The sequence below is a fragment of the Coturnix japonica genome, chromosome 4, assembly GCF_001577835.2.
Source record: "Coturnix japonica isolate 7356 chromosome 4, Coturnix japonica 2.1, whole genome shotgun sequence".
NCBI classification, from domain to species: domain Eukaryota; kingdom Metazoa; phylum Chordata; class Aves; order Galliformes; family Phasianidae; genus Coturnix; species Coturnix japonica.
The window spans coordinates 40,761,957-40,869,523 of record NC_029519.1 but is presented as its reverse complement, the minus strand read 5'-3'; the positions used below and the strand labels follow the sequence as shown (position 1 = coordinate 40,869,523).

The window sequence follows — 107,567 nt, the reverse complement described above, 5'->3', positions numbered from 1 at the left end:
CTCATAACTTACATTTCATTCGTATATATATTTAGGCTGTGAAGATGCCTATTTTGTTATCCACAGTGTGTTCCTTTTTCCCCTTCTGATGTCTTCTGAGTGCTGTTATCTACAGAGGTTACTGCTGTTCTTTTCCTATCTGTAAAGCCCTGCGATTCCCCACTCGTTCTGCAGCACAGCCAAGACAACACCAAAAAGATCGGTTGAGTTTTGGATTTGTTTTCCTGAGCATTTAAGTCACTTGACTTAAATCGTCTGTGGAACACAGTAGTTTCACAGAAAAATGTGCACCTGGGATACAGAAGATTATTGAGAGTGTTCAGTCAGTTCTAAGTGAGCAAGACACTGAGATAGCTGCTGTGGGATTGCTGCTGTAATAGAAAACACTCCAGCAGAGCAGTAAAAAGTGTCCTCAGGACCCCCTCTTGGGTAATAATTACACAACCAATGGTCAAAAGGACTTTGCTTTGAGCTCCAGCAGGCACAATTAATCTGTGCAGCTCCATTGACTTCAGTATGTGTATGGCAGTATCAGTAACTGATCTCACTTGCAACATCTCTCCCTTCACTGCACTCAGTTTTCTAAAGTAAAATGATTCTTGCTGCATTCATTATGTTTCGTACCATATATGATGAACACTGGAATATTGTTTAGGCACATGGAATAATGACACTTGCTGAGGCATCAACTAATACACTTACTAAAAACTGTTTTAGAATTAGATTTTCTAGGTAAAAAATAACATGGCTGCGGCATCATTGGTTTGCTGTACTGTGTTGACCAGAACTAGGTTGCAGCAGATCATGAAGAAGTATATGCACATAACCTCGGTGCTGCTGATTTGTTGATGGCTCACACATATGTTCTGTTTTCAAATGATAAAGAGCTCCTTACAGGTGGTTGTTTCTGTACTATTTCTGCCTATTAATTTGTTTGTCATTTCCAAACAATATAACAAGAGGGTTTTGGCCCTCCCTTGTTTACTCTGCATCAGTATTTATCTTCTGAGTACTGTTCTATGCACAGCGATTCCCATGGAACTCAGATTTAGGGCCCATCAAGCAAGAGTATCTTGTTTTTAATCAGCTGCAAGGTACACTGGGTTTTAGCCTCCAGATTTGGGTTGTCTGCCTATGGAGAAGCATTTGACTTGGGTGTGAGGTCACTTGAATAACTCCAAAGAGTGAATAAACAAACTGTACTTGTTTTGAACAAATGTAACCCATCCTCAGGTTCATGTTTGTTTACACACATGATGGATCAGACAACTTAAAAAATAACTTAACAACCAAGAGGGCAGGTTGCTCCAGCAACACTTTGGCAACTTTTGAGCTTACGTAGCTTTACTTCTCAGTGAATCTTCATCCAGATAAATTTTCTGCTGGCATAAAGTAGCCCACCCTCCAAAAAGGGACACTCTATTCACACTGAAATCAAGTAATGTCATGGAAGTGTGAACAGATAAATTCTTCTCATTTCCAATTACCTCAAAATAATGTAGTTTTCTGTAGTTAATGTTTTTACTCCCATTCTTACGCAGTCTATAAAAAGTGATTCTTTTTCTCTGGTCCTTTCGTAGCTAATGTGAATTCCTACTGCTGTTTAGCAAATATAAGTTCATTCAGATGAAAATAAAAAGTAGAAATTGTCATCTTACATGTTCTGTAACCTGCATGTGCATAATTGGTTCAGTCTGCTTGTTTAAGTCTCTCCCTGATAAGCCTCAGAGACAGTGCCTCTGTTTGAAAGTTGTAAAGGAAATAATTGACACCAAATAGTTTCCTGTCATAGAAAAGATACATCTACCCAGCCACAGCCAGCTAATGGCTGAGGCCAGAGTTGGAGCCAGTGATGTATGCCAGACACCTTATCTGAAGCTTCATTTTAAACTGTCGTATTAACTAGATAAGTTAACAGCAGACTTTGTCACAGTGCTTTTAGGTGCTTGCCCTTTAATTTATTTTTTTAAGAGAGGAAATTAATAGAGGATGCTGGACAATTTCTTTCATGTTGTTTTCTTCTACTCTTATGATGTTCCTACTTTTTTGATTCCGATGGTTGGATGAAAGCTGTCCAGCTTCTGCCTCCCTTCTATGAGAATTCCAAGTCAAGAATCTCCATGGGTCTTTCCATTGCAACACCTCCCTCAGACTCTCTACATACTTGCATTTTCCAGAACCCTGGGCAAATGCTGTCTCATGGAGAAGCCTCACAGAGTTAAAGGTACATATAAATATATGGAGGATGTCCATTTAAATGCAAAGCTCAGAGTTGGATTGAGATGAAGGAATAAGGATTGCATGTTCTGGCAGAAAATGAAAAGACGCAGTCAGGAAAACGGGGGTCACTACAGAAATGGACTTTCTGTGCAAGGCTAAAGGTTGAGAATGGTCAGCCTTCCCTTAACAGGGCACAAAAATGCAACAATTTGAGAATGTACTACTGCTCTGTTTCTAAGCTTGAGAACAGTCCAGGGTTCTTGAAGTTGTCTGGGTATTTCTCAGCAGAGAAGCTCTGGTATATGAGGATCAGAAAATATGTGTGGGAAAATATTTGCCAGTATTTTTCTCCATGAGGAATGGCAGTTTCCCTCAAGTAGATCCACTGAGATATGTATCACAGGATACTAAGTGTTATTTGTAATCCTGCAATAGCTTGGTCGATGTAATGAGAACGCTCCATTAATGACAAACTCTGTACATCCTTCCTCCAGCTTGGACTAGTAATGTGGTTCAGTGACTTACTGTCATGGCATGCCATGATTTGAATATACTCCTTTGACACACTTTGCATTCATGGTAAATATGTATTCCCTGAGGCACAATTATTTGATGTCTCCCTGCGCTGTGATAAATTCCTCAGAGATGTAGACAGCACCATCAAATCCTAGCACAGGAAACAGAAGAAAATAACGTGTCCTGCTTAAACTGGTATTAAACACTTTAAAAAGCTTCTTTGAGAACTATCATTTTAGAATGAGATTATTCTAAGTAGAATGAGTGGTAACAAAAGACAGATAATGTCTCACTGGTGTCTCTGTTTTTTCATTCCTCAGCTTCCATGGCACACAAGATGCTGTCCAAGCTCGCAGAGGACACCTAGATTAGAAGACCCATTCTACAGCTGCCATGTAGAGCTGGGAATGCCTGCCTCTGGAACTCAACAAGTGTAGCAGACCAGCATTGTGCCTGGAGCCTTGTTACAAAAGGAGGACACCTGGCAGTGTGTTGGCACACTCCTCAGATTGTCACACCAACACTTCAGTCATTATGTGGGAGAAAAGCAGGCAGAAGGAACTGCTAGGGCTTCAATCTGACCTCATTGGGTTCTATATTGTGTCCCAGGCAGTGCACAGCTTGTCTCTGTTCACTGTCAATGCTGTGCTGTAGATTGCTCTTGTTGTCTGAAAAAAAAAGAATGCATAAGGGGCTTGGGAACTGATAATGCTGTGAAAAGGATGGCAGCTCCATATGTTACCTAAATGCACTGTGTATTGCTATTTTTTGTATTAATGGATTCAGCCGTCACTGCGCAGTTAATAACAAAGGCTGATTGTAATTGACATAACATGATGTATTCTATGAATGCAAAGTAGTTGGATTGCAATTAGTCGTGTGATAAGTATACATGGGATGTTTTATGTCCGGATTTGTTTGCATACATGCTGACAAAGAGATTGAGATACAGTTTCTGTGACTTTTAAGTGTCCGTAGTAAATTAGTGACTGTGGCATCAAGCCAAAGAGTTTCAGAGTCAGAACAAAAGGAGTTGCTCAAACAATCAGCACATTTTTCATTCTAATAGTTGGATGAAAGCCGGCCGACTTCTGCCTGCCATCTCTGAGACTTCCAAGTCAAGGTTCTCCATGGGTCTCTATGTTACAACAACTCCTTACTCCATGCTTTTCATGTACTTGCATTCTCCAGAACATCGAGCAAATGGTGTTTCATGGGGAAGCCTTGCAGAGTTCAAGGTATGTATAAATGTGTATATGTCCATTTAAATGCAAATTTTAGAGCAGGGGTGAGATGAAGGAATAAAGACTGCATGTATTGGCAGAAAATGAAAATATGTGTAGTTGCTCAAACAGTCAGAAGGTTCTGGCGTACTGACTCCACCTGTATGCACTAAATTCTATTGCAAATGTAGCCTGAAATGCTCCTTGCATGCAATGCCCTGTAATTTTTAATGTGCTTAGTAAAGATTTCATTTAAAAGCATAAACTCGTGGTTCCACCATAAGGAAGTAGTTTACAAAGAAGCCCTTTGAAATTTAAATCAGATAGTCTTCTGCCTAATGATCTCCACAGTTGCAGGTAGAAAAGGGTATGTTTAATATTCAAAATAGTATGGGATGTATTATGAAAGGTAGGGAAGTGAAAACAGATGAATAACTCTTGCTATGCGTAGCCAGAAGAAAACATACAGAGATTAAGCAAGAGAGAGATTCCTTCTGGACTACTTGCAGCTCTTCAGGAGAAGGAACATGGGAGTGGAAGTCAAAAATTACCATCTTTAGTGCCAGTGCTTTGCACTGAGTTTTCCCTGTGTAACCCTGAATATGTTGGGTCATGACTCAGTTTTTTCTCCTTTTCAAAACATGAATAATATTCTCTTAACATGTACATTGTGAGATGTAGCTTATTAGTACAGTAACTGCTTTGCAAGTTGCAGGAGGCAGAAGCTAGAGTTGGCAGAGTAATGGCATACAGTGACAGACGAAATTACATAATTGGAACTGTAAAGTCAGAATTGAAAATGAAGTACTGCATTAAAACTTGACCCACATTGTCAAGTGTTCCCTTTATAGAGTACAAACAATAACCTGGCTTCTAAAAGCAAGGAACTCTTCCAAGGCTGTTGTTCTATTGCATACTGTTTTCTGACTCCACTTGTTCTAGAGGTCATTTACGACCATCTACAATACTGAAGAAATTTCTCAGTAGGGACAATGACTACACATTCTGTTAAGGTTTCCAGTTTTAGAAACTGGATTTCCAGTTGTAGAAACACAGTATGACAGCAGCATAAAAAGCACAAACTGTCTTACATACTGCTTCATACAACAAAAATAATTCCCACTTAATGACGCAGCAAAACATTATGAGGAGAAGCAATGTGACAAAGATGAATAAAATTAGGAAAGAAGTTTCCAAAAATGATCCAGAATTAGGAAGGAAGATTCCAAAAATTAGTTGAATCACTTCTACAGATACTCGTGCGCAGCTCATACCAAAGTCAGCTAGAGTGGTTGGCATGTGTATAACCAAAGAGAACATTAACAAGATGAGAGGGGTGCCTCTTACTCAGTGTGCAGAGCTCACTTCTTTAAAAGGATCCTTGATTTAAAAATCGTGAGACCAAAACTAAGTGATGATGATCTGCAAGAAAAGTAATACTGCCAGGAAAGCTTGGTGATAGTAAACAATGAAGTAATAAATGTGAAGTCCTGAAAAAATGCCTGCATCAATGCACAGGCATGTACAATTGTTGCAGCAAAATTAATGCAACCCAATTCAGTGGGCATAACTGTGGGAAAGCTGCTGTCCCTGGGGTTGAACTCGGTCCTTTTAATTTAACAACATGAGTTTTGCTTGATTAGGTTAAAAAAAAAAACAACAACATAATCAGATATCCTGTTGCAAAGGGGACTTTTTAAAAGCTCGTGTTTGTATTACAAGTGAGAAAAAATAAAAAGCACATTAAAATGGCCTTATCGCTTCACAGGAGCATAGAGGCATTTCTTGGGATCAGAGCTTTTTAGTGGAACTAACTCCCAGCTGGTAATGGCAAATGGGAGTAGAAATGCAAATGCCAGTAGTTTGTAGCCTGAGTAGAATTAAGGAGAACTATCCCCTCTAGAGTCAGGCTATGGTCACTGTAACACCAATGTAAATCTGGAGTAATCCCTCTGATTTCTATGTAAATACTCTGGTGGAACTGTGAATAGCGCCATTTGTGATGAGAATTTTACCCTTTGGATTTTTACAGGTCAACAGAAGAGATTTTTGTTAAGTATGGAAATGCATTCTGGCACCATTAAGGATAGTGCAGTATCAGATATATTTTCCTATTTTTTTACCTTTTGACTTTCCAGTAGCTCTTTCAGCAGTTTTTAGAGGTAGCACTTCTTTCACTCTCTGATTCTCTCACCGTGTTTCCTTGCAATCAATATTCAGCCTTTTGTTGCTGGTTGTCTTTATATATATAAAAACTTTGAGTTGTATTTACTTCATTTGTTGGTTTTTGGGTTTTGTTGTTGTTGTTGTTGTTGTTTTTTACTGTTTTTGCCAACTTTCTGTGAAAGTATATTCAATTCCCACCTCTGGCAATTAAGATGTAAGATCAGACATATGACCTGCACATGTAAAAATAGCAAAAGCTGGTGATCCCAAAGGGGTAGTGTAAGAAATTTGGTTTCCAATCACTTTTTTATGAGCTTAGAGAAGCAAGATTGCAGACTGGATTCAGCAGCATCAGTTTGTTTGCGTGCAGACAGCCACTTACTGAAGCTATCATCGTGCAACTTTTATTGCATGACTTCAAAAACAGAAGTAAGTATGGTCACCAAGTTCTAGGAATTGCCAACAGGTAAATGGCTTTCTTGATGGGAGTGCTGCAAACATTTAGCTGCCACTGGCACAAGTCAAGTCATTCTCTGTTTAAGATAGAAAACTCTTAACATATTCCACAAGAGTCACACAATCCGTCCCTTGTACATAGGATGATGCTAAGCTGAGATGCAGGAGCAGAGCAATGAACTCATTGAAGATAAATGCAATACTTTCAGATTTCAGCCAGCTGCAGCAAAAGAATATTCAACTTCCAAATTGTCTGTCTGGCCTTTAAAACTTGGCCAGCTGAAAGACATTAATTATGGAATTACAGAAATGTGGACATTTTGGAAAAAAAGGTCTCTTTTCTCCCCACACCCCTCACTTGTCTAGACTTTGCTCTGTCCTTCCACACAATCTATCTACTGTTGGTGCGAGAGCCCTTCTTTTCAGAAGAGGCTGGATCCTGGAACAGCCTTTGTGTATTTCCCAGCCTCGGTGACCCTTCATCTAATTTCGAATCTGAAATAAAAACAACCCCTTTTCTCTGACTCTCCCTATACATTTTAATGTCTCACTTCCGCTGCTCTGATTTAACTCTTGACTGTAATAGTACCAAACAAAACCTTCATTAAGATCGACTCCAAAGCTGAATACAGAAAAGACCTGTTGGAACAAGCAGTTTCTGTCTGGGCAGGATTATTCTCTGCTGTCTATTTACTACTGCTTCAACCAGTCTGGTTTTAAGTATCTAAAGCTAATTAGCTTCTGTAAATTAGATTTTCTTGCAGATTACCCTTGAGAGCCAGAAGTCTTACTGTAGGAGGGATCTTTCTAGTGAAATCTCATTATTATTTTGCCTGGTGCATACATAACTACAACCCCAAATATGTATTGGGTCTTTTTTCTGTGGTTGTACTGATACAGAGCCTGTAAGCACACCTGAAATCTCACAGTCGCTTTCCTACCAGAAGGGTTTTCTTATAGGTTGGGGCTTTCCTTGTCTCACTGGCATTCAGCTTCGTCATGTGTTTGTAGCAGTGTCGCTTCATTGTCACTTAGCCGTGGAATACAAAAATGGGTTACATTTGGAAAAGGATTTGTGCATCAGGCTGCCAAACTTCAGGCAGCATTCTCATTTGCTTTTGGAAAATACATCCCACTGACAGCAGTAGGTGCCCAGAATAAATTGTCACTTTTGAAAACCCCAGACAGTCACTGCAGTTGAGTCTTCATCTTTCTGGTATGTATTACACTTGGCTTCTTCTTTCAGTGTCACAGATTTCAGCTCTTTAGGATCTTTCAGATGATACAAAGACAAAACCTAGAGAATCTAAATCAAAAGGAAGGTGCTTTGTGCCTCATGTGTCACTTGCCCTAAGTGCAGCTGAGTTGAGTTCCCTTTTTTATTTAAAACGCTTTTCCTTCATCATGAAGTGTGAAGGGTTAGACCAAGTGTTCCTCCAATCTATCTCCAGAAGAGGACGGAGTGTGCCATGCCATTTTTGACTTCCCAGTTACCCACAAGCACAAGATTAAGGGAGTGTGCTGGTTTATGTGCAGATTTTCTCCTCATATACAGCCAAGGTGTGGCCAGGCATGCATCCCAAGCCAGGAACACAGTGGTGCTCCTGAATCCCCCATCTAGACACACATGAAGGCACATCTGTGAATTAAAGAGCTTTCAACAATAAGAGCAAATAACATGATTTCTTTCTTTTATTTTTTCTAAGCAAAAGTGTTGAGTAAATGATGCAATAGTTTGAGGTGGCATAACTGGAGTATATTTATTTGCCAGACACTCTATGCAAAAGAAAAGTTAAAGTTCTGTAGGTGTGGCTAACAAGGAAACTTACTGTGAGCAGCAGAAGAAAATGTCGCACTGACAAAGATGTGAAGTTAAGTGCTGGTGTGTCAACAAACATACACAGCACTCACAGAAAGTGGTGGAATTATCATACTGACAAAAGCCATTCCATTTTTCAGCAGTGGAGACAGTCCGAGGCGTCAGTCTTTATGCACAGCGTATGATGTCTTTATTTTAGTGATGCAAGGAATCTCCAAAGCGATGGCAATGCTTTTCATGTATTTGCATTCCTGTAAAATGCACGGTAGGTGAGGATGGAAATTATGCTTTTCATTGATCCTAATCTCCAAGTTTCCTTGTTGAAGATATTTAATTAAAAAAATAAAATAAAATTAAGTAGTCTAATGAGATCATTGTGAAGGTATACACATAGATTTACATGGCTGAGGAAAACAGAGTCCCAAGCAGATGCCCATTAGCAGGATGAAGAACAAGGAACTAAATCTTGTTTAGAGGAAACTAAATTGCCATTAAATTTGCAGTCTTTTAAGAAAGGTGACATTTTGGGGAGGAGACTGCTTTATCCAGAGACACCCAGCTCAAGAAGGTAATGCTGCCTTGCTACACAGGCTGAACTTTAACACATCTGTAAAAAATAAGTCCTGTTTTACTCACTGTTTTTACCTGAATTAATAATGTATCTTTGAAACAAACAAGTGATCCTATATCCCTATAGAGTCCTTTCTATGTCCCATTTTCAAATACAGCAAAAGAGACAGATGACACAGTACCCAAGGAATTATTTCCACAAAGAAAGCTTCAGAAATAAACCAGAAATGGTTCTTCCACTCTCGTTCTAGACAAGTTCATTTTCAAGAAAGGAAGTCTGCAATTCACTGCAGCTGGAGGATTTTTCATACGTCCCACCCCAGTCCATCCCCCGAGGATATAGAAACCCCCCCATGCGGCCACTGGGTCATGCAGACAAGGGGTGGGCAGAGGGATCCTCAGTCTGGGGTGGAAACAGAACCAACTCAGCAGGCCTTCTCCTCACCAAAGCCTAAATAAGATCTGCCTTGTGTGCGAGCTGCTCCACGGGCTGGGTTTGTTATGGGGCTTTTTTATTTGGAACAATTTCACTGTGGCGTGGCTGCTGACTAGATGCGTGGTGATGGAGGGGTTCCTTCTGGGTTCGCCCTCCCCCTCAGCGCCGCCTTCTGTCGGACCAAAGTTAGGGAACAGCCAGCATTAACATCATTCCTGGAGAAAGAAAGAAAGCAAGAATGGGAAAAAGGAGTTTCTAGCCGCCCGCTGAGGGGGAGGGAAGGGCCGGGCTTGTGCCGGCAGCGTCCCGCCGCAGCGGGGGCGATACGGAGGGAGGGAGGGAGCGGGCGGAGGGCGGCTGCGCGGCCGCCTACCCCGCGTACAGACGGCGGCGGAGCTGAGCGGAGCGGGAAGGCCACGGTGGGTGCCCGGGGCGGTGGTGGCGGGCTCAGGGGGAGGGAAGGAGGGAGCGGCGGGGCGGGGAGAGGAGAGGAGAGGAGGCGGCTGCGGCCGCGCCCGCCCATCAGCGCCGTGCGGGAGTGGAGAGCGCTGGGGAGGGCGGCGATGGTGCTGCGTGCTGACGGCCGCCCCGCGCTCCTCCATAGGCGGCGGCCACGGAGGTCCTGAGGCGGCGGTGAGCGGGCACGGGGGGCGGCGGGGCAGGGCACGGCGCTGCGGTGTGCGGAGAGGGGGAGAGGCGGGGCAGAGGGTGCGGAGGACGGAGGGGGCCTCCGGATCTCCCCCGGGCCGGTAGGGAGCGGGCGGAGCTGGGGGCCTGGGGCCGCCCGAGAGAAGGGATCGCAGCGTGGACTCTTTCACGCTTTCTGAACTCTTTCTGGTCGCTCATGGGAACCAGCGTGGGTTTCGCCGGGTTTTTATCTCCAGCAATCGACACCTCCGCAAAGTGCGGGATGGTTTCTCTCCTGTTGGAGATTGTGTCATCCTCTCGAAACTGCGAGTTGAGAGCAACAAAGGCGGCGACTTCTTAGGAGCCTCCGGGAGCTGCTCGGTTCCCCTCCTGGGTAGTGGGGAAACGACGGGAACCGGTTTGATTCCGTGGGTGCGATACGAAGTGGATGTAAGACGTGAAACTGCGGGGTTGGGTGTGGGGATCTGCGTGGGAGGAGGGAGCCGGGAGCCTGAGCGTGGGGCTGGGAAGGAGCGTGATGGGGTGATGGGGGTCCTGCCGCCTCTCCGAAGGAATGGAAAGTGTTCGATGAGATGAGGTCCAAAGATCGGGCTGTTCTTCGGGCCTGAGCGTGTCGTGCTCAGGTTGTGCCATCCTGCCTGCGCTTGGCTCCCATAATGTGACCCCAGTTACAGAATCACAGAGTTGTAGGGTTTGAGGGGGATCTCCAGAGATCATGGAGGCCAGCCCTGCTGCCAAAACAGGCTCCCTAACGCAGATAGGCATCCAGACTGGTCTTGAATGTCTCCAGAGAAGTTACGCTGTCAAGAGTTGGAATCAGCTGGGAGAACAACAGCAGAGGGTTGGTTCTTGTGCAAGAAATATGGATGAGGAAAGAGTCAATCTGCTCTTAGATCTTTTGTTGCAGTACGTTACAGCAGATTCTGCCACCACTCCTCATGCTATCAGACACACCTGTCTGTGCAGCTTGTACGCTGGGTGTTTGTGCTTCATCAGAAGAGCCTCTCCTCCCATCAACAAGCTTGTCCATCCATAGCAGCCCTTAGATGTGAGCTGTATAATCACAGAGTCATTGAGATTGGAAACGGCTGCTAAGACCATGAAGTCCAACCATCCCTACTGTGCCCGGTAACCATATCCCTCAGTGTCTCATCCACACAGTTCTTGAACCCTTCCAGGGATGGTGGTTCTACCACCTCCCTGGTTAGCCCATTCCAATACTTCCTTACTGCTCTTTCTGAGAAGAAATTCTTCCTAATATCCAACCTGAACCTCCCCTGGCACAACGCAAGGCCATTCCCACTTATCCTATTGCTGTTACCTGGGAGAAAAGTCTGACTCCCACCTCTCCACAGCCTCCTTTCAGGGAGTTGTAGAGAGCAATAATGTCTCCCCTGAGCTCTGGGGACTGATTCTTGCAATGTGCCTTTGCAAGACTTTTCAGACCAACACTAATCCAAGGTACTGGAGAGTTTGCATTCGTGTTTCAGATTCTCTGGGATGAGCTGCAGTTTTTCTAGGAAAAGGTATTGCATCTGCCAGTTCAGTGGAAGGGAAGGTGTTGTGTTTGACCACGTTGCTTTGCTGTTTTTACTTTAAAGTGGGATTTGTCAGCCATGCGGCTCCTGTAAATATGGGTTAAATACAACATTGAAGAGCTGCAAATTGAAATGCACAGCCTTTATCTGTTTGCTTCCTAAGGAGTTCAGCAAAGCAAGAATGTTGACGTTCACACATGGAACAAGGGACAGTTCTAACTTAAATTGGCACACAGCTGTTTTCCTCTCAAATGAATGTGGGCCTGAGCAATAATAATTAGCAGTTGAGTAGCACAGTAAATCTTCCAAGTGCCATCAAATCATAATCAGCCAGCTCTAATAGCATGCTGCTCCTGCAAGAGAGGTGAGTAATTAGACAGATAAAATGAGACTATGCAGCCACTGAAATGGAGCTTATTGTTGAAGTGGCGGTCACTGGAACAAAGCTCTGCTTTATCACTGAACCTCTGAGAACTGCTGTACATTAAACACTGCCTCAAATATTTGTATGTTGAAATAGTAACCAATAAGGCCCGGAGGGCCTGGCTGCTTCAGGCACCCTTGTTGGAATTCTCTATCATCAGGAGACCTTGGTTTGGAGAGTCTTTGGTGGTTGTTCCACAGCACCTATCAGAACTTGGGCAGGTGTTGCATCAGCTCCTTGGGAAAAATGGTTTTCTCTGGAAGAGCCTTCCAGTTTACTCATGTAACAAGCCTAGAAGTTTATGATGTTGATGATACTCCAAAACTGAAAGTGATTTCACCAGTGCACTGTTAAGCTTGGGAACTTGTAAGCATTGGTCTGCCTGCCACATTTTATACACTGGAGAGAAAATGTTGGTTAACAGCTTTGTGGTTTTAAAATGAACCATTCAGTGAACCAGAGTTCTGGGATAGTGTGTCGTGGTGCAGGAAATATCTATAAGCAGCTACCCTGAGCTGTCACTTTCTGTGGGACAAGCGTGGATGGAAAGCCATGAATACCAGAATAAGTTAATGCTGTGTGTTGCCGGTTAGCTGTTAATGAAATCTGTACATCTGTAAAGTAGGGTGGAACTCCTGAAAGAAGTGGTTCCCAGCCCCACCTCCTCCTCAGGTGCTGAGGAGGAAGCTGATGCTTATGGATGGGAAGGGCAGGAGAAGACTCTTTGGTGCTGTTTTTGTTTTGTCCGGGCTTCTCTTTCTCCTATGTCACTTAAATACTTGGTGAGCAGCTAGGCATATTCCTTGTGCATCATAATCTATTAAAATGCCTTCATTAAAGGCAGTTGAGTGCCTGCCTTGGGACAACGATATGTCCTGTGAATATGAAATCCAATTGCCAGGATAGGGATCTGCTATGCTTAGCTTATGAAACTTCTTAGGAAGAATAACAAGTGAGAAAACTTTGTTCTCAGGGTTTCATCTGTTCTTCATCTTTTATGTGTAAATTTACAATGTCGTGCCAGCACGCCACAGAAATTCAGTAAGATATAATTGGAGAACTACAGGAGATGTAGTGTTAAAGCTGCTGACGTTTGGTTGCTGATATTTGAAGGCTGTACTTTTTCAGGTCATTCAGTGTCATTATGGGTTTGTAGATGATACTGTAATGTCAGATTTAATACTGGATGTCGTGTCAGCACATTGTTCCTGTTGGAACCAGTTTATAGTCAGATGAGTGAAAAAGGAGGTAAAGCTGCCCTCCCCTTTCCAAGTTCCCCATTTCCAAGCTGAAAGTGAAACAGAGAGGGAGAAATGTGGAAACAATAAAAAAGTAAGTGCTGAAACTTGAATACCAGCTTCTTGTCAAGTGCTCCAGCCAGTCTGTCTGAAAACATCACTTCTGCAGACTTTCAGGTGGAAGACTTTCAACCTCTTCGTGCCTGTGCTTTGTCAGAGGAAGGGTATATTTGGGGTCGGGGTATTCTACCAGATGGTTTGTTTCTTGTACATTTGTCTTAGGAACATTTGTCTGTGTTTGGGGGAGAAGAAATGGAGGGAAATTCCTGTAGAGTTTGCTGAATTTCTTGAAAACGAATTTGAGAGTGGTCTTTGTGTCTTATTGACCTCTTCACTGAGCGCCTATGTGTTATATAGGTGCTTCATTTCAGGCATGCATGCGTAGAAGTCCCTCACCACTGGCATCCCTGAAATCTGCTTTATTTACAAAAAGAAAAAGTATATCTTGAGCTGAAAGATTCTTTGGGTGACTTTTCTTCATGGTGCTGTTGCAGATGATTTATAGTTGTGCTGTAGGCTTGAAGTTGATGTTGAGTTTGACAGGAAACATTCCGATCCTATTCAGCTCTTTCTCAAGTGAGAGAACTTAAACACAAGTTCTTTACCACCTTCCCATGAAATCCATTTTATTTTTTTTGGTCTTGAATTTGTTGGGGTGTGGGGACAAAACTGTTGTAGTGCACAGATTTCTGATGTTTTGAAGGTTGAGTACATAGTCATAAGTAGATACAACTGATACTCTGTAGAAGCCAGGTGCCCATTAGGTTCCAGCATGCCCTCTTAATCTTAAGCCCTGGAATCTTAATGCCATGGCTGTTTGCTTTGTAAAACTGAAGGTACAAGTTCTCTGTGCTACCACAGTTACACCAAGTTGCTGTAGAAACAGTTTCATTCAATGTTGACTTCCTTTCTGTTTTGGAGTCAACACTGAAAGGCATAAAAGGTTGTGAGCGTAAACAATATTTGACACCAAATAGCATGCTTGAAGATATGTGAGTTCGTGTCTGTTCTGTAGTTCTTCTTGGTTTTGCTTCATATAATAGCCATTGTTGGGATCAGGTAGTGGGCAGGCCCTCAAGGCCTCTTACAGGGGAAAAAACAAGGAACTAAATGTGAAAGCTTTGTAGCTCATTACTGAGTGCAGACAGAACATGACTTATCTTGTTATCGCAAGGGTTATAGACACTCATTTGCAGCTCCTTGTTTGTACAAGGAATTGGTTCCCAGTGACTCATTTTATGTTTCAGATGAGGATTTTTCCCTTTTTAATATTATTTTCTTCAGCATCTCAATGACACGTGTAGATTGGTCTTCCATTTTTCACATAGACATGAGTAGCTATGCAGAGGGCATAGAAACCATTGAACCTGTGATGTGGGTGTCCCCAGGTCTCTAATGGGGTCCACCAAAGAAGGGTGATGGGATGTGATCTTCAAGCCACATTTGGAACATGGCAGGTGTTCCGAGTGCTGGAGGATGGAGCTGGGGAAATCTTAACAATAACATTTCAGCCTTACATCAGTTATGTTTGGGGTTGTGTATCAAAGGTTTTTGGTAGTTTATGGAGTGCAACAGTTTGTTATTACTGACCACTTTTCTTTTTTTATTTGCAAAACTTAGCATTTCAAACAAAAGTTACAGTAGGGAAAAGGAGTGGATGTGTATCACCTTTTATTATCTTTCCCATATAATTGCTATGTGGAAGATCCCTTCTGCTTGAGATTATGGTCCCTGAAATAATAGATCCGTATTTGTGACCAGTAAATTAACAGGGAAATCGGCTGCCAGGCAAGCAAATAGTTTGATAGGGTAGTACAAGTTCTGCTTCTGTTATTCACTTGTTAATGTCAGTGAGTAACAGTGCATGTGTTGCTTTGGGAGATGGTCTCTAGTATGTGCTGCAGACTGGATGACCATGTGGTTAGGTCTATAGGGAGTTATCACTCCAGCCTCATTTCAGAGTATACGAAACTTCCTTAAATATGTGTTTCACCTGGTAATAAATCACATTTTCTCCTTTAGAGGCCTTGTATTTCAAACATCTTAGGCTGTTTCAACTATTCAACCTTAAAAGGGTTGAGGTGCATTTTCTCCAAAAAGTGAGATAGTTGCCTGGGAAATCTGCTGTGGTGACCCACTGACCAAGATCTGCAGGCAATGGACCACCGTAACTTTTGCAGGCAATAGCAGAACATTAGCATTTTATTTTAGTTTTTTTACCTCAGAAAGTTTTCTTCATATGCTGTTCACTTGGCAAATGAACATGCTTAGGGGAAGAATCATGTCCCCAAGTACTTTTGAACAGCCTGGTTTATCAGTGTGCCCTGTCGCTGTAGTCTCTTGAATGACCTTGATGCGGTTACAAAGATGTACTAGCTGGCAGTGATACAAGTTTGTTTCCATCAGCTCTATAGACTCAGTTATTGAGTAGCTACACAGTTGGGTTATCATGTTGGAGCGGCCCGGTCAGCTGAAGCTTTATGCACACAAGCTTACTGTATTTTCTGGGATGGAAGACTGTTTGGATTTGTTGCTCCTGTGGAGGTAGTTCACGCAACAGAGGCAGGCAAGAGAAAGCATTTCCTTATGTGCACTGGCTTCAAATGTGCATTGCTAAAGGCTGGTGAAAGCCAAGTGGCCTTCATAAGGTGGCTGTGAGGCATGAGAAATACCTCAAGTCACTTGGCCTCTTCCTCTCCAGCAAAAGTGGACATGATAACCCTAGAGGTCTCTTTCAACCTTACTGATTCTATGATTCTGTGTACCTGAAAGAGAAACTTCCACCTAGCAGAAGATGTAAGCAGGGTGTTGAGCTATTTGATTCAATCTGCAGTCCCTTGCTTTTGACCTTTTAACCAGGAGTCTCCAATCCCTTTGGACATCTTAGGAAGGGATGCAGTAACAGGTGGTCATGTAACCAAGGGAGCTCACTGTCATATAGCTCTGAAGAATCAAATTAATTGGCTGGGAAGGCAGAAGCAAGTTTTAGCACCAGAGTGGTTCTGTCTTTAAGTTTCTGTTGCATTTTTTTTATTGCTATTAAAGAGGAAGGTGAGAGTATTCTATTTGATTAAATAATAAAATAGTTTAGACAAGTCTATTTGAATATTAACGGGTTGGTCACCATTAAATGTTAACAACCTCGATACTGATGTGTGTTGGTGGGTAATGTATGCAGTTGCTGTGGACCTGAAACTTTTAAGGTGGCTTATTTCACAGGGAAATATATGGTTTTTATCACTTATGTAGTAATGAAGATATAAGAGGTCATTTCTGTATCTTAATTGAGTTCTGGTTTGAGTTAGAAAATGCAGGTTGCTGAGTTCCTTTCTACAAGCTTAAGGTACAGTAACAATTGTGATCTGGAAAAAGAAAATCTTAGGTAGGCTTTTAAAATGTATTCCTAATAGTAAACAGTGAAGATGTACTCGATTTAATGTAATGGAGTTGTGTTTTTATACCTCTTTAGATGTTTATATTGACTGAAAAGAATTAAACTGTCATGAGAAAAATAAATTTTAAAGAGTAAAATGTAGTGCAGGTTCAAAACGTGTAATGGCAGTGGTGAGGTTTTATGACCAGAAGCAGTTCTGTTGATTGCTGTGATGAGGAGAGTGTTTTTGGGTACTCGAGTCTTTGCTCAGTGCAGAGATGAGGTACTGAGAAATGAACAGTAAGAGTAAGTAACAGTCAGTAAGAGTAGCTAGAACACTGGGAAGAGGCTTCAGTGGAGATGAATGTCTTGCTAGCATGGATGGCTAAGATCTAGAGTAGGTTTTCTGATGGGCACCATGTGTAGTCTGCTTCTCAGAGCAGTTTGAGGAATCATGAAGTTCTGAATCTCACTTGCACAGCTCAAATTATTCCTGTGCGATCTGTTGTGTGAAGTTGTTCTGTGGTGAACTGCAAGCAGAAAAAGTGCCACACAAACAGTAATTCAAAGAACAGGACTAATGAAACAAACAAATAGAGATCAACTTGCAGAGGTGTAAATTGGTTCATTTCATTTACAGGTAAGAGAGACATTGCTGAAGAACTGAAGGGCGTTCTGTTATGATAAAAGGCATTCTTTTTGTTCTTGCCTGCCTCAATGTCAGATTGCTATTTTCTGTTGGCACGAATACAAGCGCTGTTTTGCTGTGTGGGCTCTTTGGCCCTGCTTGCTGTAATAAGCACAGAAGAGTCAAAAGGAGGATTTTTTACCTCAAACCTTTTAGTTACGTGATACTGTCCAACAGCTGCATTCTGTCTTCACTACTGACTGCTAAACAGCCACACAGAGAAAACAAATTGTATTTAGTTTGATATGTGAAACTTGCTTGCATAGTGCCGAATATATTTTTCAATATTAGAGAAAATATTTAAGTTTGACGTTAGCTGAATTCTTTGATATATGCATGCTCTCTTATTCTGCCCCACCCATTGTTATTGCTTTGAGAATATTAAAGAATTGAAGATCACAGCATTTAACTCTTCACCGTAGAGTGAACTGCAGCTTGGGAAGTCTGCTGATGATGCAAAATGTGCTGCTTCTGCTTCCCTTTTCAGTGGTTTTGGACAAGGGGAAGAGAAATGATTGCTTGTCTAGACTTCAGTAATTTCTATATAAATTTACTTGTTGTGCAGACAGCATTCAGTTCGAGGTTTATGATGTATTTTCAATGATATGCTATGAAACCAGTTTATAGAAAAAAAGGAGAGGGAAAAAAAATGTAGAGGCTGTTGTGCCAGAACTAAAATGCGTCTCATGGGAGTGATTGCTTTTTGCAGTACTTTGGAGGCACAAGGTACCCTGTCTATAAGCTGTTTTCAGGACATTTTTCTTTTGTTTTCCCTTCCCAAACATCACCTGGAGATGCAGAGGGATTTACTACCTGCTTATCTTTACTACTAATGTAGAATACAGGATGAAGACGTACAGCCACTTTTGCAGAAGTCTTATTGTGGCAGCCCATTGACCAACTGAAGGAGGTACTGATCAGCATGAGAAAAGGTGAAGCCTAGTTTGAGTGCCAGCTGCCTTCAGTTAGTATTTCTGCCAATGCCCAGCCTTTTAATCTTTGAATTTCAAAATACAGCCTGTGAATCGCTGTAAGCAATTATTCTGCCCTAAATGATTGGGGTATATTCAGTTTTCAGGTAAGTGGATGAAAAATGGCTAGTAAAGCAAAGCATTAAAATACTACAAAAAAAAAAAAACACCAAAAAACCCCAAAAAAACAAAAAAAACCAAACAATAAAATAGTAATTATGATAACAATGATCAACATTATGTCTTATGTTTGCCAGTAAGACTTGGCAACTCTAATTGGCTTCTATGTTGAGTGTCCCTTCCCCCAGCAGAGCGGTTTGTGTGTGCACTCATACAGCTCCTGTTCTCTCTGTCCTGCTTCTCTCTATGGCTGATACTGTTTTGGTTCTTTGTTCTTCCTCATGGTGAGGAAGCTGTGGATTATTCTGAAAAGATATTTAATTTTCCACCCTTTTGGGATTTAACTTGTCAAATTCTGGTCTCCTCCTTTTGTTAGTATCGCTTTGAGAGTTTCTATAAGTGGTGAACTGCTGATGCTTCTTATTGTTCAGTACCTTGTATCACTTTTTCTTGGGTAAGAATATGCAGCTTGAGTTGGGATAAACCTATACACTAGGACTGGGTTTTGTTGCTTCATTATAAAAATTATGGGAAGGTGAAAAGATATGGAAATTGGTTCCCATTTGGATGTCTGTGATTGTAGATAACTGTGATCTCTTCCCTGTTAGAAAATAAGGGAGATTGTCCTGCTGTGTTCCATTAGTTGGCTTAGTCTGATAATTAATCAATTAAGAGTGATATTAGGCATGGGGAATTGGAGATTCAGTCACTACTGCGAGGCACTGTTTAGTGAAGTAAGGAGGTGTGGTAGTTATGGCTTGGAGTCTACTTTTGCTTTTAGCTCACTAGGGAAAACTTAGTGGATATTATGAAAAAAATTAAATTGCATCTTTTGACTAGAGGTGAGTTCCATAGTCCTTTATGCTGTGAGATGAATGGATGACCTTTTAAGCCATCCTACTTTAAATGTAGGATAAAAAATAGATGGTGGGGAAGAGGGACTTGGGAGAAGGGAACATAACTATGCTCAGGACAAACTAACTTCATGCATATGGCTGCCGTATTTCTGCTCAGAGATCTGACAAGTTGATCAAAACCTTACCTACCAAAGGCAGAAATCAAAGTACTCCAGAAGAGATTAACCTAATCAATGACTTCAGGTGCATACAACTATTATGTTAAATGTGGAAAAATTGTGTTCCTTACTATTGTATTTCTCCTTTTGTTCCCATTAAGACCTGGACTTGCAGTGAGTAACACAGTTCTAATAACAGCGGCTTGATGGTTTGTTTTGTTTCCCCCTCCAAAGTTAATGGCAGAGTGCAGTATTCAACTTGGGTATGTGAGGGAGATACTTGGTTGAAAACTGTTTACTTGGTGTGTTTGATTTCTGTATGTTTTCATAATGAAATTTCTTAATCTTTTCTACTGCTATGGACTTACAGTTCCCTCTATTCTTTTTTATTATTATTTTATTTTTTGGGTAGGATTGTATTTGGGATGGCTGGAAACTTAATATTGAACCTAATATTTGGGGCCAGGGGATGTTTGAGTGCCACATGCTTTCAAGGGATGAAACATGGTACGAAGACTGTGTTTTATAAGAGTCAAGCTCTTAGATTTTAGAGCGGTCACATTTTTTTGGCCTAGTTGTGGTGTTTCTCCTTCTTTTGTATTCTCTAGTCTTTCTTTGGGTCTCTGTGAAGTAAAAGAGTAACACTTAATCTGCTGAATATAGAATTACCAAAATGATTTTGAGAACAGCAAAATCTGATACATTCCTTAACTGGTGTGGCTCTTTATGGTCTAGCTCTGCCAATAAATCCAAGTGCTCTTCTGTTATCTTTCCATTCTTATTTCTCTTAGTGCTTCAGCTGAGCAGGGTGATTAGAGATTTATACAACCTTCTGCTTGGTTCCATCCCAGTTCAGAGAATGCAGTTTGTTCCTGGGCACCACATGCATATGTCCTCAGTCTGACTTGCTGTCTGTTACTGCTCATAGAACACTGTCAAAAGAGAAGAAAGGTGATGCCAGGACTTGCTTTCCTCTCATGACATCTAGGCCTGCAGAGGAAAAGGTTCCGCTGGCCTGTCCTTGTTATGCAGCCAAGGGTGTAATATGGCTCTTTGTCCTCTAACTATTAACAGGAATGAGTTGAGCATCCATACAAAGCAGAACTTCCCTGAACTCTGGTTTGTTGTTTTGTTGTTATTATTTTTTTTTTCAACAGAGGGCTTGTCATTGTGTAAGGGAAGGGAGGAGGTGCTGCTATCTTGTTTTTCCTGTTTTCTGGCAATGCTATCTTCTGTAGCTTGTTCTGTCCTGTCATCTCTCCAAGTACCAAAATACTGCAGTTGGATGGAGTGCCGTTGCATTCCAGTGCACAGAGCTAACTGAGATGTGTGACACTAAGCTATCTCACTGGCTGGGGCTTTAGGTCATCTGTCATCTGTGTGTGTGGAAGATGTAAGAGTTCTGCACATCACTCTGCAGCTATTCGTATTGCTGTCAAATAACACCAATGCTTATATTTTTTGTGGCAGGGTTTCTGCTATGCTCTGAAGCCTGTTTAATTTTTTTTTCTCAGAAACCATAAGCTTGGGCAGCAGTAACAGGTGGAACAATCTCTTAGGAAAGGGATTAATGTCTTGTCCCATCTAAAAGGAAAAGGACTGCTAAGTCCTAAGTCATGTCACCATCGAGGGCCGTTTAAGTGTGAAGAATATAGTGGCTGTAGGACTCAATAAACACAGCGTGTCTTAATTGGGAATGAATCAGAAACGGGGTGTGTGTGTGAACTGTGTTCAAGGGGTAGTATAGGCAATTTAATAATTGTTAAGTTGTAAACAGCGTATTGAATCATATAAGGTATAATTATATATGTTTTTCTGAAATGCCATAAACAGCGAGAGGCTGAGGGACTTGCATTATCTGGCCACATTCCTGTTAACATGAGTTATTTTGGGACAGAGCCCTTGTGCTGTGTCAATTAATGTTTTAGAGCAAGATCATGATTTCCTAACCATAGGCATTCCAAGTTTTCAAGTCGATTTGTCTACTAATTAATCTAGAGCTAAAAATTCCCTAATTGCGGGATTTAAATAAGACACTGTAAGCTATTCTGGAAGCTTTTGGCTTTCCTAAAGAGATCTTTGTTCATGAATGTCTGCTTTTTAAATGAACTTCATGTTTTCTGTCCAAGTTTTTCAGCTGACAGGTAGTTCTTGACGTTCTGACGGTGATGTGTTCGCATTGAATGCACTGTTCTTACTGCTCAGTCAGCTCTGCATCCGTAGAGCTGAGTGCCATCTGGCAGATGGGCAAGCAGTAGGTAAATCATGATGGATCTCTTGAGCTGCAGAAAGCAGATCAACTGTGGATCATTGGGTACAGAAAGTCTGAGTGGAAAAGGCAGTATCTATGCAGTGCTTGGAAGGTGGTGGTGCTTAGAAACCCTGCTGAGTATAGATTTAACAGAGATCCAAGGTGACTTGAGAGTTTGAGCAGTACTGGAGTATGAAAACAGCAGTGCAAGTGGATGCTTCAGCCTTTTGGGAAATCCTGTAATGAGCCAGTGGGGAATGGTGCCTTCCTATGAAGTCTGGCTGCCTCATTGTGGGTAATTGGTCCATTTGATAACATGAAAGCGATGCTGTGTGTTGTTTGCTCTTGTTCAGATTTTTCTGATGTGCCCTGCAAATTGCTCGCTAGCTATGGAGTACATGCAGATAGAATGTATATCTTGTCTCAATCAATTTCTTTGTCTGCATGATTACGGAAGAAAATGCCAAAAGAAGGGATCCAGTCTAAAAGAGCAAATTAATGATTATAGTTGCCATGAACTCTGCTTTTGCCAAACAGCTGCTAAGTGGAAGAAGGAATCTTATTGTTTGTGCATCTGAATCAGGGAACAAGCATCTTTTATGTTAACCAATTTATTTATGTATTTTTTTCCAATTTGGTTTCACTGAACCATGTTTAAGACGGGTGATGTGCGGACCCGTTTGCTAGCTCACTTCAGAGGGTGGATAGTGATAGGAGAATGGGGAATGGCTTTAAACTAAGACATGGGAGGTTTAGGTTAGATGTTAGAAGGAAGTTTTTCACCCAGAGGGTGGTGATGCACTGGAACAGGTTGCCCAAGGAGGCTGTGGATGTCCCATCCCTGGAGGCATTCAAGGCCAGGCTGGATTTGGCTCTGGGCAGCCTGGTCTGGTGGTTGGTGACCCTGAACATAGCAGGGGGGTTGAAACTCAACGATCATTTCAGTCCTTTTCAATCCAAGCCATTCAATGATTCTATGTGCCTTTAGCAGACTCTCAGGTACTGGGTATAAAGATGAGATGTACCCTTGCTCAAGTACAATACTCACTAATTTTCAAGAGTCTGCTCCTCAGTTGTGCTTTACTTCACAAAGGAGAAACATCTTTTTTATCACTTTAGCAGTTGCAAAGTGCTTTCAAGAAGTAGCAGTTAAATTGAACAGTTTGTGTGGAAAGCAGGTCAGGGGTGGAGGGAAGACCTTCCTCTATAGAGCAGGTCTTTGTGCGGGTGTCAGCGTGGTGCCTCTCCAGCACTGGTGCTGCCCTGTACAATGTGTCAGTGCTGGACTTGTACCACCGTGCATGTGGAATGGAGAGCTACTTTCTGGACAGACGGAGCTCTGCTGCAGCCCATCTGCAGCTATCAGATCTACTTTTCCAAATGCTTACAGAACCTTGCTTTAAAGCTGCCTTAGCCAAAACCCTTAATAGGTTTTAGAGACCTCTAATTAAGCTTTCAAGTGATCGATGTTGACTTCTAAAAAGTAGATTGGTGTTCCTGTTGCTTTACAGCTCCATTTGCCCTTCAGAGGTTTTTTCCTGTTCTGCAGGAGAAACATAAAAACTTTGTACAGATTTTAACACCTGCTGGGAGAAATGTAGATTATTCACCTTCTGAATTGTATTTTGAACATCTAAAAAGTGGTGATCTAGTGCTCTGTAATACCGTAGCTTCATTCGTAGTAATATCTAAGAATTTTGCATACAAATTTTTGCTTCTCTGTGAATGCCTTTTTTTCCTGTTACAGGGGAGCAAAGAAAATATAGTGCTCTAGACAGCAGACTTGATACCTACTACTGACCTTGAATTAATTCAGTTGAAGTAGAACAAAGATCTCCAAGCTTTATGCATTGGTCGTAAAAATGCCGTTGTTCTTGTGTATACAGTTCTTGACAGCTGAAACGTAGGCTTATGTTCTGGCTTGTCTGTTTTTCAGGGTAGAAACGCAGAATTTCACAATGGGAATTAATCATATCTTGTGTGAGTAATAGCTTTATTCCCAGACAGGTGAGTTCACAGATAAGACATCCATGGTGTCATCGAGCTGCTGACCTTGTAATGCTCTGTTCCTTATGCCGTGTGGCCCAGCAGTTTTTTTCCAAGAAATAGAACATGAAATGGTAACTGGAAAGGTGACACATTTCTTTTTCTGCTGCAGATCCTGGGATTCTCTGGTGATTGCCTGTGTCATAGGGCTTCAGCAGTCATATAGAGAAGTTCACATTTCTGAGAAGTTGGTGATATTGTTGATAGGTGAATGAATTTCTGCTTTGCTGTTTGGAAAGCAATTTGTGGAAGGAATGAAGTATGTTGGAATAAAGTTTAGTTTTGAATAACCTATGATGGAGCAAGCCTTCATACTTGGTAAGACTATTAAATACAGTAGTGATTTACAGATGCTACTGCAGTGTTAACATTTATCTTTCTTACTAAAGTTGGTGGGTTTTAGTATTTTTTTGTCCCAACATTTTATCTCATTAATGTCACAATGTTCTTATATTTACCTGAAAGTCAGCATTGTTTTGAGTAAAAAACAAAACAAAAAAAAGAAGAAAAAACACCAAGCTGTAAAGTTTCCTGAAGTGAACTTTCTTTTTGTAGCGCTGCATCCAGGAAATGTGAGGACTCATACTCTTGGCATGCTGTGCCTCGGTTCCTGCTGATCCAGTTGTGCTGTCTTCATTTACATTTATTATTACTGTCCTGTGAAGGGCTGCAGAACTGAGAAGGGATAGCTAGAAAGTGATGGATTGTTCAGTTATTGAGAACGGAAAGGTTCATATCTAAAAGCATCTGAACCCAGCAGTACTGGAGAATTGATCTAATGTAGCATGATTGATATTGCTTTACTACGACAGGAGAGTTAAAGCTTAAGTTTTTAAGAACCCAAGCTGTTTTTACAGCCCTGAAATTTCTGCTTTTCCCTTCATGAAGTTTATGTTAGTCGCAGGTGTCCTGCTGCTACTTAGCAATTAAAATGAAAGTTGCACGTCTGAGGAGCGCAGTAGGAACTGTGCCTCTCTCAAGTAGAGCTGACTAGCAGCAAATTCAGGGAGTTGCCAAGGGATCCCACATTGACAATTAAAACAAGAGAGGGATATGAGAGCCATGCCCCAATTTACGTGGATTATGCTAACTTTGTAGTGATAATTGTATGCTCTTCTGAATATGATTTTAATATCAGATGTGAAACATCAGCTGCCCTGATGTATAAAAGAACAGTCTCCAGTTGCCTAGGAAAACACGACTTTCATGATGATTATTATATACGTTTTGGACTGGATTTACTAGTTTGCCTTCCCTGGAGCCTCAGATAAACAAGTTGATCTGGTTCTGGTGATAGAGAGGCAGAACAGCAAGGGAGGGAGTGTACTGTCATCTCCAACTCTGCATGTCTTCCATTGAGTCTTCTGTCCAGTGCTGGAAGCTGATTTCTTTCCACCTTCCAGGGAAGCAAGCTAATGCTTCTCCAGCAAAATGCACACTGCTTGCTCTGGGGTGCAAGCTGGGATTATAAAGTCACATTCCTCTGTCTTCCAGACACTGGAATCCAAGGGTGATTGAAGGCTTTGCAGGGAAATGCTGATGTCTCATCTGGCAGTATGTGAAGGCATCGCTGTATGGCCAGAACAGAAGGGATGGAAGCCTCCTATGCTTCTGGGAACGTTCAGCATGCCTTGGCTTTCTTGGGTGTTATTGCAAGTTGGAGTTAATTACTGCTTTTTTACATAGGGGATGTCAGGTCAAGGAGAAAGCGTCAGTTTGAAGAAGAGATGTAACTGTAAACGGACTTTCTTGATAAAATGTGAGGTTTGGCCCAGGTGTATAGCACTGTGTTGCTGGGATTGCATCCTGTCTGCCTGCAGGAGCAAAACAGAGATGAAAGGAAGGCAGGAATGGAAGAAATTTCCACAAATTGAGGGGGAAAGGCATTCTACTGTGTTAATGCCAATGCCTCCAAATGAAAGGGGGACTGATGGAATGAGAAGAACCAAGAAGCACCTTTGGTTTAACAGCTTCTGTTCACATCATTTCCAGTGGTTATTTAGAGACTTCACAACAACAAAAGGAGAGAAAAAACTGAAGGGGGAAAAAGATGAACTGTAGGTTGTGGGGCTCTCCTCCATTTATCACCTATTTGTAGCTGTAGACTTGAAAATGGCAGGCATAACACAGAGTTTGTTTCTTTATTCTCTAAGGCAATACATGGTAATAGTGTGCAGTAAGTATCTCGAGTGTTGAATTCTAAACAATTATCCATAAACACAGCAGATTTGATTAGCTTATGTATTTACCCTGATTGCATACCTGACTTGAATATTTGCAAACAGTGCCTTATTTTGTGGAGAGTCTATGCAAATTGGACCTGCAGCTACAGGGAGCCACACTTGACATACACACAAACCTGTGTGGATTTGAATATAAGGTTTCAAAAGGTACTGGAGCCCAAGGTTTTTGAGTTGGCTCCAGGGTTCCCACTTAAGCACAGTTTCAGCAGCGGTGTTACTGGGGATAAACTGGTAGATGCATTCTCAGTCTACTTTAGGGGTGTGAGATGTGGGTCAGCATAAATAAATAGCATGGTGCCAGCACTCTGAGATTACAGGGCATGGCAGTGACTCCAGATGCTTGGGCTCTGAAATGGGAGAGGCCAGGCTTGCAAAATATCCTGGTACAGCCCCAGTTTGGTTTCACTGGGCTTTGTGAGCATTGGGTGGCTTCTGGAGAGCACTTTGCATTCATTGAGTGCTCAGCAAGACAGTTTGTGGTTTGTTTTTGGGCAGCTAAGAGTGTCTTTAGAGATTTAAATTTTAAGAGGGTGTTGTGCCTATTTATTTATTTATTTATTTATGGGCAGAAATACATGTTACAGTGTTTCTGCTTTCAAAAACTGGAATCTTCAGAGCAGAAGTTGATAAGGGGATCTTTCTGACTGCTAAGAGAAGAGCACTCATCAGAAATTGCCATTTTTGGCCAGATATACCGATAGAGCAGTGGGCAGTAATGTTCCTGTTGCAGACAGATAAAGTTTGACATGGAGAATGGGTTTCTTTTGGTTTCGTGTCTTTTTTTCTTGTTAACTATGCAGCAGATTTGGGACTTTCTGCTGCCTTTCTGCTGCCTCTCTTCTCTGTTTCTCATTTTGTCAAAGGAGAAAAATGAATCCCAGCATGTTTTCTGTGGTGATCTAGATGCTCCAACAGTGTTTTTATATTCAGTATTTTTATTTCCCTACTTCTAGCAAACGTAACAAATGACAGCATGCAACCGGAGCAGCTGTTCTCTGCATTTCTTGGCAGTGTGCTCTGATGAGATACGCAGTAAGAATGAAGTAGCTGCAGGCATCTCAGTGAGCCCATGTTGTTAAAACACAGCCTGTGACCTGGGGTTTTGGTTCTGAATGTGGAATGTGGGTAAAAATGCTGATCTGGAAGGCAGGGTAAACGACAAAGAACGTGTGTTGTTAAAAACCAGCGCACAAAGTAGTTGGCAAAGTTGTTGGAGCAGTTCAGCCTTTTGACTTTCAGTCTTGCATTTTTAGGATCTCGTTGACAAAATGACTAATAGTACAGTCTTCATCAAACACAATTACAGCAATACTTCCTTAATATTTTGGCTGGCAAATGTTCAGTAAAATCTTGAAAGAGCGGGCCATGACATTTCTAATTCTCAGGCGCTATTTCCAATTTAAAACTCATAACAATTCTGAGCATCTCAGCTGCACACATAAATAATTATAAATCAAGTTGATATGAAGACTAAAGCAGTGGGAAGAGGAGACAGTGTATACTCAACTGATGAGAGTTTGACTGCCGTATTCGGTGTGAGGCTATGTGGTGCTCTCTAGGTGCTGGACCCTTGCTTTGGGCTGCATAGTGCAGTTGAGAGGGGAGGTCACCAAGTATGCTTTTCTCATTGCACTGTCAGGGATGCCTGAGCCATATGCCCAAGAGGAATGAATTGGCGCTGGTGCTCAGGAGCAACCTCAGGAGGTGTTTGAGGTAGGGGAGAGGCCTTTGGCCTCAGCTGAATTCTGTCTTGAAGTTGTGCTGCCCATATGGCTTAGGGTGGAATGACATGGAGGGTGAGAAACTGCACACAGGGCTTGTTGGGACAAATGGTTTACACTTGAGTTAACTCTCTTGTCCCGAAGCAAATAAAACCATGATGTAACTCCTTTCCCGCACTTGTGTATGGTCAAGGAGTACGTTCTGTCTCAGAGAATAAACTGAAAGTCAGGTGCATGTGTGTGCTTCCCCAGCGTCAACTCTTACTTTGCATCCAGGGCAGCCTGTGCCAATGCTTCACCATTCTTTTGGAGATGAAATGTTTCCTCTTAGAGTCTGTGAAAGTGCAGTTTCAGATGTAATTTTCTTCTGACCACTTCCAGGGTTACAAAAGACCATAAATGGGTCAGCCCAAACTTCAAGGTAGAGAGAGAAATGACGGCATAGTTTCCTTATTCTCTATGAGTACTTGTGAGACAGAACTGTTGTGAGGAAGTTCTGTTACCCTTCTTGTCTGTCAAAGCAGCCCAGCACTGCAGTTTTAAGATGGTTTTTCATCTTCATAGAAGCAGGTGGTCAATTTTGTGTTGTTTTATTTTATCCTCAAGGTAAATATTTAATATTATTTATGTCTGTTGAGTTCTGTTAATATCAGAGGACCTGCAGAAAGTAACTACTGTGTATTCTTAACGTGGCTGTGTCTCATTTTGCAGATAACATGCATGTGTCACTCGCTGAAGCTCTGGAGGTTCGGGGAGGGCCGCTGCAAGAAGAAGAGATATGGGCTATTTTGAATCAAAGTGCAGAGAGCCTTCAAGAGCTCTTCAGAAAAGGTAAGCGTTTTCAAGGAGGGATACATGCAGAGCTATAAACATCTTGCTTATGTTTTCCTGTTATTACTCCTGTATTCTTCATCAGCTCTAAGAACTTATAGTAACCTACTTCTCAGTAGACTGCTTCTCCAGTGAGCCGTGCCTCAGCTCAGCAATTGTTTCCAGCCATTTCATCATGTTCTGTTGGGACATAAAACACGTTGGGTTTTGCATGATGACAGCATCACTTTGGTAGAAAGCTACTACATACTCTGCGTTATTGTAGGCATTTAGAAAGGAGATGGAAACAGACAAAGAGTTAAACGTGGCTGATGTCATTGGAGCAATTTGATATTGAAGGGGTCACAAAATCATGTATAGTGCGGTCATGCTCAGGCTGCTCTGAAGTGATTCAGTCCCAGGTGAGGCAAAAGCAAGCCACTGCAAAAACTTGATCAAAGGGCTGGTAATCATGGCCTAGAGTGCATTTATTGATACATTTCTAGCTATTGAGAGGTACATGATTGCCTGTTCTATTTTCAAGTATTTTCAAGTGGTGTCAGTAAATTTCTTCCCACCCACTCCGAAGTAGACTGTAAGCAGAGGATCTTATCTGCAGTGCTGCTACTAATTGTCTGTCCTAGCATTAGATCTAAGTCTGGTGCCTTCCTTCTCTGTCATATTTTCCTTCTTTTTTATAATCTGCCTATAAACCCTTCAGCCTATTCTCTTCTCCTGTTGTTCCTCCCCTCATGCTCATTTTTTTAATAACAATAAAAACTGAAGTCAAGCTTTGGACATTGGTGTTACCTTTAATCTGGGCCTTAATTGGTTAGAGGCTGCGTTTCCATGGTATATCCAGCATTTGAGAACATTTGTGGGTTATATCATCTGCCTGTATCTAGGCATGCGTATGTGTGCTTATACAGATTTATTCAGGAAAAATCAGAAGCTTTCACTTTGAAAATGCTTGTTATTGTCATCATTTTGCCTTATTACTATGCAAGGGGCATATTTTCATTATTGAGGGAAAATTCCATTGTATTTTTGGCATGGATTTTGTTTATGGCTCCAGCAAGATTAAATATTGCAGTTTTTTGGGGGTGGTTGCTTTTTTTTCTGTATGTGTTTTGTTTTTAAGATATGCTTTAGACAAACAGGGTGTCTCCTCAAACACCAGATCTGTCTCATATATGGTGCTACCTCTAGACGTGGTTCACAAGAATCAAAAGAATACAGATGTGGGCAGAAACTTTCATAAAGTATTGGATTTTTGAGCAAGATTGTCTTACTTTTTTTTATCAGGAAATGTTATCAGCTTTTCTGAATTTATTTATTTATTTTTTAATGTAAATTATGGGTAATTTTAGGTATTGTATACAAATTGAATTTCAGCCCTGTGCTAGCAACAGTTCACATGGCGTGAGAAATATTCCCTATCAGGAATGTTCACTTTGTTGTTGCTACTTGACCAACTCTCTCTGCTCCTTGTATTGCAAGGTGGGAAAGCTGGCATCTTCTTTCCTATCTCTGATATCTCTAAAAGAGAATTGGAGAAAGATTTATTTATTTAAGACATTGAGCATGAAGGACTACATAAAACTTCACTTAAGAGATATCTTGAATGGTAACAGAGCTGGACACTTCAGCACCTGAAAGAAGACTGTACCCTAAGTACATAACAGTGAAACTGCTTAAAAATTGTAGACTGGAGTGAGCATTTTACAAGAATGAAGTCTTCACTGGTAGCAGGAGCTCGCCCTTTCTTAGCAGTGAAGGAAAGAGTTATAATTACAGTGAAGAGTGCCAGCAAGTTGAGAGTGAGAACACAGAGCAGCCCTCCTTTGGAGGAACAATGTAGAAAGATGAGAGCACAGAAAGCAAAGCTGCCCCAGGTCTTCTGCTGTATACTTTTAAGGTAGGGCAGCGTCTGCCAGTCAGGACTGGCTGAGATGGCAGCCGTTTCTGGTCTCACTTCCTATCAGTGAATACCAAAACACAACTTTAGATAAAATCAGTGCCAGAAGAATCTGTCTCTTTTTGGATATGAAGGTGTTTTACTGAGCTGTTCTGCTAGTTCAGCAAACTGTTTTCAGTCGCATGCTATTAATTAACCTGGAATATAGCCCTGTGGTAAAGTGCACTTTAAAAGACACCCAAATGAAAGGGCTTTACAGTGTAACAGTGGTTGACAAGGGCAGTTTAATTCCTCCCAGCAAGATGCAGATAACCAGTCTTTAATGAAGATTTGGCTTCTCTAAGGAAAAAAATCTAGACATCTTTTTGGTCATCTTGAATATCAGTTTCTGTGCTGGCTTGTAAGGATGTGTTGCAAAGCTGATGGAATAAAGAACGCAGAGGTTCCCATGACCTTTGTTGTCTGTCTATTTCATTTGCCCTTTGTGGAGAAGCTGTAGTGTACAGGGGATCCTAGAGAAGTCCTCTTTGTCACAGTTAATTTTTAGTCAGAACGTACAGCTTGACAGAGTTTCCTCAGTGACAGAGGTCATGTTTCCAGAGTTGTTCAGACGTCTACAGCCACTCCTGGCTGAAGTACGTTCACCACGTTTGGCTCTAGTCAGTCTCAGAGATGTGATGCTCTTCTCTTGCTCTTTGTATGGCTCTGGATCCCCTGAACATCTTATTCTGTAACAAAATCTAAGCTTGGTGAAGACTTTCTATATCAGGTTTCCTCAGTTAAAAAAGCAAAACAAAGCAACAGGAAAAAAAAAAACCAACAAAAACATCAGCTCCCCCCCTCAAAAAAAAAAAAGAGAAAAAACATGACAGAATTCAGAACTGTGGCTTAACCAGTTTGAAATTAGGATTAAATGCCATTGGAAATTGTCACTACTTACATTGTCACCTATTTGCAGCTTCCCCACATCAGCCCAGCAGCCGCACGTACACAGAGGAGTGACCGGCCCAAGAGATCATTTATGTATTTGTGCAATGCTAGTCAAATTTTGGTACTCTTTTCTGACTGAAGTTGAGAATTCCTGCTATCGTACCAACTGAGAAAGCATCCTTCAGTTCGTTACTTAAAATTGGTTTCAGGAAATTAGGAAAGAATATCTGAGACAAGTTTCTGTTAAAGATGTGATGACTTGACTTGTAGGAGTTGTGTTTCTTAGTGAGTCTGTCTACTTATCCATCAAAGTACCAAATACAAGTACGTAATGAAATTCTATGTCTTCCTTTGTTAATCACAAGTTACACCGTATCTAATCCAGTGATTGATCAATAAATGTGCATCTTTTTATGCTTATTTGTATTTACAATTCTAACAGTTGTTGAGCTCATTAAAATACTTTACAAATTGATTTCAATCATTATAAGCAGTGAAAGATAGGTTGGAAATGCTCATTTGGTAATAACTGGTGTAGAAGATCAAGGCTGGTAGCTGTCGTGTCAGCAAGTCATAAGCTGTTAAATGGGGAAGAAAGACAATCCAGTGCTCCTGATTGCAGTTGTGAAGTTTAAATGAATCTAGTGATTTGAAAAGGCTGATACCAGACCTGCCCTTCTCTTACATCTGTTTAATTATCTTCACTAACTGTTTTGTTGTTCAGAGGGTGAATCAGCTGTGTCAGACATGCTGAATCTTGTATTCAGCGCTGCGTGAAGGCAGAGGAAGAAGTCTTTGAAGTGCAGTATCTCGGCTGTGAGCACATAGGCGTAAGGAGCATGCTGTGCTCTTGGCACTCAGTAATAAACCAGGGTTTCTTCTCGTTAAATAGGTTGAAATGGGGAAAGCTTATCAGAGCTTGAAAGTGGGAAAGATTTCGTTGCTTCAGCCGCTCCTGTGCTAGCATGCTTTATGAGTTCTGGAAGTAGTTACACCATGTGGTTCGAATCAAACAATGTGCTCAGTACAGGAGGAAGAGAAGGCGAGAAAACAGTTCTGCTAATAGGAGAGCGGGCTGGGTAAATACAGTCACTTTACAAAAATGTAAATGGAGAATCGTTTCTCTAAAGAAAAATACCATCTGAAAGTGCATGTGAAGAGAGACAGTGATGTTTTTTTGAGCACCTGTAAACCTTGTTGAGTCACCCAGTTGCATGCACTTAGCTTGGGTGAGTGCAATGAAGGGCAAGGAGCCAAAGATGTTGGTGGAAACTAATGGTGAGTCTTGGTAATTGGAGCGGATTGGTTGGGGAAGAGGAGATGGAGTGGGTTCTTCTTGTTGATTAGAGGGAAAATACAGTAAGAGGGGGAAAAATCCACATTTTCCAGCCATCCATTGCTGGCAGGTTTGAGTAGATTGTTTTTTCTACTTTATGTATGTCATTTCCTACCAGTTTTGCTACTGGCTGTGGCCTAAGGGAGAAAAAGTTGAGACAAAATGCAATGAAAGGACTTGGAATCATTTAAATAGTTTAGGAATTCAGAATTACCAGCCATCGATATTGTAACATTGACCAATTTTAAACTACTGCCTGAACTTTCTAGTATTGTTTGGGTTCTTTTGCTCTGGCTACTTGTGTGCTGTTAAACCATTTAAAAGACTGTTTTCAAAGTCTTCAATTTGTTTGGCAGATGCTATTTAGCTGAACAATCTTCCAGGTTTTATTACACTCAAAGCTAGTTCAGTCTCTCCTTTTAAGTAAGACCACACTGTTTATTTGTGCTTTGGCATTGATGATAAGCTGTGATCTCACAAGGGTTTTGTTACCATGCTGCATACTTCCAGAGTTAACTCAGAAGGTTGGCATCTCCAGCACAGCTGAAAGTTTCCTGCATATAAAACTGACCAGTAGTTGTAACCTGAATTCCAGTGCTTCTTGAAGTCTCTTTTTGTTTTTTTCTCCTTTATTCTGAGGAATAGGTTTCTCTTAATACTCTCAAAAATTCTTCTGAAGAACTAGAAGAGGAGATGAGCACCTGATGTAGCTGTAGGTGTTCCTATTTGTTGTAGGGGAGTTGTACTAGATGGCCTTTAAGGATCCCTTCCAACTCAAACAATTCTGATTTTTTCCATGGCACAGACACTGAGATGGAAGAGTAGAGTTACTTGAAAATACTGTTCTTAGGATAAATTTGCACAGTAGGAGCTTTGGTTTGTTATGGATGCTTCATCCTTTCTAAACATAGGTTGAAGATTATGATGTAGGCAACCAATATATCGGTTAAAAGGTGCTAAAAGATGAAGCCATGAAATTGCCAACAAAAGAATCTTGGCAAAATCAACCCCTTTTCTACTGTTAACTGCATTCATTGTCCATAGTTTCAAATCATGCAGACTGTAGAATGTAAACAGAAGTATTTTACATGGATCAGTAAATTCAGCCTTTTCATCTACAGGGGACAGAAGCATGAGTTGGACTAAACCAATATTTGCAAGACTTCAGGCTAAATGGGTTGTTTTTTAGTATTGTCAAAACTAAATCGTGTTTCCATTCTCATAATCTCTGGTTTCTGTAGTGCACTCCAGAATATAAAGAGTTCAGAGTTATTTAAAGTCTTCATGGTACAAAACATAAAGGATAGAGCCTCATCTTTACTCAAGTTGGAGCTGTTCAGCAGAAATCTTACAGTATTTTTCAGTGCTTATTTTTGTGTCAGTGAACATGCAGCTGGTCAAAATCCAGTAGCTTAGTTGCAGTGTTACTTTGGGAAGCTGATGGCCAACTGATGTTTTTTTTTCTAGAAGTGTTTTGCAATATAATGTAATGTCGAATGGGAGGGGTCTCTTCATGTCTGTATTTCTTCAGTTTAGCGTGTCTGTGTACTGCATAGTAGTGAATAACAGTTGTTCTGTTTGTTTTGGAGGAAGCGGGGTTAGAGTTATGGTGCAAAATGTCTTTGGGGCTGGGAGAGGCAGATAATGTTGGTGTCTAAATCAGTTGGCTGTAGTGACTTTCTTTTACTTTTGCCATATCTGGTGTTTCAGGTAGTTGCTCAGTGAGCTTTCGACAGCTCATCTTGTTTGTAATTTTAAGTATTAGAAAAGGTCTCATATCATGAGGCTGAACTCCAGCTTTGGAAGCTTGTCATACTAAGAGAAGGTGAATGAAGAGATGGTCTTATATAATTCTTGCAATGTGTCTTGTTATACATTGTAGTGAAACCATCACCTTAGACAAAACTGATTATTTTTACTTCTGTATCAAGCAGATGTTTTGTCTTGGCTGTTGCAAATGATGCTAAACTTGAATCATTTTGTAGCCAGGGGTCAGTTAGATTGCCCAGAGGAAGAAGTGATGCATGTACTGCAGTCTAAGGATTGGTTGTTAGTGTCTGCATGAAGTTTACATTTTCTTCTCTTGCCCAAATTTATTTGATGTTGTTGTGTATTCTCTCTTGTTAATGAGGAGAGATCATCACGTAGAGTTCTGTATTTGGATTTTGTATGGTTTTAGGGCACGTTTGCTTGGAGTGACCATCTGGTTTCTGTTGTGACAAACTGTGCTGATCTCTATGGGGAGCTCAGCAATTCTGTGCAAGACCTTGAATTGATTTAGCCACCACGATCAGAGATGCCTGCTACAGTAATTACTGGTATGTTTGGGATCCAGAAGACAAAGTGAGAACAGCAAAATATATTTCTTTGAGGCAACAAGATTGAACCACCCTTGTGCATCACAAAGAGCGGAGGAAAAAGCGTTTCTATGCTGTGAATCTGGAGCTTTTCATGCTGGCTGGTAGCAAAGCACACTGGCATTTTAAAATGAATTAGGAAAACCATAACCAGCTTTTTTTGTTTTTATATACAGTGTGTGTTTGTGTGTGTATATATATATATATATATATATATATATATATATGTATATATATATATATATAAACACTCAAGTGACAAGTCGAAGCCTATATATATATATACACATGCTGCTTTTGGCTTTGACCTTGTCACTTGAATGTGAACTTCTCAATTTAATTGTAAACTTCAAAATCTCTCAGGAAATAAAAAAATTGATGAAGAAGAAACATTTTGGAGTGAGAAATGCAAGTTTTTACAGGTTCAAGGGAGCTTAAACTTGAAATAATGAGTGGAAGCAGAGTCTGTAGGATCTGTCCATTTTAGAATGATTTCTGACCTTAATGGTCTCTCTCTCCTTTCAAGGGAAAATTGTACTTAGGGTTTGACAACAATGTATATGTTGGCTTTTCTGCTGAATGAATTCCTCTGCATGCACTGGTAGGAGGTGATACTTGCTGAGCTTTTGTGAGTTTGAATTTGGGAATGTTTTTCTGGATGATTGTACTCACTAGTTAATTACATAGTCCTGCTTCCCATATCATATAGAATGAGGGAAGCCTTAAAGCAGTTTCTTAGCTGCTTTGGGAGGAAGGAGAGTTGGAGAAATGGAAGGAATTACTCAGTAGATCATTTTACATCTGATACCTGTATGTAGTAATTCAATACATTTGCTAGGAGATTAGAAATATTCTAGATTACAAGATAGTTGCACAGCCTGGGCACCAGCACTGCAGGAACATCCTAAACTGATAGGAGAGTGGAAAGTGTTTGTGGTGATGATGAGGAGAGAAACGATAATTCTGTTGTTGGTGCTTATGATGTAGAGGAGAAAGACCCTTTTAAGTCCTTTAAATGTTTCCTCAGCTCTTTGATAAATCACGTATTAGAAAACAGAGTATTTGTCTTAATGCCTCCAGAAAAGTAACGAGTACATTTTTTGTTTTTACTGGCATAAAAGCTTGTGCCTCCTTTGGTGAAATGGAGCTGTTTTGCTGTGAGATGTAAAAAAGAATTTCAACTCAAGGAAGTGGAGAAGTAAAGTTTTATTAGCCACTTTGGTTCTCTGATTTCACTGCTTGTTTTGTTATTTCAAACTAAGGTTTGGAAAGAGAGTCCTAGAGTAGGGTTCAGCTTAGTTTGCCTTCTTCTACTGCTGACTAGAATTTTATTGAATAGAGAAATTATTTCTTGCTTTGAACTAGATAAAACTGAAGTTCCCTGAAATGTTTCTTTTTTGGCCCAGCCAGTCTAATACAGAATCTTCCTTTTCTCTGCTAACCTGATCTTCTCTATCCAGATCGTTGCTGCTACACCAGTACTGTTAGGAAAGCAATTAATTCTATTCTTGCTTTGGAGTTGGCCTTCATGTCATGGCTTCTGTAGTGTTTGGTCATTTTGGTGTTTCTTGCGTGAAATAACCTGGGGATAGGAGATCTGTGAGCCTGGGGGTATGAATACTGACACAGAATTGTTGACTTTAAAAGACATAAAAAGGGGGGGAGGGGAGCTGAGAGGGAGGGACTACTGTAGTGGTTATGAAGCACCTTAGTTGAAAAAGGAAGTATATCGATATTGAATGTGTGTTTGAGCAAATAAAGTTACATCAAGAAATGACACAGAACATTTGTATGTTAATCTGAAGATTTCCTTTTTCCTTCTTTCAAACACAGCTGACCCCGCTGCTCTGGGATTCATCATTTCCCCATGGTCTCTCCTCTTGCTTCCATCTGGCAGTGTATCATTTACTGATGACAATGTTTCCCAAGACCTGCGAGCATTCACAGCGCCCGAGGTTCTGCAGAACCAGTCCCTGTCATCTCTCTCAGATGTTGAGAAGGTACCGTGCCTCTTCTACTGCAGAGGGCTGTCTTTAAATCGACTTTTTTGTCTGTAGAATTCTTGATTTGTGTGCTTCATTGATTTCTTTTGGGAGAGGGGCAGGACCCTTCTGCTTTTATTGTTTTTTTGTACATGTAAGTGGGGTAGAGATTGTGGCTGTATTGTGCTTGTAGGAAGAAGTGTCTGTGTGTAGATCTGCACGTGTTCTACTCACAGCCATGCTTGAACGGTGGCTATGTGATACATATACTTCCCATCCTAGCTAATGGGAAGCGTCATTTCACCTTGTTTTTCTAAAAGTAGCATCAGCAATTCCTTTCAAACAGCATGTAAGAGGTAAGTAAAACAGTTTCTCAAGCATGCCGAGACTTCAAAAAATATTTGCTCATCTCAGAAATTTTATTTTCATTGTTAAAAATACTCATGAATTGTGTGTAGAATTGTTCCTTTCCACCTTCCTTCTCTTCCCCAAGGGTTGATGATCAGGTAGGTAATGTCTGTGTATGAAATCCGCTCCAGGTCTTTGATACAAATGGTCACGGTGACTACAGCTTCTCAGATGTTTGCCTAACAACCATTTATTGCAAATGGCAATGCTCTGCTTTGTCCTTGTCAAAGATATTTAGAGGTAGGAGTAAAAGGAAGCTGAGCTCTATTCCCATCTCCTTGGCTTCTCAAGATCAGTAATCCTAAGGGAAGGATAGGAATCAAAGCTAGCATTGTTTTAAGCTGGGAACAAGCAGGAGGTTTGACAACATTTCTCCAGGAAGAACAGCACTCTGCTCTTACATCCAAGGAAGCTGCTCTTGGCATCAGTTGCTTTTTTATGCATAAGGACTATCAAAACTTGTTTCTGTCTACAGAATACATGGTGTGTGCTACTTCTTCTTTCCCCTAAATCTTGTATCTAGTTGCTTTTTCTTTTTTTTTTTTTCTTTTTTTTCTTCTTTACAACTATATCAGATGAAAATAACTGCATTTGCAGTTACAAGCTCTTCCTCTGCAATGTAGCAAAATGTAATGGCATAATATTGTATATTACTTGATCTATGACAAAACCAGGCAGCCAGCAACCTAAGTTGAAAGTTTTAAAAGAAAAGTAAAAATAAACACTGAAATGAAAGCCAGGATCAGGTTCAGTGAAGTAGAATACAGCTGCCAAGTTCTGCAGTCATAGCATTGGAATTGTTTATCTTCTTTCAGGAGAGGCAATATTGTTGAATACAGTAACTTTGCCTCTAGTGTAAGCTGGGAGGTTAACATCCAAAACAGGCCTTTAAAAACATCAGAAACAAGTTTCTGAATGGCACATTTGAGAACTTCAGGACTAGTGGCATTCTTTGTTTCATGCCAGTATTCATTCAGGACATCTCATATTAAAAGCCATGTTGTGATGTTTCTTAGTTGTTAAGGAAGAAATCAGAGTCCTTTAGGGAAGGACCGGACCACTGAGGGTTGTAAACGTGGGCACAGAGTATATCAATAAGCAGTGACCAAACACTGGCATTCTGCACACGCAGTGCTGATTAATCTCTGGTTACAGCAGTGTGAGTTTATCATGACAGCAACACAACTTTGCTTGCTGGAAATGAGACTCCAGGCTGCAGCTACTGTGATGATGTTTCCATTGGGAAACAAGAGCGTGTGGAAATTTATAAGTTTTGGCTTTACATAACCAAATTGCTCAGAGTCACCTATTAACTGAACAAAACCCTTTACTTTGTGGTTGAAGCTTCAGACTTTGGGTTTAGAATGAATTAACTTGATTCATGAACTCAACAAAATTTCTGCATGTTTTGTCCACGCTGTGAGGAGAAGGGTAAAAAATGAACTGTTGGGATACTGTGGGGTGATATAAAAACATTTGAGAAAAGGGTTGCTTCTGCCATTCTTGTTCTCACTTAACACTTGTCAGATGAATGACAGAGTGGTGCTCCTAGTGCAGCACTTGGGACTGGGTGCAGCTAAGGACAGCTGCAGTCTAAGTTGTTAGATGTTATTTTACTCATCCTCTAGTCAAATCCAGGGGATTCTTCATTGAATTCCTAGGAATGTCCCTTTGTGTTAAAAGAATTTAAGGATACTGTGTTTTCACAGTAGAAACAGTATACAGTAGTATTGTGTTAAAGTTACATTGGGTAGCATGCCAAGGGTGGAAGTGATTGTGATGCTGGTCTGTAACCCCTGAGGTGGGAGCTGCAGAGGATAGTATGTTTGTGTGTAGTTCTTTCGTGATACCCATCTCTTAGGATGTATTTGCTTGCTTATGTGAAAGAGAACTTCCTGAAATAGCAAGGAGAGGTGAATTTGGCACAAAAACTTTACTGTAAAGTTATACTGGTAAAGCACTCTAATACTGGTAAAACAACAGCAAAACTCCTCACTTGGAGAATAACCTGGCCAAGCTAAGCAAGTTTTTCTCCTGGCATAAAAGCAGAACTGTAAATAATTATCTTTTTCTTTCTTCCCAGTGTTTTGTATGAACACCCTTGTAATGTTATGGCATTGTTTGAAGGCATCTGGGCAGTTCAATAACTTACTTGTGCATGCTCTTTATTACTAGTTGTTTCCCATTACATCAGTATTAAACTATGTATTGGGGTGTACAGTGTTTATTTTTCTCCAGATGAGCTGACTTCATGCTTCTTAGGTCTTGCTTTGCATTAGCTTCAAACATATTTAAACTTCTTTTTCTTTTCTACTTCTGTGGTTTGCTGAACTCATTTAATGGAAATCTGAGTGTTTTTTGGATCTTGCTCTGAAATAGGTCTGCTCTGGAAGTTGGGCTTTGTGTATTTTTATTTCTTCTGTTCTCTGACCAGACAGTGACAGGATAGCTTTCAGCTCTGCAGCTGTGACCTCACTTGCTAGCTCAATGGAACAGTATATGCATTGCTAACTATCAGACAACACAGTGGTCAGACGATGAATACCCTTCTGATTAATCTATGACACTCAATCAAATGGAATATAAAACAAATTTGATGCAACTGCAATACAGTGTATCAAAAGTTATAGTGAAAGATGATTCCGTGAAGTGAATTTGGTTTTGTTTTATGGATTGTGGAAATTATTGGAATTATTGTAAAACAAAGATGAAATAAAATATTTATTTAGTAATTACTTCCTTACCCTGTCTCAAAGCTGTATATTGCTCTTTGCAATACATCATAAGGAAACATTTCCTGTTTTACAAGAGAAATCTGAACATGCGTCATACATGCGTTTGGGGCTACATATGTGTACAGTGCAGTGGTGACAGTTACGCTGTATTGCCTTTTGAGCAGTCTGGCCTAAACAGGAAATCATTTCTATGTCCTTTTTCTGCGTCTTTGAGAATACATTTTGTTGCCCATACACGAAGAGACTTTCCAATGAAGAGATCAATTCTTATGTCCAACCTTCAGCTACTTCTAGCTGTGCAATTTCTACCAATTCTACAGGCTTAGAATGACCATTTCACAGATTGCAAAAATGTCTGTCTGTTGCCTTTGTTCCCTCAGTTGTGACTTTATGGAACTTCATATGAAGTTCCTAGGCCTGGACAGATCTTTTCAGCTTATGTGTTTAGGACTTAAGTAAGATGTGTTGCTTTTCACTGATGAAGAGACTTCCTTCAATGACTTAATCTTAATTTATATCTGTCCTCATAATTGCTGTTCATTGTCTGTGCAATTACTTAAAGTTGCGCAGATACTGCGATCAATCTGATAGCAAGAGTCATCAGTAGTGTATGTTCCTTACAGTCCAGAAAACTTGTTTTTTCCAGTAGTTACTTATCTGTGTCATAAATGACACTGTGACCTATAGGGATTGTGTGTGTTTGTGATCTTAAATCGGCAGTATTTGAAGGCTGTGTAACTCCAGTTGAGCTTCATACGTTAAAGTCATATGTTAATATTGCTGCTGTCAGTTTATAGATATCACTGCTGTCAGTTTATAGATATAATGATTAACATTATATATAAGTATATCTTACAACATCAATGATAGATTAAGTTGACTGCTTTGTACCTTTATAATCCTGCATTCCTTGCATTCTATCTTAGTCCTATCCATCCCTTGACAGTAGCAGCTGGCTGTCTTATTGAGGCCTGCTGTGCCTTCAGACCAAAGCATTATGGTGCCTCAGGTTCCACCTTGCAGTCTGTGCCACATCTGAGGCTGCTGGCATGGATCACATGAGCTTCTGCCTTCAACATGAGAGGAAAGTTTAAAGCTGAACAAAGAAGACAGAGACGCTGATGAGATGCATCCATTTTGTTGCAGTAGAGTTTGCTTCTCCAGCCCTCATGGAAAAAGGGAAGAAAAATCTGAAAGTCAGCTAAGCTTAACTGCCAAGAAAATGCATGCACAAAATGACACTGAGTACTTTGCTCTGCTTTAAGATCTTTATATTTCCAGATGAACTCTCCTGAGTTGACATGTGTCTTTTGTCTTACTACAGGTCCATATTTATTCTCTTGGTATGACGCTCTTCTGGGGAGCTGACCATGAAGTTCCTCAAAGCCAAGTAAGTTTCATTTGGTTTCACTTAGTACCTGGATTGTGTCACCACTGCTGCATGTGAATGAACACAGTGGCCTGTTCTCGTGGGACACCAAAGAGTGTGGATTATTTTCTGTACTTCTGTACTTCTGAAATACTTCTGTATTTCCTGTAATGTGAGGGTATTGTTATCACACAGAAAGAAGGTGCTGTTACCACATTTGTGTTTGTTTCTGTGAAGATATATTTGGGTTGGTCTATCCTTTAGTGTCACAGGCTGAAAGGCTATAATTAATGCTGCTGACAAAGGAGAAAATAATTTGTTTTAGTTCAGGCTTATGTATAATAACAAATGTTTAAGTAACATGGCTTTACCCACAGTATAGCAACTTGTGATCTCTGCTGCTGTTGCTTTGGTGAGTGTGCACTCAGCATATGTAGCTACATTACACAATGGCCAAGAAAAGATATATGTTGTTTGGAATAGGGAGTAACTCTTACTACTGGCTTGTCAGCCACTGTGGATGCAGACTGCTTAAAGCCGAATCTTATTTCTCAAGAAGTCATCCACCACACCCACCACTCATTTTTGTAAGAAGTCTGAAACATGAAATTCATCTGCTGCCTGTGTGCTGCCTCCCACTCTGGCTGAGTTCTCAGCAGTCAGTATCATAACGGGTGGAAATCATGTGAACTGCATAGAGAGAACTTCTAATAGCGGATTTGCTATTGAGGGATTTGACAGTGTTGTGTAGCTTGGGAAGTTAGGGTATTTCTGTTTCATGATTAGGTTTGATCCCATTTATGGGTGTTATGCATAAGGGTAAGGAAGGAAATTTGAAGGCTGTCTGGCAGTATAAGTGCTTCATTTCTAATGTTTTTCTGTAGCGGAGTGGTAGTTGGGTTCTTAGTTCTGTTGATTTGGAAGTCTCTGTCTGAGTGCAGAAGTCAGAGAATTGAAAGCTGTGGTTTTTGTAGCAATACTTTTTTGCAATATCCTCCATATCTGTCCCCTAAATCCCGCTCTTCTCTTAGAGAGCTTTCACATTTCTTTGTTGTCCTGTCTTGTAGTAGATGAAAGGGACAGTATTAAAGCAGTGCTGGGAGAATATCTTGAGGCAGGTGCTATCTCCAAATGTTGTTTGTCAGAAATCAGATGACAGAGCCTGTGCCTGTGAGATGACCACCCCATCTGGGACAGCTCCAGATCAGAAAGCTGGAGTCTCAAGTGCTTGTGGCATCTGAGGTGTTAGCACTGACTGTTGCATACCCTGTGGAATCATATTGCACTGACACTGCTGGATTAACTGCATGCAGAGAAGAATTAAACCTAGATTGTTCTCAGCCTTGTGGGCACTGTCCTGAAACTACAGAGCTTTGCTTCCTTCACCAGCATTGTTGCCACTTCAGTCCTTGTTTCTTTGTTGATGATTTTTGGTGGTGTTGCTGCAATTTAGAAGTGCTAGCCCAGCTGGCACAGAATATTGAAACGTGGAACTACAGAACAATAGAGCAGTGGACAGAGGCTTAAAAAAGTATTGCAATGAGGATTTGATTTTTATGTTTGTGACTGGCAGAATGTTGAAAAACAACAAAAACAGTTAACTTACTCCAGACCTGGATAGTGACCTTAATGTTGGCATTCACTTAATGTAGGCAATAAATCTTGTGAATAGTCCTTTTATCACGTTGAATGTCTTTTGTTTCCATGTGTGCTACAGGGTGCTGTTAAAACTAATTCTGCTGTCCATTTTTGTTTGTCATTAGCCTATCAAACTTGGAGATCATCTCAACAGCATCCTCCTTGGCATGTGTGAAGATGTCATTTATGCTCGAGTATCTGTACGAACCGTTCTGGATGCCTGCAGTGCTCACATCAGGAACAGTAACTGTGCCCCATCTTTTTCATATGTGAAGCAGTTAGTTAGACTGGTCTTGGGAAGCCTGTCTGGGGTAAGTATTCATAAGCATTTGAGGATTAAGGGAGATGGGCAGGAAGAGAGAAAAGATGGTAAAACAGGGTCACTCAATGGTCATTCTTCCTCTTGTTTTACCATGCTGCAGTTCTGATAAGAGGGTATGCAGAAGGGAGAAAAATTCTGAAATCCCAGGAGAGAACTGTTTCTTTCTCCACTTACCAGTTTGTGCAATCAACAGTTCCTTCTGGAATACAGATTCACAACTGCTGTTTCTGAGAAAGATACTTTTCTGAAATGGTTGTCTTTCTTGAAAGAAAAGTAGAGGAAAACGTAGTCTGAGGCAAGCACTGGACCTGTCACTATTTAAAATGCTGCTAAAATGATCACTGTGAATTTTCTTTTTTAAATGTATGCTTGACTTTTGGAGGGGCACTGATTAATGGGGAGAAGGACTGAGTCATCACTGTGTGCCAGTTCTCTTACATGCCTCCTCACCTCAGGGGTGGGATTATTTTAGGGGAATTTATTATCAAATGATGACAAATACATTGAGCTGCTTTAAGAAGTGAAATATGCTGCCTGTAGTTGTCCTGCAAAGTTACTGTTTTTGACAGAGGCATTTGCCTTCATCTGAACCATCACAACCTAGATAGAGAATAGCCACATATTTTCAGGCTCTGAAAGCAACCAAAGGCATTGTGTTGTCAGTATTACTACGACTGTTCTTTTCTCAGTACTTACTTTTCTTTGTGCTCTGTTTATGACTTCAACAGATGCTGAGCAGTATGTTTTTACTGGAATTATATGCCATTATGGTCTTGGTTTTATTCTATTTTATCCTATTGGAACGCTTCTATCTCAGAGGGGTTATGTAAATGTAAAAATAACCAAGCAGCTAGATGCACAGTACTGTGATTAGAAAAACAGTACTTGACCTCAGAATACTCTCATTTTAAAATGTCCATCATTATTTAGTGATTACATAGGTTCTTTGTACATCTAGTTTGGAAGTTTCTGCATGAGGTGACAGGTCTCTGTGTTTGTGTAGTAGTCAGAAGAAGCTGTTAATGACTGGCATCTAAAAGCAGCACTGAGCCTGAGTACCACAAAAAGCACTGCCTGGACTGTGAGGTTATATCTGTCAGCCTGGTGCTCTTTGTCATTGTTATCTGATTTCATGGGCCAAGTTGCTAAATGGGCCTGTTCTGGGATGGAATAAAACAAAGACCTGCAAGGCCTTAATCACTGAAAATATTAAAATAAAGAACCAAACTTTAAATCGGGCAACAAGCTATAGAAACAATCAGGGAGAAGAATGAGTCATTCACCTTTAGGTTCTCAATGCCACTTTTTGCTTAGCAAATGTTCTCCTTTTCTGCTGATCTTGTTCTTGTCAGCAGATGCAAAAAGGGCATCTTAGGTCAATGAGAGGGACTGGCCTGGTTTGGCCAGCCAGTGATGGCTGTAATGGTCTCAAATGCACATCCTGAAGTACAGTCATGCTGAATCCAGCTGGCTTGTTCCTGACCGTGCTGCTGCCTGTTTTGCAGATGGATCAGCTTTCTTGCAATGGAGATAAAAAATTGCAGCCAGACAGGAGCCAGGCAATTCGGGAGAGGCTGAGGGGAAAAGGACTGCCCACAGGTAAGTGCCCTGTTTCTGTGAGGATCGGGGCATAACAACCCCATGGAAGACCAAGTGTGTTGGGTAGATGTTGCATCCAATGTAGCTGAGCAGTGGAGCAACCAACTCTGAGCCAGGCTTCCCTGACAGGAGGATGTGTTGTTCAGATAACCAGTCTTATCAGGGCTTCTTGGGAGCATTTTATGTTGCAGCAGCTGGACCAGTCTGAGTCACTGTGATGCAGGCAGTGCAATGTGATAATCACCTGAGGCCCCTCTTGCCCTAAAATGCTCAACTGTCCATACAATATATATATATGCATACCAGTATGTGATGTCTCCCACACTTCATAAATGCATATTTTTCAGCTACCAGTATGTGATGTCTCCCACAAATACTCAACTTCATAAATGCGTATTTTTCAGCTACCACATTATCTCTCTGCATATTTGCCAGCAGCAAACATTGAACAAAAGTTATATTGGTGTTATGTTTGAGCTGCTCCTCTGCCTTTTAGTTCTGCGTCTTCTAAAACCAGTGACAGTACAGTGAATTGCAGGAACAAAAATAATCCATGGAATTGTCATTGGCAGGAGAAACTGCAGAAATATGATGCAAGTCTGGCAAGTCCTTGTTTTTCTTATAATTCTTATAAGACAAGCAGTAGATCAGGCTGCTTCTTGATAAAGGAACAGTATGTAAACATTTGCTAGCTCTGTTTAGGAACAGCATCTAGTACAACTGTCTCCTCATTTTCTGGCACAACTGCACACTCTGCCTCCTCAGAGGTTTGGTGTTCCGCTTCTTTCCTATTGTCATCTCTCCCAGAGTATTTCTAAGCAGATCTTGGTGAGTAAGGGACTTAGGATGAATGAAACCATGTCATACATTGCTTCTGTGAACTTCTTAAGCCTTTCAATTTCTTCCCTGGTTCTCACCAGTTCTTTAAAGGTTGTGCCAGAACTCTTACTGTTTTGATTTGTTAAATTAATAATTTGTTCTTTGACCTTATTCCACCCCAATTTTTAGTTTCATTACATCCACAATTTCTTTACACGCTTTTGTACTTCTAAGAGTATGTATTTCTTCCATATTCCTCACTTTGTTCTTTCATTTTGCTTTTTAAGTGGATTCCCATCATCTTAGGTTTAATTAATAACTTGCTATGTGTTGTAGAGGAACTTGATGTTAACGCATTGTCATTTGACTACTACCTTAAGCTGGGTAGTTTCCATGCTCTCATTTTCACCACCTCTTTTACACTTTTGATCCCGTGATTATCATTCATTAACTGTTTTGTTTATGGTCAAAATTAATATCTGCTTAGTTTTGAAGACGTAGCAAGGTCGTTTTTAATCTGTTCTCACTGTGTTGGTGACCCTTATTTTTCTTTCCTTTGTTCTTTTCGCTAATTCTGAACGCTTTTCTGCTTTCATTTTTAAGTTCTCTTTTTTCAGTCTGTTTGTGCTTTGATAATTTTTTAGTCCTATTTTGTACAGTTTTCCTACCCATGAGTTTCTCACTGAGCTTTTTAGCAATTTTTAAATTCCTTTTTTTTAATCTCCAGAAGTCCTGTTTAACCCACGGTCTTAACTGTATCTTAACAGTGAAGGTCTTGTTTAGAATTGCAGAGATTGGTACTGCATCTCTACCAGTATCTGCATGGCTTTTTGGCTCAGGACCAGGTTGAATAACCTCTCTTTTAATGTGGAAACATCTGAGAACTGTGCCTTTTACTTACAGAATAGAGGCTCTAACTGGTATTCTTCTGTTGTATCTTCTGACTTCTAAAATGGCATGTCAACATTATTGTTCTCTGTTATCCTGGCTCTCTTTGAATCACTTTGTATGCATAACTGTGCTTATGAGATAAATGAGAGGTGTTGCTTTTCATTTAATTAATACAGAAGTTGGTGAGGGTACAGTGTCTGGGCACTGGAAGGACTGTGGAGCTGGACACTGACCTCTGTGTTCCCACATGCCTCTGGCTTTACCTGGTATTTCCACAGTGCTGGACAGACCGAGTTCCTGTAGTGTGTGGGTCTGGGAATTTTGTGAGTCAGGGAAGAACAACCAAAGTTGGGGGCTCTCTGGGGCAGAGGTCTCCAATTGAGTTAGCTGCAGTATATTCAAAAACAGGATTTTAAATAGTCAAAGTCAGTGTTCGCTTTATGAAATGCTTTTTTTATTCCTTTTTTTTTTTCTGGGAACATCATATTGTCTTCACAGACCTAACTAAACCTAATCTTCACTGAAACACTGCTTGGGAAATGAAGTGAACTTGGTAGTCCCCAGACTGAAGTTGGCTGCATAGTTCTCAGACTCTGTTTCCTCTTTCTCTCAAGTTAAGCACAAGTCCTTGCGTGCTCAGCATTACAGGTGGTGTGTGGCACAGTGAAAATTTGTGCACTACTGTTCAGGTACAAATATTGGCTTGTTTGCATCCTCCCAGACCCAATAATGAAGGTGTGAGTTATTAATACTGGATTTTTTTCCTAGTTTTTCAATGTGAACTGTCAACTACCAAAAATGTCTGCTGATGACTGTATGCTTTTAGTGATAGCATACAGTGTTTTGCTTCTTCCCTTCTGTTCTGCTAGAATTTAAAAAAAATAAAAAACATTCATTGTTTGTGCCTCTATTTTCAGAAAAAGGAGAGAAATTGAATTCTGCTGTTCCTTTTTTTCTTCTTTTTTTTTTTTTTTTTTGTAAATGTTTGGTGTGTTCTGCTTCCATCCCAATCTGTTTTAGTTTCCCTATACCTGCAGAACTCTGATTACTTCTCTCTTTTGCCTTAAAGGGCTTAAACCTGTCCTAGTTCCCCCTAAAACTTTCCGGTGTGTCTTCTGACTTCAGCCCTGTTTCCTAATGTGTTTTACTGCCATCATCTTAATTCTCTGTATTTCCATTTTAGATCCATGCCTTAATCTCCACTCATTCCTCAGGGAATACAGAGAGTCAGTACACCACAGAACTGAACAAAATGTCCATGTATCCAAGGCAGCTGTAACTATTTTCAGTTCCACTTGGCAGATATACTGAGCTTTGTATTGGAGTGTTAGGAAGGAGACCCAGTGAAAGGGGTCTCTGGGGTTAATGATTGACAGCTCTCAATGAATTAGGGCTTGGTTATTTCTTTTTCTGCAGCAGCGTGCTGTTTTGCTGGTGCTAATTCTGTCCATATGAACACAGATCAGCTTCCCTGAGGGTACAGCTTTTAGGTTTCTGGAAAAGGGAGCTGTGGGGTATTGTACTGATCCTACCAACAGTGGTCTCACAGTGTGAGCAGCCACAAGAGAAGACCAGATTACAGTTTAAGAAAAGCAGTAATGCCATGAGAAAAATAAACCAAAAACAACTCAGAAAAGTACAGAGCCCTTTTTTTTTCTCACTCTATTGACTCTGTACTGTTCTGCAATTGTGTATACTTGAAATAAATGCCTCTTTTTCCAGCTGCAAAATAGCCAGCACTTGCAAAGGTAGAAAGCTACTGGATTAGTGCTGTGATGCCAACTGGACTCTTTCCAGTAAGTCAGAAGTTACGTCCATCATTTTTCTCATGGCCAGTAATCAGCTGGATTTAACTCCATTCACCACCATTCTCTGGGCCAGGCCATCCAACCAGTTTTGTATCTAGCAAAGAGTCTACCTGTCTAAGCCATGGGCTGCCAAGCTTCTCCAGAAAAATACCATGGAAGACAGAGTCAGAGGGTTACCTGAAGTCTAGATAGACTACATCTGCAGCCTTTCCCTCTTGTACCAGTCAGGTCCCCTGTCATTGATGGAGATCAAGGTGGCTAAGCAGGACTTGGCCTCCATGAACCTATGCTGGCTGGACATGATCCCTTCGTTGTCCCACACATGCTGTGCTCTAGGACTTTCCCTGATATCGAGGCCAGGCTGACAGACCTATAGTTCCCTCCATCCTTCTTACTATCCTTCTTGTAGATAGGCATCGCATTAGCAAGTCTCTGGTCATTGGGGACATCCCCGGTTAACCAAGACTTGTGGTAATTGATGGAAATTATGCACTGCTTCTACTTGGCTTTTTTTGTTTGTTTTTTTTTGAGGAGTCCTATGCAGTTAAGGAAAACATAGAGTGGATTGAAAATAAAGCTGCAGTCATTTTCACAGTAAGAAACTGAGCAGAAATCTTAATTGGACAGGAGACTTGTCTGCTGCTTACTGGGGTGTAATGCTGTTGAGTCATTGCTAAATTGTAGTTAGAGAGGATTGTCAGTGTATCGAATAGCTGTCAAAGAGAAAAAATAGCAGCATGAAGCAAAAGCATTTATTATCAATTTTAAGGCCATCAAAACATTGCTGTAAACATCTAACTTCAGACCACTTCTTAGTTGTGCTATGTTCATGCTTAATGGAGATGGTTGAGCTGAAGAGAGATATACTCCCAGTTTCAGTCTTTGAAAGGTGGAAATATTACCCTTTGGATTGCTTTTCCATGCCACGGTCATCCAAAATGACAGTTGCTGGGGCTTCTTCTCCTGGCTTAGAACAAACATATTGAAATATTTTGTTACTTCACTTGTTGAAATTAGATACATTGCTCTCCTTACATATACTAAGGTTGGATATTTTCAGTTATTTATTTCTGTCTTTACATCTTAAATATGATTATTAAATAGCTTCTTGCTCACATTCTCCCCAATTAAATTTGTTTTCGGTCTCTTTTATGACTCAGTTTCTGTGGTTATTTTGGTGAATGAGCTTCATGGCAGGGCTGACTGCAGAAGTAATTTATTCTAAATTAATGCTAGAGAACATCTGTTTAGTTGATGTTCTTATTTAGGAACTGACTTAGCCAGTAGAAATAAAAATGGTAAAACATAGTGTGAGTCATCTGAACATTGGAGTTGTTATTAAAGCTTCCTATTCAAAACACGATAGACCTTGTAAGTCTTAAGGAATTATTGTGGAAGTTGTTTGATATAATTCTCTTGGTGTGACAAAAGGGTGAGTAATTTTCGAAGTCTTCCAAATAGAAAGCAAGGATTAATTTGCCACCATTCTCTTTTTGCTAAAAACTGTAGCATTCCTCCTTCAAAAGGATGTGTGGTCTATGTAAAACCCAGTTGACATCTCCATTAACTGACAGAGGCCTGAGAGCTTGCTTTCCATCTCTGGAAGAGCTGAAATCCTGCATCAGGACAGCATCACTGTGTCTTCTGTATGTTTATGTATGGGGTCGGAGCTTGTGATCAGGATTTGTCAACACCAAGGGTGGGCCTTAGTAAACGTATTTCATCTTTTCAAGAAATCTAGATACAGGCTTTTTTGCCTTCACGTTCCCACTACAGTGAATCTTGACTTGACCCAGTGCAGAGTCCATTGCAAGTTAACCTTATGTATTGTAGGGCTACAGGTTAAGTCTGCAAAATTCTAACCTTCATCTGTGCCAGAATACTGTGCCACCTGAGCAAGAGATAGAGATGAGTTTAAAAGATCAAGAATGCTTACCTTATTTCTGCTTTATAGGAAACTGGAAATATAGAACAAAATTTTAGGTGCTAACTGCTTGGTAGACTTCGCTCTGTGTGAAGTGCTACAGTAATGACTAGCACTGTAAATAAAATAGAAGGTTCTAAGGCCCAATGAGGCTGCTTTTAGTTTTAACAAGAAATGTTCGTGTTTGGTTAACACTCTTCAGAATATTTATTGCTTCACAGCTGCCTGGCAAAAACTCCTTGAAATGAGAAAGTTTCCAGGGAAATGGATCAACAGATTAAATTTTAGTTCCCCATCTTCTTGAAAATGAGGTCTAAAAAGAGTTTACAGTGATGACCTCCACATGTGAACTGAGGCATCTTTGTCATTTTCTTGCCAAATACAAGCACATGACTTTCACTTATCAAAAAATACAGCACATAACTTTATTCCATTAATATGAAGATCTTTCCTCTGGCAGTATCTTCTTGCACACGCCTTTCTCAGCTCCTTGCTATTAGAAAAACAGAACTGAGTGTGTGGAAGAACGATTGCAAGAGATCAGTAAAACAAAACAGGCACTTGATGAAGGTTTTATTTTATTTATTTATTATTTCACCATCAGTAATCCATTGCTGTTTTCATCCTGTACACGTGTGCACCCAGCAGTGCTGTGATTGATGGTGGTGAAAATCTTTCAACTGAAGTGTAATGGCTGCTGTGTTAATGAGCTGCTGGCCAGGCAGTGCTGAAAGTGTGGGCAAACACAGACCTCCTGGAACAAAGGGAGAAAGGGACACAAAGATTAGGGAGTAAACCAAACTGGAAATATAAAATACTGTGTCAGTGCTGCAGAAAATTGGCTATAGAACTGAGCTTCTCCTGGGGAATGCAGAAAGGGGAAAGCAGGGTTGCCCTTTGGCCTCAGTGAAAAAGAAATCAACCCACACGTCCAGCTCATTTCTTCCTTCACAGAGACATTTTCTCAACAATTATAAAAAGTAAAAGGACAAGGTGCAATTTTAGCAGCCAGCCCCCTGCCTTATCTGACTGTTGTGTTCTGTTGGCTCTTAATGGGCCCCGTAAGGACTGCAAATCCAGCCTCGCCACCAGTTGCCCACTCACATCTGAAAGACTGATCACATTGTTTGGGGATAAGGACTTTTTCTTTTTCCTGAACATTAACAGTGTGGGAGGTGTTTTGTAAACTTACATAGAACCACTTCCTCTTTTCAGACCTCATGGTCTTGCATTGATAGTCCACTCTTTTATGCATGTGTAGGCAGCCTCTCTCTTTCTCCCCTCATTTCAGGATGTGTGTATGGTGTATGTACATACCCACAACCACTGCTAAAAGGCAGCTAGAAGGGCTTCCTGGTTTTCACAAACAAAAAAGGATGATTAGAAGGGATTTTAACAAACATGCACTCAATTCTATATAGATAGACTGTGTTTGTGTGATGACATTTGTTCTTGCGTAGCATTTGACTGATTGTGTGTATGATCAAGCTAGCGCACAGGTGATTGCAGACAAGCTGAATTGGGTTAGGAGCAGATGCAGCTCTCCAGTTCAGGTGAAAACTGCCAAGATTACAGGCAGTTGGAGTGAAAGATGGTTTGTAAATAGGGCTACTGTCAAAAAAGCGTGGTTGTGTTTGTAGCTGAAGACAACGAAGGCAGCAGATCCATAGTCATGTAGAAAATGTAACTTCTGTCTTTTGTACTGGTGTGGAAACTTATATTTTGGTGTTAGCACCAGAAGGTTGGTGGTGTGTTTTGGGTTTTTTTTTGTGAACTCTTGGTGATTAATTGCTATTCTTATGGTATGTATTCTCTCACTATGTATTATACTTTGGAATCATACAATTAATATAATTGCATTTGAATTATTTACAGTAATTATAAATAATTGCACCAGTGTAAAATCAAGTAGAAGATAAACACCCACAGGCAATATGTGAAATAGAGAACCCAGGCAGTATTCTGAGAGTTTGCTTTAACAGAGAAGTTACTGGGGAAGGAGAAAGCCTGTTTCTTGTTAGGACTTCTTTGCTCTAGAATCTTAACTGCTATTGGAATGACCAGTCCCCTTTACTGAGATGTGGAGCAGCAATTCTTTGTCCTGTTACACTGCTGGGAACTGGAGCACAGAGTAACTCCTGTGTGTGCTTACAACATTGTGAGCATAGGTCATTGTGGAAATTAGGTGAAGAATGACCTGTAGAGATCACCAGGCTGCAGAGTGGAAGGGCAGTGTGGAAGTGGAGCGTTTCCTCCAGTGTCTCCTGATGGGACAGCTCATACCCTTTCTCATCACACAATTAGCTGAATCAGTGAGGAACCTGTAGCAGTGAGTGATTTCCCAGCCATTGCTATTAAGCTCACGGCCTTCACTTTTCCTCATGAGGAATTCCCAGTTGGGTGAGTAATGCAAGGAGAAGAAAGTCTGCATCTTCTGAGCCACCGCATGAGCAAGAACGGTTCCTGCTGCACTCAGGCTCAGAGCCCTAATGTTTTGATATCAGATGTTTATGTGTGGGTAAGAGGCAAGGAACATTTTGCTTTGATTTTCATTAAGCACCTGCCTTCAGCTTGCTATCACAGAAACAGTGAAAGCAAGGAGTTCCCCATTCAAGTAGAGTATGAGAGTCCAAAAGCCACAGGCTTTTAAAGCATTTCTGAGCACAGCTATCATTGCCATCCTGTATTCTGTGGAACTTGATTTCTGCAGAGCAGACAGTAGCACAGGAGAGGTAGCTGTGAGGGTGGAAGGCAAAGCATGTTCGTGTATTCTGAGGTAAAGGCTGGTTTCTGTTCTCAGGAGGGCTTCAAGGCAGTTCTTTGTTAGTAGATGTACATGGTAATAATTGGGAATGGAGCTAGCTCTAGGAAAGGCTGTACGTCTCCAGTTGAGTGGGCAGACAGTACTTAGGTGGTTCTGAGTAGAACACAGCCCTGTTGGCTTTTCTTAATGAGAGAACCATGATAAAGCTCAGATTCTATGGACAGGCAATGAGTGTTCTGCAGATTGAAAATATTGGACTTCATAGTGACTTGTGCAATGTATTTGATCAGTGGTAGCTATGAGTAGACTACTGCAACAGAGTAGACTACTAAAACGGACTTAAGACTATTACAATTTTAATAATGCATAGGTATTGAAATATATTAGTTCTCCCTTCAGGAAGTAGCAGTTGGGCAGTCTCTGATACTGATCTTTTTCTGTGAATTAACTCTCTAAACAGTTATTCTGAGATCAGAAAGTCTTAGCATGAGCTTTCAGTTCATTTGTGAAGAGTAAGAAATTTCATTACTGAATGCTTGTAATTAGTTCTGTAAAATTAGGCATGTACATTCACCAAATTTTATGTCTGAGGTGAACACAAGTATCCAAACTTTGCAGTGACTGTGATATGGTATTTTTCTGAGAACACATATTTCTCTGCTAACATTCCACCTCAGGCAGTTTCATCTATTCTCAGAGCTATTTCGTGGTAAGGGAGAAGGAAGAGAGTCAGTGTTCATTATAACAAAACTTGAAGCGTACAGGCTCATAGAATCATCTTGACCTTGAAAACTTTGTCAGTTTTTTTTTGTTGTGGAGCATTCCGTGTATTGAGAAACTGTTATCATCAAAAGCAGTCATTACAAGAAAAGTTACAGGAAAAGTGGGGATGTTTAAAATACCGAACTGCGCAGTCATTCTTCCGTACTACTGATACTACTGTAAGGCATCTGTACATCCGTGGAACAAACCTGGACTTGTTGGGAGGTGATTACAAATTGCAGGTTGTGTGTTTGGGTGTGAGGGGTGAAAGGAGTCGCTGATTTCTGATTAATCATTACACAGTACTTCTGGTGCTAGTCCAGACTTAAATAGAATTAATGGGAAATCAAATTCCAGTGTGTATCTAGTAGTACTTTTTAATGCTATTGCTAAATTGGGAGGTGCACTAGTTTTCCTTGAGCTCTTCAGAAATAAGATGGAATGTTTCAGTCAGCTGAGATAGCTGGACTTTTGTCTTTGACTGAGCCAGTCTTTAAGCGGCTGTTTCACATGACGAAGTCAATGCCAAATACATGCTTATGGTGTGATTTCAAGCACATAATTTGTGTTGCACTCCTGTGCCCTAAGTATAATATGACTTACATGAAATGTCTCCTTATTCCAGGAAAATCCTCAGTGGTTGATGCACGTGACGAACACAAGACTCATTTCTCTCAACAGACAATGCTTAACAAAGGGCTTAGCAAGTCGATGGGATTTCTGGCCATGAGAGGAACGCAAGGCGAGGAGGAATTTTTCCAGGGCATTTCCTCAGATTACAACTCAGGACAGGAAGATTCTTTCTATCCTTACAGATGTAAAACCAATGAGTTTGAAAACAAAGGTCACCTCCATACAGATGCAGCTCCCAAGCGAAAGGTGTGGGCTTCCTCCACAGACTTGCTTTGCACGAGCAACAAAGCAGCTGAGAGGGACCATGCTTCAGACTCCCACAGGCACAGTCATCAGTGTGAGACCTTTGCAGTACGGACTTCTACTGTGACCAGAAACAAAGAAGCAAGATATTCTGATGGGAGCATAGCCCTGGATATCTTTGGACCTCAGAAACTGGACCAAACACGCCACGTGCCTGAGACATCAACTTCTGCAGCAATATCGAGTGCCTTTGACAGGATAAGGGAGAGACAGAAGAAGTTGCAGCTCCTGAGGGAAGCCATGAGTGTAGAAGGTTAGTGAAGCTTTTAGACGTTCTGAATTATTCCAGTCACTAAAAATCAGAGATTTCTCTTTATGATAAATTTGAGTTCTCTCGTAGCAGCTCTTGAAACCACTGAGATTTTAGCTTGGCTTTCTATTTTTAAGTAAAATCAAAGTATTTGTTGCCAGCAAAAATGAAAGTTCTTGTGCAGTTTACTTTCTCAGTAAACATAGTGACTCTCTTTAAGCCAGCTAGTATCAAGTGAAGTTAGGAAAAAGTAACAATATTGGCAACAGTAATTTCCCATTAAGGAAAATATTCCTCTCTAGCCATTAGGAATAGATTTATAACCCAGTGAAAAAGAAGAAGTGGGTCACCTGGAAATCTCAGGTTTTGCTCTGTATAATTCTGGATGATCCAGTTGAGCCCATAAATATGTAATTTCTTTTGGGCTTATATTAAGATCTTTATCTCAGTGAGAATAATTATCAACAAGTTCCCCTGGTTAATTTAGAGAGTATGGGGAGAGAAAAAAAAAGCTGTTGTGGAAACTTCTGAAAACATCTTTTTGTGGAGCCATATAATGAGAAACTGTATTTTGTTTGTTTTGAATGTGTGACTTGATTTTCAGGGGTTATAAATATAGTTCAGCTGAATTGGAACTGAGAGCCAAGTCAGAACCTGTTCATGATGGGCCAGAAGGTATAACTTATTTATCTAAGGTATAAGCTGGAAGAGCTGTGTGTACAGAGCTAATTGAGTGATTTATTCTAATGTGTACGAAGTCCACACAATGGAGAACTAGCCTGGATGTCTTATGTCAGAAATAACAACTATGTGATGTAATTTCTCTCATTGTTCTGCTCTGAGATGTAAAGACTACCTCAGGAACATCTCTAATAAGCAGAAATGATAAAACCTTTTATCAGTTGAAGTTGCCAAAATCACTCCTGTGGCCATTCCAGGAGAAGCCTATATTGCAGGTTGCATGGGAAGTTAATTCTTTCCTATGTGCGTGAGCCTTGTGCTTTGGAAAGAAGGAGCTGTACTGACAAGGCATAGGCAGTTTAAAAACCTGCTGTGATTGCTGTAATGGTTGTGCAGAAAGGACACATGGAGATTTTTTGTGTCCTCATATTAACATCTTTCAATGAGGGTTATATTATCAAATGAAGGAATGAATGTAGAGGGAAATAGCTCTGTAGAGATAACCATTGTTTGTTCAGAATAGGACTTCACCATCTGTAATTATCTACTGAGATGTCTGATGGTGCAAAAGGGATGTTTTTGTTTTTGGTTCAAGAGTGTGGAATTGAAGGGGGACCATATCAAGTGTGTGAGTCACCTCAGATGTTTAGAGATAGGCACCTCGCAGAGTGCAAGAGGAGGCCACTCCCTGCATTAGGAAAGATAACCAGCTTTGTTGGTCAGGAGTTCAGCTTTGTGCAGGTTGATGTTGCACAACAGCAAAACCAAAAGCTCGGCCAAACCCCTTGATGAGTCAGGCTTTCTCATTCTCAGCTAAACAGATTGGAAGATGGCAGAGAATGTAACATGCCTCCTGTGCTTTGCCATCCTAGATGGGTCAGATGTGCGAAACTGTGCAGTTCATCTGGGGAATGGGTGAGCAAACCAGGAACTGGGGCTCTGCACTCAGGCAAGCTGAGTGACAAATCTATACAGGGCAGATGGAAACAGTTGCAATGAGTCACTGCCCATCCTTAGGAATTCACAATCACTGCTTGCTACAAAAAAAGTCTTAGATACTTTCTCACCAAATAGCTGGGCTGCAGTATTCTTTTCTGCTCTTGATAGAGGAAGAAGGCACCTTTCACTCTTGTTTTGTAGTTAGAGTTCCGTGTTCTTCTGCTTTATTTTAGATTCTCCATTTTTCACTGCTTAGAAGTTGGGAGCCAATGTCTGACTGTGAACGTGATATTTTAATTAGAGCCAATTTGAAGAGGTGTTTTAGGACAATGAACAGGGAATGGTTTTTCACATAGGAGTTAGGATCATAGGATCAGAGAATGGCTTGTGTTGGAAGGCTCATACAGTGCCACATCATATGGTAGACGTTGGAAAGGAGGAAGAAAGAGCAGGAGAACAAGGTGTTCCAGCAGATTGGTTGTCAGCAGTGAAGGTTCTGCTCCAGCATGGAGTTGTGGAACAGCCATGGGAGCCAGACTGGGGCTGGGCTCAGCAGTGTTGAGGTTATCTCCCTGCTTGGTGATGTAGTGGGACTGTTTGCAGTCCTGCTAAACCCAGGTCAAGGTTGCGCGTTAGGCGTGAGTAAGGCCTGCCTGCAGCTGTAACTTGTTTTTCAGTTTCTGAACTGTAAAATGGCACTGGACTTGGCAGGCAAAGATTCGCCGGATATAAGTTCCCTCTTTAATCTATGCAGGAATTTAAGTGACACGTGGCTTATTTCTCCCTTAACTTCTTTTCGGTTGAGCTGGCAAACTGTTTTGTTATTCACAAGGCCTTGAGGAGCTGGCTGTCTTGGAAATGTTCTCATGCTCGGGCTCCAGTACACCAAGCTTGCACTCAGAGCAGATTTTACAACCCAAATTATAAACTCATGAAAAGTAGTGTTTATAGTGGAAAGAATGACAGAGCTTTAATTACAGCTGTGCTATAGAGGGATTGTTTGTAGTGAGCTACTGAACATCCAAACTGCACTATAATCTGCAGCCGGGATGCCTCGGGTGCTGCTGAACTGCTGTCTTTGTGTTCTTTCTCTGCATTGTGTTCATCAGCTGTATGCTAAGGAAAGCTGGGGACATTGCTCAGGTGCCAGAAGGTGGGAGGGGAAGAGCAGAGGACTGCTATTTAGTTCAAGGATACAGCAGCCAATTTTGAACTCTCAGAGCAGACTCCAAAATGTGCTTTAATCGTGCCAAGAAATGGAAGAATAAGTGCTGTGTCTCAGCTGTGATTGTTCATTCCTATTTTTGTAACAGAGTTGTGGTGACCTGAGTTAAAACCAAGCAATTATTGGTACCAAATGAGCTGATTCTGTTGTTCTCTTAAACCCTGGCAATTTTTGCTTGGCACCCTTGGCAACATCTCTGCTCAGAGGGAAAATACATTCAGTCTTTTACATGCAGGACCAGGGAGCAAGGATTTCAATGTCCTGCTGCAGGGGCACTTGGGCTGGTTTGAGAGCAGTGCTGCAGGGCTGGCTGTGCAGCAAGTAGCAGACAATAGGAGGAATAGGGGAGGATACCAAAAACTGGATCTTGATGAAGCTTTGGAATGTGACTACAGGGGTGGGGGTGTGGGGGTGGTTTGGGAATATTCCCAAGACATTGTTAAAAGGTTTTGCAGTTGGAGCCATGTGAGTTCCAGACCCTCAGCTTGTTTTTATCCCTCTCTCTTTGTTACCTTTGATTTTTTCCTACTGAAAGGCTGGATGATGAGGTCTCCATTACTTCTTCACTTACTGTTGCTTTCTCCATGGAGTCAGTAAGAGCAGACAGTAGTGTTCTGTGCCTCCAGAGATCAGCCTTTACCTCCCAGGTACATTTGTCTCACCAAGTGTTAGTTCCTGTGCAGGCTCATCTGGACCCCTTTATAAAGCTTCTGTGTCATGACTGTTGTATTTGGGTTGGTAGTGATGGGTGGGTGTCTGGGGGTACTTCATGTGCTCTGGATTTTAAAGACTCTCATAGTTTGAAGCTGCACTTGTGGATGAGGAAAGATGTCTGCAGGTGAGCAGACGTTGCATGAAGATGAGAGACTGGAATTGGGGAGCTGCTGGTGAGGTGGGAGATGGGATTTAGCACAGAAGAGGAACAGCTTCCCTACAAACTCATCTCTGTGAACCCAGTGAAATGCACACTTCTTTCAGTTGGGTTGTATTTATTCTGTAGGAGAAGCAGGGGAAATGCGAGTCACCCACAGTGATGTACACAGTATGCATGTGGAAGCAGAGGCTCAGCTGACGCATATCTTACCATCACTGTGCTGTAGGATGATTTAAATGCAGTAGTGGTGCAATGAGCTTATCATGTGGTTGGTATTTCCGCTGTGGACTGAGTTCACCTTAAACAGTGTTCGAAAGCTGAAGGGTGGTTTATCATAAGGTATAAAACAGACCTTGTAATCCCATCACTGCCCTGCAGAGTGGCAGGTGTTATCTGCTGTCACATCTGCAGCAGCTCACACTGTCTGGGAACAGGTTTGGGATTATCTCAGTCTAACAAAGCACTTAAAAACAAACAAAAACCAAAGCAGACCGCATTTGTCAAACTTTCAGCCAGCGTATGAGTGTGTGTGTGTGCCTCATCCTGGATGGTGTGGTCAAGATCCAGAAAAGAATGGTGGGAGGCACCAAGTTCTGGCAGCCCTTCACCCTTCCAGCCCTGGAGATGTGTGGGACTGGCAGTTCTACATGGCTCTGCTCCTTCTTGTCACGCAGATGGTGCCAGACGCTGTGTACCAGATGGCCGTTAGGTTCTCTGGGAGGTCTGAGTGGTGACATGGTTGGTATGCTCAGTACAGCTTTTCTGTTCAGTGTGGTAACTGTGTATTAAAAACAAGGGTTGAGGCTGCTCCCCTGGAGGAGCAGATTTCTTCCTGTGGCTGTTTGTCCGGATGGATCTTCACTAGGAATTCAGACTGGGTCTCCATGCTCTTCCCACTGTACCTGCGCCGTTCTGCCTTGTGTAAGATCATTGAGGCTTGATTAGATGGAAAGGGGAAAAAGAAGGGTGAACATGACTCCAGCCTATTTGTTAAATCCCTATGAGGGAAGCAGATCCCAAGCCCTCCTGAAATGACTGCTGATGTGTTTTAAATGATACAACAGTGATGATACCACTAAAACCCACAGATCAGACGAGCACCCTTTCACAAAACTGCTCCTTTAACTCTGCCATCGTCTCAGCCCTTTTCCTTCTCTGTACAACCAGTTGTAATTTTGCAATAACACGCATTTGAGAACCAGTGTATCTAATGTGAGTCATGTGCTCGGGATAATGGCATTCCAAGTTGAATGCGGTTCTGATTTCTGTTGCAGTTGGCTGGGACAAGGCTTTCTGTAATGACGTGTCTGAGCTCGCATGCCTTGCCCTGCACAAATACCGCGTTTTGTTATTCTGCATTAGGTGAGGTGCCTCTGGGGTTGTGCTCTGCTGCCTTCCATGGGGAGGTGGAAAAAGTACCACTGCAGCACTGAGCAACATGGCCTGGGTTCTTTGCTCATCCTGTGTTGGATGGTAGCTGGTGTTAGCTTCAGTTGTATAACAAGTTGTATATGGATGTTGTAGTCACGGATTCTTAGAACACACTGAAATTGAGAGGGAGTTTTTGTGTGTTTCTTTTATTTTCCTTTCCACTAAGGTATTGAAATGACCTAGGGTGTTCTGATAAGAGTCTGTCACCTAGCAGTGTATTGCATAGGAAAAGCTACTGGTAGAATAAGTTTTACTACAGTGTGCTTGCTGTTTCTAGGAGTTAAATCAATCCTACACTCTCTCCTTAGTCACCAAATATAAAACAACAAGGTTGTTAAAAAAAAAAATCCCAGGGAAAGCTGTGGATTGCAGAGGGAAGTTCTTTATTGCCTTCATTAGCTGTCGTGGATTTCATCTTTCACCTTCCCACCTAATGAGCTGGAAGCTCATCCTTGTTTTTCTAACTGTTGCGTGAAGAACTGAACTTTACCTCAATCCCAGAGTCAGGACTCATGACCTTTGGAAGCCAGCCCTGATTTAGAAGGAATTTGGTTTGGTCATGATCCATGTGTCTTCTCTGAAGTTAAATCTCAGTGTGATGTGTTAAAATTGAAGAGAATGTGCTGAGGGAAGAAGGCAGAGTGAGCTATTCGGTGATTTTTTTCCAAGCACAGTAAATATAGTAGCCTCAGTATTGAATCCTATGCTCACAGGTCTGCCCTGCATGTCCTGTCTATGCCCCTGGCAAAGATCTCACGTGGTCAGGATGTGTGCATGTATCGCATCAACAGCTGAGAGCTGGGAGCTGCTGCCAATGAGAGGATGCCCCACGGCAATCGATCAGGACTCTGAGTGCATACTCTTTGGCTTGGGAGCTCAGCTCTCAGCTCCTGATTTAAAGTTTTACATGGATTTTGTGCAGAACGCCATGTCTCAAAGGAGCGGGCTGGAGGCACAGTTTGTGTGTCGTTCAGGAAGCCCAGTTGCTGACTGGGTGGAAAAAGGATCTGCTCAGAATCTCATGTTGTACTTTATTATGCCCTTCCTTTCCTCTTGCTTCAAAGCCAGCCAGCAGACTTGCAAAATCAGGAGTCAGTAAAACTGCTGGGAAAGAGGAGATCTGTTTTCATTTAAGTGTTTCTGCGCTGTAGCTGCTATTTTGTGGTGGGGTGGGAGCATTGTAACAATACACAACAAAAGGCTCCCTACCAAATTTGGCCTTTGTTTCCCTGTCTAGTCAAGTAATGTTTAGGTTGATGGTAAATTTCTTTGCATTAAAAGCCAGGGTGCTGAAGTAGCAGTTGTGAAAGGGAAGATGATTTTTGGTGCTGGGTTTGCAAGGTAGAGTGCTTGCCCTGCTGAAAAAAAGCTGCTCCTAGTAACCAAATAAGGCATCTTAGCTTGCTAGTTGAGCTCAGTTTCTTCCTTTCCAAACAGCAGACAACTGGTTATCCATAAGAATATTTTTAATACTGGAGGTTTTTGCCCATTTCCCTTGTTATTTCTGTATGATAACCTCATTATTAATGATTCTCTCTTAGCAGATGTATCGCTGGGTTAATAACTCCTCTTCCAGCTGTACTCTGCAGTAACTTCAAATCCACTGCTGCTACCTGCCCCATTGCTCAGCATTCTGTATTCCAACCTTTCCATTCTTTACCGCAGTGCTTTGCGTTTGTGTCTACAGCTGTTAAGAATGTTACCTGTATGAGGACCAAAGGCCTTCTAGAAAGGACAACTGAAGTGGTATCCTGAAGTGGTGAATGATGGAGGCTTTTTTGTTTGTTTGTTTTGCTTGTTTTCTGCTTACCAACACTCTATGTAGTTGTTCACTCACCTGCATATGAGAATGTTTGGGGAGGCTGTTGCAAATAGCACAGATGGATCCTTTCCACTGTCTCCTTTGCTTCAGTGTGTTGAAGAATCCACAAATGGGAGAAGTTGAGGCTGTGTTCTGATTTCTCTTCAAATGCAGTTGTTTATTGTGGTTCTGTAGAAGTCCCAGAGAGACTCATTAATTGGTTGTTATGATTTATTTATTTATTTTTGTGGGTGTCGAACGTGAATGAATTATAATTTTCCAGTTCCTGCTTTCTTGCTGTGAGGGTTTTTCCTTTTTCATAGAGAAGGAACCAGGGGCTGGGCTGTGGTTGCACACAGGAGAGGTGTGCACAGACACTTCTGACATTGGGTGATAGAGATTGGTTTTGTTCTGCCTTTTGGTTGTTTCTCTTTGGTTATTTTTGGGATTTTAGCCATCAATTTTAACTTGGGAGTGATTCTGAGAGGGAGTTATGAGGAGCCAGGAGAGGGGCTGCCGGCCCAGAACCCTGAGTTGTGGAGGCAGCCCTGTGGAATCACAGAGTGCGCCCTTGGCTTCCATGTTAACTAAGCACAGAGAGGCATTTAAAATACTGGGAACAGAGCATATTTCATTGCACTGTGTTTGATTCTACATTAGAACTGTTGTTCTCTTACTATTCCAATACCCCAATTTCAACTTTCAGAGCCTCTGAGAAGATACAAATCATACCACAGCGATGTTTACAGTACTTCGAGTGAAAGCCCATCCGTTATTTCTTCAGAAGCAGATTTCAGGCAAGGTAAGATTTCAGTTTAAGAAATAACAAAACAAAAAGAAGTGAAGATAATTGTTTAAAAAAAAAAAAAAAAGATGAAGGAAGTCTAAATCTGTAGTAGGAGGCTTGATAATTACCACTGGCCTGAAGTTGTAAGATGATCTCATATAATTACATAATTGTGTACAATTCAGCACAATTGGCAGTCTGTGCAGAAATGAGATTGACATTTCACACTCTGAAAGGGAACTTGTCAGGAAAAGGTGGAAATGGTTAACTTCCCTGGAGGACTTGATCTAAATGGCATGCAGCCTTCCCAGACACAAAAACAATCAAGCTGTTGCTGGTGTACAATTGTAGTAAATTGCAAAAGCCTCATATGGAACACGTATGCTTTAATTATTTGGGTTTCAGAAGGTTTCTCTGTGCTCTCAGCTTTCTCCATGTTTTTGGCTGCCCTCTTCCTAAATGCTGAACCAGAGTCTAGGAAGTGGAAGCAAGCAGCAAGTAACAATCTTGGTCTTGAGGTACAGCTCCTGTAACTCACTTCCCTTCCATGTCTTGTCATTCAGACCAGGCTGCTTGTCAATGTCTGCCCAAAGCCAAAAATTTCTGGGGTCTGTACAGGTGAGAGAGAGCACCTTTTGGTTACCTGCACTCACAGAATCACAGAATCACACAGAATCACAGAATTACCCGGGTTGGAAGGGACCTCAAGGATCATGTAGTTCCAACCCCCCTGCCTGGCAGGGCCACCAAACATACGCATTTACTAGATCAGGTTGCCCCAGCGCCCCGTCCAACCTGGTCTTGAACACCTCCAAGGACGGGGCATCCACAACCTCACTGGGCAGCCTGTTCCAGGACCTAACCACCCTTCTAGTAAAGAACTTACCCCTAACATCCAACCTAAATCTTCCCTCCTTCAACTTAAAACCACTGTTCCCCCTAGTCCTGCTATTATCAGCCCTTTCGAAGAGTTTACTCCACCTCCTGGGAGTAAGTTCCCTTCAGGTACTGAAAGGCTGCAAGGAGGTCACCCCGCAACCTTCTCTTTACTCCAGCTGAACAAACCCAACTCCCTCAGCCTGTCCTCATAGGGGAGGTTCCCAGCCCCCTGATCATCTTTGTGGCCCTCCTTCTGGACCCTTTCCAAAATTTCCATATCTTTTTTGGTACTGAGGCTACACTGACACAGTACTCCGAGAAGTGGGCCTCACGAAGAGCAGAGTAGAGAGGGACGATCACCTCCCTATCCCTGCTGACCCACCCCTCTCCTGATGGAGCCCGCAGGACCATTTGCTTTTCTGGGGCTGCCAAGCGCGACTGCGTTGGCTCAGTGTTAAGTTTTCTCCATCTATCGGAACCTCCTAGGTCTTTTCAGCCGAGGCGCTCTCAATGACAACTCCTCCCACCTGTAACAGGTGCCTGGGGTTCTTGTCCGGCCCCAGAGTTGCAAAACCTCTGCACTTTGCGTTTGAACACGCTCATAGATGTTCACCGCAGCCAGCTTTCCACCTGCACATCGGTCCCTCATGAATGGCCAATCTGTTCCCTCCTCCGTATCAACTGCTACCCACTCAGCTGGGTGTCATCAGCAAAACTTTGCTGATAGGTGCACTCCATTCCCTCATCGAGGTCATTAATAAAGATACGTTATAAGAGCGACCGGTCCCAAGACAGACCCTTGAGGGACGGCACGCTCGGTTACCGCGGGCCTCCGACATGACACTAGAGCCAGTTGACCACCGACCTCCTGCGTCTCCGGCCTTTCCAAGCCAATTGCCTTATCCATCTAGTTGTCCCACTCCCATGCAAAAATCGTCACCTCCCTCCAATTTGGAGAGTGAGGATGTGAGTTGGAGGTGCCATGTCAAAGGCCTTGCTCAGGTCCAGGTAAATGACAATCGGTCGCCTTCCCTCATCCCTACTCAACTGCCGTCACTCCCATCATAGAAGGTCCACATAGATTTAGTATAAAAGCATGTAGTCCTTCCCACTGGGTTGAAGCCGCGTTGCTGTGCTGTCTCGGATCACATTGCTTGTCTTTATTCGTCAGATCAGGCATTTCGTCAGGAGGATCTGGTTCCATAATCTTCCCAGGCCAGGAGGTGAGACGTCACCGCGGCCTGTAGTACCCGGGTCGTACCCTGCTCCCTTCTTGTAAATGGGAGTGACGTGACCCTTCCTCCAATCATCCCGGGACCTCACCTGACAGCCACGACTCTCACAATATGATGGAGAGCGGCTCAGCAACCACCTCAGCCAGCTCCTTCAGGACCTGGATGCACCCCATCTGGCCCCATAGACTTATACTCATTTCAGTCTAAGGAGGCACTCCTCGGCCTTGCTCTACCCTTACAGTGGGGAGGGATTTACCTCCTTGGTCCCCACATGGAGGGATGGGGGTGCAAGACTTAGGACGTGAAAAAGACCTAGAATCCTGACCACCAGTGAAGAGCCGGGTGAAGAACTCATTCAGCACCTCAGCTTTCTCTTCATCTGTTGAAGCCATTTCTCCTTTTGAATTTACCAGAGTAGGTACGCCCATTTTGGCCTGTCTCTTCTGGCCAATGTACCTGTAGAAGGTTTTCTTGTTGTTTTTCACATCCCTCGCCAAGTTCAGTTCTGCCTGCGCCTGGGCTCTGCAAAACAGCTGTAATGTAAAGAACAGTTTCAAAGTCTTCATGTCCAAGAGCTCTCCTGCTGCCTTTGTTCATTGTGGGTACAGTCAGAGAGGAAAGCAAAATGCTTTGCAAAATCAGATACTAAGTGTAGAGTCTCAGCACTGCTGCAGAGGACTTATCAGCAAAAGAGGTGACTTGTCAACAGGAAAGCAAGTAAGTCTATTACCAAAAGGAGAAAAGAATGACCACTATTTCATAAATCATAGAAAAGTGTCAGATTTCAGAAACAGAAATTAAACACGGGAGTTCAGCGATGTGTTGGTTTCCTAATTCCCTTCTTCTGAACTGCAGCACTATGCTTTACCTTGCTGCTCTGATTCTGCTCCAAAGCAATTTTTAAGGTGACTCTGCCACTTGTACATTTCGTGACTGAAGAAGAAACATTTCAGGCTGGAAAGTTGTCTGTGTGTGGTTTTGTGGTTTTGATTGGATAGGGTTTTCTTGTGTTGTTTTTTTTTTATTTATTTAATTAGGCTTGCCTTAGTATTCTTCCTCAAAGAGCTTGTGGTATTGTTACCTTCATTGGAGGAAGCAGTAAGATCTCTGAGAACTAAAATGACTGCATAATGATTGCGTGTCTAATATCAGGAACACAGAAACCAGATTCTTTCTAAGTTGTCTTTGATGAAAATCTAATTAATCTCTGCTAAGTCCTTAATGTTAGATGGGATTGCTCCTTATGCTTTGTTGCCCATTTCTATACTAATTTGTCTTTTGGTTTGCCAGTGAGAAGAAATGAAGGATTCAAGAGGGATGATGCTGGTGGTGCTTTGCCAGGTGCTGATGATATCTCTCAATCAAGTCAAGCACATTCTCAGAGGGCAAGGTAAGCCATGTGAAAGCAGTGTTTCTTGGAATGCTCGGTCTCTATCGGAGAAACTACTGTCAATCTGCAAGCAGATTTTTCATGGGCTTCTGTGTAATGTTAGGAAACTGCATGTTGGACACTAAAATCATTTGAGAATTGCATAAATTTCAGTATACTGAAATCATTTGTATTTTGATTATGCTTCTCTGAAGGTTTTATAAAGTACTGATATCAGTAAGTATTATTTTGATGTGTGCTTACTTAATAATGGAGCTATAATATATAACTGCTTTAAAATAATCCAGCAGCTGTCCATGTAGTTGCTTTGTCTGACAAGCACTTGGTTTCTGTTGGTGTTCCATGTTGTCTTTTTGCTTTTGTATAATCTCAGCACTGACTAGGCAGGCCCATTTTACTAAGTATTAGTACAACTTCTGCTTTCTGAGTTGCCTTTCACTGTTACATATATATTGGAATATTAAGTCTGTACATTATTGTGTTGTTGTTTTTGGGGTTTTTTTAATTTCTTTTACAAATGCTGTTCATCAGTACTGCTTTAAAAAGTGGGTTCTACTTTGTACTAACCTTAGTACAGCAGCAGCTGCTCTGAACATACCTGCTGGGTCCATTGTAAGTGTCTGAGCATCTTTCAGACATGGACCTTTTAGTCAGATGTTCTTTTAGTCTCTGTAAGATGCTGAGTCACTGTGGCATACCTATAATAATCCATTCAGTAGGATTGAAATTGCTTATATTGTGGAAACAGAAGAGGCTGGGACATGTTTCCTTTCTTCACTGCAACAACCACCACCATCTCAGCAGCCTTCTGTTTTGTTTGGGATGGCTCAGGGGAATGATAGCTAAGTATTTTAGGATATTTATAACTTTCTATCATGGTGTTTCAGGGTACATTTGGATCTGAGAGACAGGATGTCTCAGGAGCAGAGGCAAGCAAACTACGCACTCAGAGCAGCACAGATGGCTGTGGGTCCCGTTCGACATACACACACTCACACACACACACAGGTGTCCTGCACTGAATTACTTGCCCTGAATGCACCTGAGTGAGGCAGGGTCTAAGATGATCTGTGGGGGGAGTGCAGATTAGCAAAAGAAAGGTGACTTGGAAGTGTTATTTGGTCTGCTGAGATGACACACTGCTTTCTTAGCACTTGTACCGTGCCTGAAAACTGTAAATTATTTAGAAATATGTGTGTTGGCAATTAAATGTAATGGCTTTTCTTGTAGTGGGAAAAGTATTTAAGCATTGCTTAGCTGGGTGAATACTTCTTTGGTGGTTGGAATGCATGTAACCCTGGCAAATCACAGAATCATTTGAATTGGAAGAGACCCTTAAGGGTCAGCTAGTTGGACTCCCCTGCAATGAACAGGGACGTTTGCAGTTAAATCAGAGGCCCATCCAGACTGACCTTAAATGTCTCCAAGGGTGGGGCTTTTACCACCTCTCTGGACAACTGTGTGAGTGCTTCAGTACCACCCTTGTGTAAGAAAACTTCTTCCTTCTATCCAGTCTAAATCTACCCTCTTTTAGTTTGAAACCATTTCCTCTTGTCCTATCACAACAGACCCTGCTAAAGAGTCTGTCCCCTTCTTTTCATAGCCCCCTTTTAGATATTGAAAGGCCATTATCAGGTCTCCCTGGAACTTTCTCTTCTCCATGCTGAATAGTCTCAGCTCTCTCAGCCTGTCCTCATAAGAGAGGTGTTCCCTTGGATCATTTTTATGGCCCTCCTCTGGATGTTGCCTAACAAGTCCATGTCGTTCCTGTACTGAGGATTCAACATCTGGATATGGTACTGCAGATGAGGTCTCAACCAGTGCAGGTTAGAGGGGCAGGATCACCTTCCTCTCCTTGCTGACCACGCTACTTTACATGCAGCCTGGGATATGGTTGGCTTTTTAGGCTGTGAGGACACATTGCTTGTCCAGCTTGCCATCTACCAGTATGCTCAAGTCTTTTTGGCTGAGCAGTCTCTGTCTTTACATCCCCCAGCTTGTACTGATAGTGAGAGTTGCCGTGATGCAGGTGCAAGAGCAGGAGGTGATAGGGAGTAAAGGGCTCTACATTTCTGCTTCCAGTTGTATGCCACCTCAGTACTGCGCTAGAATGGTCAAACAGTTCACTTACCACTGTGTGCACAGAGTCAGCTCAGAGCTTTCTTCATTCCTTTGCCATTGTTTCTTTCTTTCTTGATGAGCACTGTGAAGTCAGCCCTGTTTCCACAGTAGGTTTGAATTCAACGCATGGAAGCTGCCAGTTCAGCACTGTGGCTGTACTTAAGAATGAGCCAGCAGTAATTCACGGATGCTTGATAGAGAACTTTTATTTCTGTTTGCAAAACATTTCAGAAACTGACTGTAGTACGTTGTATGGAAGCGAGTCACGCTGCTGTCAACAAATCAGGCCCATTATGGAAGTGGAAGTGCTACCATTAAAGATTAAGGACTTTCTCATGGTTCATTTCACAGTGCATCATTTCACTTTATATTGCTCTTTTAAGACTGTGTTTTTAATAGAGCTAGTTCGTGTACATATGGAATTCTGAAGAATACTACTCTGTATGCTCAGCACAGAATCATCTGCTGCTTTGCAATGGTGTGAACCTTACACTGATGTAACTGCAGTCTTCCTCCAAGGCCTGGTATTCATTTGAGTCTGGTGGTGTTGCTTGGCTTCATATCTGTGCCTGTGCTATAAGATACTGTTCTACAGCTGCACAAGAAATGGCATAGAAGGTACCACAAGTTCCTTACTGATTTCCATATTAGTCCCCCCCATTTCCTTAGGCTAAAAAAAGCTTTTTCTGCTGAAGAACCACATGAGTAATTATAGTTAAGATATTTTAAAAGACTAAAATCTTAAAAGCAAATTCTACTTTTTTGTAGACCTATTGCAAAACAGCAAAGCAGCTAGGATCAGAATTTGTTGCTACAATAACAGTTTGATAATATCTCTGTTAATTACATGAGCTGAATGGGAGGCAGAGCTGGCTAGCTCCTTCTTTGTCATTCTCCAACTGCTACTAAAGGTTTGCAATTCAATGCCATGTAGAAAGGAGTACCATCAAACACAGTAACAGAATTCAGCAGGGACATTTCTGGGGATGCAAATGCACTGTTTGTATCCAGAATACTGCATGTTGCTTCTTCAGAATGTTCTGCGCTGCTGAAGACCTTGGCTTTTCTGACTTCAGAAACACTCTTTCAAAGTACTTGCTAACAAGTAGTTCTAAGAAGCACATTCTCAGAGGTTTGGGGGTTTTGGCTCATCATTTGATTTCAGGGTTTGGGGCAGTATGTGACTGAATCCCCAGCTTGAGTCCTTTCTGCAGATGGGAACAGTTTTAGTGCTCAGAGATACCATCTATACTTTGGTGCATTTTAAATGTACTGCTCCTGTAGCATGTCATTAGAGACAGTCAGTTTAATTACCTGTGGAATGAACTTCGTACAATTGAGGTATAGCAAATGGGGGAATCTGGATCAAAGGGAATCTGCAGCCAATGCTAAGCAAGCAGTAAAGCTGCTCATTTACCAGGCTGTGGGACTCATGCTGCAGCCTGCTTCTGAGCTAGAAGAAGCCATCAATTTTTTTTTAGTAGTTTTAGAGTAAGGTGAAACCCTTCTTGTGTTCTGTCACCGCTGTTACCCTTTGAACTTCTCGGAATGCTTTCCTCGTGGCAGTGGATTATGCCTGTTTTTCCTCTTTGCTTCTTGTATTTCTGATTTTTGTCCTTTTTTCTCTTTTTCCTCCTTCACTATTTCTTCCTTTTTCTCTCTAGGAGCAGCTGCTGACACGGATCTTTTCCTTCTGATCCCTTTCCTTCCATTCCCCACTACATTCCATGTACATCTCCGTTCTCTCCTACCCAAATGCATCACTCTTTCTCCATCTCTTCCTGACCTTCCCACTGCACTATCACAGAATGTCCACCCGCTTCCCTTCTTCCAGCCTCCTCCTCTGACCCAATCTGTGCTAATTCTTGGTAAGTACACCAGATGAGGTTCTGTATACGCTTGCTGCTTATGGAGTCAGCCATCTGTGGGTTAATGAGCAGCTGTAGGGCTGTGATTTGCACTCAAACACAGACAAAAATACAGAGCAGCAACCAAGTACTTGCCTCATGGGGAACCAGAGGAAAAACACTTTTATCTGCTATGCTATCTGTTAGGAATGGAATTTGGAGTTTTTGGAGGGAGTAATGATACCTGCATGTTCACATTTCTACCTGTATCTGTCAACAGTATCTTCTCTACTGACAAAGGAGAGGTACAGTCCTGGCCTTGGAAACCTGACAGTGGGCTGTACTCCATAGAAAGCTGTCTACCTGAGCCTGGCATTGTTGCATTTAGCCAAGATGTCAATTTGCTATCTTGAACTGATGACAGCATTTGTGTCCTGCACCAGGAAAATGCCTGAAGCATTACATTTTTGAGCTTCCTCCCACTTGCCCCCATGCACTATTTCAGAAAAAGGCACGTGAGTTAAAAAGATAAAGCAGTGTGAGGATACTATTTTGCACAGTAACTTCTGATTGCTGTTGCATACGTCTGCCTGCTATTGGAGAGGCACTTTTTGTTCAGCAGTTGGCATTTTCACTCATGTGAAAGTGCTTTCAGATAAAGCCAGTTGTAACACGCCTCACTTTTTCATATCATCTTTGATAATTCACAGATACTTATGTTCAGAAGGTGTTTTGGTTTTGTTTTGTGTTGTGCTTTTTCATTTCAGGGCCCATCCTTAGGCCTTGATCTGGAGAACGCTTGCGGGCATATTTAAGTAACTTCATTGTGAATATTCCCACGTACGTTGATCTCAATAAACCTCCTCTCTGCGAAAAGCTGAGATGGTGCACAAGTCCCTGCAGGTCTGGGGCCTTTCCTCTTTGCTGTGTCCTTTTGGGCACACATTATTAAGTTTGTTACAGTGAGGAGTGGAGGAGGGAAAAGGGGAGCACTGTTATGAAGGCCCATAACAGTGGGAAGGATAATGGGTTGACATGAATGCGATCTTCCATTTCTCCTCAAGAACTTACCTGAAATTCCATTTGAGGATTCAGTGTTATTTTGCTTTGTTCTTGGCACATTGTTGCCATTTTATTATTTGGGCTTTTCCACAGTAATATAAATTGTATTTTAAGTGTGCTTTTGTCTTGTCTGTTTATTGGCCAATGAAACTTCAATCTCAGGGAGTTTCAGAAGATGTTCTGTGTGGTTCTCACTTCTGGCATTCATTAGATGGAACTAAATGTGACGTCATGCCCACAAATTATCATAGACAATGGTGCTGTCTGCACAGAGGCATTTTCTTTTTTTTTTTAATTGATTTGTTCATCAAACACATTTGGGTTCTGATAAGAAGCAGCTATAGGAATTGTTGAGTCCTAAAAAGTCTCAGTAAATGACCTTCTTACTACCAATGTCTCTACATCAGCGTCAGTGAAGGACTTGATTTTACATTTGTCTGTATTCCTGAGTTTCAGTGCAGCAATGTAAAGGATTCAGAACTCTTTCCATGTTTTTCATTGCTCCAGCGTGCCATCAAATTGGCTTAGCTTAGAATTGGAATTATTGACACAACTGATGATGGGTTGTTAGCAAAGTGAACTGAGCTTGCTGTTGTGCAAATATACCTTTGTTAAATGTGCTTTCTGGTGGATGGAAGTTCTGTTAAGTTCCCCTACCTACTTCTGTTTAAAAATTGTCTCTGTCTGATTCTCTATGCAGGAGAAGAGTGGTATTTTTTTCTTGCTTTAGGATTTCTAAAGAAGCCTTGATTCATTTGTTTTGAGTTTTGGGTTTAGAAATGTTTTTCCTTATGTATGGGAGAAAGGGAGAGGAGAGAAAAATATTTTGGTTTTTTTTTTCTCCTATTTTTGCATTTCCAAATATCTGGATTTTCAATAAAAAACAGCATCCATCCACCTAAAATGGAATGTGACTTTTTTTTTCCCTAATGAAAATAGATAAAATTTCAGCACGTGTGCTGATACAAGAACTGGAAACTAATTTGCTGTTTTCTCAGAAATAGTGGCATTTTTTATTTTTCTTTCTTGCTTTTTTTCCCCCTGCTGCTTCATTTAGACTCTTATTTATTACCACGCCTGTGTATCAGTGAAGCCATTTTAGCACTTTAAAATAAACATTTTTTTCCTGTTCAAAAAAGATGAAAACATTTAATTATCCTATTTATAATAATGTAGAATGCTGATATGTAGGCACATCACGTATTTTTCAGAGTGCATTTGAGCATTCATTTTTTTATACAAATAAATGACAGTTTGCAGTTGTCAAAACTTGGCATGTTCTACTCATTTTCCATACTGATTGCTTGCTGTAGGGTCCTTCAGTCCTGATGTGCTATATTCGTCTCCTGGCTGCTGAATAAATGTTGAGTTTAATGCAATATTTGTTAGGGGCTCGTTGATGTTTCTGATTTTTCACTTTGGAAATTGCTTAATGCAGAAGAATGTCTGATGCCTACTGGTAATGACTTTTATCCCCTCTGACTGTATAGCAGGCAGCATGAAGCATCATTTGACGGCAATCTCGTCAGTCAAGAAGCGATGCTGAAGCGCCAGGAAGAAGAAATGCTGCAGCTGCAGGCTCGTATGGCTCTCAGGCAGTCCCGGCCCAACCTCTACTCTGGAGATGCAATCAGGTCTTCTATGCTGGACATCACCAGAGATCCGCTCAGAGAAATAGCTCTGGAAACAGCCATGACTCAAAGGAAACTGAGGGTAATGCCTTGATCGTGGGTGAACTTCTGTATTCTTTGAAACAGAGCAGTGTCTCAGCTGAAACTGAAGTATGTGAGATTCATAAATCAGGTCTTGTAATAAGCAGTCATTGGTAGTTTGGTGTTGCCTTCTAGGAGAGACTTTGGAGATCTTGTTGTATTAGTGGGCAGGTAGGCAAATGCAGCATCAAAAGATAATGAAACGAACAGCAAGATGCAACTTGAATGTGCATTGAGTACTACAGTATCCAGCAAGGATAAGGTGCATTTTTCTCCTATATCCTGTCATGTTTTTAACCAGTTCTGTTTGTATTGGTTTCCCTTGGCAGAACGTAGATGTGTCCCACCACCTTCAAAGATTGTGAAATTAACAAACTGGGAAGGTAAAGACACCAAGAGGATGTGTTTTACTCTTGGGTCCACCTTGAAGCATCATGCAAGCTCCCCTTTGCTTTCCCAGCTCTTGCTAGGAAAAGTAAAAGAGGATGAAATATGAGATTAAAGAGGAAGAGGGAGACAGAGATATAATATAGGCAGATGGAGCGCTGATTGTTGGATAGATGGCAATTTGATGCCCCCTGCTGCTGCTTTCATTTCATTGGATTCTTTTTTTCTGGTTTGGATGGGAAAATATGACACGGGACCTAAATATGAATTTGCTGTCCCCTAATGCAGAGTTTGTCTCCAGATGCTCGTTTGTCTCCAGTCCCAGCATTCTGACTAGTTTATTCACGTAGGCTTTAACCAGCAATTGTTTGGATGAAACTTGGGCCTGTTGCTTAGGGCATGATTTAAATCAATATTGTGCAGAGGCCTTCTTTAAGCATTTGGACAGATTCTTTTGTAATTTCCAGGAATAACCAGCAGAATACTTGTTTGCCTACAGGCAAGGAGAAATTGGCCAGAATCTCTGCATGAACCTAGCAGGCAGAATTACACTGAAGCATTTTAGCCTTTAGGAAAAAAGAGTTGTATGTTGCAGGCAGAAGTTTGCCGCCAGCACAGAGGACCTTCTCAATGTCAGGCAACTGATGACTGAAAGAAGCCCATATGATCCTGATATGCAATGTGCGCCTTCTATTTTCAAGGAAGACAAAATCAGATTAAAGTCCTAGCTTTTTGCCCTCAAAAGGAAGGACAACATAATAGTGGTAATGTCATCAACAGCATGGCCTGCCAGTGTGTCTGGCACGCACGTGGGTGAAATGAGGTTGTTCAAACCAACCAGCTCTTGGCAAGAATTCCTAGCGATTTTCCAGTTTCAGCCTTCAGTTCTTATTTAGTACTTACAGGGCAGGAGTTTACTGTGCCTCTGTCTCTTGTTCCAGTAATGCAGTATTAATTTGTACTCTTGTGCTTTGCAGAATTTCTTTGGCCCTGAGTTTGTGAAAATGACGATTGAACCATTCATCTCCTTGGATCTGCCAAAGTCTATCTTGGTAAGAAAGGGACTACTAAGCAGTTGGTGGCAGGGAAAATATATTTAACCAACAAAGGCACCTTAACCATGAGGCTGAACCTTGGGATATTTTTTTTCATCAAACGCAGACGAAGAAAGGGAAGAATGATGATACAAGGAGGAAAGTAAATGTGATGCTTCTAAGTGGACAGAAGCTGGAGCTGACCTGTGACACCAAAACAATTTGCAAAGATGTCTTTGATATGGTTGTTGCCCATATTGGCTTAGTGGAGCATCATTTATTTGGACTGGCTACTTTAAGAGGTAAGAATAAATATTTTCTGGAGCAATAGGTATGAGAGCTAACTACAGGATGTTGGGAATAATTGGAGGCTGCCTGGCACATACAGAGATGTCACTTTGAGTTACACGCTCTTGTATGAGGCAAAATACATTCCTCAGGGAAGAAAATGTTTACTCAATAAAAGCCTACGTTTGTCTGAGTAACAGCATCTCAGCTGGTTCTTTTCGGTTGCTGAGTGTTCTTCACTATTGCTTGTTGCCTTCATGCATGTTGCTGTCTAGTGCCCCACAGAAGATGTGAGCTGGGTTTAATTGGTATGTTCTCACAGCCTCTTGGGGGCAGCCCACAGGCATGCTGGGGCATATGGTAGGGCCTTTTGTACAGAGTAAGATGCCTTCAAACTAGATAAATTTGTTTCTGAACTGTTCATTTTCTGCTGTTAGAACAGACCAGATGTTGGACTTTACTTTCCCCAAAGGGGAGAAGATCACTTTGGCAGCACTAACGTATTGAGACCCACGTTTCCTGTTTTTGTGTCTAGCAGGATATCACAGAACTGTAGCACTCAGAGTTCTGGCATGAGTTGGAAAACCTGAGCAGCCTGAGAGCCTTCTTCATCTGTACTTGGCTCCCAGTGCCTTTGGCAATTCAACCATGAAAATGTTTATAGAAGTGCAAATTGGACATAAATAGTAAGGGAGGGAGGGAGTGACAGATTAGGAATTCCTGTGGGTTAAGAAATTTGAAGGATACCATGGTGCCTGATTCATAGCCATCATGGAAGATGGTTTTTCTTTTTCTGCTCTCATATTTTTTTGTTAACTAAAAAAATATTTCTCCTGCTGTTACTCAGTGATCCCTTGGATCCTTGATAAACTGTGCTTACAATCCATTGTTGGGACAGTGAGGTTTTGTGATGGCTGAACTGAATTCCAGAATTGGAAATTCTGTCCTGATCCTCCAACTGGAAAAATGACTTTGTTCTGTTTTTACCCATGTCCTTTTCTTTAACGTTCATGGCAGACAATGAATTTTTCTTCGTTGATCCTGACATAAAGCTGAGTAAAGTAGCTCCAGAAGGATGGAAAGAAGAGTCGAAGAAAAAGAACAAACCTCCTGTCAACTTCACTCTGTTTTTTCGCATCAAGTTTTTTGTGGATGATGTCAGTCTTATACAGTGAGTGTATGAACATCTTTTTAACCTCTTAAGCTCTGAACTTATGGACATAAATTGAATATTTATTGAGGACTCCAAATTCCCTAAAAATAAGAATACCAAAGATGGTTTTTTGTGTCTTTTCTTTTTTTTCTTTTTTTTTCTTTTTTTTTTTTTACCTTCTAGGCATACTCTCACTTGTCACCAGTATTACCTGCAGCTGCGGAAGGACATCCTGGAAGACAGGATGCACTGTGATGATGAGACAGCTTTATTGTTAGCATCCCTTGCTCTTCAAGCTGAGTATGGAGATTACCAGGCAGAGGTACATCATAAGTTTCATCTCTGTGAAATGATTTTTTTTGCTGCTTAATAAAAAAATGGACTGTGAGCTACTGTGCATCCTTCGCAGTTCCATCCTGGACAGGAAAGTCAGCCAATTGGTAACTGTAGTTTTCAAGTAGTCTAGCAGAGCTTAGACATGGGACTGCTGCGGAACCTAGTTCAAGATCCAATTGTTGAACCTTCCTTATTTAGTGGAGAAGGATTCAGGCTTGAATAGGCCTTCAAAATACAAGTGAAATTAAACTCTGGGTCAGCACTGGGATGCATAATCTCTCCCCTTGCTCTGTCTAAGTTTACAGATATGTAGTTCTTTTTAAAATTAAGTCTTTATGTTTCAGGCATATCCATGTAGTCCATTGCATATGGAGACACTGTTACAAAAATGTTTTGTATTGTAGGTGCATGGCATGTCATATTTCAGACTAGAACACTATGTCCCAGCTAGAGTGCTGGAGAAACTGGATACATCCTACATCAAGGAAGAGTTGCCAAAGTTGCATAGCACTTATGCGGGTGCTTCTGAAAAAGAGATAGAATTAGAATTCTTGAAGGTAAGTGATAGTGGTTTGTTTCCTTCATCAGACTTTAAAATTCCTTTTGAGAAGATGAGTGCATGGACTTCAAGTAAAGTAGAGGAAAACAGCTGGAAAGGAAGGAAGCTGAAAACATATTCTTAAAAGTTTGATTGTTACAAGTGAAAAGAAATCATGATTGATGAGAGAGAAGTCCTTTCACTTTTTTTTCCATTGTCAGTATTGCTCTTGCTTTATCTCAGATGCAGTAGTTAAAGGCAACTACTGATCCTCATGTTTATGCCGAAGGAAGCTCTGATTATGAGGCAGCACATCCTGCATTTCCTTCATACTTGGGTTTTCTTCATCTTTGTGTGGAGGATGGGGGAAAGAATTTAAATAAGGAAAAGTTTTATTACAGCTCATACCCTTTGTGCTGCTTGAGATACTTGGTTTGAATCAAGCCAGAAACATTACTGAACAGACTTCCTTGTGCAGATAGCCTGAAAAATGATGGGAAGACTGCATATAATCACAGGTATACTTAGTTTATTCTAAAAAAGCCAACTGAGAAATGTCATTATGGGTTTTGCTGCTGTTGCTCATGAGATAGTGATCAGATACTGCCTTGACTCAATGCATGAAAATGAACTTAGCAGGTAAGAGTTTGCAATTAAGCCACTGGATAACTATGACATCTGCATTTTCTCGGTCACTTTGAGACCACAGTGGCAGAGGGGATCTCAACTGTTGCTCATTTGGCAGAAATGTTCCTGTAATTGCTAAAAATTATGCTAAGCAGGAGCAGGGAACTTGATCCTAATTGAATCTAGGCTGACCAGTGGTGGGGTAGAGAGAGAGCAGTTGGATTTCCTTGGCTGATACGTTACCACAGTCCCTTCAGCAACGAATGAAGAGACTGAATGAATGAATGACTAGGGGAGCAGAGTGAGCAGAGTTACTTCTTTTGACTGTCTTTGCTAACATCACAAAATGGAAGTGGAGATCTCATTCTGCATCAAAGGAATTCACATACCAAATTCATCTGACTAGTTACAATTCATTTTTAGCAATTAGTTTGTGGAAAGTTCAATTTACCCAGAGGTTTTTATTGTTTGTACTTCAGTTGTGAGTTTTTAGATGAATCCTTGGTTTATGTGCTATAGCATTGCTGTTACAGAGCCCAGATACTACTGAGTCTTAAAGCCATCTAGAACAGTTTGTATTCAATGTCTTTGCTATTGTAACATCTGTGCACCGTGTATAGTCAATCGAAGAGGAAGCTTCTTTCCAAAATTCATCTCTGTTTTTAGTACTTGCAATATCCTTCACTTCAGACCCTTAGAATTGTTATTGCATTGATCTGTACAGCTGTGTCAGAGGCTCACAGAGTATGGTGTTCACCTTCATCACGTGTTACCGGAGAAGAGATCGCAGACAGGCATCCTGCTGGGGGTGTGCTCCAGAGGAGTCGTTATCTTTGAGGTTCACAATGGTGCCCGCACTCCTGTGCTGCGCTTCCCATGGAGAGAGACAAAAAAAATTTCCTTCAGTGTAAGTTGGTCTCTTACCCTGTACCTGTGTGTGTCCCTTTCTGTGTTTCTATCTCCAGATCCTGTTTCTTTGTGTTCATTATTTCTGCAAATTACATTGCACTACTCTACAGCATAATCTGTGACGATGTCTTGTATGGCTGAGCCATGAAAACAGTACTTCTAGCTCCCATAACTTACTGGAATGCTGTGCCCATTTCTTCTGTACTAAGGTTATCAGTAGTAAACTGATTAAATAATAATGAAGTGCCATCTCAGCTTGCTCAGAAGTAGCTTCTTTAAAATGCTTCTGTGTTAAGCTCAAATTACTTTCAGGCCCTATGCATGTCTTCAGTCAATGCATTTTCTTCAGGAAAATTTGAATGCAGTCATTGTGCACAAGCAGATTAAAAGTTCTTCGTAGGGTAGAAGAAATCAGCATCTTAAACTCTTTCCTTTTTTCCCCCCATCATGTAGAAGAAGAAAATAACATTGCAGAACACATCAGATGGTATCAAGCATTCCTTTCAGACTGACAACAGTAAAACCTGTCAATACCTTTTGCATCTCTGCTCTTCCCAGCATAAGTTCCAGCTGCAGATGAGGACCAGGCAGAGCAACCAGGACACTCAGGACATCGGTAAGAACTGTGCTGTCATGTTGGTTTTTAATAATAATCTTTATGTGCTTTTATAAGAGGAGAAAAGCTGGACTTGAGCTTTGATAATTCCACTGCATGCTACACAGGTAGCTCTGCATTTGCAGGGGTTGTACTCCAGAGCTTTTATTATGAGAACAAGAGGGAGAGTTGGCAATTGCACAGAGCCAGCAGCCAGGAACAACTCTTAAGTAAAAGAAATCTAAAAATAATTCATTAATAGTGCCTTCTCATTTGATTAATGGCTTTTGGTACATTTAAGAAAAAAAAATTAGAGGTAGTTCTTTAATATGATGTTAAGAGTTTGTCCAGTGTGAAATGTGTTGAGTTGCTTATGTGAGGTTACAGATAAAGTAATATAAACACAATAGAGCAAATAAAGAAGGAAGCATTGTAATGGTGCTGTGTCTGTAAGCAGTGAGTGTGGCTGTCTTTATGCTACTTCCTTTTTGGTGGACCTTGCTAAGGAGCAACACTAATGACTTCTCTGCCAGTTTTCTTCAGATAGGAATTGCCACCTGGTTTGTGTATATAAAAATAGCAGTGTTCTTTTAGGAACAAATAAAAATCTGCAGAATAGAATCATTTAAAAGCAAACAAAGTTAACAACAATCCAGCAGTCTCTGTACTAATTAATTTCTGTCCTGCTTGGAGCAGGGTTCACTTGGCTGGTGGCTGGCTGGCCTTCACTGCAGACCTGAAAGTGATTTTTGGGTCAGTCTGCCTTCTCACTCTCTCTTTGTTCCATATTTGTATCTGTCTGCATTCCAGTTGCTGTTAATCCAGGTTTTCGCTAGCATAGCTGGGATGGAGTCTGATCCCAAAGCAGTGGAGACTGTGATTTCTAATTTAGAAAAAAAAAAATAAAAAAATCGCGTTGCAGCCATGCAGCCAAATCACTATCACAGAATCACAGAATTGTAGGGGTTGGAAGGGGCCTCCAGAGATCATCGAGTCCAACCCCCCTGCCAAAGCAGGTTCCCTACACCAGGTCACACAGGAAGGTGTCCAGGCGGGTCTTGAATATCTCCAGAGAAGGAGACTCCACCACCTCCCTGGGCAGCCTGTTCCAGTGCTCCGTCACCCTCACTGTAAAGACGTTCTTGAGCTCATTTGTGTGGAACTTCCTATGCTCCAGTTTCTGGCCATTTCCCTTTGTCCTGTCTCCACACACTGCTGAAAAGAGCCTGGCCTCGCCACTTCGCTCCCCACACCTCAGATATTTATAGTCCTGGATCAGGTCTCCTCTCAGCCTTCTTTTCTCAAGGCTAACAGATGCAGTTCGCTTAGCCTTTCTTCATAGGGGAGATGCTCCAGGCCCTTCACTATTTTTGTGGCCCTCCTCTGGACTCTTTCCAAGAGATCCCTGACTTTTTTGTACTGGGGGGCCCAGAACTGGACGCAGTACTCCAGATGAGGCCTTACCAGGGCAGAGTAGAGGGGGAGGATCACCTCCCTCCCTATGATCTTAGCTGAATAGAGAAATTATTCTGAGAAATGGAAGAAGACCCAGCATGCATGGGAGTGACTTGCCATGGAACATTACAACAGAGAATGGAGACATGGGAAAGAGCACTTCATAGTCCCAGTGCTGCACAGTGTTTTCAGTGATCTGGGGGGAAAAAATCGTCATTATAACACATGTAAATCTAATAAAAAGTGTTAAGACTGGGAAAATAAAAGGAAAATGCCAATTCGGTAACATTCTGTCTGCATAAATAAAAAGAGAAGAGGCACAGAGCTCAGGAAAAGTGGAATTTATGATTTTGTGGTACACAAGAAAGGGCTTTTGCTATAACTTGAGGGATAATAATTTCTTTTATTCACTTCTGTCATACAGTGACCAGAACCAGACACTGAGTTTTAGGAATGAACTTTGAATACCTGAAAGGGTATTTAGAAAACCGCAAAGCACTGAGATTTAAGTCGGTTTTATTAAGGAAGTCTCCTGAGCACATGAGAATTCTCAGTTGGGGGTTGGCAGAAAGTATTCACCTGAAATCCATAGGAAAATTGTGGCTTGTGTTGGCAGGGATTAATAGCAACATCAAGAAAAGAGCCCTTAAAATATTTCATTAAAGTGCTTTTCCACAGGATGTGAACCCAGCCATAGGCAGAAAATTGAGATTTGTGATGTCTGCTCCAGCAAAACCATTTTTACATAGCTCACCAGGTCTGTCTATGGTCATGACTGGGGCAGCTCTTTGATGTGGATATGAAAGTGGCAGTTGTGCACTAATTCACATTTTAAAATGACAAAAATTGTCTTCCACCACTACATGTTCCTTGTCTGCATGCTTAGTATGGATTGAATATGGATCAGTGGGCAGTCAGGTAGTCAAAACTCTGGTCAACACTTTGTATTCTGTTCTTTGCAGCAGATGTGATATGCCTCTTCCTAAGGCCCTGCAGTTTAACGGAGAGTGTGAATGCTAATAAAGGGGATGTTTTCCTATTTAGTGTTGTTGCACTTAAGCACAGCAGATGGATAGGGCAGCATACTGTCCAAGTTTTGTGTCTTTAGTGAACTAAATGGACCTGGTGATGATGTGTACTTCTTAGCATTATGGCTAAAGGAAAAAAATAACCTTGTTGCATGCCTTGTACAGGGAGATCACACTGGTTCTGTTGTATAACTTGAAACTGTTTCTTGTTTTAAAAATTTCACAGAGCGAGCTTCCTTTAGGAGCCTGAACATCCATGCGGAGTCAGTGAAAGGCTTTGGCATGGGGCGGGCCATCAGCACGGGCAGCCTGGCCAGCAGCACCCTCAACCGCCTTGCCGTGCGCCCTCTATCTGTGCAAGCAGAGATCCTGAAGCGACTGTCCTGCTCCGAGCTCTCGCTCTTCCAACCACCCTCTGGCTCTTCAAAGGACAAAAATGAAAAGACTTCGTGGGAGGAAAGACCCAGGGTTATTAGCAAATCGTTCCATGATCTGAGTCAGAGCCATATCTCAGTTTACCCCCCGAAGAAGAATATTATCACAGCTTTGGACTCTTCCTCACAGAAAATAGAGGACTTAATGGGAAGAGTCTTTCAGCGAATGCCAAAATTTGATAGTGGATCAGCAGCGGGACCATTAAAACTGAACAAGTAAGAGTCTCTCTGAGCACCCTGAAATTCCTTTGTGTACATTTGATGTACATTTTGCATCAATTTTAATTTATTATTCATACCATTATTTTATTACATTGATCCCTCCCTTCCCTTTCCCAATTTCCTTTTCCCTCTGTCTGATTTCCCTTCTCTCCTTCTCCCCTTTAAGTTCAAAATCTCATGCAGGTTTAAGTAGAAGTCCTGAAAGAAAGAAAAATGAATCGGACTCATCATCCATGGAAGATACCGGGCAAGCCTATGTAGTAGGTCAGCACACAAAAATACTGTTACTGTATTTACTAACAAATTACAGTTGCTTCATATGTAGTGCTTTGATATTCATATAAACTGATGGTAGCTTTTTGACTTGAAAAAGGGATGAGGGCAAAGTTAATGCAGGCAAATTGCCTATTATTCCAGGTCAGTTGTAGCAAAGAAGAAAAATAAAATACTCCTATGGACAAAGTATCCAACTGTTCTAATACCACAGGTGTTCAAAGTACTGCACACAAGTAAGTCCTAGTAGCAGTAAAAAAGTATGTTCACAAAAACAAAACAAAAAAAACCCAATGTTTTTGAGCAGAAAAAGTGCTTCAAAGCAGCTGAATACAGTTATTTCTCACACTGGGATGTGGTATGTTAATTTTTTATATCTCTGTCATCAATTTTTGGTTGCAGGAGGCTTTCTGTTACAATAATAAAAGCTAGGATGATGGAAGTGTTCACAACATTAGCTTGCTTTTCATGTGTTTAATAAGATAACTGTAATTATTTATGTAGCTTTACAACAAGTGGGAGATGGGTAAGCACTCAGGCAGTAACATACAAACGCTACAACTACCTACACTGCACTGAAATCAAGACAGAATGGGGAACTGGGGCTTTTCTGCATTATGAGCAGAAACTACTGAAGAGGGACGTAAGGCATGTAGTTTCTGTAGTGACTGAAACCATTCTTGTTACTGCCTAAACTTGCTTGTTACTGTATAAAAACTTGCAAGGCTGCGGTTCTGATGCTTTGTAAAGTTAGGCATATCCATCAAATAGAACTACAAAATTTAGTCTTTGTCTCAGGCTTTTTCTTAAAGCCTCACTGATTTCTTCTGAAGTTTAGAGTGGCTGAGAAGGCCATCGCTCTGTCCTTTCTTTAGTTCTTTGCCTTTGCATGAGCTTACACCTATCTGAACTTTGAATTGTGACCAAAGCACATTAACGGTTGGAATTTGCTCAACCATAGCTACATTGGTGTTTGCTCATTGTAGAAATAAATACTCTGCTATTGTGATGGGCTCATGCATGTTCTGTGTAAAGCCTAATGTGTCTTCATAGCTTTCTTGGGGAGAAAAATCATATTAATGTCCAATACTTGCATTCATGTTGCAGGTGTTAGCATGAGTAGCTCTGGAAATCTTCCATCATCAACACCATTAAAAGAGAGCAGTAAGTTGATAAATAACAATGCATCCATTCCATTGGTTAAGTCTGTAACTTTTAATTTATACTTGTTGAGAGCTTCACTGGCACTTTTTCTGTTCTTTGGCTATGTTTACATCAGACTTCTGCCAATCAGTTGAATGGGATTTTCGTCTAAATCTATCTCAAATACTGGTTTTGGGGTTGCTTCTGGAGAGAGATTTTTACGTCTGTGTAATGCTTTTCAGCTACGGAAAGTATCTAGTTTGACTCGTAAAACCTGCAACAAACTTTGCTCTTCAAAGTTCCTTTCCCATGCTTGTGAGGCTGATGGTCCTGCAGTGCCCCAAATGACCATGTGCTGATTTTTGGAGTAGGGAGGGGTGGGGATAGAAGCCATTTTCTGGTTGGGGCTCTCTGCTGTGTTCTCTGGCTCCAGTTTTTTTTGCCTGTTACTGATGTGTAGAGTTCAGTAATGTTCTGTTGTTGAGGAAGTGCCTGTACCACTTCAGCAGAACTGGGCCAGGCACTCCAGTCCAAGCAGTTCCATCTTCTCTGGGTAGATTATTCATGAGTTCAGACTGACAGTATGCTGGCAATTTAAACAAGATAGGTCATAGTACATATTTCTAACGTTGATTGTTTCAGTTAAAGATTGTTATCAGAATTCACTCAGTAACCTTTTAGTAGCTTAGAACCATAGAATGGCTTGGGTTGGAAAGGGCAATCAGGCTGCCAAGGGCCCCATCCAACTGGGTCATGAGTACCTCCAGGGAGGGTGGGCATCCACAGCTTCTCTGGGCAACCTTCTCTTCGCAGCTGGACCCACTATATTAGGGAGGATTTTCAGGCTATCAGAGGAGTGATCTGTTCTATGGAATAGAACTCAAAGACAAACCTGAAAGGATGTCAGTGTGCATGTGTTCATCTGGTGTCTGACTTAATAAATGTTGGCTTTTCAGGTGAGTCTCTGCAAACAACACAGAGCAGAGTTTCCTCACCAGAAAGAGAGATCACTTTGGTGAACCTGAAAAAGGATGAAAAAATGGGCTTGGGTATGTGGCTTTAACGTGGTTGAATTGTTTTGGATGTTTCTGGAAGCTGAAAATAATATAAGGATTTTGTGTTTTGTATTTAAGTATTTATTGTAGGACTGAGGAAAATAGTCATGGGCTGTATTTTAAAGACATTTAAGCTGCAGAAGCCTGGACTTCCTTGGTTACTCCTGCTGCTGACTTGAGTGGTGTTGGGAAAATCCATTTCTCGGTTTCTTTGTATTACGTGTGGGCTGACATTTCTGCTTACTGTGAAATAATCTTTAAAAATGGCATTGAGGGATTATCTTTGTGTTCAAATAAAAGGATTGTGTCATGTGGACACCTCACAGTTGTGATGACTTAGAGGTTTTCAAGAAGTAAAGCTTATAAAGCTATTATAAATGAACTGTGTACTTCTATATTCTCATCATATAGCTGAACTGAACTTCAATTATGAGGTTTAGTGAGCCCAGAATCTCAGATATTTGGATTCCATTCCTTGTTTTTTTACTGTTGTTTTTCATAAACCCCCATCATTTTCCCCTGTAATCTGGTATCCCATAGAGTTTAGGGGAGTTCTTTGGAGCATCTCTGTTCTGTCACAGAGTACTGTAATGTAAATTTGAAGGGAGAAGGAGTCCTGGAGATCATATTTAGTATTGACACTGCATAGTAACTTAAGAGCTGGCCAAGAACAAGAGCGATTTGTAGGGACTGTCCCTTCTGCCTTTTCTGCTGTTACTTTGCTCTTTTTGTTAGAGCAGAGAAAGCCTGATGTCTTGGATGTTTGTTTTTCTTAACCATGAACATCTTTCCTAGATTTACCTTGTAGAATTAGTAGAAATAGATTGGAAGCTTAAAAGTAAAACAAATTTGGTTCACTTTTAATATACAACACTGGGTTTGAAGAACCCAGCTCTTAACGCCAGGGTCAGATACTTAAATAAGGCATCTAAAATTTAGAGTAACAGAAAAAGCATGTCATCTGGACAGTGGGAATATAAACAGTGTCCTGAGATTCTCTCATAGATTCTTTTCTTTTTTTTTTATTTTATATTTAATAGAATGGCAAAAAAATTTTGTCTGCTTTGAAATAGCAACTTGTGCTGGACCAAGTTAGACTCTGCTCACTGACATTTGCATCCTTTGGGCTTTTTTCAATAGGCTTTCAGATAGTTGGTGGAGAGAAGACAGGGAAACTTGATCTGGGAATTTTCATTCACTCAGTTACTCCTGGAGGACCAGCTGATGTGGAAGGAACTCTGAAACCAGGTGAATGGTGTGAAAAGGGAAAGGTATACATGACAGAAAAGACCAAAAGTGGATGTTGGATTGTGTCTAAACAAGCGCTTTTGTGCAGGACACCGACTGATATCTGTGAACAGCACAAGTTTGGAGGGCGTCAGCCACCACACAGCATTAGAAATTATAGAGAATGCACCTGAGGATGTAACACTTGTTATCTCTCAGCCCAAGGAAAAGCCATCCAAAGGTATGGAGAGAGGTATTTCTTGGTTTCAAACCACTGATCTGAGCAGCTGACTTGGCCATACATCTGGCCATACATCACTTCTGTGCACCCCGGTTAATATGTGCTTACAGTTGTGTTAGAGACTGACAGCGGAAGCATTAAACTTTACACTTGGATCATTTGGGGTAATTTCAGTGAGGGTACACTGGTTGCACCTTATATAGAAAGCATTCTGTATGGTATAGAATGGTATAACCTCACGTGGCCCTAAACTGAGAAATTTGTGTAACACTGTAGACAGGATGTCACCAGTCCCTGCTGACTGTCTTCTCTTCTGGCTTTCAGCATCGTGCAGCACCTCACATCTCACTAATGGGACCAGGACCTATGTAAGAAGACCATCATCAGTGCAGGACAATGAGGCAGAGTCCTCTTCAGAGGAACCTAGCAGGTCCCGTGCTCATCAGAGGGCTGTAGCAGGCAGTGTGTCTGCCTTGTCAGGGGGCAGGCGGGATGGGAGTGTGAGCTCCCAGGACTCCAGGACTGAGAGTGCCAGCCTGTCCCAAAGCCAGACGGCTGGCTGCTTTGGCAGACGTGCCAGTGGCAGAGCCCAGCAGGATCCACAGAAGTACAGTGACTCCCAATCTGGGGTTTTGAAAACTAATGAGAAGAGAAGGTCGTCGTCGGACAGTACTCGAGCCAAAATGAAAAGGTCGGGAGCTGTGGAGTCCGTGGAGTATTCTGACCGAGGAGATTCTGACATGGATGAAGCAACTTACTCCAGCAGTCAGGAGCAGCAGGTTGCTCAAAAGGCACAGTTTATTTCATGTCAAAGTTTCCCACTGGTGTAATAGTGGCAGTGAAATATCTGTCTGTTGGTGTGAATGAGGTGAAAGGGGCATGAGGGGAATGGCAGACTAACCCACAGTTTGTCCTCTTAATGCCAAATGCTGATAGCATGTTTCTACCAGGTTGGTGATTTCATTCAAAATAAGTGAAGAAATTCACTCCTGGAATTTCAAAGCATTTTCCAGCTTCACCGTGTCATGTCATGGGCATGTCTTACTCAAAGCAGATTCTGCTTTGGAATGAATATGTAATGCTCTTGTACATTCTGTAACGTCCATTCATTAAGTTTTGTCTCATGTGATCATAGTCTGATGACAGTCCTAAAGAGATAAGAAAAGTAGTTCTGATGTAACTGAAATGAGAGCCTGGAGTAGCAACTGAACCTATATCTTTTGACATTGATCTAATCAATGGAAAAAAAACCTTGTCTAATGAAACTTCATTATTGTCTTATGAAGCTCTGAAGTGAGCCATGCCCTGAGCAAAGGCATTCTTCATTTTGCTGAAGTTACACAGCGGAAAGTACTACAAATTCATCCCTAACCAGTAATGACCGCTGTGTTGAGCTGATGAAGAGAGTTGCCTTAATTTATGCTAATTAATGCAACAGAACCTAGGCTGCTCTAATGGTGAAGCTCTAGTTATATTTTCTGTGTTCCATGACGTTAAAGACTCAACTACTGAAGGCCAAATGTGTTTCTGCACTAATGCTGTTTGATTGCAGCTGTGGAAGAGTTAAAGCACTGTGTCTCATGTGCTATACATAATGGTACTTTCCCAGTGTGGAAACTTTTTGGCTGCAGCTGATTGAGAAAGACATCCCTTAGGATCTGTTCTAACAACAAATCTCTTTTTTCTTCTTTTTTTCTTTTTTTCTTTTTTTCTTTTTTCTTTTTTTTGTTGTTGTTGTTTTAATTAAAGGAATCTTCAGCAAATACAGCCGACAAAATGAATTCTAAAAAGGTTTCTGCAGAACTTCTTAAACCTGGAGATATCTTTGAGGTTGAACTAGCCAAAAAAGATAACGGCTTGGGAATAAGTGTCACGGTACTGTTTGACAAGGTTTTCAGATGTTTTCTCTTTTTCTCTACTCCCATAACCCATTAAATTACTAAATTCCAAGGAAGCAAAATATTTTCTGGAGTTACAGCAGAGCATGTAGTTTTACTGACTTACAATTTATCTTATCAAAGCTGAAAAATAGTGTTGTAAATTCTTCATGCCATCTTCCCTTCAGGTAACCTTCATTTGATGATTTACAGTGAAACCCCAAAGTCAAAATAGAATCTTATTGCAGCAGCTGTTTTGCAAGTACAAACTGAAAGATGGGCTTTGTCCTTTGCTCCCCAGTAACGTGGCAAGTCTGCAAGGGGGAGAAATTAGAGCTCTCCTACTGGACATCACGTGCAGAAAAGGGGTTGTGTTACCTCAGAGTATTTGCACTCCATGCACATGTACTGTGTTGTGTTCTCCCTCTGCTGGTTAAAAGGCAGAAAGCAAAAAACTACCGAGATGCAACTTAGACCTGTCTGGCAGTGCCTCCTTGCAAGGTTACTGCCCACAGGAGACAAAAACGTACTTTTAATGGGTGAATTTCTCATCAGGTTATAAAATTTTGATGGTGATTCGCACTTAGTGGCTGCCACACCTCACAGTGGCACTTCAGAGATGAAGAAAGTTAATCATAACTGATACGTACGTGTCTTTCGCTGCTCTGTTTTTGTTTTGTGTTCAGAAATGCATCTGAGTATTTTAATATTCCAGAATTATCTCTGGCTGATAGATCAGCAGATTATGCAATAATTTGAGAATGGAAAGATAGCATAAATTATAACAATAGAGAGCAGCTACTAACTGTAGATCAAATCTGTTGGGTTGTAGTGGCTGCTTATATCTTAACCAAGTCATTCTTCTCCCAAGTGTGGCAGTGTGGATAGGCATATGGGTGGAGTTGGAATTTGTAACCCCTGAAGTTACATTGCTCTGTCAAGTTCTCAGTGACTGGAGGCACAAAGGGTAAGCAGGACGTAGTTACTGAACAGCAGCAAGCCTGCAAGGCCTGGGGTTTTGCAGAAGCCATCACAAAATGCCAACAATGCATTGATTGCCCTTGGAGGAATTACCAAGTAGTGCCTTCACTGCACTTTCCTTTTTCAGCCTCCATGCTGAGCCTTGCACTGCCATCCTGCATAGTGGAGAAAAGAAGAAGGACACAACCAGCTCTGTGCTTTAATCTTTCAGATGTAGCATCACACGCTTTCGGAGTGAACATTAACATTTTGTTGGTCTCCTTCCTCCCTCCCGTTTGTGGAACAATTCTGACAGTGTAGCATTGGCTGTCTGAGAGCCTGGAATGCAAAGGCCCACAGAAAATAGCGCCATTTGAGCTTGAGCAGATTTTTTCAGTGTAGACCTTCAAAATTCTATGACCTGAGAGAAAAGAAGCACTCCTCAGTTTGTGTTACATCAGAGGGTGAACTGGAGTAGGGCACTGCATGGGATACATCTCTTTGGCTGTTGCTGCTGGATGTGCTCACACAGTTCTTGGAGCTTTGTGTGCATGCAAGCGTGTTAACTCCAGCACAGCAGACATGCTTTGCTGCACGATACCTCTTTGATTGGAGTGCATTTGCATCGTGATGCATTGTGTTTGTACAGTCTTCCACCCTGGCCTCACTCGTAACAAACTGCATGACTGTGGACCATGCTTTGTAAAATGTTTTTGTTTGATGTGCCAGTAGTCAAAGTGCTTCCTTGAGTGCAGCTATCCTTGTAGTGTGTTGAATTGAATTACAAAATGTTCTAGCTGTAAAAAGACTGACATATCCTATTTTTGCTCTCCTTTTAGGGTGGTGTAAACACAAGTATAAAGCATGGTGGTATTTATGTGAAAGCGGTTATTCCAAAAGGAGCAGCTGAAGAAGATGGCAAAATAGAAAAAGGTATTTGGGGTCATTCCATCAGGGATTCTGAATGTGAGAAATGGTCAGAGAGCTGCCCAGGGTAGGTGTGAGGGTACACAGTGGCTTGGAAGCTGGGAAATCTGTTTAACAAAAGCACAATCTGAGAAGGCATCAAGAGGAAGAACGCCTTTCCTGAGGTCAAGTGTTTATGGTTTTAATTTTGTCTCGGGTATGTGGCGGGTAATTCTGTTAATGTGAAGACAGAGGAGAGAGCAGCAGCAGAACCAAAAGAAAACTGCAGAGATGTGGAGGGGAAAGTATGAAACCATATTATTATCCGTAATGCAGCCTGTTTTGGTGGAGAACACTTCTCTGTGTCAGCCTTGGGGAGGGAGAGCTTTTGTGTTATTTGTAGCCTTTTCACTTAGTGTATAGGGTAACTTCATACATAAAGTCATTGTAATGGCTGTGGCTTTTCTTGTTTTTGAGCCAAGCTTCAGTCCTTACTAAAGAAATAACTGCCCTTGCAGATTAAAATTGGTTTTTGATATAGATGTAAGAACTTTGTGGCAGATCCATCGTTCCAGTAGTTAATGCTGGCTTTGATGTGGGATTGTCCCAGGTTGGTTTAGTTGTAAAGTTCTCCTCTTCGCTCAGAAAAGTAAGAGAAGATTAGGTACTAGGAAACATTTCTTCTCAGGAAGAGTGGTGAGGCACTGGACAAGGTTATCCAGGGAGGTGGTAGAGTCACCATCCCTAGAGTGTTCAAGAACCGTGAAGATACGGCATTGGAGTGCTGTGGTCAGTAGATGTGGTAGGGATGGTTGAGGTTGGACTAGATAATCTTAATGGTGTTTTCCAACTTCGACGATTCTGTGATTTGATTATTTACTTCAGTCACTGCCGTTATTAGGTGAGAGTTTATGGTTTCTGTGTTTTATTTACATTGTGCTTCATTTTTTCTCAAGTGATGGATTACTTATTTCTAGGTGACCGTGTGCTTTCTGTCAATGGGGTTAGTTTGGAAGGTGCTACTCATAAACAAGCTGTGGAAATGCTGAGAAACACTGGGCAGGTCAGTAGCTAAAGATCCCGACAGACTAGACTGTGCCATCTCCATGACCACTGCCAGTTAACCAGAGGATATTTCATCTTTTCAGGTGGTGCATCTGCTGTTGGAAAAAGGACAGATTTCAGTGGCAAAAGCTCATGCTCCAGTAACACCACAGTGCACACCACCAAATCTGGTGGGGCCATGTGAGCCTCAGGAGACACCAGCAACAAGAGCTACGAACACCAAAGACTACAGCTTTGTCACTGCAGGTCTGGCCATGTAGGAAAACACTGGAAGAGTCCTTGAGTTTTATATAATTGTTTTTCTGTATCTCCTGTGAAATAGAAAGACACGAGTCAGAGCTGATTAGGAATCCATACCAAACCCCTGCACATCATGCAATTTTTGTGTTTCTGTGCCATTGCAATTTGTTCTGAAGGTTTCCTTTCATATCTTGTTAACACAGTTCAGTGACTGTGAACTGTTCGCTCTCTCACTGTTCCTTTTTTGTTCCTAATTTTGCCAGCAGGCCAGGGCTGTAGGATTGTTGAGATAGAAGGGTGCTGCTAATTCTGGTGCTGCTAAGATAAATGTAGCAGGGGTTAAATCCTCATATAAAAGTGAGAATTCCTGTTTTATATAACTGCTGCTCCTGTCTAGATGGGAACAGACATCCTGCCTGCCAGGAGCTACAGTTGCTGCTCTCACAGGTGTCTGTTCAGTGGCCAGAACAGGCACATCAGTCAGTTATGATGACAGTCTCCTTAACGGGCTTCTGGAGAACTGAACTTTGAGGACACCTCCATGTGCTGTGTGGCGTGGAGTTAGGAAAGCAAGCTAAAAAACATCATGGCTGAAGGCAGAGTGCACTCCACTTGCTTTAATGGCCAGTGTGCTGTAGGAAATAATGTGCTACCACTTCTCTTACAGAGAACACATTTGAGGTAAAGCTGATGAAGAACAGCTCAGGTCTTGGGTTCAGCTTCTGCCGTGAGGATAATCCTACTCCAGAGCAGCTGGACTCAACCATTGTGAGGGTGAAGAAGCTCTTCCCTGGGCAGCCTGCTGCAGAGAGTGGGCAGATAGACATTGGGGATGTCATTCTCAAAGTGAATGGGGCATCGCTCAAGGGTTTATCCCAGCAGGTTAGTAATTTTTCTGTCTGTCTTCATGGTGTAAGTCGTGCTGTGGTAGTCCTGCACATCTTGGTGGCTCTGTCTAATACTGAACCCAAATATGGCTGTAGGAAGTCATCTCTGCCCTGAGGGGAACATCCCCAGAAGTCTCTCTTCTTCTTTGTCGGCCGCCACCTGGTATACTGCCGGACATCGACCCTGCTTTGTTGGTAAGGCCTGTGGCATAAGACTCTTCTAATTTAATTGCTGTTTGAGGGTTCACTTGGGGGAGGGTTATTAATTAAATGCAAGATAGAGATGGAAAGATGGGGGAATTGTGCTCACAGACGGTTGGCTCGTGTGATAAATTCCTCAGGAGTGTACTGAGAAGTTCACAGACATGGAAAGAACAAGGGCCTTTTTGTTGGTATTTTGTTGGGGGTTTTGTCTTTGTTGGCTTCTTTAATTTTTGTACTTCAGGATTTTTAGCCGGGTTTATTACGATGTTTCTGAGGCGGGTGTTGCTTTGTAGCGCATAGATTTGAAGTTGATCTCAAATAGAAACTGTAACATGTGTGAAATATATTCTATGAAACAGCAATTTGTCTGCTTCTGGTGTATTGCAGTCTTTGCAACCTCACAACTGGAGTTTAATCCATTTAAATGTCCTTGCTTTCTGTAGACCCCCATCACTTCACCTCTACAAGTATTTCCAGATGTCAATAGAGAAGTTTCTGGTCCACCAAATGAAGAACAGGGTGACAGCTCAGATGAAAATGAAACTGCTGATTTGAGCAAGAGAAGGCTGAAGTCTCCCTCAAGGAGAGACAGCTACAGTGACAGCAGCAGGAGTGGTGATGAGGAGACGATGGACTCACTGGCACAGCTGGGTCAGAGCTGGAATTCTGCCCTCTGCCAGCCTCCAGATGAAGCTGTGACACAGGCACACAGCCAGCACGAGGCACGTGGTGCTCTTCGCACCATCTTGTATTCTGCCCATGAGACTCCGAGCAGGTCAGAGCTTGAGGACAGGTGAGCAGCTCATAATGATTCCTGTCATGCACTCATGGGAATGCTTCTTTTGTTTTGCTTGCTAGATCTGTATAAAATCAGTATTAGTTCGCGTATTAATTTACTGTTGACAGCCATGCTGTATTAGCTGATCCTCCTTGTCTATCTCCAGCACTCCGCTGTTGGATTTGACATCGATCCCACCCTGTAGAACCATTCCTGAAGTTACCACATCTGTTTTAATGAACAGCTGTTATGCTGCTTCTGCTTCTGAGCTGCCTCCACGCCTGGAAAGAATGGCCTCACTACTCAGCCAGCTGGAAAAAAGTGCTGAAGAATATGAACCGGTAATTTCCTGCTTCTGTCTTTCTGAGGTTTAAGTGTAACCTCTGCTGTGGCAGCTGGAAGTTTTTGTAGCCATAGTTTGGAGAGTGACTGAATAGAGGATAGGCATATTAATTTACAAACATGATGATTGTAGGTTATACACGCAGTGAACTGGGGATGTCTTATAAATGGCACTTACACTCTGAACTGTGCTCATACAGGTGTCTGCAGTTGTTTTCTCTCTGAGGTTTTCAAGGATTGATAATATTTCCCTCTGTGAGCATCCTGTGTGCACAGGCAGATTTGCACACATATTTTGTGTATCGCTTTAGCCTAGAAGCTTGGTGTTAAACATTTCCCTAGCTCTAGGCAATTTCTCAGGCCAGACGTATATGCCAGTTACCTTGCTGTGTAGTTGGTTAGAGATCATGGGATAAATCAGGCCAGAGGAGGCCTCAGGAAACTCTGTTCTTTGCTGCTTTAATCAACATTTTGTGCTCTATTGTGAAATGTAGCATAGTTTTGAGACTTCTGTGATAGTTTCTTGCCACCCTGAAAAAATTTGTGCAGAGTATCAGAAGGAGCTTGTGCTTCCATAACCTCACGTAATTGATTCACAAATAAAAAAGAATGTGACAATTGAGCCTTGGTATGTTTCAGTTGTGGAAGCGTCCTAGGTTACACAGCTGTTCGTGCCCATACTCCCTTTTGAGAACTAACATACTGTCTCCTTTTTAGTCTCTTCTTCAGAATTTATCTACAGACCTTCATGGCATTGCGTGAGTGTCTGTGCAAATGAAACAGATATGTGTCTTTGAAATGACAGTTCATGCAAATAAAAATAGAGAAGGCATATGTATGCATGCAGTTCCATGGAAAGACATAGTTTTGTCTTGTTGTAGGAAAACCTATTCTTCACTTACTTCACTTGACTAGATCCTGCTGTGCTGTCTTCCTCTGAGAGCCTTTTTATGTATGATAGCTAGTTCAGAATAAAGCAAGGTGCCAGTTTTGATGTGAGCCTTCACAGCACTGTTTAGATCATTAGGCCTTTGGTCCAAGGTCAGCTTCAGGCAAAAGAGCATCCTGTCCAAATGAGAGACAAGTGCTGGATACAGCTGAGTTGAGCCTGCTCTTACAGATGTCTCAGTGCTATCCAGGCTTGAGTTACAGTTACACCAACTGGTGCATTAGTTATCTATTTCTGTCAGTGTTAAATTCAATTTCCCCATGGTCTAAAGCCGCTTCTGTTTTATGTGTGTGTTGTTAAGTGCTACTTTTTTCCCCTAGGAAGTAGAACTCCAGGTCACCATGACCAAGTCTGAAAAGGGCAGCCTGGGCTTTACAGTGACCAAAGGGAGCGATAATGTGGGCTGCTACATTCATGACATTGTTCAGGATCCTGCCAAAAGTGATGGGAGACTGCGACCTGGGGACCGACTCATAAAAGTGAGTGAATTACCATTTCCAGACAAAGGGGATGCATGAAAATAACAGTTTTGAGCCAAAACCAGAATAATTATGTGAACTCTGTGCTAAGATTAAATAGAATCATAGAATCCTAGAATGGCCTGGGCTGAAAAGGACCTCAAACATTATCTAATTTCAACCTCCCTGCCATGGGCAGAGTCACCAACTACCAGACCAGGCTGCCCAGAGCCACATTCAGCCTGGCCTTGAATGCCTCCAGGGATGGGGCATCCACAACCTCCTTGGGCAACCTGTTCCTGTGTGTCACCATCTGTTGGGGGAAAAGCTTCCTCTTAATATCTAACCCAAATCTCCCGTCTTAGTTTAAAACCATTCTCCCTTTTCCTATCACTATCAACCCATGTAAACAGCCGATCCCCCTCCTGCTTATACATTTCCTTCAAGTACTGGAAGGCCACAATGAGGTCTCCTTGGAGCCTTCTCTTTTCCAAGCTCTGTTGCTTTTGTCTCCACAGGTTAATGACATTGACGTCACCAACATGAGTCATACAGATGCAGTCAGCTTTCTCCGTGCTGCCCCAAAAACTGTCAGATTGGTTCTCGGACGTGTGTTGGAGTTACCTAAGATGCCAGTATTGCCTCACTTGCTGCCTGATATTACGCTAACATGCCATAAAGAGGAGCTAGGTAATAGAGAATTATAGTGCCTTTTCATGCTAATGTGATTACTTTTCTTAAGTTCCAAAGAAAGTATTAGATCTTTTTTTGTTTTTTGGGTTTTTTTTGCATCTTTCTCCACAGGTCTGTTGTTAGCAGGTGGTCATGACAGCATTTACCAAGTTGTATATATCAGTGACATTCTCCCCAAATCAGCTGCTGCCAGAGAGGAGAGTCTCCATGCACTAGATATTATCCATTACATTAATGGGGTTAGCACACAAGGAATGACATTGAAAGAAGCCAGAAGAACATTGGAAACATCTCTTCCTTGGGTCGTGCTCAAAGTGACCAGGTGTGTTCTGGAACTGCATGCTTCACTGTACTTATTGCTTTTCTCACCGATTATAAGTGGGTAAAACATGTTGCTGGTATGACAGCTATTCACCAGGGCAGTATCAGCTGGCATGTTATTGAGGGCTGGTGCTGCAAAAAGGGAACATATGTTCTCAGATTTGCACTTCAGTGCAATAGAAGGGCACTTAATACTTGCTGTGTTTTGTGTTCCTTGGGGAGACAAAGCTGTGTCAAGCTATCAAGTGTTAAAAACATTCACTAAATATGGCACAGAATGTTTTAATGCAATTATTCCTTTTCTTTTTTCCTTTTTATCTTTTTTTAATCAAAACCATTGTTACACATTCTACAAATATATGTATTAAAAAAAAAAAAAAAAAGAGAATGAGAAAAAACTGTTCTGTGCTTACATAATTCCATCATGTGGATGTTCTGGCACAGCTCTGAGTGTCAGAACCCTCTGGCACAGACCCATATTTTCACTAATCCCTGCTTCTGTTTTTATGGAAATACTGCAGTCTGACAAACTGCAGGAATAGTCTATTCCTGAGTTTTAAGTTTTGCTCGGAATGGGAAACCTGGCAACATTCCCCTCCATTTTGAAACCTGCTTGTCATGCTGATGTTCTTTGCTCCCTCCCCACCTATCCTTTAATTTGGAGGCAAACAAGATCAAATCTTTGTCATAACCTAGAATAAAACTGCACAAAGCCCTCACTGATTCCTGAAGTAGGAACCAACCTAACTACTAGTGCTTCATCTCTGTCATTAAATGTTCTAATATTCCTGACCTGTTGAAATGCAAAGTGCAATGACAAGGTTTGATGATTGTTTATACTAAGATGTTAAATAACTGGGTTTTTTTGTTTGTTTGTTTGGTGGTGGTTTTATTGATATATGTTGTTGTTTTTTTTAATGAAAATTTCTGCACATGTTTCTTTTCATAGAGATGGTCATCCAGTACTTCCAAAATCCAGGAGTCCAGATAGCTCAGATTCGTGGTCAAAGAAAACCAATGGTAAGATTTCCATGGTCACTTATTGCATGTGAAATGCATATCTGTAAAAAAGAAGTGTTGTGGGTCTTACATGCTCTCTAGTGTGCATTGCACTACAACTCTGTGTGCTGAGATAGCTCCAGCAGGCATTCATTAAGTTTCTCTTGCAGTTCTGAAATTTTCTCTCATAACAAGCCAAAGTCATTCAAGGAGTAAATTTAACAGATCAATTATTATTATTATTATTACATATATATATATATTTTTACTTGAGTCCTGTTTGTTCTGACCACAAATAAAAACATCGTTCTGTTACATCTGCAGTGGCTTCAGGTCTGATGTTCATCTTCTCTTTTCCAAGAGTAAAACAGCCCAGACTGATTTTATTGTATCCCCAGGGTTTGTTTCCATCTGTCTGCTTTCCTCTTCACATCTGGTGTCTGCAGCCCCACACATGGTGTGGACTGAGGTTCACCATTGCCTAGCAGACAAGCAATGGCTTTGAGCATTCTGTAGACAGCACTCCTTTTAGTACTGACCCTGTGAAAGCAGCTCTTTTGCTAAGTACTGCTTGCTTGGATTTAGTTCCAGCCGCATTTGCTTCTCTGCTGAATCACTGCATATGCTGCCTCTTATGTCTGAAACATTCACTTTTTCCATTGACATTTGCTGCTTTCATTTGTTTTGATTCATCACAGTCTTGTTTTCCACACCTCTCCATTAATGTATCATTAAATATTATCATTAATATTAATATTATCATTATATTAATATTAATATTATTAAATTGAATATTGATCTTGCCTCGTGACATCCTTTTAGTTCTTCCAATTGCTCATATACTTTTCAACTATAGTAAACATTGTTTCCAAAATGTTGGTCAAGATATTGGTTAGGAACCAGCCCTGTAATTGGATCTTGGAAGACACTGCCTGAAACACCTTCCTTTATCTTTCTGTGGTTTCACCTAAATGCTTCATTTCTTACACGTGCTTTTACAAGCAAATCCAGAACTGCATTAGAAACTAGGTACATAGCAACTACTTGTTCCACCATGTCTCATTTATTATACCAATAATGTGATGTTTGAGATAGGCACTGGTCTTTTATATCACAGTATCCCATTTTTTGTTGACAAGGAGGGGAAGGTACCTTAGGGTGAGGATCCATGTGCAGATGATGTATGTTGGTTTGGTTTTGCTGTTGGTAGGTTTTTTAGGGGGGAAAAAACAGTGATAGATTATTGTGAAGTAGTAATCTATACAGTTGAAAAGGAAGGGAAATCACATCCTATTTCCATAAGGTGCAAGTATTGCCTTCCAACTGCAGGTTGTTAGGCTGCTTATCAACATTTATCTTTGCTTAGAGTTGGTTATTTTTACGAACTTTCCTGCTTTCTCGTTCCATTGAGCTTGAAGTTCAAATAACCTCAATCAAGTATAGGTCATCAGTCATAATTTTGTCAATGACCATTAATCAAACAGGCAGAAATGTTACCTATTTCACAACACATCTTGTATCTTTTGTATAAAAGATCATCAATGGAAAGTAATGTAATTACAGTGAAAACGATGTTCTTAAGTTGTTGGCTTTTTTCCCCATTTTATTTAGGCTGCTCACATGGTGATCCCTGTGATAAAACAGAAAAGACGACTGATGCCTATGGGCCCAAGGTAAATATCCCTCAGGGGAGTACATTTTCATTACCTTGAAAAAAGGATATAGTTCATACAAGTTGTTTTTTAGTGTGTTTGAAAAAAATGTATTAATTAAACAGTGCTTTTCACCAAACTGTGCAGATCCAACTGTTGCCATTGGATGTGAAAAAGCAATTATAAATGCCCATGTTTTTATTGTTAAGTTGTACTGTTCTTCACTTGTCTTAGGTCAATGGCAACAGCATCATAGGACCTTCTCATGCAAACACAGAAAATAATATCCATCATACAAAGGGACAAATGAATCTCACAGGGTCTGGAGATGCCCCTTCGCTTGGCTTCACTGCTCCGATATCAGATGTTTCTAAACACAGTGACAAATCAGGTGAGATGAGATGAGGGACCAGGCCATTCAGTATTTGGTTCATGGATGAAGGAGAATCAAGGCAATTGCACAGTTTGAACGGACTGAAATAAGTCAAAGTAAGGATGGCAGTCATGTTTAGAAGATCATCCTCAAGCCCTGTAGTGTGCTCTTGAGGAGTTTCTTAATGTAGGAAGTAGGTTTATGAAATCTGGATATTATGCCAGAGACGATGAGAGAAAGTCATAACAACTGGAAATAACACTTCAGCATCTCCTCCTCTCTGCCCTGTCCCCTCCCCTGTTTAGGAAATATATATATATATAATTTTACACTATTTCATTTTAGAAGCAGAGGTTCCAGATGATGAGTATTATGATGAAGATGATCACAATGAAGTAGTCCAGTATCTGTTGGATGTTGTAGATGAGGAAGCCCAGAACCTCTTAAATCGTAACAATGCAACATCAGAAGCTCAGAGCCTTCTGCACATCAAGAAGGCCACATCGGAAGATCATCTGCCAGGTACTGAGTCACTGGAAAAACAGATCACTGGAAACTAGGCCTCCTGAAAGTACAGTGCCTAGCGAGCAGTGGCAAATATGATGAGTGACATGGAATTGTTTTGTACAGCATAAGTAGAAATCAGACCTTCTAGAATTACAATTTTTTCAGCACTTTCGTTCTTCTTGAAGTTCACTTTGCTTATTGCCATCCATTGTTACATTAAAATCAGGGAGGAAAGAGGATCTCAGCCAGTCGTATGAGCTCCACTACTTCAAATTTATTTTAGATGGGATTTGGCCTTTGCAAATGAAGATATATTGAACTTGTCAGATAGGGCAGCAGAGAACTGCTGTAGCAGCCAGATAGGTAAGACCTTTTCCATAGGGTTTTCATTATGACTTAACAAAGAGTGAGCAGAAGCCTGGTTTAGAACTTCTGTGGGTCTAAATATAAAAGAGTTGCGAGCACGCTGCTGGCATGTCAGTCTGCTCACTTAACAGCACTGGCCTGTCTGTTACACCATGGCACAGCAATTCTGTTTAGCTGTGCCAACAATCTCACTTTCAATTGCAGCTGTTATATTTAAAAAAGAGGAAGCCTCAGGTCTGATGCTTCAGCATACTGATAACAGAGGGGCTTATTCTGGCGCCTGTATTCTGGTATAACAAGATTCACATGTTTGAGAAGGTGATTTCTGGGCTTCTTTCAGTGTGTTTTTGCTCTTTTTTCTGCATTCTGATCTTCCTGCTCCAGTAGAGATGAATGGGAAACTGGCAGAAGATAAGTCTGAGGACACAGACTGCGATGGCTCATCTTTACCTGAAGATTTTTCAGAGGTGAGATGGCAAGAAGCTGGCAGATTTTTCTTTCTCAGATAGTCTCTTTCCATTTATCATCTTCCGTATTTGCATGGATTTTGTAGAAATACCCTTTCATGCATTTTAGATAATAATTATTTTTAAAATGTAATAATATAATTGCTTGTTAGGGTTATTTGAGCCATTTAATCTAAAATTGCATTGATTGCTGCATGGAGAAAGGGAGCAGGGACAATGAATATTGTGTAGACTTTCCAAAATGTAAATGCGAGGCTTCTTTCCCCTTATGTTTTACTAAAATACTCCCATTAATTTGAATGACTTCTATATATTGCATCCCCAGCATTATTACACGTCTTCTCTTAGATCAGTCATTAGCTTTCCAGGTGTTATGTCAGATTTGCAGAGCTCTTGTCTGTCCAGCATGTCCCTGCAGCTCTGTCCATTGAGAGGAGCAAAGGGATAAGTCAGCCATCCAGCTCTATCAGCATTGTCTGACTATGACAGTAGAGACTTTCAAGGTGTCATAATGAATAAAAAACATCTTGGAGACTTGCTCTTTCCTTAAAGAACTGAAATATCCTCTACTGAGTCTTCATTGTCTTTTGAGGAAGACAATGTTTTGGGTTAGTGAGCTGTCTCAAAGAGTTAAGTCTTGCATTACTTGGTGTTTTGAACTTACTCCCCTCCAAAAATACTGTGTGTAGCCTTTTACATCCTTTAAAATCCACAGTAGGTGAACTTTATAACAGCAACCTTGATATGTTTCGTTTCTCTTCCAACAGCCCATGCACATAAATGGTTGTGAAGACCATGGTGAGGAAGGAGCTGTGCCAGAAAGGTAACATTTCTTTTCCAATATTTCTTGAAAGTAAACCTATGAGATTTGAAGTAGTCAGTAGAGATGTGTTATAATGCAAATTGGATGTGTGTGTAGGATATATATATGTATAATGTCTTGTCAAATAGCTCTCTGTCCTTGTTATTTGAAAGGTTATAATTCACTTGAATATTAGACAGGTTTATGTGTTTTACCGTGCCCTGGCTGCATTTTTATTCCTTTGATATGTGTTTATAACACGTAAGTAGACATTTTTCAGGTGGTTCCAAACAACTTCATTTGCACTGTACTAATAGTTTGTTTCTTTCAAACAAGGAAGAAATTCAAACAGTCTTGTCTTCGATTGGAATCTTCACAAGGTTCCCAAATGTGATTTCTTCAGGTCTTAAAGTGCCCACGTAGTTCCACTGATTAGTCTAATAACCACTTGGCTGCTTGACACTTACTGTTGGTACATGGAAAACTGAGAGCGTACCTGACCACATTATTAGCTTCTGCTTTGACCTGCCTTGAGTCCTGGAAATCCCCATGTTGTTATTTCTGTGCTAAATATTAAAGAAAAAGAAAAATGTGGGTGTTTCATATCAGTGCAGTGGATCTGGTCCATCGGTACCTGTAGCTGTAAACAACTTTCTGGTGATGCTTCATGAGGTTGCAACTGCATTGGAAGTCTCTAGGTGTCGCTTCTTACTTCTGTTCTTTGCTCTCCTTAGATCTCCTCCACAGCCTCCCTCGAGTCAAGCAGATGAAGATGAAATCACGTGGGGAAGTGATGAATTGCCAATTGAATCAATCAGCCAGGAATGTGTAAATAAAGGCAAGAGCTTCGGCAAACCATTAATGGAAAACTGAGGATCACATTAAGTAGCCAATATGTTCAGATGTGAATTTTTAAAAGTCTTGGATATGGTTTGAGGGTGTGATATAAGCAAAAACTTTTTGAGAATTAGAAATGTCAAGTCCTGAAATCCTTATACAGAAGCCGTACATGTGTGTGTATTCATTAAAAGAAGAAAATAAAGATCAGTGTAAGCCTTGGGACTGAACAAGTAGGTTTAAGACACTTAATTGCAGTAACAGACAGCCCTTGAGTTTGTTAATGTTGTCATGTTTCCGAGGGGCACTGAAGCCTGATAGGAACCTTTCATGGCAAGGAAACCATCTAGTGCGAGGACATGCAGCATTGCACTGCATTTTACATATTTCCTTCCTTTTAGTTGTTAATTTAGTTTAGTTTAGATTGTTATTTGCGCAGCCATACAAATCAGCCTCATTCTTCTGCCAGATCTCCCTCTGGTGACAAACGAAGAGATCTCCTCTCTCCGTGCTGTGAGTGTGCTCCCTGGTGGCAAGTACTGCGGAACGAAGCTGAAGGCGGCCATCAGGGTACTGCGGGGACTGCTGGAACAGGGGGTTCCTTCCAAAGAGATCGAAGTGAGTAACATCGATCTTGTTAGGGCCTTTGTTCTAAAACACAGCCTTTTAACAGGATGGAACTGACATAGAACAGTTGATTCATCACTGCCTTAAATACCACAGCTCTTTAATTTGAAGCTCTTTAAAAGAATGAGAAGAGTTCCTTCACAAACATCCCCCTTCACCCCCCACACAGCAGCTGCTGAGAGATGAGATTGGGTCGAGCTGGGAGTTCAATTCAAAAATGTGTTTGCATCTTTCTTAACCTTCTATGGTTTTTGTGGCTTCACAAAACATTCTTTCCCTACAGAATCTTCAAGAGTTAAAACCATTGGATCAGTGTTTGATTGGACAAGCAAAGGAGAACAGGAGGAAGAACAGATACAAAAACATCCTCCCTTGTGAGTATTAATTGGTCTGGCAGTCAGGGTAGATATTTTGTCTCAATTTGTATGGAAAATTAATTGGATCTGCTGCTGAGCAGGAAAAAAATAAATAGAGCAGACGTTTTCTACGTGTTTGCAGTCAATATTTATAAAGTGGTGTAAGACTGGTGAACAACAAACTCATGCAACAGCTAAGAATGAATGGCCAGAGATTTTTCAGGTGTTTCAACAGATCCCACTCATTCTTAAATGACATACATGGATGTAGACAGACAATTTTTTTAATATATATATTATTATTCAGTTTTACTTGTGTAAATTTGGAATAACGGACAGATATACTACTGTCAGTAAATTTCCTGCAGCAAAATGTTGTTTGTTAGCTGGGAGCAGTGTTATGGAGCAGTAACAACTGACACAGGCTTAGCTCTGCATGAGAAGTATTGAGCCTCAGCATCAGGAGTGCTTCAGTTGAGGTCAGGCACCACAGTGTCTGTTGGTTAGATTTCCTCCCTGACCATCTTTTTCTTTATTCAAATAGAAGTACTGATCTGTATTTCGATGCAAGTATTGCATTGTGTTTTATGTTTTCTGTTTTGCAATAAAATGTTGAAACACCTTTGGAGATAGACATCATGTGAGTGTGTAAGGCCCAGCATCTCTATTGTGTGAAGATTTAATTATATTCACACCTAACACTGAAGTATTTCTGTTGTTTTGGAAATGCAGATGATACCACCAGAGTTCCTCTTGGCAGTGAAGGTGGATACATCAATGCCAGCTTCATTCGCATGCCAGTGGGGAATGAGGAGTTTGTCTACATTGCTTGTCAAGGACCTCTCCCCACTACTGTAGCAGACTTCTGGCAGATGGTTTGGGAGCAGAATTGTACTGTGATTGCCATGATGACTCAGGAGGTTGAAGGAGAGAAGATAAAATGCCAACGTTACTGGCCAGATGTGCTCCATAAAACCACCATGATAACAGATAGACTGCGGCTGGCTCTTGTAAGGTTTCAGCAACTGAAGGGCTTCATCATCAGAGTGCTGGAGCTAGAAGAGATCCAGGTAAGTCAGTCTGATTTTTATGTGCTTTTTGAGTGCTGGCATTTCTGTCTTTGTGCTGGTGTCTTGCCTGGTTTTAATCACAACGTCTGCTCTGAGAAGTAATGTAGCGTTTCTCTTTGCCCAGTGATAGTTATTGAGCAACTCATCAGCCCTACAGTTTGTGCTGCTGTGGGACCTTTACAGGAGAAGGCAGTTGGGCCAGGAGGAGATTTTTTGATGCTAACTAGACTTCAAATGTGGCTCCCTGGGTGTTTTTGTCCACAGAAGCAGAAAGATATGTAGAGATACAGCATTCAGTCTGGATGGTTTGTTCCTGTGCATGGTTGGTCTGCACAGAAAACCTCATACTATTTAACTACCTACTGTTTATTTTCAGTTTGAGTCATCATTTCTTTGGTTTCGTTGAATTGCAGACCAATCTGATGGAACAAATCTCTCTCTTCTAAGGCTTAACATTTAGGAACTTCTCTGTCTTCTTTTTCTTCTTGCTTTGTGTAACATTTTGTTCCTGCTGTTGTTGTTAAACCTCAGACAGGTGAGGTACGGCACATTTCCCACCTGAACTTCACCGCCTGGCCCGACCATGACACCCCTTCTCAGCCAGACGACCTGCTGACGTTCATCTCCTACATGCGGCACGTCCACAGATCAGGACCCATCGTAACACACTGCAGTGCGGGCATTGGCCGCTCAGGGACCCTGATTTGTATCGATGTAGTTCTGGGGCTCATCAGCAGAGACCTCGATGTGAGTACCTGAGAGAATGGGCTCAACCATGCTTCTGACTCGCAAGAACTCTGCTCAGTGGGAGTATTACTTCCATATTTAAAATGAGTGATGAAAGAAACCATCACAAACTCACACTGTAGAAACACCTTGACCTAAGATAGCAATATGTCAATTTCTTTTTCCAGCACCAATGGGAATGTACTTTCTTGGGGGATACTGAGGAAAGTGCTGGCTAGCTTCGGTATGTTACTGTCCACCATTGGGCCAGTACAGCAAATCCTTTTGTGAGTTTGTATGGAAGCAGAGCTATGGTGAGCTCAGCAGGGTTTTTAAGCACCCACCAAATGTCCAGAAGTTTTATACACCAGGAGAAACGAAAAGCATTGTGTTTGGTTGGGCCAAAGGACTAGATTTTTTGCATACTCAGCTCTTGGTAACAGTAATCCATAAAGCCAGTGGAGGTGCACAGAGAAAGTAAAAGGTGTAGGAGAGTGACATCCTTATTGCCCTGAGGCAGCTCATGCTGGTAACCTACCAAGTGTATGCAGGATACACGCAACTGTAAGTTGTTTCACTGCTACATGTTTCATGGACCTGGTTGGATTCCTTGGTGTGGTGCTGGGGATATTTTGTGTATGCACGTATGGATTTATTCAGCACTTAACTTGCTGCTGTTTACTTTGGTAGTTTGACATCTCAGACCTGGTGCGCACAATGCGTCTGCAGCGGCATGGGATGGTGCAGACCGAGGTGAGTCTCCAAGTACAGCTTTCCAGACACTGGGATTCTAAGTCTGATGTACCAGGAAGCTTCCTGTAGTGATCATCTTTGTGCCCTCTAATGCAAGCCCTGTGTTATGAGAATGAAATTGGATGGATGTCGCTGAGTATCGGGATGCATTTTATAGATTAAAAATTATATGCAGCTTTAAGCATGCTGTGCTCTTTCAATTTGTGACTAAAAAGAAGAGTTGGAACTGGAGTTTTCTTCTTCCTAAAGAGAGGAAATCAGTTGAGCTTTTCTGGGCAAATATATATATATAACATGCTAAAGAGAGGGCCTCACTGTACCTGCTCTGAATCACTGAAACCAGTGGAGACCATCCTGAAGTCTCCTTTTGGAGGGAGGTGTTTAGCTGGAAGTAAACCAAACCTCTGGGAGCAATCTAGATCTGGAGATATTGAACCTACATCAGACCTGGAACCACTTTTTGAACACAAAGGACTTTTCTCAGTAGAGTTTCCAAAAGCAAACAGAAAAGAACTCTCACCCCAAATCATGCATTAGCTCCCAAATCTACACTGCTAACATAATATGCACTCTGATCTTCCTCTTGCAGGATCAGTACATCTTCTGCTATCAAGTTGTCCTGTATGTCCTGAATCATCTCCAGCATGAAGAAGAGAGGCAAATAAAATCCTGAACTGGAAGTGCTTTCAAAAATAAGGAAGTGAGGAAACCTGAAGGCTCTCACCTGTTCTTTGTTCTGCCAATACTATCAAAGTCCTTTTCTTCAGCTGCTGTCAAATGTTTTCTCTATCTATCTCTGTGTGTCACTGCAGATAAGGTACATAGTATATGGACAAAGGACAGCTTGTACCATACCACTGGTGTCTTCAGCCCATGGACACAGCTGTGAGATATTTGTATAACAGTAAATAATATTTAATAAAGCTGCATTTTTTTGCAGCTTCCTTAATACGTGATTAAATACTCAAATAAAAAATATTTTAATGAAAAAATGGGGAAAAGAAAAAAAAAAAAAAGAAGTAATGTAAAAATACTCCTGCAGCTCTGCAGCTGCTGTGGAGTATTTGTTTCGTAGGGGGTGGGATAAAGCAGTATTTTTGTCCTGGCAAAATTTATTACCATGCTGTTTTAATGGTTTCTTTTAAAAGCTTGTGTATGGCAAAATGTTTTGGCCTTTTAGTACAGTTGGAACTATTTTATAGAGGGTATCTTAAATCAGTATTTAAGCTTTAAGAGCTGCCTGTTAGTGTGAGGATAGCGGTGACTGTTTACTGTAAGTACCACAGTTAACAATGTTTACTTGATAGAGTTCCATGTATATATTTATATACTTTTACAAAAAAAAAAAAAAAAAAAAGAAAAGAAAAGAAGTTGAATTATCAGATGTCTAACTTTATAACTTATTAGGCATCTCTACTCTGTAAATAAAAATACACTTAATGTCCACTGGTGGGTGAATCTGGCTGTTTCTGTGTCCTCCTCCTACAGAGGTCTCCAACCTTTGGGCTTAGCTGGGCCATGTGCACTGGAGAGGAATCGTATTGAGCTGTGTATGTGTAGGTCACTGTGAAAGTAATGCCTCCTGTTTATTTCTGATGCAAAGAGCACAATAACACTATTTGATGGAGCAAATTCTCAGCTACAAAACACTATTTTTCAACAGTCATCACTGTTAGCTATGCGTTTTCACCTGCAAGGATCAAGAGCCCACATGCTGTGTTGTAACAGTCTGCAGGTTGGATCTGCCCGCTGTATGCCAATGTTTAGCTTGGCATAGGAACAGACGGAATAACGCTTCCATTAATTATCTTTGATATAGCACCCACCCTCCATTATAGCAGAGTAAGTTCTCAAGTAGTAGAAGAAAAGTACACACATGGAGAGAAAAATATGTTTGTGAGGCCTGCTATCAGTATGACTCCATGCTCACATTGTAAAACCAGCGATGGTAACAAGAGCTCTCCACGCTCACACTTGCTGTAACACACAGGGTGAAAGGGAAGCCCATTTCTGCCTCCTCTAGCACTGAATGTGCAGTATTTCATGCAGGTACACACCTGGCTTTTCCCCAGCCCTCTCAATTTACAGTCAGCTGCATTCACGTGGCAGCAACTGAAAAGTTT

At 41.4% G+C, this 107,567-nt stretch overlaps 1 protein-coding gene across 8 annotated transcripts; it reads left to right on the top strand.

Moving 5' to 3' along the window:
* The first annotated feature begins 9,701 nt into the window (after positions 1-9,701).
* Positions 9,702-106,890, top strand: PTPN13 (protein tyrosine phosphatase non-receptor type 13). 8 transcript variants are annotated; one of them, XM_015861658.1, is made up of 48 exons: positions 9,702-9,825; positions 28,454-28,573; positions 36,927-37,093; positions 41,543-41,608; positions 43,351-43,536; positions 45,053-45,146; positions 54,740-55,303; positions 62,958-63,053; positions 66,443-66,542; positions 73,063-73,285; positions 74,649-74,723; positions 74,833-75,007; positions 76,011-76,164; positions 76,330-76,468; positions 76,887-77,039; positions 78,372-78,554; positions 79,010-79,172; positions 81,861-82,284; positions 82,457-82,554; positions 83,671-83,727; positions 84,663-84,755; positions 85,902-86,009; positions 86,098-86,229; positions 86,554-87,020; positions 87,979-88,119; positions 89,906-89,999; positions 90,950-91,035; positions 91,121-91,283; positions 91,945-92,159; positions 92,261-92,359; positions 92,812-93,161; positions 93,313-93,487; positions 94,758-94,916; positions 95,414-95,585; positions 95,700-95,910; positions 96,859-96,929; positions 98,520-98,581; positions 98,795-98,951; positions 99,279-99,455; positions 100,191-100,273; positions 101,041-101,096; positions 101,810-101,913; positions 102,382-102,530; positions 102,823-102,913; positions 103,628-103,965; positions 104,497-104,712; positions 105,382-105,444; positions 106,034-106,890. In XM_015861658.1, exons 2-48 carry the CDS (start codon positions 28,459-28,461, stop codon positions 106,115-106,117), a joined length of 7,548 nt encoding a protein of 2,515 aa, XP_015717144.1. In that variant the 5' UTR covers positions 9,702-9,825; positions 28,454-28,458; the 3' UTR covers positions 106,118-106,890. The 8 variants fall into 8 exon arrangements, with proteins under 8 accessions (XP_015717144.1, XP_015717140.1, XP_015717141.1 ...); XM_015861654.2 differs by lacking the exon at positions 9,702-9,825 and adding an exon at positions 9,881-10,039 and having other exon boundaries at positions 73,066-73,285; XM_015861655.2 differs by lacking the exon at positions 9,702-9,825 and adding an exon at positions 9,881-10,039 and having other exon boundaries at positions 86,554-87,008.
* The last annotated feature ends 677 nt before the right edge of the window (positions 106,891-107,567 follow it).

Coding starts and splice junctions, on each gene's coding strand:
- PTPN13 (XM_015861658.1), top strand. CDS start 28,459: ATGCATGTGTCACTCGCTGAAGCTCTGGAGGTTCGGGGAGGGCCGCTG. Junction 74,724..74,832: donor ATCTGCCAAAGTCTATCTTG/GTAAGAAAGGGA, acceptor CATCAAACGCAG/ACGAAGAAAGGGAAGAATGA. Junction 87,021..87,978: donor AGCAGCAGGTTGCTCAAAAG/GCACAGTTTATT, acceptor TTTTAATTAAAG/GAATCTTCAGCAAATACAGC.